The sequence below is a fragment of the Juglans regia genome, chromosome 3, assembly GCF_001411555.2.
Source record: "Juglans regia cultivar Chandler chromosome 3, Walnut 2.0, whole genome shotgun sequence".
NCBI lineage: Eukaryota > Viridiplantae > Streptophyta > Magnoliopsida > Fagales > Juglandaceae > Juglans > Juglans regia.
The window spans coordinates 2941252-3061108 of NC_049903.1; the positions used below are offsets into that span (position 1 = coordinate 2941252).

Below are 119857 nucleotides of genomic sequence, written 5' to 3' on the forward strand. Positions count from 1 at the left end.
GGCAGTAGCAACGAGTTGAGCTTGAGAGGTCTCCAAGCGCTTCAAGTATGCCTCATGAGAACTAAGGACATCATGGAGTTCTTCAAATGACAGGGACGTTGCTCTGGTGCGGATAGGAGCGACGATGTCCCTGTAGTCAGACCCGAGGCCATTGAGTACATAAAGAGTAACATCATCATCTGAGAGAGGCGCATTAATCATGGAAAGTTCATCAATGGTGGTACGAGCAGCTTGGAGATAATCAACAATGGATCGGTCACCACGTCGTAGAAGGGTCAGGGACTCCTTGAGTTACATCACCCTTGTACGGGAACGATTTGCATACAGTCGTGAGAGACGAGACCAAGCTTCAGCAGAGGTATGCGCCGTGGCAATGAGAGGAGAGATAGTGTCGGAAACAGATGCCAAAATGGCGTTGAGTAGCAGCTAGTCCTGGCGGAAGCTGGCAAAAAAATTTCAGAATTGGACGAAGTCTAATACCATATAAGAAAAACAACACTTAATGTGAATAATGTTTTTTTTCAAAACTGTCATATTTTCTGTCTGTAGTGCTTTACATATATATACACGTATTGACTTATAAACAAGAAAAGCAATTTACAAGGAAAGAAATGAAAACAAGGAAAAAACAGAGCAAGTCAGAAAGCTGGAGGCACGGACGTGAAGGTGCTGAAAAGCTTGAAATCATGCAGATCGTGATACGCTCCTGCGCTGGAATCGTGAAGATCATAATACGCTCTTGTCAGCTACGATGTTGGCTTGATTGGTGGGATCTCTTTTACATTTGTTGGAAAAGTCGAGGAGGTCCTGCACAATGAAATGGTCTCTGCCAGAGCCGGCAGTTTTATTATCTATTGAGTGACACTTTTCATGCACGTATTGTGGGAAAAATCCCACGCTTTGGAAAAACTTAGGTGCCTCCATAGGATCTTTGTTTTACGTTATGGGCCGAATAAGGGTTATAGACTTACGACTGAGAAAACTAGTGAGTGAAGTAACTGAAACTCTCTCTCTCCCTCTCAACACAGTCGAGCTTGCTTTCTCAAGGAAAGTCTTTCTTATTTTATTTTTCTAGGTTTCTCTTATGGTTCCATTTTCCTTCTTTCATTTTATTTCTTATCGTATTTCATTTTTTTTCATTTTTTTGGGTTCCATCCGATTTCAATTTTAAGATGATTATCACATGGATTTGAATGTGATTTAAAAATGGGATAGTGAGAGAAATCTCCATAAAAAATTAAAAAATAAAAAAGGAAGAAGAATCGGGTAATTGGTTAACAGGTTATCGGTTAACGGATCGGCATGAAGCAGATTCAGGTCTGGTCAAAATTTGGTGTTTTCGGTTCGGTTCGGGTCAGTAGACAGTCCTGGAATTTGACCTGCACTGCCTCGCGACCCGTCCCCACATGTCCATCCCCAGCAACCTAATTTTGGTAACCGATAAGATAATTCTTTCCTTTTTTAAAAAAGCAAGAAAAAAAAAATCACTACCCATTTTCCCTTTAGAAAAGATTAAAAAAAAAAAAGACAAGGAAACTCGTGGGGCCAAATGATTTTCTTGGTTGCTTTAAATGTCGTATTCTTGCAAAATAAATTAAAAAAAAATTAAAAAAATAAAAGAAAAAAAGATCAGGATAGGGATACCACTAGCATACAGACAAAGTCAGAAAGTTCATCCTAGCAGTTTGGGCCAAAAATATTTGCTTCCTCGGAGATAGTTGACTTGTCTCTCAATAATTGGCTCCCCAATAATTAGCTTGATATTAATTTGCAGGTATAATTCATTACTACCAACATAAAATAAAAATACATCTCAAAATAATAAATAATAATATATCCGTCACTTTCACCGCTTCTAACGAAAATTTTACAGTTATTAACAATAATTTCATTATTTATAATTTTTTACAAATAATTTATTTTCATCTTTTAAGACTATATTCTCTTTGTAAGATATATCATCTTACATAGAGACATAAAAAACAAACCTACCCTCAATGAAGAGTGCTGTCTCACTTCAAAATAGAGCACGACATGATAGAGTACACAACAGAACAGGGTCTGAAGTTTTTTGACGAAATTGATCCCAACCACTCTCCTATAAAATTGGCCTTCAGTGGGTAAAAAAAAAAAAAAAAGTGAATTGTCCAGATAATTACTCCCCCAGGATGGCTCGAAAATCTATGTATCTGCTTGTTTCCTTACCTGCATAATTCATTAATGTGAACAACAAAGCGGGACCCAAATGACAAAGTCTAAACTTTTTTTTGGGGTTGGGAAGGCCAACTTATCAATCTGCCAGAACCGACAAGGAAATTATTCAAAGGAAAAAAGCAGCTCATCAATCACATAAAACAAGGATTCCACTATTTGAACAACACGACCTATACAATTGATCTTCTCTTTTATTTCATGTATCGTGTGTGACTGGGAAGCCTTGTTAGACTACGGGACCTGAATTCTTGTGGTGAAAACAGAGAAAACACTACCAACTTTCTATGTCACAGCAACTCAAAAAGATAATATCTTAAGCTACTTCCACTTATTGCTCGGCCAATAAATAATAAGATCTGGTCTGGTTTCTATTCAATTCTCCGTTACTCTCTTATCTTCTGTACAGCAGCAAGTTATGCAATTTGATTTGAGACAGGATTCTCAATGCTTAAACATTTGCAGTTGGCTCGATTTTCACTAAGAGTCTGCAGAAGTACATAAATTCGTGAGTGGATGATGAATACTACTACATGGCAAGATGTAAGGAACTTGAAAAGTTCAAATTTTCTTTTGATACCTTGAACTGTTCCTGAAGGTCTTTGATGTAATCGACAGCCAAGTCCAACATGTCTGCCGTGTTCGTTTGCTGTCAAGAAGAAACATAAATATCTTGAATCTTTCAGAGAGAGGTAGACAATGGTTACAGGCTAAAATATTATACCGAAATGTACTTACTACCTTGTCCATGTTAGGGACGAGCTCCTGTAGTTTCCTCATTCTTTCGCTAATCCGGGTTCTTCTAACCTGAAAGTAATTTACCCTTATAATCACGCTTACTACAGCTGAAGTCATCATGTGTTCACCAATTAAATCAACAGAAAGGCATGTTGCATAAATTATATCAATAATTAAAATTGTCAATTGATAAGGTAACAGAGATTAACTTTACCCTTTCTGCAATGCTTCGAGGATGAGTGGCACAGCCACGCTTAGCTCGAATTTTACAAGGAACAGAATCTTGGAATTGCAGGAACTTTTCCACGGCAACAATCTCTGAAGAAGTCTTTGGCAAACTTAAGTGGTGGGATAATATATGAACCCGAGTTCCAAGTCCTCCATTCTAAATATATAGACAAAAATCAGACTATACCACACAAGCAACAAGATATGGAGAAAACCAAACCCAAAAGGCAAATTTGATACCTGAGCATCAGAAAAGAGTTTCCCATCATCATCTTGTTCTCTTTTCATGGCAGAAAAATTATCTGTGAGATGCGATGGATCATTCCAGGAACTATATGGGAACCCAAGGCCATAAAATCGAGCATCATCGTTTCCGTTTCCAAGTTTTCCATCACGAGGACTATTTGGCCCAACAGTTTCAGTCCCCAGTTCAGAGATCTGCGACAACATTCCTAGGGAAGAAGGAAGTCTTGAAGAGAAACTAATTTGACTCTTCAATCTGTTTGTAGATGGACTTACATCTCCACAACTACCATTCACTCCACCGTAGTTTCCAGGACCTTTCATAGAGGCATAGCCTGCATGCAATTTACGGAGAGATCATTAAGTAACTCATTCTAGTGTCTGATCATGACAAAATCTGTTTGTCACTGCTCAGTTGTTTGAAATGATTATCCACAGACAACATTTTATCATTTTGACAAGTGATTATCCCTCAACAACATGAGCATCTTAAATGAGATCTTTAAAAATTGATCTGCAATTAAGTCCCAACATATTCTCATCAAACACAATTCCTCAACTTTGTTTAGTTGCTGAGGAAAGGGAGGGAAAGGACAAAACAATAAATTTTCCGTACTATTATGATGCTCAGGTTGAACCCAGGGAAATAAAAGCCTCAACTAAAACTGTGCCCAATATAAACGCTATCCTGATACAGTTTAATTCACTTGTAGGAAAACTCGTACTTTCCTACATTTTCTTGGCAACTTAGGGACTAACAAAAAAGTGGAGTTCACTAACGAGTTTATAAAACCCAGTACGTATAAATTGATCAGACCACTCCTTTCTTATTCCTGATAACGATATTTTCCACAAATCGCATTGCAGGTGACTAATCGTGAGAGAATTGTTTCAGAGAGGAATTTTCTTCTTTTCGTCGTTTCCTTTCCGCTAACTCAATCGACACACAACTTCTCAGATCAGTTCCCCATCATATATCTAATATAAAGTTGTTAATTTAATTAGCTATGGCCAGCTCTATATATACAATTTAAAAGCAATGATCAATTTTCAAATCGTCCTAATAACATGTTCAATGAGAACAAGCACAATACCATTTGGGATAGAAATCTGGGAGAAAAGCCCAGCAGGCGAGCTGCTTTGCCTGACAATATTGGAGTTAACTGCTTTCGTTTGAACGTGGCCATCCATTGCCATTGAACCCGCCAACCCGTATGCGCCATCCATGGCAGAAGGTGTTGTCGCAGTCGTGCTATATCTCGGATAATGTGGGGGCAGACCCCCAGAATAGCCCTGCTGAGAGCTCACACGGTTCGCAGCCCCCTCGGTCGCCGCCAACACCGGAGGCTTATCCTCAAAATCTTGGAAACTCGGCGAAGTTGAATCTGCGCCGCCACCGTAATTCAGAAATCTTGAAATTAATCTCTCTGAATCAGAGCCCTCCGTGAAATTGCCCTTGTTGGCACCGGAACCAACACACTCCTCGGTGAAATTGGACAGAAGTGAGCTGGGGGCAGAGCGAAATCGCAATAACCCAGAATTGGTTTGGTGATTATCGTGTTGCTGGTGTTGATAACTGTGCTGGGAATTTGATTCCATGGAACACACGCCTCTGTTTCGCTTTGTTCTATTTTTTTTTTCAAAGCCCTTGGAGAGTGGACCAAAACTCAAGGCTCATGGCACCGTCTGGTGTTGGGGAACTATTATACAAATCGCTCACAACTTTAACCAGAAACTTCTGGGGAATTTTTCTTTCACTTTCTTGGGAAAATTTCAGCTTGATTTCTAAGCAGACTCGGATAAGATCTTGAGGAGGAAGCAACCGAGGGTAAAAGCTTAACGAAAGCATAAGCTGCTGGGACTGGTAAACCAACAAAAACAAAAAAACTTAGCCAGGAGACAATGATAGGCCGTAAATAGACGGAATCTTGAGGTCTGTATTGAAGATAGAGAATAGAGATCTAAGTGAAAAGACAACTGAGAGAGTGGGAGAGAGGGAGAGAGAGTGTATTTGTGAAAGCAAAAGAAGAGAGAGGGGATGAACTGCAGCCTTAGATTTGCTTTTCAAAGCACCGAAAGCAAGGAAGATCTCGAGTTGCAGAGAGAGAGAGAGAGAGAGTGGAGGTGGTGGGGGTGTAGTTGACGGCAGAGAGCGAGAGAGAGGGAGAGAAGACGCGGTATTTTTTTTTATTTTTATCTTCTCCTTCGTGGGCAAGTGCAGCCAACGAGGAAGTACAGAAAGCCATCAATCTAGCATCTACACGGACTCCACCTTGTATTTAAACAAAAATCAAAACAAAAAATCTATTCATCCTTCATCTTCTTTTATGAAAAATAATAAATATACATATTTTTTTTTACAAATACATTATATAACTATATTTTAAAATAAAAAATAATTTATAAAAATAATATCACTTTATAAAAAAAATAATTTACACAATATTTTATCACTTTATAAAAACCAGGCCTTTATGTTGTATAAGTAATACTACGTATAGTTGTGGAGTGTGCAAACGTTATGTAGTCACTTTAAAAAATAGTGAAGTTTATTATTAAAAAATTAATTTCTTTTTATGTGGATCCTGTATTTATTCATTTTTTTCAAAAAAACTGCATAGCGCTTGCACACTCACGATTGTAAATATAATTTCTCATGTTTGTATAGATAATTTGAATTTAAAAATTTTTACATTAAAGTTTTATATCACACACATTTATCTAATCAATACGTGATTTGTAATTTATCATTTTTGTGATTTTATCTAATATATGTTTAAATATAATGATAAAAATGATAAATTATATATTAGTTATTAAGTGAATATATATGGTGTAAGTTTTTTTTTTAATTTAAATTTATATGTGTGTATATATATATACATACAATAAATGCAATAAATCATTAATAAATCACAACTACAACTAGTCAGGATTTTTTCAAAATATTTTTAAGCTATATTTGGATGTTAAAGTTAAGTTGAGATAATAATATTGTAAAATAAAAATATTTTATAAAAATATTTTTTATTTAAAATATAATTATGTAAAATATTATATATAAATCATTTTCTTTGCCATATTATGTCGACAGAGTTTCTAGTGCATAGAGAATAGTGCCCCAATGCCATCTTTTTAGGTCCCACTCGACGGATAAGGCATAACTGCCCAGATAAAAATCATAGGGGGTGGGCGGTGATATCACGGATATGCTTTCACGTCACGGTGAGTCGCATGAGCACCAGATTCACGCCGAATCCGATTCTGCTACTCGTCGTTTTCACTTTCACTTTTTTGTCCGCAGAACACACGCACGCACATTCAGAAGCGCCGTCTTTCGAACAGTGGAAATCATCGGCATAATGCGTCACTCCGTCTTGTCTCTCTCTCTCTCTCTCTCTCTCTCCGCTTCAAAATGTTGAAGCTTTTAAAAGCCTCGAATCATCTTCCATTATTAAGGAGAGATAAAAGCCAAATATCCCAAAAGGAACCCCAAAAAAAAAAACTGTGCAATCTTGAATTCTGAACTTTGATTACATGTGATTGATAAATTTTAGCAAGACAAGACATTATGACACTCCATAGGAATAATACATTTGAGCATAACTCATGTTGTCGACAAATCAGATATTCCACAAGACATCGGTTCTTTCTTTTTTCTTTTTTTTTTCTTTTTTTTTTTTTAAAGTAGGATTGGTTTCATATATATTTGGAATAATTTTCGGTTGAAAAAATATGCTCTGTAGATTTCTGGCCAAGGTTTAAAATTCTTACTATATTGACGTACACCTCCCCCAAATGAAATTAAAGGAATAATAACTTTTACAAATGAATTGAGATGAAAGTTAAAAATTAAATAAAATATTATTAGAATATATTTTTTTAATATTATTTTTATTTTTAAATTTGAAAAAATTAAATTATTTATTTTATTTTGTATGAGAATTTGATAAAATTATAATAATTATATGAGATGAGTTGATAAGTTTTACGAAAACAAACGAGTTCTTAATTATCTGAAATTCTCTTGGATCTCAATGAGCTTATTAGTTTGTGGGAGAACCGAATCAAATCGGTCCTTAAAAGTAAGAACATAGAAGCAGACACAATTATAAAAGATTCTCTTGATTCCACAATGATGTTAAAGAAGATCAAGTCATCCATTAAAAACACTAATCTACGCAAAGTAAATGAGGATTCAAAATTGGATGGAATCAACTTTCAGCGTCAAGATCTAGTTTTGACTTCTCATCTTATTTACGTGCAAGATATACATTCCTTCTCATCATAGATTTTATAATCTCTACAATTTAAAATAAAGAATAAGGTTATGAATTTATGTTGAAATTATATTCATATTCAATAATTAAACATATTCCTCCAACGAATCAAAATTCAATAAAAGTAGATGTAGATTAAGTCTATTTCCTTAATTTTTAAGATTAATCTATATATTAAAGTTGAATTAATTAGTCATAGACTCTTTTAAGTTGTATAGATTGCGGTCCCCTCATTGCACCCGTGGAGCCTGTGATAAAGGGAGAAAGTAAACCAAAAAGAGTGAATAAAAATTGATGGTGAGAGATACAAGACAATGCTTTGCTTGCACATTGAAAGCTCCCTATTAAAAGATCAATAGGGTGGTGTTTTTGTGGAGGGAAACATGGCCACGTGAGCTCGGATTTGCTTCAATGGATTTGTCTAGTTTCTGATCTTTCAAGCCTCAGACGTAAGAAAAGGAGGAAGATATATAAAATAATAACACTAATGATCATAATAAACATCAAGGATAGTCATGCACGAGTGGTTTGAAGTACTATTTATCTAAAAGCTATAAATATATCAATCTATAATTATAATTGATATATTATAATTGAGAATGGTTATACATCAGCCTGTAGCTGCAGCACATCTCACATAATTTTTTTTTTTAAACTCAGTACATTAAGTGTGCTGCGGGCCTGCAGCTACGGATTGATGTAAATAATTTTTCATTATAATTAGGATAATTCCTCTTTGAATAACTAGACATTCCAGGGATATTTCGTACCATTTTCATTTATATTTAGGTGTTTTTCCAAAAGATTAGATGAAGATGCTGTTCTTTTTTTCATCGAAGAATAGATTCTTTATATCTCTACTTGGCTCATTACAAAATGACAAATTTTATTTATAGTCTCATTGATGAATGAGAGTAAAAAGAGAAAAAATAATTTTAAAAATGATATTATTATAATTTTAAAATTTTTTTAAACATAACTATATGAGTTTGCATGAACAATTCTCATTTAGAGACTGTATGTAAACTAACTCTTTTAATAATTCTATAATTTTTCTTTTAATTTCTTATTATTGAAAATATCAACTTAGTGTTGAAGATTTATTTCTAAAAAATAATGGATTTTAGTTTTCATGAACACGTTGTAAAGAAAATGGAATTCATGTCGTGCTCATCTTGGTATATGCTTGGACCTATTGGCTAATTGGCCCAAAACAAAATTTCCCTTTTTGGGTCTAATTGGTCGGGGAGAGCGGTATGACCTTCTTTTATTTCTTGCCAAAGATAATCCATTTTATTAATGGGCAAAAGGACTACAAGGAAACAAAACAGATACAAAAAGAGAAAAAAAAAAACTACTGAATAGATCATGGTGGTTCAAAAGAGAGATTTGGATTCAAGAGGCCCTTGAGGATGGTATGGATGGGAATGTTTCCAGAGGTGATATTGGAAGCGACTCATTTTGCTATGTTGTGGGCAATAAAATTCCCAAGACTCCACATCTTTTTAACTACCACAATATGTCCTTTATAATAGGAGCAAATAGCAATCATCAAGTCTGTGGTGAGCCAAATGGTCATTCTGTATGTCCAGTTAGAATAGAAACATAAAGTAAGCACCAAGGAACTACATGTCTTCCAATACTTTGAAATTTCTTAGAACATCAATTACAGTACTGGTTGGAACGATACTCATTGTTTTCTGGTCCTGCATCTGGTACCCGACCAGTCAACATCTCCAAGAGCACAACACCAAAAGAGTAAACATCACATTTCTGAGTGAACTTGCTGCCATAAACTCGAAGCTCGGGTGCCAAGTGAATATTAGAGGAAGCTGAAATACTAAAATTCATTGCAGAGGCATTTAAGATGGTTTGGTTTGATTTGATTTCTGCTTTTTGGATTCTGAGTTGGGGAAATTTAGCTGTGTTTGAAACAAGACATGCAAGTCCGAAACCAGAAACGCAAGGCTGGAGGTCCTCGTGGGGAAGGATTTCCGTTGATTTTATGTTTCCATGAACATATTTCTTGGGGCTAAACTCATGCAGTTCCTTGAGCAATGTTTAACCTTGCTGCCCACAGCAGTGGTGGCAAATAATTGGATCGACCCCCTGCAACGATTTAACGTCAGGAGAAATACACTTGGTTAAGCAACAAATTAAGTCATGTCACCAACTAATACCGATTGTAAGGGAACCATGCTATTGGAATGAATTTAGGTATAGTATTTGTAGGAGTGAGAAGTGGTAGATTAACAGGACCACGCGGCCACTCTGTACAGGTTCTGAAATAAACATGATCTGATGTTCTCTAGAGACATGGTTAAGGGTCAGGGACCACAGGGAAGAATACGAAAGACATCTTGCCACTGGTATAAAGGACGTGTTTCACATCATTAACTATACAGATGACCTGCGACAATAAAGATGTGGCATTGGTTGTCCTGGGGAGATTTCGATGTTTAAGTCAGTAACACAGTATGAGAATCAGTGTATGTAAAGATGAAGTGAAGTGTTTATTACCTCTCGTATGTTATTTTTAGAAGGACATGATAGATGTGGCGTATCCGTCATGATCCCTTGTTAACTGGGGTGGGATATTTCATGTTTTGTATGAGTTATCTTTCCTAAGATGATTGCATCCAACTGTGAATCAGGCCTCCAACTTTTTGGAAGTTATCTACCACGTGATCAGGGTTATGGACTCTTCGGTCGTGGCCCTCTCAATCTTAAGCTAAAGTTTTAGGCCTGTTTTTTAGTCGTGGACTTGGCCGATGAAACATCCCCTCCAACAGGTGTACCAGAAACAAGTTATTACTGCCTGAAGGGGGCAGGCAATTAAAGCAAGCTGAAAGAGTTTCATTCGTCCGGTGCACACAAGACTACGAAACCAAAAAGGCCCAAAAACATGTACTATGTTTGTCATCCTGTCAAAGCAAGAGTAGAAAAGGAGAAAAGAGTAGCCCTTACAAGGTTGAAAATGGGAGTAACAACTGCAAGTTTCTAAACAACTTAATTAGGTGAAAAGAAAGCATTCCAATTCAGACACCTCAGCAATGTCAGCATGGCTACCATCTAGCATGCACGCATGAGTACTATGGTCCCCAAATAAAACACGGCACAAATGTTAGGTTTCACGCTGTATAGTCATAGTCAAATGTCTCTTGCAAACATGCCCCACCTCATACTCAAACTCCATGTGGTACCTACACTCAAGCGTTTCACCGCCACGATCGTGGGTGTCGCTTCACTTGATCCCCCCCTCCCTATCACCACCACCTCGTACACTATCCCACTCCTACTCTTCCCCAACACGTACGCTAATGCCCTCAACATGTCCTCTCACTCGAGGCAAAACCTGCCCAACCCGTCGTCCACCATCATGAATTTACCATTTTACCATTTGTAACACTCGAACCTAACACCAAACTCGCATTCTAGACAAATTTTTGGTTAATAAGGTCTAGGAAGCTCACTTGAGTTTTAACAAAAAATTTTATTTTTTAAAATTGGCTACGGCCAAAAATATCTTATGGTGGGATATTGGGTTTTATTGGATTTGATAATTAGGTTAAAACCATGTAATATTGTAGGGATAAAAGTGGAATCTTATTAGTTGGTAATCGGCCCAAATATATTATTGAACGATTGATTTATTTTGAACATGAGATTAAGGCCTAGTTTATTTATGAAATCCAAGCCCATTAACGTATTCAATTTCAAAAAAATGTTACAATTTTGGAGTTCCATTCACGATTCCTTATTGTCTTCAACATATTTAAACCCATGCATGTTTCTTCCCTTTTTATTTCTAGGTTTCAATCACCAATATATATCATCTCATGCATGTCAAACCTCCCTCAATTAGGATTGCTGTACATGATTCTAAATTTCTTCAGTCATTTTCCCTTTATTTCTCTCCCACGTACGTTAAAGAACCAAGCACCAGTATCCTTCACGTCGCCTAGCTAGAGACTCCACATCGTTGTCCCTGCACGTACCAATAGCCGCTGCCACCCAGCCTCTAGCTTGCATCAGCAACTTGAATGGAAAATTACCCCACGTGTCAAGATCTCCCCTACATGATGGAAGCCACTAGCCCCACTGCCCAGCCCCACGTGAAACCGACAACCACCTTGACTCCCTTTCATAAACTGCAACCTTCCCACACCCAAGGCCACGACAACCACCAAGTGGCACAGCCATGCCCACGTCCAAACAGTCCTCTATTTTAGCCATTTAAAAACAGAGCAACCCCAACCATCAGTTCCACCTTGAACCGCAGCTCCTCGTGTCAAGTACACCCCCACCACAAGCTACCTAGCCATCATTTCTCTCTCTCTCTTGTTCTGTCGCCTGGAACAACCACTGTTGCCCCATGCCGGAGGTTCACAATTGAGCCATAACTCACATTGCATGCATACACTGCCTGTAAACCTCTCTCTCCTCCATTTCCACTGTTAAAAATCGAAGTCCCTTAGAGAGTAAGTTTCATGTACCTTAGTGATCGAGTGGTTATTAATTATGATGATATTATTGTGATGAGACTAAGAGAAATTAGATGGTTGGGGGTGGTGAGTATTTTTAGAGTTTAATCTATTAATAAGTGAAATTAGGTGAAAATCATAGTATTTGAGGAGTGATTATAGGTAAATGAAGTCTAGGTTATTTAGGTATTTTGTGTTTTAATTACGAAGTACATGTTCAAGTAGAAATTTACGTAAGTTACATAATTATTTTATGGATGGCGATTAATATTTGTTCGGCACCATTGTGAAAAAAATTTGAAAAGTTAAAAAGTTCAAGTAAATGAAGTTCATATACTAAATTTTGCATAAAATAAATAAACTGAGGTTGATTTTGAAAAATGTGCATGCTTTGTTATAAAATGAAATTTGAAACAACCTTAATTATTGATTATGCATTACTCATCAAATATGTATGAAAGAAGAAACTATTTTCTGTCATGACTAATGTAGACATAAGCTTATTTTTGACATTTTGTTTCTGAACTACACAAAAAGAACGAATATGATATTTGAAAATTTGTGCATGCGATATGAAAATGTTCTGAATATATTTTTGAATATGTGAAATGATCTAAATCTGTTCAATACTCTATTTTGATATGATGTGGCATCTGAAAACTTTTGGCATGACTTTCTGATTCTGTATCTGTATATGATTTTGTTCTTATTTTTATCTTTTTCGTTAATGCTTTGCCACTGGTGATAATAGTTGCATACGGCTCAGTCACGGGTATAATAGTGGCATACGGCCCAGTCACAAGTGATAATAGTTGTATACGGCTCTGCCACTGGTATAATGGTGATTTATAACCCTACCATGAGGATTAAACACGGTATACGGCCCAACTACGGGTATAATAGTGCCATACGACCCCGTCATGAGTATAATGGTGATTTATAACCCTAATATAGGGATTAAATATGGTCTATGTCTCGATGTGATGCTCTAATATGATATGAAGATGATGTTTCAAATTATGCTATACTAAAGGATTTTTGAATAAGAATGTTTTTGAAACTTTCGTTCTGATATTTTGACAAATGTTTTGATTTTGCATTTTGAAAATATAAGTGTTTTGTTTTGCATTCTGAACTCTGTAAATGTTCATGTTTACATAAGAGTATATGTTCTATACTTACTGAATTGTTAATAATTCACCTATTTATCTCCACAATATTTTTCAGATAATTTGAATATTTCAACTGAAGATCAAGATTATAGAACATGAGTGAGATGATTTATACATAGTAGATTAAGCATAGAAGATTTCTATGAGTATTAACGATTTTTGTTAAATAATTTTATCGTATTGTGATGACTTGATATTTTGAGAGTTTGATTATATTGAGATGGTTGATTTGAAACAAGAGAAAATATAAATAGCACTCTACTGTGCATAACAGCCGCTACACACTAAGTGTATTGGATGAAAAAAAAAAAACCACAGCACGGGTGTGCTGCGGCTATGGGCTGATGCCCAGAATAACTCTTGAAATAATATTTTTTAATGAGCTATTCTGGGCATCAGTCCATAGCCGCAGCACACCGTTTTGTAGTTTTTTTTTTTTTCATCCAATACACTTAATGTGCAGCGACTATCATGTACAGTAGAGTGCTATTTATATTTTCTCCTTTTCTATAACATTGAGAAGTTGGAGTCATAAATATATTATTAAAATATAAATTTAAGTGAGAGAAGTAACTCTCTTACTTTTGCGGCCTTGGCGTTACACCCTTCCTCTTCCACGACTTCACCCTCCACTTTCTTTTTCCCCGTTTTGCCCTCTCGAGACCTCCTCCACTTCATCCGTAACAGCCAACCCGAGACCGAGACGGCCCACACCACCACTGAAACGCCAAAGATGATCCCTACGGCCGCCGAGCCCGCTTTCTGTTTCCCTTTCTCTCCACCTCCATTTGGGACGCTAGGGATGTGATTAGTTTTTTCCGGGTTCTGTGGATCCTCAGCGCTTCTGAAAGCATTGGGATTTTGAGCTTCGTATAGTGTTTCGACTGTCTAAGAATCCAATCATATACGACAACCATTTCTTCTGCTCCTAAATATGCTCCGGAAAATCAATTGCTTTTTCCATTTTCCCAAGCACGTATCGTTTTCTTCCAGCTCTAACCCATGTACCTGCCAACTTCCCCTTTCCTCCTTCCCGCCGAGTTCACCATATTTAAAATCCCTCTGTTCTAACGGTCAACTAGGAGAAGCCCTGCTAGAGATGGCCTTTCAAGGCCCTGCAATGAAGTTCGAAGGCTACGACGCGCTCTTAAATGAGTGCGTGAACCAAAGGGCCATCAGAGAAGGCCAAAGAGTCCACGCCCACATGATCAAAACCTGCTATCTCCCTCCCGTTTACCTGTGGACCAGGCTGATTGTCCTATACACCAAGTGTGACTCATTGTGTGATGCGCGGAGAGTGCTCGATGAAATGCCTGAACGGAACGTCGTATCATGGACGGCCATGATTACGGCATATTGTCGGAAGGGGTATGCCTCTGAAGCCTTGAATCTCTTTATACAGATGTTGAGATCAGGTACTTTTGAAACTTGAAGTCATCTATATGCAACGGGGTGTTTTGGGTATTGCTTCAACTTTCAAATTATTGTGGAACTGCAGAACCTTTCTACATCCATTTGGTATCTACCATGTTGCATTAACTTCCTTTTAATGTGCGCGAGATTTGGTATGTTTATACTGTGCATGCACACAATAGCGGGTGAAGTAATTGACTGGAATACATCCATTTCTCGAGGTAATTAGACATATATAGTAATATAGAAATACTAAATTCCATAGATTTTGAAGGTTCAAATTCAAATTTCAGTCAATGAGAGTTTTTTACTGATGAGGAGATTTTTTTTTTTTATATAAGTAATGAGGAGATGTGCGAAAGAACGAATTCCTCTTATTTTAAAGTGAAAGCATGGGATTTTAATTGTTCTGAAATGGCATAAGGATTCTAACTTAATCTCTGATGCCTGGCGTGAACTTATATACTAGCATGTACGTTTGCAGGTACGGAGCCTAATGAGTTCACCTTCGCTACTGTTCTTACTTCTTGTATAGGTCCCAATGGGATTAACCTGGGAAGGCAAGTCCACTCTTTTATAATCAAAACAAGTTTTGAATCCCATGTATATGTTGGAAGCTCACTTCTTGACATGTATGCCAAAGCTGGTAGAATTCACGAAGCTCGAGGGGTTTTTGAATGCTTGCCAGAAAGAGATGTTGTCTTATGTACTGCCATAATCTCGGGCTATGCCCAACTTGGCCTTGATGAAGAGGCACTGGCACTATTCCGTAGGTTGCAGATGGAAGGAATGAGTTCAAATTATGTCACTTATGCCAGTCTTTTAACTGCACTATCTGGGCTTGCTGCTTTAGATCATGGAAAGCAAGTTCACAACCATGTCATTCGTTCTCAACTACCCTCATACGTGGTTCTTCAGAACTCTCTTATTGATATGTACTCAAAGTGTGGAAGCCTTACCTACTCAAGAAGAATCTTTGATAGTATGCCTGAGAGAACTGTCATATCATGGAATGCAGTTCTTGTGGCGTATAGCAAGCATGGGAAGGGAAATGAGGTGGTTGAACTTTTCGAATTGATGAGAGAAGAAAATGAAGTCCAACCTGACAATATCACTATTTTGGCTGTTTTATCAGGTTGTAGCCATGGAGGGTTGGAAGAGAAGGGGCTGGAAATTTTCTATGAGATGGAAACTGGGAGATTTGGGGTTGAGCCAGAGATTGAGCATTATGGGTGTGTTGTTGATTTGCTTGGGCGTGCTGGCCGAGTATCAGAGGCTCTTGATTTTACCAAAAAGATGCCCTTTGAGCCAACTGCTGCTATATGGGGTTCACTTTTAGGTGCTTGTAGGGTTCACTTGAATGTCGAGATCGGTGATTCAGTGGGTCGTCGGCTTTTAGAACTTGAGCCTGATAATGCTGGGAATTATGTCATTCTTTCCAATTTATATGCTTATGCAGGGAGATGGGAGGCTGTAAGAGCTTTAAGGGAGTTGATGAAGGAAAAGGCTGTGATAAAAGAGCCAGGAAGAAGCTGGATTGAGCTTGATCAAATTCTTCATACTTTTCATGCAAGTGATCGTTCCCATCCCAGAAGGGAAGAGGTGTCTGCCAAGGTGATGGAGTTATCAGTCGAATTTAAGGAAGCCGGTTATGTTCCTGATTTGAGTTGTGTTTTATATGATGTTGACGAAGAGCAGAAGGAGAAGATACTCCTAGGCCACAGCGAAAAACTGGCTTTGGCCTTTGGGCTGATTGCTACCCCTAAAGGAGTGCCCCTTCGTGTCATTAAAAACCTCAGGATTTGTGTTGATTGCCATAATTTTGCAAAATTTGTCTCAAAGTTAAAGGGGAGGGAAGTGTCTCTCAGGGATAAAAACCGGTTTCATCAAATTGTTGGAGGGATCTGTTCTTGTGGAGAATACTGGTGACTCATGAGGATTCTTGATGGGAAATAATCTAATTGCCCGTGAGGATGAAAGAGTGGTCCCATACATTGCTCTCTATTTTATAAACTGAAGTAATTCGGTTCTTAATTGAACGTTGAGATGAACAAACAACTACAGTCTGGACTCTGAGTCTGGACTCTTGACAAAGGGAATGCTGCTATGACAGAAAAGGAAAACACTACCCCACACCGATTTGCGTTTTTATTAATTAATTTATTTTTACTTAATAGTTAAGGAGATGTTTTTTAATGAATTTGTGATTTTTTTAAATGTTTAAGAAATTAAAAAAAAAAAAATTTGTACATTCGGTGAGAAATTTCGGTGCTTCCCTCGGTAGGTGTAGCATCATCACACCTTACAGAAAATTGAGGAACCATGTACCGTTGACATCAAGACTGATTACGGTTATTAAATTCGGCAGAACATAATGGAATAAAAAATCCTTTGTCCAAGTTGAACGAAAACTATGGTCTTATTTGTAGAGCGGAGTTGACAGTTAGGTTACATTGATTTTTTTTTTTATTTTTTTATTTGTGTTTTTTATTATTTTAAAACATTTTTAAAAAGTATAAAAGAGTATATATAAATATATTAATAGTCATTTTTTTAATTATTAAATAAATAAAAAAAAACTAAAAATAATTAAAATATATGAGATATCAAAATGAAAAGATAGATTGAGTGAACAAACTAGCATTTTTCATATTTGTAAGTACTAAGGATAGACTTCTTTTTAAAAGCTTAAATATGATGTTTTATTTCGCAAGTCTTTGTAGTCATAATATGTACATTTGACCAAATTCTTCATCATTTTTTTTTTTTTTTGTTTTTAAAAAGCTCTTCATTTAGGCCGTTTGGAACTTAGATATTCAATCTAATTTTAAATTGAGTCTAATATTTAAACATTCAATTCTTAAATTCATCTCAACTTAACATCTCTTTATACGTGAGATCTACAATATTTTTCAACTTTTCATAAATATATCTAAACTTATCTTCAATGAACCTCTACAAAACTCACTCAACCGTTTTAATTTATTACTATTTATAAAGAATTCAATTCATCTCAATCTAACTCAACTCAAAATCTAAATCAGTCCTTAAAAGGTTGGATTGAACGCTGTTCCCGTCTTTTTGCGTGTATCTTATGTCAGGAAATCGGTCAACAGGAGACGCACGTTGTGACTCCCTTTTTTTCTAGTTATCTAACAGAGATTTGTTAGAAGATTCAAAATCCGAAAGAAAGAGAAAAAGAATCTAATAATAATCAATCCGAAAGAGTAAGATTGCATTACATGTCACACTTCTCGTTGAGTGTTGTATTGTGCAGTGTCAAAATTGATAAATATTCCTAACAAGTCATACCACCAGCCACCAGGTACCTGTTTCCCTGCAATTACTCTGCTCCCTAAACCAATCACACATTTCCACATCAGGCTACGAAGAAGAGGAATATAATTGCACAGGAAAGAAAACTGTCACTAAGACTATTATCACGATTGTTTTATTAGACTCGTTGATTATGACATGTAGAATACAGAGAATGATGCAGATTGAATATGCCTTTTGTTGGATATTATTCAAACAGCATCCACTCTTCTGTCTATCAAGATTCAAGAATATACAAACTAAAGTCTCGATCTATCGCCCTTCTTTCCAGGAATCTGCAACGCATCATAATGACCAAAACCATGGTAGAGAACCATAATTGGATTTTCCTTGCCATACTCTTCGCCATACTCCGCAATGGATATCAAGCCACCAGCATCTTCATCGTACATGTAGACTGTAATTGGCATCCTGTAGTTGACTCCTATCAGTTAGAAGCTCTTGACGATATTTTTTTTGAGAGAGAGAGAGAGAGAGAGAGAGAGAGAGAGAGAGAGTGGCTTACTTGAGAACATGTGAAGCAATGAACAGTTCAGGCTCACCTCCCCATACATGTGGCTTCCTTATTTGGGAAACATATGACTCAAAATCTCCTTCAATAAACCTGTTGTTACCGTCAAGCCATCAAATATAATGGCATCAGAAAGCTTTTATGTTTTAGTAAGTAAATAGGTCAGAAAGAATTGCAAAATACAGTCTCCGTGAATGAAGCCTATAACTACAAGGTTTGATTTGTGGATTTTTCTAGGCACAGTGGGATGAGTCAATCGTTAACTAGATTTGTAGATAGTTACATGAAAATTACTACTAAATTATACGTATTATACTGTAAAGTGGAAGATTGATATCCACAGTGATAAAAACAGACAAACATGATTAACACATCAAATTTTCAGAAAGAAAGAAGTATACAACCCAAATGGCTACCATTCCGTCTCTTTCCTTCTTTTGATAAACTCGTCTGCAACCTGAAATTAAAAGACAAATGCATATAAGGGGCCACTGAATAATAAATAGCGCACACAACATAAGCCTGAATATAACATTGAGAAAACCAATCAGTCGTTTGGTACCGGCTGGTACCAAGATATAAGGTTAATATCTTAGAAGCCCATCATTATTTTTGCATCATTCAGATTTTTCTTACAAAAGAAAGCAAGCAAAAAGAGCAAATACCCATTTATGAGTTGTAAAACGGTAAACAGAAACTTTTTTTTTTTTATAAGTAAAAAGCAAGTTATTAAAAAAAAACGGTAAACAGAAAATTTACACAGGAAATGAAATTGATGCATTAGCGAAGGAGCGGGAAAACATACCCTAGCCCGCAAGTCATCTGCTAATTCTCTCTGAAAGCTCTCACTTGGAGCTGGCTTCCCAGATCGTAAACAAGCCCCGTGAGCAACAGAGCGGAACATACATCTCCCATCTCCAGGTATTCCTAAACAGAATCGAAACAGTTAACTACACCAACACATCCAGTTGAAATAAAATCAACATACACAGTTTCGAACACAGAGAGTTTGACGTGCCAGCAACTAAAATATTGATAAATTGTATACAACTAAAAAATTGACAAATTGTATACAACTAAAATATTGACAAATTATATACAAGCTAGATGAAAAACTGATGCTCACCAATGACAGAGTAGTCAGTGTAGACTTTTTTCCCATGTGAGAATTTAACATATGACTCATTGCAGTCATCTTCCTTATCCTCCTTTCGAGCTGCTTCAGCACGTGCCATTTCAGAACTTGAATAACAAACCAGTAATCCAAACATTAAGCCAGCAGAAGCACATCCTTGTGGCCAACCGATTGGCCCCACATTGCACTTGATTCTGGGCAGCATTCCTTTTTTCGGGACAGAAAGCCTCATATTTAAATTTTGGCATGCCAATGAAATTTCAATGTGTTCCCTCTGAGGTCCTCTAACACTACCTAAACATTTGACTCGGAAGCTTCCTCTTTGATAGGTGAAGCAAGATCCAAAGCATCTCCCCTGAATTGTTTGGCCAGGGATGGGTGGAGAAGATATTGTGTTGGACACAGAGAAGCTCTTGTAGCTTGTTTTTGAATGCCCAGGGTACACAGAGAAGCAACATGAACTGGAAGGTCCACGGGAAATTGCAGGGCAGATGTTGCTACCCATCTGTGATTGAACACAAGCACTCAGGTAGACAAAACTCTTAGCAGAAGTGCTGATGGGAGAGCATATAAGCATATTGGCGTAACCTGAGGCATGAGTGGAGCGCATTATCAGCCAACTTATTACAAGAACACTGCTTAAGTTATCTCATTATCGCCATTTGCTCATCAAAAGGAACAAAGATACATGTTAAAGTCATTATCATGAAGTAGAAGAATCATGACCCCCATTATCATTAGTATCAAATCATGATAATGAATTTGGATGGCCAACGGCAAAGCTAATCAGAAAGAAAACCTTGCTTGTTTGTTCTAGCTGTGAAGAGAACCCCCCAAATCTATAACTACCTTTAGCAACAACTGCAAAGCAATGACAATGGTAATTTCTAGTCATTGCTAATTATTGCGGCTCTAGGTTCGAATGGCATCCCCCTTCCCCCGCCCACCCCCAAATATGAACAGAGTGGAGAGGGTCAGGTCGTGGGCGTTCAAGACCTCCGAGTGCTTGAGTAAATTACAAGAAAAAATGCTAATCAAATTGTTCAATTTTTTTTTTTTATGAGTAATCAAAGTGTTCAATTTGAGACTAATAAAACTCAAAATCGATATTAAGCATCATTTTTCTATATCAATCGCAATACCCAGGAAAAAGAATATGAATCAAAGGGGCTGTGTTCTGTGTTAATGAGCACCAGGCAGGTTTGGGATATAAGACAAAATACAAAATTCTCATCTTATCTCATCTCATCATTACACATTTTTTAAATCCTCATACAAAATATAATAAACAATTCAACTTTTTCAAATCTCAAAACAATAATAATATTAAAACATAATGTTTTAAAATTTAAAACAAAATATAAAATTCTCATCTGACTCCCCAAACCTACTAACTAAAAGGTCAAATTTCAAATTTAATAGTCCACATTGTCCAGCATCAAATGCTTCGAATTTTCTAAAAGCATAACCAAAACATATGAATACATGAGAGTTTTAATCATGGACTGAAGATTCACAGGTAGAATTGAAGAGGGTAAAGAAAACCAAACCTGCTGAATTCAGAAAAGAAAAACGTGTGAAGAATTTGATCCGTGTGAAGGGCTACTGATTTATAATCCGCGTGAATAGCCCAGAAAGAAAAACGTGAATCAGCAAGATTATTTTGCATAAAGCTAAATTGTGGGGGATTCTAGAAGAAGGAAGAAGGGTCTTGAAGCAAAGAATTAGAATACCTGCAAAACCTTTCGATGTTGAACTTAACCCCCAAAACTCCCGAAAAAAATAAAAAATAAAAAACACAGATAGATAGACGAAAAAATTTTCAGTTCTGGATTGTGAAAGAAGCCACGTCTTCTTTGATTCTCATTGACTAGTAAGGAAGAAGTTCTTCACACCTCTCAGCTGCGTCCCCTCGGTCCAGCTCCGAGTGAAATGCGCCGTTCACAGTACTGTACCACGTGGCCTCTCTCTTTGGTAAAAATGGCGTCCCCCAACTCTCTTAAACGGTACCGTGTCACTCCCTCCATTGAGTTTATCATTTACATATTCTGTAAAAACTTATTTATACAATTTTAATCTGAGAAATGTTACTATCTCGTTTTAATTATATATATTATTTTATTTCATTGATGTGATATCAAATAATAGTATTACCTAATTTATTAAAAGATTAAAAATATAAATATAAAAAAATAGAGAATTTAGAATTTTAATTTTTAAATGTTATTTTGTTTTAAATATTTTATTTTTTATTTTTTTTAAAAATCACTTAGTACTATTTAATGGTGTCACGTTAACGAGCAATATAATTAGATCTGAATAATATGATCATTCTTTTAAACATATACAAGTTTTGTATATTTTAAAAAATAAAAATAAAACAGAGCAAATTTAAAACCAACCTAAACAATCCATTATTTTTTTTAAAGGAAGTGTCGAATTTTCTAGATTGATTGGCAACAAATATTTTCAACTCGATAACGATACATTTAACTTTTCAAATTCATCCCAATCAACCAAGACCAATAAGGGGATGCTTAATACTAACCACTAAACCCTCCTTAGGCGAAGTTTCAAAGGTTTATTAACTCCAACTTTGGATAATTAAATTGGAAGTAATTCAATTAATTTTAAAATAATTAAAAAAAGCTTTTCAACAATAATAATAATACATGCATAATTCTTTTTAGAGAAGTACTACATTTAGTCATGAAGTGCGCAAATCTCGCGTAATCGTTTTGAAAAATAGTAGAGATCACAATATTAAAAAATTAATTTTTTTTCATGTGAATCATGTATTTACTCATTGTTTTCAAAGGGATTACACTACGTTTTTACACTCTATGACTACAAATATAACTTATCTTCTTTTTATAACCATATTTTAAATTAAGATGTTATTTTATAAACTAATTTACTTAATTTTTATAAGTAAAAAAAATGAAAAAGCTCCATAAGAGAGGCAAAGCCAATGGATTTTTAAATGATAAATAATTTATAAATTTATACAAGTCTCAAATAAATAAACTCTATACAAATCTTTGTAAAAAAGTGAATAGTACTTAAGAAAAAATAAAAAAAAAATTTATTTTTTATTAGTGAGATCTATTTTTTTTTATAAAAAATTTACATAAAATTTGTCTATTTGTTATTTATAAAGTTATAAGAGTATTAGTATTGGACTAGTCAAATACTAGCTAAATCTAAATTTTGATTAAATTTTTTTTAAAATCAGGTGTAAGAATATTCTCAATTTCTTATTTTATTTTTCATGTTAAATAATTTGTTTGGATAGTAAAAATTAAATTATTAATTAATATATAAAAAATTAAAAAATTAAAAAATTAAAAAATATAATATTATAATATTATTTTAATTTTAAAATGGAAAGTTTTGGCTTTACCCTTTAGTTAAAATTTAGAATTGCTGTAAGTAACGTCGCTCCTTTAAAATTCCACCCTCACAAACTCACAATATTTCATTTCACTTGGAAAAAATCTCCCTCCAATTGCTCTCTTCACTGTCACAGATACAGATCCCTTCCTACTTTCCAAAATTCCAGTTCTGAAAACAAAGCGCGTCGACGATGGAGCTCAACTTGTGGGCTTTCAGCTATCTCGTTCACTTAGCTATCATGGCGTCCACCTATTATCAGGTAATCCATTCGTCACCTTCAAGTTCAACACCAGTCGCCTCGGAGATGTCGATCTGTTTTATACGTTTGGTTGCCGGGAAAGTTAGGGAAAATAGAAAGTTTTAGATACTGACAATGGGTAGCATTGATGCTATTGGTAGAAATTTTCTTAGCCATTTGTTCTTAACATTGCACACATGCACACATATATATTCCCGAAAATACTGCTTCGACTCCGAGGGAGCTCGTTAGGTTTGGACACGTTTATTAGTTTATTGAAATTGTTTGCATCCATTGGAGCGCCATTTTCGACTTCTTTTTCATCAAGAAATGACTTCTCATCAAGAGAGTTATTTTCGTGACACGGACAGCATTTGCTTTATTATTAGCGCTCATGGTCTGGAATTTAAACTCAAATGTTATCTGCTTAATGTCCTCGTTAACTTCTTGCGAAATCAATAAAATAATTAAACTCGAACGTAATACATGCTCTTCAGTTATATTTTTGGGCCGTTTTCGACTTCTTTTCCATCAAGAAATGATTTCTTCTCGGTTTATGACTTCTTTTTCACCAAGAAAAGTCTTCTTCTCATCAAGAAATTTATTGTCATGGCATTATTTGCTTCATTATTACTCCTCATTGTCACTAGAATTTGGCTTTCTATGAGTCCAAATATATATATACAAACCGTTCATAAGCATCTGGAGGAAGAAGTTTTGTACACTAAGAAATTTATAGGATTTGTCAGTCCACATTTTATATCCCTAGCACTGAATATAACTGATAACTCTGAATGATTCTCGCAGCTTGTTATCTTGTCGGACTTGGAGGGTGACTACATAAACATTTACGATACAGCATCTCTCATCAATTGCATGACTGTCCCCGAGTTCATTGCACAGGGAATCCTGTCTGCCATTTTCCTCTTAACATGTCATTGGTTCATGTTTCTGATGACAGTTCCCCTTACTTGCTATCATGTGAGGCTGTAAGTAAAATTCTGGAACAATTATAAAGTAAAATGTCTTAGTGTATAATGCTTTTGATGTTTCTGATGACAGTTCCCCTTACTTGCCATCACGTGATGCTGTATGTAATATTCACGAACAATTATAAAGTTAAATGGTTTTGGTGTATAATGCTTTTGATGATTCAGTGTTCTTTCTTCGCTTGTAAAGTACAATAGTTTAGTGTACAAAACATAATTTTACCTGAGATTGTTGCAACAATTTGCTTTTGAGAATGTAGTTGAAATGCATTGACAAATTTCTCTTTAATTTGATAAATGAAGGCTTTACATATTTAATTCAACTTAGCATCTCTGATGTCAGTATTACATTTACCAGTTTGCAAGTCAAAGAAATTATTCATGGATTTGGATTCTCTTCAATTCTGCCCTGTTTGCTTTTCTATTTTGTTCATATTGGTCTGATCCGTTATTTTATATCGAATGAAAGAGAACAGCTAGGCTTCCGTAGCCTGAAACATCTGCCATCTTTTTTCTGTCATTATTGTATCCTTTATTTATTAAATTTGATTTTTGGGTGTATGCCAAAAGAGTAGACAATTCTGGATTTTTTTTTTTTTTTTTGTTCTGTCCACCCTTATTGGTAGTTTAAAGTGATGACATTTTTTCGGTTTTGAGATCATTGAACCAATGATGTTAGTATGTTACACATGTTGAGTTGTGCTAGACCATTATCTAATCTTTTGACCACTATTAGTCAGAAATAGTGACACTCGGCAAGGCATGTTTGTTCCACAGATGTTGTTGACCATGGAAAGTGGGAACTAATGGTGTCATAAAAAATTGTTTCCTATATAGAATTTTTAATGGATCTTGCTTTGATTCATTTCCAAAGGTAATAATAATACAGTGGTTCTAATTTCCCAAGAATATAATTGGTTGAAAGAAAACTAGAAAAGTGGGGGCTGGTGAGTTTAGTTCAAAAGGCACCTCCTCTCCCTGATCTTGGAGGATATATGATCATGGATTCAAGATCCAGTAGGTGCTTGTGTAACTTGCCATAAGAAGTCGAAATTGATCAACACAATCCTTGATTCTCTAGAACCATCATAAAAGTGCTATTTTGGCTCAATGTTGAAGTATAGCTTGCCCTATATATCTGTGGTTGAACTCGGAATCTTCTTGTGATCAGCCTGGTGTAATGATACAGGTTTTTCAAGCAGCAGCATCTTATTGATGTCACCGATGCGTTCAGATTTCCTTCTGCTGAGAAGAAGTTTCGTTTGATCAAGTTTGGTTTCTACTTAGTGGTCTTTGCAATAATCACCTTCAGGTTTGTTTTGTGCTTTGTACATTATATATTGATTTATGTCTTTGGAGTTGGAGTGTACATCAATTCTTGCTTTACCCGTTCCTGTTTTTCTTAATTGAAGTTTCCCTGCTGTTTGTGGTTACTATTGTTGCTTCAGGGAGAATACAATTTTAAAATGTAGGCGTGGATAAAGTAAAAAACTAACCCTGCAATCATGTGTTAGAACAATACAGGAATCATGGGTTAATTTGATTAATACGTACACTTACCAATTCACCATGTTTTATCTGTTTTGAGAATCCGTGATTGTTCTCCAATTATAGATTTATTTTCTTTTCTTACTTTTTTTTTTTCCCAATTTTAGTTTTTTCGAGGCAATACTAAATCACTGATAGTTGCTTGTTGGCTTCTTTGTCTCCCTGATGGATGCCTAGTGCTCTCTCTTTCTCTCATATGCTGACGATTACTTTTAAATTGCAGGCTGGCGTTATCTGTTTTCAACTTTTTAAGTGATGAAGAATATGATTTGTATTTGTTTCAACTGTCAAAAAGTTGAGCAGTATGGTAACCACTCATTGTAAGTCTGTTTCTTGTAAATTTCTTCAATAGAAAAAATAAAATAAAAAATGAATTCAAGCTCACAGGGTTTAGAGATGATATACAAAGTGCCCCCATTGACTCGAGAGTTGTAGAAAGCATGTTGGCCGACTTTTATCATATTCTTTGAAGTGAGATCTTTTACTCGGTGGACGTTTATCATCATCCGGTGTATTTACTTTTTAGCTAATTGCTTTATCGTAGATTTATGTTTGTTCCATCCCCCCCATTACTTGATTGGAAATTTCTAGAAGTAATAGGATGTCTAGCTTGTTCGGCCGATGGCACATCTGAACTGGAAATTGATAGTCTGAGCTCCTGTCTCCCCAAAAGTCCAAACTCCTATCCTGAGTAGTTGTCCGAGATGAATGTTCTGGGCTACCAGATGCCAGGCCTGGTTGAAGCCTAGATGCTTAATTGGCTGGGCTGGATTTTGGCAGCATAAACCTATTTCATTTGCAATGGGTTCCTTGATATGTGATGCACTGACTCGGATGGTAAGAGCACTCTCGATTAACTAAAATTAAAGGATATTTTTTTTTATGAATATAAGAAAAATTTTACTTTTGACTATTCTATTCATATAAATCTTTATATTGGAATAGTTATTTTTTTATTATATAATAATAAAATAATATAAGATGAATTTGATTTTGGTTATTCACATCAAATCTTTACATTAGATTATACATTTATTCATTATAAATAACTAATAATTTCAAAAATATTTAATTTTTTTAATTATTAATTTATTTTATTTTATCATATTTTACTATTCTACCTATTATATATTAATTAATAATCATATTCTTATTAAATTAATATATCACTAACTCAAATTAATTTATCAATTGTGATAAAAAAAAAAGATAAATAATTAATAAAATATGTATTTGATGTATGTACAATAACTTTCAAATTTAAAAAAACTTTTGAAAGTCACTGTAGTTATATTTGGAATTTAGCTAATCAATTGTGAGCATATTTTATTCTTTAATAGCTAAATACTCAATGAATTTAACTTTTAGTTAATCTAATGAGAGTACTCTTAGTAGTGAGATAAAGTGGGTCCACACTTGATGCCTGGGTCGTTTTCAGGGCTTAGAGCATCTTCATTGGTTTGGCCAAATGAGGAGATTAGCTAACATTTAGATAATTTGTATAAAAAAGACTCTACATTGCATTGGTCATCTCCAAAATAATTTGAATTTTTGTTAGTGATTGGCCAAATATAGAGAATCACAATTGATTTACCAGATATTAAAATAATAATTTTTCACTTTAATTAAGTTTAATCTCAATTTTTTGTTATTAGCATTAAATGGCATTTGAAAATATGATTTTTTTATTATTAATTTAATTAGAATATAATTATTATTAATTTTAAATTGACAGAATTCTAAAATATGATACAAATAAATTAAATAAAAAAATTATTAATTTAATAATATTTTATTATTATATAAAGAGTGAATGACTAATCTAATGTAGAAATTGAATTTAAATAGAATAAATAAATGCAAAAAAATGTGAAATTAACTAAATTTTGAAAATGAATTTGATCAATCCAATAAGAATGCTCTAAGATTCATTTAGATAATAAAAATGTTTCATTTCATTATATAATTTTTTCAAATTTTTAATTAAAATTTAATAAATAATTTAATTTTTTTTAATTCTAAAATAATAATATTAAAAAATAATATTTTATTTAATTTTTAAAATTTTATTTTAATTCATCTAATCTCAACTAACTCACAATCCAATCCGCAGCTAAAAGTATCGTCTACCCGACAGCTAGCCAGACCCGACATGCTGTAGGCAGCTTCACAACAGCTTCGGCTTTCCTTTGTACAATTTATAAAAAGATGCTGATTAATGGGTCGACTTGAAACATCATAAATGTCCATGGGCCCCTCCTCTATTCCGAGTGGTCCCTTCCTGATTGGAAGTTTTTAACCACTCGCCCTTGTTGACCCAACTCTAATTGGTCCGTGCCATTTATCAAGCATGTTTGGTCGTTTTCTGGCCCGGTGGCTGCAGTGCAGTTGTCTTCCTGTTTGCTAATCGGACCCCACACACCTTTTATTTTACGTAAGTGGGACCTACATCATCAAGTTCTGCTTTGGGCTACACAGCAAGCGGGTCTCCATGGGGATGGGTCGTTTTCAAGTGGGCCTATTGAGTTGGACAGCATCTGTCCGTCTGAATTCTGATATACCAGCTTTTCGGCCTTGATAATTAATACCATGTCCGAAGGCTGTTTTTGAAAACCAACGAAATAAATTAAGGAAAATGATAGGGATCCGCTGGGGATCCCGCTCCCAATTTTCCCGTTCCCAATTTTTTTTTTATTTTTTTTTTTATTGCCTTTCTTGTAGTAAAATTGTTTTTACTGGTGAAGGCATTTTCCCGTTCTCAAGAAAAAAAAAAAAAGAAATCTACTAAATTTTAAAGAAATTCATGAACTATTCATATTATAAAATTAATTTTATAAAAAAAATTATCTACAAATAATGTGAGATTATTCTTCAACACCTTCTTTCATCTATAAGTCAATATTTAATTCTTGTCACGAAATAAATAATATGAACCTCTATTCGTTATGCGATAAGCTCTAATGTCATAAAAAAATTTATAAACTTAACCCATCTTATAAAATTAATTTAACAAATTCACGGGAATTGATGTTAAATCTGCCTCATTCACTTTTTTATACTTTACGACAAATTCCGAATTTTTATTATTAATTGTAAAATCTGTCCCTCAACAATTAGGGGATGACAGTGACCTTAGGTGGGGCCCCAACGTGCAAAGCATGTAGGCCACCACTGAAATAGACACTTTGTCCCACCGATGGTGTCTATTATCCAAGGTCTGTTTTCCTCACTGATACAGAATGGTCACTGCCAGCTCGAAGTGAAAATACTGCAAATGGGCTTTACTGGGCCATGATCACGTGGACTGCACACGGCTTATGGCACACTGGAATAGACATTCTCTTTCCGCCATCAATGTTTATTGTATTTTTTTAAATTTTTTAATATGCTGATTCAGAGAAAGATTTTCGTATTTATGTCTCGTGGTCCGAACTCGGAATAAAAACTTTGGTTCAATTCATATGACAATATCTAGAAAACCAGTATTTTTTGTTCTTTTAGCATGGGTTTAGGTCTCTTTCTTTTTTGTTGTAAAGGTCTAGGTCTCTTTCAAGATGTCCTAGTAAAACAGTCAAGAGTGTTATTATAGGTCTAAAATGGATGGTAATATTGCTTTAAAGGAATTCAGGGATCATGTTGGGATTAACTAGTTATCAAATGTTAATTTTGAAGTATAACAACGAAAACAAATAAAAGAAATAGCTACAATTATACACAGAATATCAAAATATAAGTGGTTCGGCTCAATGTGAGCCTACGTCCACTGTCGAGATTGGTCTTAATGAATTTACTATCAACAAAAGTAGAGTACAAGAGATCGATCACAAAATCTTCAATCCCAAAGTCTTAATACACCCAATAAATTCTCATGATCCTTCAAAAAAGAATTCTCTTTCTCTTTACAATGTTCAGCTGCTAATGAGTTGAAAAATACATGAAAAAATATGTATTTATAGTTCACGATGCGAGAGTCCTAATTTCAGAACATTCGCTCGAACAGAGTGTCGAGTAGACATTTAGGACAGTCACTTGCTTGAGCTGATTGTTGTGTGAGTGTCGAGCGAACTCACAGGTTGACCTCTCGCTTGAGCTAACTGTCGAGCGAACTTTTTGTCTAAAAATTTGCTTGAACGGACTATCAAGCCAAGGTCGGTTAAGCCACAATTGAGCAACAATCAAGTCAAATATCTAAAATTGCATTTTCGAAATTGAGAAGAAGAAAAAAAAAAAACTAAGCCAAACTCAATATACCATTACAAGATAACTTAAATTTCCTTGGAAAATGGGCAGTACGGGGGTACCTTGTGCCATTAATTGATTGGATAAGGCCGAAAGAGTTGGAGGAGAAGTGGATCATATTGAAGTGGAGTTGAGGACATTCTCTTGGGCATTGAGGTTCATTGTAGGATGAGTCATGGGTCACAATCCTTTTGCATAGGAAAAATATTATGGGTCATTATCAAGCAAATCATATATAATTACATAAATTATAGTGTTACCGGCCAACACCGACCGATATAAAGCCGAAACCATTCAGCCATTCACCAAGGATATTTGTTGGTAAGTTGCTTACTGGAAATTATGTATAGAACTACACATATAATGTTATTCATCTCTAATTAGTGTCAATCATTGCTGACTGTGCTTGTATTTCCTTCCAAAAAATTACTAAAAATACAGTACAATAGTACGGCAGTGGGTGAAGGTGGGTTTCAGTGATTATTTCCCTCTTTCCTAAGCGTCGAGGAGTTGACATTTTTTACAGAGGAGATGGATCATGACAAAAATGCATATGATTTTGATGGAGGAGAGAGAGAGAGCAAAAAATATATGAAAGGAGAAAATTGAACCAAAGGAAAATAAAATAGAGGATCGAAAATCACTTGGAGGATCGAATAAAAATAATATTATTATATAAAATTATTTTTAATTTAAATGTAAATATATATTAAAAAAATATATTATATATCTATCATTATTCTCAAACTGCCCTTTTAGAATGTCACTTCACTGTCCAAACCAATAACTACACAAGTCACGATCTGCCAACTTCTTGTTCCTCTTATGTTCTTTTCGATAACTATTTCAAATGCGTTTAGGTCCATCGGTATGGTGTAGTGTAGCTCATTATTATCATTTTTATAAATTTTTACATAAAATATAATAAATAATTTAATTTTTAAAATTTTTATATTTTTAAATAATATTTTTATTAAAAAAATAATATTTTATTCAACTTTTAACTTTTATTTAAAAATATTTAATGAATTGAGTCGCAAATAATAATATTTTATAAATTCTATTGAGATAGGCTTAATTTCTTTTTTTATATGAGTTTAACTTTTTAGATTAAAATGTATGAATTAAGTTGAGATGAATTTAATTTTTTTATAGAAAATTTAAAAAGTAGCGAGTCTTATTAATAATTAGTTTGACATGAGTTTAATTTAGTTCAGCAAACACAATCTTAAATTTTTTTTTTTTTTTAGCAATATACCTCCATATGCATCCCTTTCTTAAAACCATAGATTGCAATTTATCGCATAAAAAAACCCAAAAATAGATTATTCATGACCGTATAATATAAGCAAAGTTCATTGAAATGGGCTTTAAATCAATATCTATTTAAGTCCCAAGTGTGATGCAGGTAGCTTTTATGTTGTATTTAGTTAAAAATATATATATATATATATATATATATATATAATAAAAAAAGGGCCAACCCGAACAAATATTCGTTAGCCTGTTGAGTTGGTGGATGGCAGTTGGGTAAGGGCTTATGGTAATGGCCCAATGCTTACATCCTAAGTTTGATTTTGGTTCCCACATTCAGATCTTGACCTAATAATCAGCTTAGATCTCGACCACTCATTTTCAAGTAATTACACGTTTAGATATTAAGATAAGATGAATTGAGGTGAAAAATATATTAATAATAGAAAAATAATTTGAGTTAAAATATTTTATTGAGTTTTGAAAAATGAGAACAAAAATTAAATTAAAATATTATTAAAATATAATTTTTGTTTTTGAATTTAAAAAGGTTGAATTGTTATTTTTATTTTGTTTAAAAGTTTGAAAAAATTAAAATAATTACGTACTGATTAGATAAAAAAATTAAAAAATATCTGTATTTAAGTGATGTTTAGAAAGAAAATGAGATAATATGGATTGAAATAGCTATATAGGCCAAATCATAATAAGCGTCTTTCTTGGTTACTTTTGTTAGTCTTTTTCCATCTTAGAACTTTCACATTTTATCTAACTCCATCGATTAAATTCTTATTGAGATTATTCAAGTTTTTATTTCTTTCAAATCACATTTTAAAGGTATTTTTTATGAGGCTCATCTTACTTTTGTCATGTTAGGTGGAGATATTATTTATTAACTGTTTAAATTTTTACTCTTGTTTTAAAAAAATGTTTTTTTTTTTTTTATGGGAGTGGGCGGTTTCGAATATGATTCTCTCATTTGGATACCAGACCTTATGCATTTAGTCCAAAAAATCTTATCTTAAAAAAAATATTGATCTAATGGTTGAATAGTTGATGAGAAATATTGCACCAATATAAATTATAACATAATAAAAATGTAATAAAAGTGTAATATATAGCATAACTAATTATAAAAGAACCAGAAGTTTAAAAATTATTATTATTATTATTATAATAATAATTATTATTAAAGGCATGCATGGACCACAACTCCACAATCATAATGCATACTCATGTTAATTTGGCCATTTTTGCTTGGAGCCACTCAATACTTCATCATTAACTTTCCCCAAAATAAAGTTGCAGAGTACTAGCGGTCTGGCCCAAAAATTGTATATAAATAAATTTGGGTACTATTTTTCAGGTCAGGTATTTAGAAAAGATAGAATTATTATTATTATTATATGATGTATAAGATTATATGAAAAAGCAAAAGTATAACCAGTGTAATCATAAACCAGGAATTTTTTTTTTAAAAAAAAAAGAGAGAGAGAAAAAAAAAAAGCTTTTTTTGGCTTGGGTGTAGAAGTTGATTCTCTCTGTGTGTTGAGGTCGTGTTTTGCATGCTTGGACCATTCCACACTGGCAACGCTCTGACTTTTCCCTGCAAGGAGGAGAACGGGGGAGCCCTTCGGGGGTCGTGGTACCCCCGATGCTCAAGTTAGTCTTCTGAAAGAAGAAGAGAGAACAAATTCGAGAATGAGAAAACAATAGTGTGCAAGTCTGAGAGAGAGAGTCCCCATCTGCTTGGCAAGAAGTAAGGTATTTATACTTGAAAGGAGTCTGTCTTGAAGTGGATGTGATGGGTGTTCGTATTTGTATTTGATCGCGCATCCCAGTCAACTTCCTGCACCCGGTTAGACTTTTCAGGTCCGCCTTAGGTTGTTGTTGACACCTGGGTGGGTGTGCAATTCTGTACTAACCTTAGGAGACTTGAATGCGACATTGCATTGCCATGTGTACTCATTCTTGTAATTCTAAGGGGTGTGATCACCAAACGGTATACCCCTTAGAATGACACCCTCTAACATGGTGATGATTCCCATGAGGGGTGATGTTTAAAGAAGTGTCAAGAAACACAACCTTAAGTCAAAAGGTTGTGTGTAACTAGTGAAATGTCAAGAGACACAATCTTTTGATTTAGTCAAAAGGTTGTGTCACTTCTTAAGGTTGTGACATTTAGGTTACCATTGGATTACCAATGGTTGTGTCATTGGCCAACCGGTGCATGATGGCATATAAATATGGACCATTGGTGCACAAATGAACACACTCAGTTCCATTTGTTTATCACCAACTTGTGGGACAAATACCATCACGGGAGTGTCACCATATTACCAAATTTCGTTTCTATTTGTTCTTCATTATTTAACAATTCCAACATCATTGAATACAGCGTGGTCCGGGCAGGCTTGCTTGTCCCCTGTGCTAACCTGGCAGTTGCCTTAGGGATGCGGACGCCTCTGATAGTTTGTGCGTTTGGATACCAGGTCGTTCCGTTGTGTCAGGGTCGGGGGCGCCTCTGCCAGGGGTGCCACTTGGCTCGATCTCCTGTCCTTTTGTTAGGGCTCCTGTCTTGGGCCATTTCTCTTAGGCCTTCTAGGTTGCCGAGGCTGTCTTGATCCATCTCAAGTTCTATATGTGGGCCTGGGTCTGAGCCAAATCTCGGGTCTAGCCCCCGGGGATTTCTCCCCTCTCTCACACACACACACTCCATCTCTCTCCCCTACAAATATATAAGACATAATATAGAACTCGATGCATTATATATGTAAGGATTCCAATAATTTTCCCCCATGCATCAATCTATACTGCACTGTGTTTCATATATAGCAAAATCCATGTTACATTAAGTCGAATAGGAACACATGCAAAACCATAGCCTTGTCCAAAGCATATTCACTTTTTACCTTCTAACCAAATATAATAATAGCGTGTTAAAAAGACTCTTCCAACAACTATACAATTTAATTTAATCCTAGAGTAATGTTAAGTACAAGTTTCATGCAAGTCATTTGTAAAAAAATAGATTTTACTAATAAATAATAGTTTTTTTTTTTACATTTTTTTATGTGGAGTCTATTGTTTTACAAAGACTTGTATGAGACTTGCCTATTTGAAACTTGTACAAATCATTTCTCTTAATCCTCTCACATTTATTTAGTTCTTTTCTCGAGAACCCAATCTTCTAAGAAGAAACAACCATGTAGTGTGAACTCAAATGAGATTTATGATAACCGACATGTGGTGTGAGCCATGTAGTGCTACATATAGTTACACTATTTTACTTACAAGATTTATTCTGTTCGAATCCAAACTCTATTTTCATCATATTTTCATCACATTTTGTTAATACGATACTATTCATCAACTGTTAGATTAATCTTTGAAAGAAAAGTAATAAATTGATAAAAAAAAAAATTATTGAAATGCAATAATTTTCCCCCATGCATGCAGCAGCCTGAGCCAACCAATATAGCAATAAATTGAAATGTAATTATTAAAGCTTCCTAGGACATCTCGAATCCCACCAATCCTAATTTCTTATGGGGAAAAGAAAGAAAGAAAGAAGTTATTAGATATTCATCTGGTTCTCTCTCTCTCTCTATATATCTCCCTCTCCCACCATTGAAAATGAACCAATCTTCCACTAATTTCCGGACTTTTGTTTATGGGGTCGATAACATCATTTAAAGTTCGGAGCTCATTAATATTGGCTACGTACGGTACCTTGAGAGAGAGATTTCAGAGCATGCAGTAAATGAGAAAGCCGAATAGTTATAATGAATCAATGATGCAATTTTATAGAAAGTCTATCACCTCGTAGCATCGTTAATATTTCAATCTCGTTACACTAATGTCAATGATGGCTGCGATAATTTTCTGAAAAGTGAGTTTTAAAAAAAATGAATGTATTTAAGGACATCAAATGCAACAATTATTTGAGATAATACCAAAATTATAAGAGCAAAAGTAATTTTTTTCATTGATTGAAATTATATATAATGGGTTATTTTTAATACATTAAAAAATTATAAAGTTTAAACTAAAGTCGTGTTTTGGGTACTATGACCGCTCCTATCATAATTTTATCAAGAGCGGCGCCATTCCGCTAGTTGTTTTTATAATTTGTATTTTTAATTTTTCTATTCATATTTTTTTAATATATTTTAATATTTTAAAAAAATAAAAAATATATTAATACATTTAAAATCATTTCTTTAATCATTAAGTAAATTTTTTTTTTTTTAACCAAGCCGTCAAGCAGAGCAATCAAGTTTAGTGGACATAGCAACTTTTTCCTTTTATCAAATGTTTTTGGAATTTGATTCTTTAACTCATCTCAATTTATCTCAATTCATCATTAGAATTTTTTCAAATCTTAATACAAAATATAATAAATAATTCAATTTTTTTAAAATTTAAAATAATAATAATATTAAAAAATAATATTCTAACAATATTTTATCATTTCAACTCAACTCAATTTAACTCACTTCAATATCCAAACACAACCTAAATCGTAGAACTTTAAGTCCTGTTTGAAAATCTGGTCTCGTTTATTTTCAAAAAACATCTCATCTCATTTCATCTAATCATTACAACTTTCTCAACTTTCAATATAAAATAAAATAAATAATTTAATTTTTTTAAATTACAAAATAAAAATAATATTAAAAAATATATTTTAACAATACTTTATTCAATTTTTTAACTTTAATCTCATCTCATCTCTAAAATCAAACGAGCCAGTTTGTCATAATTTTCCGCTATTAATTCGATCATTTAAAAAAAACTCAACTCAATTCTCTGGATCAACTATTTTATTACTTTGACTCGAAAAAAATAAAAAACTATTTTATTGCTTAATTGGACATTTTGGAATGGATAACTGGAATCCCAAGTTTCCGTCCTTTGTAAGGGATTACTCTTCCCAAAACAATAATTTAATTTTAAGAAAAATTGGGAAGTCATCCTACTTACTACAAAAAACTAAATTATTTTATGTTGATTTCTCTAGCGTACATTTTTATTTAAGCTATTTTATTTGCAAGTTTGTACGATGGTAAGAATTTGATTTGTAATGTTTAAATTAATTTTTTTAATAAATCAAATTATATTACTACAAGAGATTTATTTATAGATACGAAATATTTTAGGGATGAATTAAATTTCATCCATAAAAATACTTATTTGAGACGAAAATTCAATTTTGTCTCAAAACATGAAATAGGTTTGTTCGAACTAGACTTTCGGGGATGAAATATAGCTTCTCAAAAAAAAAAAAAAAAACCATTCAAACGTTCACAAAAATGTTATAAATAAATTTCACAAAAAATTAGAACTCAATCGAACGCAATATTTAATCATTCATACAAATTTTTTGATGGAAAGTTATAAATAAATTTGGCAGAGATGGTTGTTACATAGTTTGAACGGTACTTTTATGTTCGAATGGAGTTATGAACAGTTCAAATGCCCATAATAGGTGTTCAAATGGTGTCGTAGACAATCAAAATAAGCTTAATTATGTAAATTTATTGAAATGCATTCAAATATTTTAAAAATAAATATTATTTGAATTTATTAATTATTAATTATTAATTTCAAAAGATAAAAAATCTACCTATATGAATTCATTATTATTTATGGTAAGTTAAAATATATCACATTCTTAGGAATTTTATATAATTAATTTAAAAATTAATTAATGACTTTTATTATGATAAATAAGAATTTGCAATTAAAAAAATATTACCTTCTAGGTAGTGTCATTTTTATATTATCATAAACTGGTAAGTAAAATAAGAAAAATTATTTTTGATAAGAAACAAGCTAGCTATATATAATAAATAAAAATGATATAGTATTTAAATCGATAACGTTCGATATAAAACAAAAAGTCAAATAAAAAAATAAAACTACTGTGTAAGATTATCCAGGTCCTCCTAGATGATAGTAATGTGTCTCTCAATCTCTTGCAGTCTAAATATGATGGGCATAGTGATCCTCTCCATGTCCTGGATCAAAAGTGCGCAATATTCCTCGAGCAGAGATTATATCTATGTGGTAGTAGCCCCTGCAGCCTGTCTATCAACGTCAACATCTGTAGAAGTTAGATCACGCTCCGTCCCACTATCTTATGCAGTTGGAACATTAATGTGAGCCTTCCTCAAGTGGTCCTCGCTCTTGCTAAAGGTGATCTTGTTAAGGGGCCTGATCTGCAGTTGCCTCTGTTATGTTATTAGCACATTAACCCCCAATTGGACTATGAGGTTAGAGATAATTAATGCATACGGTAGACTACCTCTACTTTAAATACCGTGACTCAAATCAGATGCGGATGAGGAATTATAATGGCAGGTCAGTCGACCCTCCTCATGCTATCTGTAACATAAATCGAGTCCGTTTGATGCCGAATGGAGTATTGTGTTTCCTCATATCAATATTATGGGAGACAATTAAATTCAGCATTCAAAAAAACTTGATATAATCAACATATTTGATCACCTTGCTGCTATCATTTGAAGGAGCCGAATCGTCATGCATCAACTGATGAATCTCATCATGTGTGGGACCATTATCTGCTGGAGCCTCATCCTCGATGACATCTTCACCGTCTTTCTCTGCAACAGTTTTTGTGCAGGGTATGAACCAAGCTCACGTGGGATCCCTAGAAAATCAATGATAATGTTTACTGATATAGTAATACTCACTCCTAGAATAACGAACGAGAAAGACTCCTTATTAGCCTCCATCTAACCCATGATTCGGTAAAACTCATTGACCATGTCTGGATAGGCCACACCCCTCTGCTGACAAAGCGAGCCTCATCCTTTATTACTGATAGTAAAAAAGAGGCTTCATCTATCCCGCACAAAATAACGAAAGTCTTCTATAATGCTCTCCCGCTCTACCAATATCGACCTCCTCATCTCACTAGCTTCATCACTAGGTTGGCCCTCTCTCCCATGTTTTCTTCCTGTGTATGCCATTAGTTCATTGTTCATAAAATAAATACAAAACGAATATAAATAAAATGGAAAGTCTTAATTATATTATATACTGTGATGTTCGAATATGAACTATAATGTTCGAACGACCAGGTATTTAATCTAAAAGTTAAATAATACTATTTGAACAATATCGATCATTGTTCGAAGGGTTTATAATCATTCGAATGATATTGTAACATGTACGAACGTTTACTATGTATTTAAACGAATAAATATGTTGTTCGAACAATATAAATCTTATGACCTTTGAACAACATAAATGATCTGTTCGAATGGGAAGCCAAATCTATTCGAATGAAATGTCAACTCAATTTTTAACATTTGAATGTGTTGTTTCACGTTCAAAGATTAAAATGTCTGTTTGGAAAATTCGCATTCGAACATGATTATCCATGAAATCTATGGCTGAGTCGACTCATAACTAATGTGGAAACCAAGGATCCTTAGTTTTAATAGGCCCAAATTAACACAAAGTGAAGCCTAGAATTCACTAGATCATTTCTACGGCCAAATGCCGTCTATAGCGACTAGAAAATACCAAAAAGTGGTCAGATTGGATTTGAAATTCGACCCATTTTTTACCTCATTTTATCCCAATTTCAAGTACATAGAGATATAATGTGATGGGTCATACCTCTTAGACGGCATAAAACAATCGATATGCGGTGAAGTTGGTAGCCAATGGTAGCGTACGACGGAGACGGGGTTCGAACAGCAGTTTGTGTGAATGTAAACCATTCAACACTCGAACTAGGTATTTTGTATCGAGCAGTCACGTTCGAACGTGCATTTTCTAGTTCGAACGCTATATCTGTTTAATTTACTCTATTGGAATATAAATTTAGCTATTCGAACATATGTTTTAGTTGTTCGAACTATGTACAACCTCGTTCAAACACATGGATTCTTGAAACTTTTAGAATATAGTATGAAGATTCATTTTTATCCATGATCCAGGTCCGTTCGAATGGTCCAGTACTCGGTTCGAATGACTATATAAGTATACTATATAATTTCATACTTAACTATATACTATACTACCATTAAACATATATATATACATATTAGTATACTATATATATATATAGTATAATATTTAACTATACTATATACTACTATATAGTACTATACTACTATATACTGCTGTAATACTATGTAACTATATACAATACTATATAGTACTGTTATATAGTATATTATATATTATATACTATGTAACTATGTACTATGTAACTATATACTATAATATATACTATAGTATATATTTATCAACTAGTTGAGTTGTTCTAATTGAGTTAAACGATTCCTTTATCGTTAATTGAGTTGTTGTACTTAGTAACTATAAGATTACAACTTATATTTTACTAGAATTGGTTTCTCTATATACATATTCAAAATCACATATTTTGAAAATTGAGTTTGCATATCAAGAAAAATTCTCACATTAGATTATGCATATTTGAATCAAATAATAATAAAATATTATTTTTTTTAAAATTATTATTTTTATATATTTTACAATTAGCACCATTTGCTCAAAAATATTAATTCTATATGTCTAAATATTATCAATTTCATATATCAAAATGATCAATTTTATCAATAAATATTAATATGTACTAAAAAACATTTTGTATCATCAACTTAATACAAATTTCATATATTAAAATCATTTCAATACAAATTTCACAAAATTGATTTTAATGGATGGAGAGAGAAAAAATAGTAAAATAATATTTAGAGAGTGAATAATATTTCTTCAAATTTAAAAAAATACTATTCAAAATTTTAAAAATGTATAATTCAATATAAAACAATTTAAAGATATTATGTAAATATAAAAATAAATATAAAAATGCATAAGCAGTGAGAATACTCTCACACAATCTACTACCACAAATAACATTTCTATTAAACAAATGTATCTTTTGAAACACCCGCGTACCATGACGATTTTTCTAAATTTTCTATATCAGCTTACGAACTGTAAAATCAGAACCGTACATGTCGAGGCCTACACCGCTCTATCTTCTAAATAAGTAAACTGGCACCCGAAGCAACGTTGCTTTCGCTATACTTCAAATGGCCGAGAAGCAATCCCTCCGAGGTTAAGAAGCAGAGAAAACACAGAGAAACAGAGAGGGAGAGAAAGATAAACAGTTTGACCGCCATTGAAGCACCTATCCCTCATAATTCTTTCCTATCCGTACAAGCAACTTTCTACCCCCCTCCTTCCCTCCCCCTCTCTCTTCTCTGTCTAAGCTTTTCACAATCTCTACAACTGCATTTCCCTTGAACCGACAGTTATATTACCTAGGAGCTTAATTAGGGTTTCAGAATTTCAGTAAAATTTAGCAATTGAATTAGTCAAGCGGGTATATATCTTCCTCCAAAACTGACGTGGATTTGGTCCAATCAGTGTAACCGATTTAATCTAATTCGAATCTATTGGAGCTTTCAATGGAGCCAAATCCAGGAACCCTAGCAGGATCCATCTCTATCCGGCCCGACCAAGAGGAAACTGGATTCGAATCACTCCAATTCCGCGAGGAAATCCAGCGGCTCATTGCCGTACCGCCGGAAAATGCGAGCTCCTTCACCGCGCTTCTCGAGCTCCCTGCGACCCAGGCCATGGAGCTCCTCCACTCACCTCCCTCCGAAGAGGGAGATCCGGCGCCGCTCTCCGGCGACTCTCTTCACGGAATCAGCGACGACCACATATCCTACATCTCCTCGTTCAACGGAAATCCCACCTTCCCTTCGAACAAAGCCCTAGTAGAACGTGCGGCCAAGTTCTCGGTCTTTGCCTCCGGCGAGAACTCCCCTGAGACAAGCTCGGTGCCGTCAAATTCGAGCGCGAACTTGGAGAAGGTGAAGAGCGAGCCAGCAGAGACCGATTCGAATCCCAACTCATCCCAGCCGTTAGTTTCCGATCCGACTGTGGAGAGCAAGACACAGAGGTCGGCGAAGAGGAAGGAGCGCGAGAAGAAGGTAAAATGCTTGGGCATTCCCTTTTGGTAAATTTCTCTCACTTCCGTCTCCGGATCTGAACCAACTTTTGGCTTGTGGTAAAAAACTAGGGCAAAGGGTGTACGAAGAAGAGCAAGAACGAAACCTCTCAGGACGCTCAGAAGCTTCCCTACGTTCACGTGAGAGCTCGTCGCGGTCAAGCTACAGATAGCCATAGCTTAGCAGAGCGAGTATTGTCTCTTAATTAACGACTAATTCCGTTTTTAAGTTTCTTTAAAAAAATTATATAAATATTTAATTTAGTTTAATATATTGAAAAAATCTGCAGGCGAGGAGAGAGAAAATTAATGCTCGGATGAAGCTGCTTCAGGAGCTGGTCCCAGGTTGCACTAAGGTCAGTAAATTAGTCTTAATCTTATGATTAGTTTGCTGATTGTTTGTCCTAATTGCCACCTTAAAAGGAGCGAAGTGCGAGATTTATGTTTAATTGGATTGTGCGCTTTAAATAACGGTTTTGTTTCTTAACATTTTCGAGAAAGCGATTGCTTCTGTACCCCAACAGAAGTGCCAAGTGGGCGGTCTCGTAATTTCACTTTCCGGGGGCGTTGGTTGACAGTGTCCCACTTTAAGGTTGAAACACCGTCTCTGTTCATCCATTATATATCACACGCTATGTCATACAGTTCACACTTTGACATGTACATCAACTTGTTTTTTGGGGGTGGGCTAGTCTTTAAGTTGTTGCAGTTTGTAATGACGTAAATACCCTTCCCTGGGTAGTCTCGAGAATTTTGGCGTTGGAAATATGCTAGATGGAAGCTGCTTAGGAGTGCTGGGGGGACACATAAAGTTGGCATGTTGAATTAGATATATTTGGGTCCCATGTACGAGGGAAATTTTGATCCCACTTGTGAGGTGCATGCACTGCATGGTATCCATTCTTAATGGGATGACGAGAAAAGGGGGACAAAAGAACCACTCCCTTCACAAATGTATGTGTCAAACGTCCAGCCCTAACTGGCATAGGGATATGATGTGATGGTTCCGTAAGCAAACTTAATTTTATCGAGGTCGGACACAAACCAGATCCACACTGAGTTAACTGATCGTTGCAAGGGTTTGATGCCTCAAATTGAAAAATTATTGATAATAATTGCTATGATTTTTGCATCTAAATAATGTTGATTTGCAAACTCCATTTTGATTGAGTGAGCATGTGGGATACAGCATATGCTAGGTGCCCACCATGAAATTCCGGTGTTGTCGAACGATGAAGGCCATTGGTATAGTATAGGTGTACTTGAACAAGTTATAAGGGAAATGCCAAAGTAGTGGCACTATCATGCTTAAGATGAGTTTTTCCTTCAGTTTATCGGATGCATCCATGACTGGAGATCGATAAGAAGGCTTTATTATGGTCATCCTAAAAAGGTTTTGCATACATCTTTTACATGTTTTGATTGTATGTTTCTTATGATCAGCCAATGGTTTGAAAAATGAGTAAAGTTAATGGTTCCCTGGTTAAGAAAGGTGTTTTCATTTTGAGCTTTGCTACACAACCTCCACCACACTCCACACTCCACACTTTTTTAAATTTTTTAAATTTTTAATATTTTTTTTAAATTTTTTTTTGAGTTTATTCTTTTTAAATTATTTCAAATTTTTTATTCATTATTCATATAATAAATATTTAATAAAAGAAAAAAATAATAAAAATTAAAAATAATGTGGAGTGTGGTGGTTGTGAATAGTAGGAGGTTGAGTAGATTTGTTGGTTCATTTTCTACGTAAGGAGCTGACCAAATTCATTGTAACAAAAATCTGCCAGTAACCACGTGCTATGTTTCATCTCATTGTGTCACAGGAATTAAAAAGTTTCATATTGTAACAGAAACGCGAGTGATATATTGGATATGGATCTATACATTTTTATTCGGGTTGCTAACGAGTCATGCATTCTCTACACAGTAGTTTTAAGCGATTGGAAAATTGCTTTGAAATAGCTATACTTTTCACCAAGAAAGTTACTTACCGAAAAAGACATTTGCTATGCAGATTTCTGGCACAGCATTGGTTCTGGATGAAATCATCAACCATGTACAGTCCCTACAACGTCAAGTTGAGGTCAGAGTTGCACATCAAATGCGCTTGAAGTTTTTGACAATGCTACAAGATTTAAACTTGAAAGAAACTTTTTCGAGATAATTTTGTGGATAAGGCTTGAAAGATGGGTCTTTCAGCACCTTTAGATGGAGTAGTGGAAAGATGGTGGAGGATGTGGGACTCAAGTCACTCAACCTCTAGCTGGGCCCCTTATGCTAATGCTTGCCCTGAAACTAACATGACATAATACGGGGAATATATGCAATTGGATTCCTTTTTTCCAGAAAAGAAAAAGAAGAAAGAAGAAAGAAAAGAAAGAAGAAGAGTTCTGATGTCTTTTTCTTACCAGGTTCACTTCACTAAAAAATGAGAAGAAAAAAGTAGAAAAGAAAAGGATGCTGGATGTCTTGCAACTGATAATATTGATCTTTTGTTAATTAATTAGAGAGGTAGGTTGCATAGATCTTTGGCAGATTCAGTCATCTACTTAGAGAATTTTGAGGCTTGAAACTTCAGAATGTGTAGATTATTAATTTAGATATATTCTGTTCTTTTCAACCTGGAGTTAATCAGGCATGTGAAAGGCAGAACAAACAACGCAAGATTAAATTCAGCTCCTGTGGAGCTGAACAAACTATCATGGTCTTGTATCTGTATAGTAATAATTTGTTTGGTCAAAGTAATAATGTTTGAATGATACTCTATTGGGTTGATATTCTGCCCTTTTCTTTTTGTAAATAATAATCCTGTTTTTAAGAACCCCTAAAAGCCTCGATCTTCTTTTAATTGAATAATATTTTTGTTTCAGTTCTTATCAATGAGACTTGCGGCAGTCAACCCAAGAGTTGATTACAACCTTGAAGGTTTATTTGCTACAGAAGTAAGCATACACAATACTTTATCACTCTTTTTTTTTCCTTACAGAAACAGAACAAATATAAGAATTCTCTGCAAATTTGATTAACAATTTAGTTTTTCTGCTGGGCGGTTGTTTCCATTACATTTACCTGTACAAACCCAGAATTCTTTATCTGCACCTTGTTTCATCAAGAACCATTTTCCTCTAGAGAGCTTCTAGACATCATATTCTTCATTATTTTGGTCTTGTTGATCTTCTTATCAACGCCAGTGTGGATTGGCAGTGAGTGCACACTTTATGTAGTAGGTGAAATGGGAAACAAATGTAGTTCGATCCAGATTTTGCTCCTTACAAGCTCCCACCTAAGTGCTTAAAAGTCTGTTTTCCACCATTAGTATGTGTGCGAACAGTTGGTCCACCTATTCTTTATCTCATCTGTCTCAATTCACATCTTCAATTATTCATTAGATTGTGGTTTATCAAAACAGTTACCAGTTGCAAATCTACATATCTTTATCCATTTCAGTTGGTTTGTGGGACTCCCGTAATTCTGAATCTGTACCCTGATTTCTCAACACTGATGTGGCGGGTAGATGTTCCCCAAGTAACCAATCTGCGATTCATGCAGTTTCACCAGATCATGCAGTACCCATTGAGGAACTCATATTACCAGCTTTCCCTTTCACTACTGGAATGCCTAAACTATGAATAGTCTTGAGCAGTATTGTACAAGTCTCAGGGTGGGTTTGGATGTTGAAGTGAGTTGAGTTGAGATGATAAAATATTATTAGAATATTATTGTTTATTATTATTATTATTTTGAGATTTGAAAAAGTTGAATTGTTTATTATATTTTATGTTGAAATTTGAAAAAGTTGTAATGATGAGTTGAGATGAGTTGAGACAAATGAAGCCTCAGAGGATTAGTTTTGGATCATTGTTTGATATTTAAAATTATTGACCTTTCTTATTGTTATATATAGGGTCCCAACTTCCCTCAGTCAATTTAGAGTAATGATACTTGTTACTTTTGATAAAACTACCCTAATTTTTGGATCAAACACTTCCTTTAATTTAGCATCGTAGCTTTATGCTCATCCTATGCTACTAACAATTTCTCCTCTCCAGAGTGGATCTTTAGTGGACAGTAACTTCCCCAGCATGGTTGCTCCCCTAGTGTGTCCAGAAATCCCATTCAATGGAAGCAGACAGGACTATCAACAGCAGTGGCATTTTGATGCACTTCAACAACCACTTTGGGGGAGGGAAGAAGACAGCCATACTTTCATTACTCCAGATAACTCCCTTTTGAGTTATGACTCAGCAAATTCAGGTAGATTAGAGTTCAGCTTAATCAGGCCCCTACTGCATAGTATCCTCCAAAACTGATGTCATGAAAACAATTCAATGAGCACTTTAGCAAAAGGATTTGCATGTAAAATCATTCAATAACCATTTAATTTGGATAGCATGGGAATACAGAAATGTTATTGCATAGATTAGAATGACAAAAAACATAGAGCCATTTACCCAATACTCTATTGGATTTAAAGCATGTCATAGAGAAATGATAGAGTATATTGGATTTTTAGCTTTCATATCATTCCTTCTTCCTTACCATGTTCTTAAATCATCAGGTAAGGCTACTTTGTTGCCAAAAATGGAAGCATATTCTGTTTTAATCTCACAAAGAGCTATGTTAACTAATATGAAGTATCTACCATGTTACAGCGTCTCTGCACTCAAATCAGTTGAAGATGGAGCTGTGAAGGCATAGCAGTGTCCTACTACCTGTAGCTTAATAGTGTATAGATCCGATATAGTATTAGCTGTTAGCAAGAAGAACAGTACAACATTCACCTTGGGTTTTCCTGTCTTCTATTTGTCAAAGAGTCAGCTGGAAACCTAGGTTTGATTTCGCTCTACCAGAGAGGATTAAAGTTAGGATGCTATTCTGATATATTATTTATATCTTACTATATATATATATATAATATAATATACTAATTTCCAAAAGGGTCATTCAATCTAATACTTGGTTCTTAAGATGATTGATTGATTCTTATTGTAAAACCATATAACGAACCTTTTTTTTTTGCTTTTAACTATTATGGAAGGCAGCTTCTTTCAACATTTTGTTTTGCCCATTGAATCTATTTGCATTTCTTTTTAAGAAAAACTTAAAACCGGTTGGGTGTCCATTCCACTTTTACACCCGCTAGTAAAATTGTAACACGTTGTGGATTTGCTGAACTTACGATGAGTGCACATCCATTCTCCCTTCTCTATTCCCTCTTCTCCTCGAAGCTCTCCCTCAAACTCATGTTTGTCTCCTTAAATTTACCCATCTTGACAGATCCCATAGTCCCATCTTTGAACCCATATTCGTCTCTTTTAAGAGATCCCATCTTGACAAAAGATCCCATAGATCCCTTCTAGACCGAACCCATCTTCTTCTTCCTTCATCCCGTCGTCTGAAACCTCTCCCTTGTCCTCTGTCAAACTCATCTCCGTCAAGAGATTTCAATTTGGAACCCAGTGGATCCGTAAGTTGTTTTCTTCCTTCTATGGTTAAAATCCTTCTTTTTGCCAGTTTCTATTTTCTAATTCTTGTAGGAGTCATATGTTTAATGTTTGAGGATCATTTTGTTTAATTTGTTCTACCATGCCCGTATCAATAACTTTTTTACATTTGATTGCCAAGTTTAGTGACGAAACTCCTTTTTTTCCCCTTCATCACATGTTAAATCCCTTGAGTTTTGACCTCATGAGAAGGATGATATAGTGCACTAGTTCAGTTAGAACCATCTAAATTTAAACATGAAGCTGAACCTGTGTTTATGTGCGTGTTGGTAGATTTAAACATGAAGCTGCACTTGTTCAGAAATGCAGACAGAAACGCAGCAACTTACGGTGGCCACATATCGTATTCTAGAGGAAGTGAAAGAGAGCGACTGAACTGAATAGAATTCACAACCAAACGGGCCTAAATCACTCATTGTGCTAAGCACGGCCTACCGAATGATACGTTGTTGTTAGCCATTTCCTACACTTTTAAGTCAGTATTTTAGAAAGAAAAATTATATTTATAGTGTGCAAGTACTATATTAAATAAAAAAATATCATAAGAATATTATTATAATTTAAAAATAATTTAAAAATAAAATTAACTAAACTTATAATATAGACACGGTACGCATTTACCTTTCAGAAAATTGTCTTGCCAATAGCAGCAGGATGCTGAAAAGTGAAATCACGGGCCATATCTAATCAATGTGGACGAAACAGTTCTGTCATGGAAATAAGCGCTTTCATTGGTTTTTTATTTATTTTTTTTTTTTTATTTTTTTTTTCACACTCATCGGTAAAATTTGCTTTGCCTGTGAAATGCTCAATTTTTAATTAAATTAATTATCCATTCAATCCAATTTTTATAGTGCTTAGTAATTCATTTTTTTATTGGTTTTTTACTCATTCACACAAATCTTTTCTTTTGCACTTAAGACAATTATTTTACCCCTAATTAATTTTATGAGCATGCTTGTTTTACCCAAAAAAACATATATATGTTTCTCATAAATTAAAGACTTTTATTATACATTTTTTTATCTTTTTTATTTCGAACTACAATATGATAGACAAAAAGACAATGATCTAAAATATGGTCTCATGTATGATTTTCTTTTGTCATCAATTTTGAGTTCTAACTTGATTTCAAAATAAAAATGAGTTCTCAGTGTTAACGTTGTGTTTTGCACGTATTTGAGCCAAGTTTCGACAATTCAGGTCTTCAGAACTTGGACCTACAAAAGATAGGAAATGAGACAAGTAGGAGAGGGCGGCATTGAGGCCGAAGAGTCTCTAATATCAAAGTTAATAAATTCTCTTGGATATTTGTAAATAAATGAGAGAGTCTAGGGGTCAGAGAGAGTTTCTCGTCCCTGAGACTTGCTATTTATACCATGAGTTTGGGGGTGGAATAGATCGTGTCTGTCCCCATGGAGTCCGCACCCTTCATATTGTTCATTCTGTTAGAGTTTTTTTTAATGCGGCGTGACTCTGTAACGATACCATTAATGTGATGTGTAGCTCGGGTAGTAGTGTCATTAATGAGGCGTGGTTCCCTGACCTTACTTTTATCGTTTGTGATCTGTCGATGTTTCCATGTCAGAAGATCGATGATTCTTCGTATTTCCTGCTTTGTTTCGTACAAGTTCCCATATTCAAATAGTGGTTGAGCGATGTCAAGCTGATCTATCCCATTAATCACTTGATCCCTTTCCTTGGTAGGCACCTTGTTTCATGGGTGGTCTTGGGACCCTGTGGCCAGGCATTGGGTTGAAGCCCAATGAGTTTTGTGAAATGGGAAAAATTTCCTTACACACACATTTGAAGATTGATTTTTGGGACAAGCAAGTTGAGTTCTCCATTTTATGTTCAATGCAAGATTATTTGTCATGCATTATGCATTTGAAGATCGGTTAATATTGTTGTCTCACGTAAAAATCTGATTTTTAATTTCAAAAGAAAGAAAATTGTTATTTTTTTTTTTTTAACAATATCTTTAATGAAGAAAACAAAAGAGAGAGCTTAGGTGTAGATATGTCAATTATTAGGATATGATATCGATCCTAATCATATATATATATATATATCGAGATGACGATATTTCAAATTAATTACAAATTAGCATCAATTACGATGATAGCACCTCATGCAAACTTGACTAGATAAAATGCACAAATCTCTACTTAAGACACCTGATATCCTTGTGAGATGTATTGTTCCTTAAATTGAAGAGACGATGGAGTTGTGCTTTACTGAAATAATATGACACTAAGAAAGAAATCGATATAAACTCAGCAAAATATAGGTCTAAGTACAAAAATCGAGAACACAACATGAGTGTATATTAGTAAAAGGATACCTGTCGTGAAAATTCAAGCTCTTATTAGGTCTGACCTATATGTGGCAGAAGCTAGTTGATGTGTGATTCTAGAAATCCTACAATGATCAGTTCCTAAGCCATAGTGACTTTGTCTTTTGGGCTGATTACTACCCCTAAATTAAGGAGTGTCCCTTCGTGTCATTAAAGGTAAAGGGGAGGGGAGGGAAGTGTCTCTCAGGGTCAAAAACTTACTTCATCAAATTGTTGGAGGGATATGTTCTTGTGGAGATTATCGGTGACTCGTGAAGACTCTTGATGGGAAATAATCTAATTGCCCGTGAGGATGAAACACAAGTAATTCGGTTCTTAATTGAATGCTGAGATGAACAAACAACTAAAGTCTGGACTTATGGACAAAATGCATGCTGCTATTACAGAAAATTGAGGAACCATGCATTGAACGATGTCGCTTGGTTTCTGAGACACAGTAATTTGTTGGAGAACAAGAAACCTGACATGGGTTCTCCGAGTCTTTCTGAGTTTTGGCCTACATATAGAATTCTTTATGATTGGGTAAATAATATAATATTATAAAATAATTTTAGCGTCTTGAGTATCATGATTTTCATTAAATTAAAATATGTATAAAGAATGTACCGGAATCTATAGTCACAACTCTTCTTTATTCTCTCACTTAATCTTCAATTGCAATTCAACTTCCCATCAAAGTAAGAGTTTTAATAGGAAATCATTTCTCTTGTTAACGTTATTCCAACCTTAAGCTGTTAGAAGTCCTTAAATCATGAGAAACCTAACAGTCTTAGATAATCTCAAGTCATTGGATGCCTAGCAATGTCACATGTGTCATGTCATGTGCAACACTAAATTCCAACGTACAACATGAAATACACCCACTTTTCTAAAAAAAGTGACCTTTAAAAAAAAAAAAATGCTTCTTGCAACCGGCCTATGCAACTAGCGGGGACGTCATTAATGAAACACAGTGTTTCATTTTTACATTGCAGTAGGTAAGAAGAAGAAAATCTAGCTAACACATTGATGAAATTTCATCTTATTCTACACGAAGCCACAAATGGCCACTCCCCCCTTCGTCTTCTCCACAAACCCACAAAGCCACAACCACTCCCCAAGAGGCATTTCCACTGGTTGACTAAAGTTGGCAATGAAGATGATGATGAAGTTCCAAGCATCAAATCTTCCTCAAAAGCCGTTGAGGAAGAGAGAAAAAGAAGATCCCAATATTGCATTCCAAAGGGATCCCAATTCTCAACTTGCCTTCTTGATTGAGCTTGCTATGCCAATTAGTGTCCTGGTTCGAGAAATGGCATTTGGGTTGGATCGAATTGTGTTGGAGTGTGATAGGGAAAGGAAGAAGAAAAGAAGGCTGTGAGATTGCTTGAAGAGTCGGTATGGAGGACTGATTGCAATGGGAAGAAGTGCGGATTTGCAAAGAGGAGAGAATGTGGGCCAAGGAGTTGTAGGTCTTGATGGCTGTGGAGCCGATTTCAATGGATGCTGGTGTTTTGCCTGGAAATGAAGTTGAAGCTAGGTCTGATGGAGAGCTCATGTACATGAGGGCCAAGTTTGAGAGAATTGTAGGGTCTAGGGATTCTAAAGATTTCTACACGATGAACCTTGATAGCAATGGAGCTCTTGAGCTTAGTATCTATTTGCTCAGAGTCTAAGGCTGTGTTTGGATAACCAAGTATTCTCAATACTTTCCAAGTATTTTCGTGCTTTTGAAAATACTTCACATACCAAACAACTTAAAATACTTTCAATAGGACCCACAAACTCACTTCAATCTCTACTCATAACTATTCACAAACATTCTATAATACTTATCACCATTATATATAAATAAAAAATAAAATCACTATAATATTTATCACTATTAAATATATAAAAAAAATCATTATATATAAATAAATAAATAAATAAATCACTATAATATATAAATAAAAAATATTTATCACTATTATATATAAATAAAAAATAAAATCACTATAATATATAAATAAAAAATAAAATCATTATAATATATAAATAAAAAATAAATCACTATAATATATAAATAAAAAATATTTATCACCATTATATATAAATAAAAAATAAAATCGCTATAATATATAAATAAAAAATAAAATCACTATAATATATAAATAAAAATAAAATCACTATAATATATAAATAAAAAATAAATCACTATAATATATAAATAAAAAATATTTATCACAATTATATATAAATAAAAAATAAATCGCTATAATATATAAATAAAAAATAAAATCACTATAATATATAAATAAAAAATAAAATCACTATAATATATAAATAAAAAATAAAATCATTATAATATATAAATAAAAAATATTTATCACTATTATATATAAATAAAAAATAAAATCATTATAATATATAAATAAAAAATAAAATCGCTATAATATATAAATTAAAAATAAAATCACTATAATATATAAATTAAAAATAAAATCATTATAATATATAAATAAAAAATAAAATCGCTATAATATATAAATTAAAAATAAAATATCTATAATATATAAATAAAAAATAAAATCACTATAATATTTATCACTATTAAATATAAATAATAAAATAAAATCATTATAATATATAAATAAAAAATAAAATCACAATAATATATAAATAAAAAATAAAATCACTATAATATATAAATAATAAAATAAAATCACTATAATATTTATCACTATTAAATATAAAAAAAAACATTATAATATATAAATAAATAAAAATCACTATAATATATAAATAAAAAATATTTATCACTATTATATATAAATAAAAAATAAAATCACTATAATATTTATCACTATTAAATATAAATAAAAAATAAAATCATTATAATATATAAATAAAAAATAAAATCACTATAATATATAAATAAAAAATAAAATCATTATAATATTTATCTCTATTATATATAAATAAAAAATAAAATCACTAAAATATATAAATAAAAAATAAAATCACTATTATATATAAATAAAAAATAAACTACTATAATATTTATCACTATTATATATAAATTAAAAATAAAATCACTATAATATATAAATAAAAAATAACATTACTATAATATTTATAACTATTATATATATAAATAAAATCATTATAATATTTATCACAATTATATATAAATTAAAAATAAAATCATTATACTATTTATCATTATTATATATAAAAATAAAATAAAATCACTATAATATTTATTAATATTAAAAAATCACTATAATAAAATCATTATAATATTTATTACTAAAAATAAAATCACTATAATATTTATGGGACCCATACATTTTTCAACTACCTACTCAAAAGTCAACAACTCAACATACTTTACACATCCAAACAACTCAAAATACTCTCAATGGGACCCACAAACTCACTCCAATCTCTACTCATAACTATTCACAAATATTCTCAACACTTCTCAACACTTTTCAACACCCAAGCGTATCCTAAGTAGCGCTTGCCTAAGACTCGTCCCATGGTGTTGTACACGTACCAAAAGATAAAGAGAGGGGAAGTAGTGGTGGGTCCCCTCCTTTTCTTAATCCAAGAAATGAAGTAAACAACAACCGGTTGCACTGCGGTTTCGCAATCCGGTTGTACCTAGCAGAGCTGGATTGGCGAGTGAGTCTGTGACACTGAGCTAAAAGAAAAAAAAATTGTTTTGTCTCCAAAAAATTATGCTATATACAAATTGTATTTAAAAAGAGTTATTTTATTCATCACTTTTACATTACACACTTGTTTTTATTTTTTTTCCTCAACAGCTATATGGTGTAAAGCTGTTGAATAGAATTTTTCTTAAAAAAAAAAAATAGACATACCATAATAATTTCATTGAGCTTTTAACCTTATCTTTTTGGATGATGCTAGTCACAGAGAGTGGCCACCGATTGTGTAGTTTTTTTTTTTCAAACATGTTTTAAATTTTCTTAAATATTTTTTTTAAACCACAAATTTATTAAAATTTTTTTTCTTAATTATCAAGAAAAAAAGGTTAATCAAGGAGAATTGTCGGTAGCCACACTCATTTTTCTATCTTTTTATCTTTAAATTTCTAATTTTACATTATAATGAAATTTGATTTGGTATGTCACGTAAACACTTATAAAAAATAAACCAAAGCAAGTCATGCTCAAGACGTATGGACTGGTTCCTAAAAAAAAGAAAAAAGACATATGGACTGGGATTAGATAACGAAAAAGTCTTGTTTCAAGCGATTTTGTGCACACCCATGCACATCGAAGATGCATGGAATGGGGTTAATGAAACGATGCGTATGGGTGAGGCTGGAGATGAAAGTTGTTGTTCTAAAAAGTCCGGAAGTACACATTTGAGCCCTTTTTGATTCCTTGTTTATCACCACTGGTAAAAAAAGCAAGCAAGAAACTTCGTGATCTGTAGCTGAACTTTTTGATCTGGGTCCGCTTCTCTACCATTCTGGTGTTCTTTGCTGGAACAAGATCATGGAATGTAGCGTTCTTCGGGATTTGAGGTAAGACTTTGTTTTCTCATTTTGTTTTGTCTCCTGGGTATCATTGATTTGCGCGATCAAATTAGTCTATGGAATACGAGCACAAAAACAAGTTTTGCAACAAGAGCTACCCATGTGGGAAAGCCTTGGACGGTCACATTAGAACCCACATGAATCAGAATTCAGCTGAGAAAGAAGTAGTCGAAGCTCATGCTGATCTAGTGAAGTTTCCATCTCTGGATGGTGGAAAGAATAGCAAGAAAGATTCTAGGCCTAAAACTACTGGTTGGAATTCCAGTTACGGTCTTAGAGAAACCCCAAGAGAACATGGAGGTTTGTGGTTTTAGGAACTGGTTCACTTCAGAAAAGGGTTTGCTGAGAATGTGGCAAATGCTTTCAATCATTGAAAGCTCTCTGTGGTCACATGGCTTGCCACTCAGAGAAAGAGAAGCTAATTAGCAAATTTGAGGACCACTCAAGGACTAGTGAGAACCAAAAACCATAAATGAACACTCAATCAGTTACTGATACATCAACTCCGAGGAAGATAAGGCAGAGTTGGGGGACCAAGAACTGCTACTTATGGCGTGCACATCTTGTTAAAAATCCATCAATTTCTAAGCTTTTATAGTCCTTAGCAATTTTCATTTCTGTCGAGTGCAGAAAATGGGAGAGATTTGGGAGTAGTCGTCTTCGGGCGGCAACTTCAATCATGGGTGAGATGGGTTTCTTTTTTTTGTTCTTCTTCTTTCGTTTTTTTTTAATTTATTTAATGTAAATGTTACTATGTCAGCATTTGGTACGTACCATATCGCCTATACCTAGTAGAATTGATAGATAATATATTTAAAAAGTTTTTGTGAAAAAATCTCGTTTAAATATAAAAATATTTTCAATCTATTTCATTTTATCTCATTATTATAATTTTTTTAATATTAAAATAATAATAATATTAAAAAATAATATTTTTATAATATTTTATTTAAAAATATCTCATCATTATCTTAATATCCAAACGAGCGTCTTAGGCCGCTTCCACTCGGTGGCCCAAAAGGAAAGCATAAAAATTAAAAATAGAGAAAAGGGGCTCCACTCCACTTCCTGATCGTGTCTTTCTAAAATTCTATCAGACTCGGGGAGTCGGTCTACACTCCTAAACCTAAAGGGACAAATATACACACTATGCCCTCCCCCACTCCCATCGCCGGAGCCTCCAGGATGCTGCGCCACCGTCTTCTTGGCTCCCTGCGCACCAGGGGTGGCCCCGCCACGTCGGGGCAGGGCAGGTGGACCAGCCCGGGCCACGAGGACCGGCCCAAGGGGTACCTCTTCAACCGACCCCCTCCTCCCCCTGGGCAGTCCCGCAACTGGGAGGACTGGGAGCTCCCCTGCTACATCACCAGCTTCCTCACCATCGTGATCCTCGGCGTCGGCCTCAACGCCAAGCCTGATCTCACCATCGAGACCTGGGCCCACCAGAAGGCCCTCGAGCGCCTCCAGATGGAAGCCTCTGCTTCCAGTTCTGCAGATTCCGAATGAGTATCGGATCATTTGGTGGTATGGTCAATTCGGAACCACCCTTTATTTTTTCCTTTTTCTGAGTTTCATGAAATGATGATGACGACGAAGACGACGACGACGATCTGATTTTTTGTTTAAATATTGGGGTCGGGGATGATCCGTAGCTCTTTCTGTGGTTGTTCATATGATGGTATGTAGTTGAATAAATGTTTTTTTCGAATTTTACCGTTTAATTGGGCTATTTCTGTAGCTCGGTTTACGAGTCTTTACTGCTTATTTTGGATATTCTGACCAAAGTCACGTTACAGTTAAGTTATAAGTCTCAATTTTCTATTTTGGACGTTTTCAATTTTGTTGATGAGGAATTTGGTTTGATTTTAACACCTCTGGGGATTAGTTGGTTGAACTGATGACTTCTGGCTTCAATTGGTAATTTGAGATTGGGTTTCTGAAAAAAGTTTCACTATTTTCAGTGCCAGGGTATGAGCTTGCAACATGAGTTGTGACAATCTATGCAATGATTTCTGGGCAAAGTTGTAGTGTTTTTACTTTGGATCTGTAGCAGTGGTGGTGTAGATATGAATGATGAGTTAGAGCCATAGTGCTATGCAGTATAATTGTAGCTAATTTATTGGTGGCCAAAGGGTTGGTAAAGTTTTAAGGTTTTGTGTTTGGAAAGATCGAACAGAAGTGTTGGATTTTGGGGTAACAATTAAGCAAGGGAAGGCAGGAAGCCAAAGTCAGGAGCTGCTCTGAGGCTATGAACTGTGTTTTGGTGGCTGGTTGTCTCTCTTTGCAGGTTTAGTTCTGAAGGGTCGAAAGGGGAAAGACGAAAATGGTAAGACTTGGTGGATAGCCTTTAATGATATAAAGGGGGATTATTGTTAAGGTCGGTTAAAGGTTTAACCAAATCAGTATCCAACAATTCTAGGGCTTTTGGATAAAAGGTTAGGTCTTTAACAATTGGTATCAGAGCAGGAATTACGTCATAAGTTCAAGTCGTCGAGGGGGTGACCTATAGGTTAGATTACAATGTATGTATGGGCATAGTGTTAACTCATTAAATAGTAAATATTGATAGATGAGTGGAGCTGCCAAAAGGGAAAGGGCTACCACTAGATCAATGTCGATAGAGTGGGCCGCAGTGGATTTCAGAATCTGAAGCATGGTGGAATGCTATGATTTTGAGGGTTGAAGATTTAACCAAATTAGTATCCAACAGTCCTAGGGCTTTTGGATCAACAGTTGGCTCTTTTAAGTTTCAGAACTGATTAGGGAGTTTAATGCTTAGGTAAGTATCTATATATAAAAAAAGTAATGCTTAGATAGGTTGAAAAAATAGAAGAAAATAAGGGAAGGGGGAATGGGGAATGGGGTGAGTGTTTGGGGTTGTCCTAATCAACTTATATCTCACTCAATATCAGGCCACCACACTTTTTGCCCAGCCTACAATTTTCATCTCTCACTCCAATCGTCCATCATATGATACAATTAGAAACACCACAAGGATTTCCCTTTCGCTAGAGTTCTTTTTCCATAAAAATTTCCCTTTCGCTAGAGGTGGGTGTGTATGTGTGTGTGTGTGTGTGTGTTTTTTTTTTTTTAAAGGTTTCCCTTTTGCTAAAGTTGGGAACTTCCATCTTTTTCTTTTTGTGATATCTTTGGGGGTATCTTGTTGTGTTCATGTTGTTGTGCATATCAAGTAGATTACTAGTCCAACCAAACATTGGATCTTGGGGGTAATTCATGGTCTCGGGGAGCCCCAAAGTGCTATTTATAAGGAGTATTTTCCCACTCGTCTACTTGTTTATCCCCTTGATTTTCGTTGCTCTCTCGACCATAGAAGTTTCTTCTTGCACACTGGACGTCACACGCACCATTGGTTTGAGGGTTTCAACTTTGTAGATCATGCGATCAAAATTTTGAATGCCATGTAGACATGTTTCAGACTTGGCTTTGATGCTAACATTGATGGTGGTAAATTGTTAGGGTTTAGTGTTCAGAAAGACGCAACAAAAGGTCCAGGAGCTGGGGTGACAATGAGGAGAAGGAAGCCAAGAGTCGGGCTGTTCTAGGGCTTTGAATGGTGCCTGTGAACAGTAATTTGTGGTGTCTTTTTGAGTGGTAAAGGAATCCGTCTGGCTAGGGTGTTACGTCTTAGCTAAGTGCCAAAAAATAGAAGAAAATAGCAATAAGGTTTAGGTAAGTGCAAAAACATAGAAGAAGAGGAGAAGATATATATAGAACGAGTATACATATGAAGCGAAGAAAAGAAACAGTAGGAGTACTTACTCGTAGACTTCATTGCAAAAACTGTCAAACCCAACTATTAAAATGTTAAAACTGCATGGGAAATCAAGGGGCTTTTTGCATTTGCTCTTGGTAAAAAGGGCATAGTTTCTTTTTCTACACGGGTGGTTCTATATATAGGAGCCTATGGCCACCGAGGGCCCTACTGAATTTTTGTACCGAGTATAATTTTTTTTTCGGGTTTTTTTGTTTTCAAATATTTTTTAAATCCCTTTAAAAATAAAAAATTTACAAATTTATTTAAAAACTATTCCTTAACAATTAAGTTAAAAAAAATTGATATTTTCTTTTCGGCAAGGTGAGAGTGGCATTTCCCTTTTCTACACTTGTAATCGGTCCCCATGGTGTTTCTTGGATGTAGCTACGTACGTACGTACGTACGGTTTTCCGATTGATTTTCCTCCTTTTTAAAAATAAAAATAAAATTAATGGCACCATCCAATTGAAAAGAATGAGTTATTTACAAATGTATTAAAATTTAGGGGCTGAATTTACATTTAACCTGAATTAGTTTTATATTTTTTTAATAAGGTCGTTGACGCAACATTTTTGTATCATGTTCTAATTTATTTAATGCCACGTCAACGTGGCAATTGAGCCGTTAGTAAATTTTTATTTATTTTTATATATTTGGGGACGAGAGTTTTAAATCAAGACCTCTACTTTAGAAATTGAAAATTTATGTTAATCAAACCACACATGCTTTGACGAGCATTTAGTAAATTTAAGAGTTCAACAAATTAAGAGAGCTAAATAATGTAAAATGTTTCAAACTCAAGGAATAAATAAATAAAACCAGAGACTCAGAGAAGTTTTTGCGTAAAGCTTGCAAACTCAAACCCACACATACATATATATGTGTGTGTATAATATACATGATACCGGACGGCACAAGATTGAGAGATGGAGAATTTTACAGATTTTTAGTCTTTTGTATTCGTGTTGTCTAAGTATCCAACATGAAGATGGCTTGTGGTGGATTCTTGCAAGGAGAGGGGTATTCACTGTTAGGTCCTTTTATAAGGTTCTCACACAAGTGTCAGAGATACAGTTTATTTGGAGAAGGGTCTGGCGACACAAAGCTCCTCCTAAAGCTTCTTTCTTTGCGTGGACAACGTCATTAGGCAAGATTCTTACTACAGATAATCTAAGAAAGAGGAGAATAATCATTACAGACTGATGTTGTATGTGTAGGGTGAGTCGGTGAACTATTTACTTGTACATTATGATGTAGTTAGGACTCTCTGGAATGATGTGTTTAAAATAATGGAACTAGCATGGGTTATGCCGGAATCCGTAGTGGATATGTTGGCATGTTGGACCTCTATTCGAGGTGTGTATCAGATCAAAGTGATTTGAAAGATGATCCCTATCACTATTATGTGGTGCTTGTGGCAATTGAAAAATGAGAGGACGTTTGAAGACAAAGAAATATCTATGGAGGAGTTAAAAGTTTTCTTTACGCTTTGTACTTGGGCCATTGCTATGAACTTTAATGACATGGACCTTCATAATTTCTTAATTTCTAATGTGCCTACATAGATAGGACATACTTACTTTGTAATTGACAGTTGTTGCCCATTCTTGGATTAATAATACTTATTTTACTTATAAAAAACATATATATACATGATATATGATTAATAATATACCGTCCACATGCATGCATATACATACAAATACATGTTTTTATTTATTTATTTATTATGCGCGCGCCATCTACAATCCTTTGATTTGATGACTTCATCACTGACTTCGACCATATATATAAACACCAACAACGCCAAATATATCCAAGTTACCTGGATTTGCACACACTATTTACTTTGCAATTAGTTATAATATTAGATTTTGTCTAGCACCTGCAGTCAAGCCTTTCATGCGTTAGAAAGCGGAGATCAGCTCGTCAAGAAAAGTACTTCCATCCAGCTCGAAGGAATCAATTCCAAAGTCTCTCATGTCCAGCCCAAAGTCTTCACTCAATTGATCTCCTTTCTCGACTAAGCTTCGCGGTGCAGAGTTGCCCTCCATAAATATTGGTGTTTCATGAATACGAAATCCACCATTACTGGCATCAGCATTGGGATTCATCTTCTCCGCGGTCTCCATCACCATCAAACTTTCCTCTGGAAACCAGCTACTACCTGCAAGTCCTCCTACACAGCTACTGAAGTTTACATTATTTGTTCCCACATTCATTTGATCAACACCAGTCAAGCACCCATACAGGAAGTTATTAGGGTTTGTTTGAGACTCAAGGTTTTGGATTTCACGAGAATGGGAAGGTTCAGGATTCTGATCCTGGAGTAGGCCGTTAATACCATTTCCTGCATCCTGATGAAACTGAAACATTTCGTTCTGTTGTAGTGTCTGAAACGTCTGATCTAATTCCTCCACTTGTTGAATTCCCCCCCAAGATATCCCAAGATCAGAGTAATTACCAGTGTTTGTCACCGTTGAATTTCCATCCAGCACCACATGATTCTCTCCCGGAAACCCTCCATTAAGGTTGCCACCCATATAAGTCCCATTCCTCTCCAAGCCACTTGCAGCACTGATTGACCCGTGAAGGAAATCAGGATTTGTCAGAAAGTTAGGGTTTTTGTGGCCAAGAAATGCTAAGCTGAGGATTTGGGGCTGTAGGAGTTGGCTGGTATGTTCATAACTTTGATGGAACTGAGAGTGATCAGATGGCTGAATTGGCTGATTCCAGCTCGGCAATATTCCACTGTTGGCCATCAGCTCATTAGTCTCCATCATTGTCAAGCTCATGTGCTCCCCCCAAACACCATTACAGGGAAACACCAAATTCGAGCTCTCACTCAGATTTCCACCAGATGTCTCCCCTCCACCAATTTGAGTCAATTCCTGAGTGGCAAAAAGCGGAAAGGAGGAGCTAAGGTTCTGATGAAAAACTTGGTTGGCATTATTGCAGTTCTGCTGAAAGTACGGAGAAATGATCTGGTTGTTTGGGGCTGTTGCCAACGTATTAAACTGTTCAAATGATTGCTCATGTTGTGAGTTGGGCTGAGAGCTGCTTGGGTTTTCTAACGGCAAGCATAATGTGGGGGTCTTTCCGGTGTTTCTTTTCGTAAGAAGAAAATCATCCACTGAAGTCTTCTTTAACACCTTCGAAGCGCCCTTGCCGATCGGAAGCTTTTCGCATGCAAGTATGCCATTGACATCGTAGTTGCTCAGTTCAAAATTGGTGATAGCTTTCAATCCTTTCATTCTTATGGCTGCAACATCATAAGCTCTGGCAGCTTCCTCTTCAGTACCTGTTTTTTTTTTTTAATACACACATGCATGGAGTTATTAGACAATTAGTTTGGATGCACCTTCAAATTAATATAAGATCGTTAGTTAGTTCTCAGAGCTAACAAAATTAGGAATTAATGATATATAGTACAATATTGCAATTTAATTTCAGGTTAAAAAAATTCAGGTAAAAGTAACATTAATAGATCATAACAATAATGAAATCATGAAGGATTCGAACCTTAATATACTAGGACTAATCACCGACATGAACATTAATGTTAGTTAATTTGATCATATTATATTAATCCTGGTTTTATCCAATGAGTAACTGATGATATTCAATCATATATATACAAGGTCGACTCACCAAATGTTCCAATATAAATGCTTCTCATTCCTCTACCTTTCCCTAGCCTGGCTTGCCATTTCTTATAGTCGGAGTTCCTGTTCCCAATGTTTGGCCATGATGAGAGAGATTATAGAGAGAGCTATCGAGAGAGAGAGAGAGAGAGAGAGAGGATTATGAATCTACGATACCTTGAAACTCCACGGTAACTTGAGATTCCCTTGGAGAAGCCTCTACTCTTTCTGAAATAATTTATTCATGCAAAAAGAACATTGTCTGTTTAAGCTATATATATGTAAAAATAATCAACACCAAGAGGGCGTACGTGAAAGCCTTAAGCCTTGATGCTGAAAATCAGATGTTGATCTAGCTAGTGAGCTAATGATCGATCTGGCAAGCATCATGTCTCTATGCTCTATACTTATATATATATGCTTAGTTTGAATTCATTCCATCACTTGTGTGTGTGTGTGTGTTATATGAATAATATGTAATATAGTACATAGAATCGGCGAGACTGAACATATATGGAAGCTGGAAAGAAAAGATGAAAAGGTTTTCTCAGCTTGGTGTTGTGATAATTAATTCAATGTCCTTCTCGATCTAAACTCCAAGTCGCTCGATCAATCGCACTTTCAAAATTGATTAAACTTAGTCTCTCTCACCTTCTAATGCTGAGCAAATATTCTTTCTTTGTCATGTACTGCATCTCCTCCATTTCCTTCTTGTAGTCACGCAGCTATGACATTAATATGAACAGCCAATATTTAATTATTAAAAGGAAAACATAAATTAATACATACATACATATATATATATGTGTGTGTGTGTGTGTGTGTGTGGATTGATTAGATCATCAACATACAGAAAAATTTATTGGTGCAGCCTCGCCCCATAACTTGAGAGCAGCCAAATCATAAGCCCTAGCCGCTTCCTTTTCGTTATCAAAACCACCTGCCAAATTAAATTAAAGAAGAATTAAGAAAATATTTTTTTTTTTTAAATAAAAATTTGTGATCATGTACGTGCGTGCACACAAAGATAAATTAGCTCCTTTAATTTCCTAGCTGATGATATCATGCATGCTTATATAAACTCTCTAAACCGTTTTGTTTATGACTTATATAGAGCCGACAAATTAATTTCCACGTAAATAGTGCTCTCAGCTTGTGAGTGAATGATTTATTTTCAGGACCCAAAAACTAAAATCTAATTAATTAATTAGAAGATTTACTTACCAACATAAACTGCAAGAGTAGTACTCGATCGGAAGAAAAAGTAGAAGGAAAAACAAACGGGAAAAAAAGGTCAGTACGTAATTATATAAGAAATGAATCTTATTATACAGAACAACAAATTAAATGCTATTAAATTAAAGTAAAGAATAATTGATAAATAAATGACTGGTGTTATATATACTTACAGTTTTACTTATAATTTTACTTACAAGACTCATTTTGTTATTTTTCTTTTGAATTTCAAATTTCATGATTTTCAACGTATCAATAATTGACATGTGGAGAAGTAAATTTTTTATAAGTTTTTCTTAACTACATTTAGCGTTTTCCAAATAATATATCTTCTTTGGCAACCTGTCTTTGGTTTCTCTCCTGGGTTAGTGTTATCCCACAGAAATGCTTCAAAACGTCCAGTGTATCTGTATGATCAAATTCATTCGATCATGATCAGCTTATTATATATATGAAATTTTTATATATGTAATCAGAGAATCAAGAGATAAACAGACCTACTAACTCCTCTGTAGATTGAGCCTCTCTCACCAAGTGAGCGCTTGGGCTTTTTACGGAATCCCCTACGACGATTGACACGATTATCAGGAAGCTGTACTGATGTTTTGCCAGTTTGATTACTGCCTGCATGATTCTCTGATCCACCAATACCATTATGGGAACTGTCAACAATGGTTAATTTGTTTATTTAATTAGTAAATATTGGAGAGAAAAGTCCCAAAATAAATAAGTAATTAAATAAATCATGCATAAGGAAAAAGTGATGGCTAGCCAGACTCCATTAACCTTGCCGGGTTCCCTTCAACAATATTGCTGAGACTATTTGTAGCTCCATTAATAATAGTTTCTTGATCAGTACCCATCCAACCCTCAAGTACATTTCCCTCCGGAAATGTATAACTTGACAATGAAAAGTCAGGCCGGATTTCTTGGGGATTTTCGTTAGGCATTTCCTGTATGTAATATTGGCGAAGTGTCGGTGGAACTTCAGGCCATAAAGATGGGTACTCGTCGGATAATTCAGGCATCGGAAGTTGAGGATCTAATTCAGAATTAACGTTTTTGAGAAAATTAAAATCCTCTGCATGAACCTCGGCAGTAGTACTATAATATTGCGAATGCATTGGTAGAGATGGAACGTCTAGGGTTTGGAAGCTTGAGTCAGCTGTAATCAATTCATTAAAGAGCCCTATGGTACCAGAGTTGCCAGACTGATCATGAGAAGTAAACGAAGGAGCTGATAAAGTAGTAGAGGAAGTTGGCCAGAGGGGAAGGTAGAAATCATCCTCATCTGAGTGCATTGATCCAATATTCATCTTCGATCGCTAGCTTGATGGGATCAAGTGAGGTAAATATCCTGCACAAACCAGAAGTTTAACAATGAATCAGCATTCGTGATAACTTGTTACTCGACAGAGATTGATTTTTATTTTCATTTCCTTCTATGTATGCCAAAGTTCCTCCATTTGTTTATTCATACCAAATCATTTTGATTAATGAAGGAAATTAGCACAACAAGGGTAACGGTTTACAACACCAATAAGTCTATTAAAGGATTAGACTTCGAGTTTAACTAATTGATACATCCACGCGCACGCACGCGCGGATGTGCACGGAATTTGCATGGGAGCGTAAAAAATTTACAACGTTCCCATGCAAATCCCGTGTATTAATCTGTTTGTGTATAAAGTATTTCTCTAATTGATATAAGTTTACACGTCTCCGACAAGGTGTACGTGGCGCCCTTGTTTCTTGAACATTTCATCGCTCGATGTATATCATAATTATCTCATGATTGAACTAATATATAGGCCAGAGTTTAGATATGATTGGACAGAAACCGGCCAAACGGTTGTACTAGTATCTTTTAAAACTACAAACCGTTCTCTTGCTGTTCAGTAATCACAAGTACTTGTACTTTTATTTAATGAGTAAGAAGGATAAGAAGCAGCGATCGGAAGTGGTGATCTTACTATAACCATAATTCAATCAAACATTTAAAACATGTTTCATTTCCCATATTACATGCATGCATGGAATTCGAGGATTATGTTAATGTAGGAAATAAAAATTGAGTAAATCATGTTGTGAAATTCTATAATCTCCTCGGATGGCCGCAATCTACTCATGATCATGTCTAACACTTCAATTACCTAAAAGGCAAGAAATTAACCAAAAGGCTCATATATAGCAGCTTGTTGGTTTCTCAACTAAGATTATTTATCTCCCTTTGATTTCATACAAAAGTTTCATCTTTTTTATTACTTGAACATACAAATTAAAGAACAACAAGATCATATGCACGACAAATTAGAACTAAGATGATCCCCAATTCTACCTTTTTTTTTTTTTTACCAATTCCACTTATATAATTGGGATCGGCCAAGAAATAGTCACAATAGGAAGGAAAAGTAGATGAGCGGAGAAAGAGAATGAGCATTCAGCCACAATTATCAATTAAGCATGCTTTTACACACACACACGCATGCATGCATCGACTCCGAACAAAAGCAAAACCAACCAACAATGTTTTTTTAAGAGATCGAGGGAGAGAATTTATGTTGTATAATCATATTTAGTACATTTTGAATCGTCTGTAAAATTATGTTTTTGACAAGAGAAACATGATAAAGTTGAGAGAATTTATGATTTGATGAAACCTAAGAATTAACATATAATATATCATCGTATTAATTGACATAAATGTTGTACTATACCTTACTGATCCTTTGGAGGAATGAGAGATAAATCGATTCTAGGCTATGAAACTGATGATGGGGTTAGATAATTAAACCATGCAGCTCTTCCTTTGATCTCTCTTCAAACCAAACGGCCTTCAACTCCCTATGATCTAGCTAAGAACCTCATCATGAAGACTTGTTTTTCTTCTGAATTAACTTGCATATCATCATCATTCTTGGTGGTAATAGTATATATAATATGACAATCAAAAGTTGCAGAGAAGATCAAGAACGGATCATGGAACTCCTTCAAGCAACTGGCCTGCTAAGCTATATATCAATTTCCTTTCAGTACTGATCTCTATATATATATCTCATTCACTAACGCTAATATATACATATTAAACTTGAGAATCTCCAAACACTGACAATAATAATGATGCCCCTATACCCCCGCCCAAATACTTTGAATGACATCGCTGCATCCGCCCAAGCAAAAACAAAAACAAAGGTTTAGAACAATTTAATGCTAAACATAATTGCTTGGTGGTTTAAATAACAATCCTGAAGTAATTAATTGAGGGGGATTTTGTAGACCATATATAGATTTCACTATTCAATTCTAGAATCATGTCCTTTTGTTCATGCTAAAAGGTGCGTGGGGCCTACATAAATATACACGTGTCAAACTTTACATGCAAGTACGTACATGATAAATCGTGAATGTTGTTCTTTAATTAATATACAATCAACTTATAATATATATAGTGATTTTCTGTTCAATTTAGTGGTCAGCTTAATGATTCATTTGATCATGGCGTAATTATTTAACTTATGATATATATTTCTAGAAAATGATAAAGGGTAGTTTGGTAAAGAAAAATCAGGTCTCATTCTATGCAACAAATGTACGGTTTAGGAAGATGCATGCATTAATTAGCATGCTAGAGTCTGCAAATGCAAGCCATTTGGGGTTTTGAGCAATCCAGCTTTTTTGACTGACTAAGAAGAATCCAAGCCAACTTTATGTGTGAGTTAAAGACAACCCTATTTTCGCATCCATTTGTATGAAAATAGGCCGTATATATAGTAACTGTCCGGCCGTTGTTAATCACCATTCAGATTTTCATGAGACGTGATCTTTGTGCTTTACACTTTCATTTTACTCCATTAATTTCTATTTGGTTACCAAGAAAATTGATTCAAAAACAAAGAAAATATAAGAGATTCGAACTTTCGTTATTGCGAGAAATTAATTTTGTTTTTTCGGTTAACTGTTTTTACAATTCTATTGCAAATAGAAAGTAGTTAGGTAGAACTAAAATAATTTTAATTTAATGATGTATAATTATATTAGATGATTATAAAATAAATGGTAAAATAATTATAAAAGTGTTGTATTTATATTATCACCTTTCATTTCCTTCGCCTCTATTAGATTATTAATTTATAAGAATCAGATATATAAAAATAAATTTTTGGTCAAGTAGACAACTTGAAGGTTCAAAAGCCCAAAAACATAAGAGTTTAGTATTAACCTCAATCATACTGTTGCACACTCAAAAAATAACAAACTACAATAATCCACATCAACAGTACCAAAAGCTTCAGAAATTCTTCTTTACGTTCTGTTGTAACAAATTTTTATTCATTTTCTTTGTTTTTCAGTCATTACATGTTGTATTAAATGCCTGTATAAGTTGTCTAAGGCATAATGTAATATTTGGATTATTATGAAATAAATATACAGAGAACTTCTTTTATTCTCTTCTGATATGGTATCAGAGCTGTTAGACTAGTAGTCTCTCTAATCATTCTTTCACCATGGTTGCTGAACGAGTAAATCCCACTACAGCTCCAACCTCTATTCCTTTTTCCTTTTCACATCCAGTGACCATCAAACTCAACTCTGAAAGCTACTTGCTTTGGAAAGTCCAAATTTCAACTTATTTGAGGGGACAAGACCTCTTCTCTTATGTTGATGGAACCCGGATTCCTCTACCACAAATGCTTCCTACTGAAGCTGATTCTGTCATCAAAATCAACCTAGCTTATCTTTCTTGGCAATGAACAAATCCACTTATTTTAAGCATTCTCTTCTCCTTACTAGCCGAATTTGTCATTGGCCATGTTATTTTAGCAAGTACCTCACAGGAGTTATGGATTGCACTTGAGTTTATGTTTAGCTCACACTCTCAAGCAAAGAAGTTTCAAATTTGATTTCAACTTATCAACTTGTCTCGTGGAGAGCAATCCATATCAGACTACTTGAGCAAGGTGAGGATGCTAGCTGACACTCTGCCTGCTACAGGAAACCCCCTCCCTGATAAAGAATTTGTAACCTACCTCTTAAATGGTCTGGCTTCTACTTATGAATCCTTCATAACTTCTATTACCACTAGAATCGAACCAGTGACCTCTTATGAGCTCTACCACCTACTGCTTATTCATGAAATTAAGTCGATCCACCCATACATCACCCAGCAATAACTTAGCCTTTTCCTTTGAGCCATTTGCCAACTTTAGCACAAGCAATCAACAAGATCAGCGAGGAATGGACCATTATCGTGGAGGACGACATAGTCGTGGTAGAGGAAGGTTCCCTTATAATAGAGGACGATCATTTCCCAACTCACATTCCAATTTCAGTCCACAAAACAACAACCCAAACAGACCTACCTGCTAAGTTTGTAACAAACCTGGCTACATTGCTCTTTAATGCCATTTTCATTTTGACCATGCCTATCAATATGACCCACCCTGATCCTTTTCTGCCAACTATACCTCTCCCTCAGCCATCACAAATTCAACCTGGTACCTAGATAGTGTTGTTACTCACCATATAACCTATGATCTCTCTTATCTCAACCTTTCATCTGAGCCAAACAATGACAATGAGCAAATTCACATTAGAAATGGAACTAGTTTGCCTATTCATAATATCGGTGATTCCTCTTTCTCTTCTAATTCTTCTTCTATTCATCTTCATAATCTTCTTCACGCTCATTCTATCACCAAAAATCTTGTCTCTATTTTACAATCTTGTATTGACAACTCATGTTTCTTTGAATTTCATGCAACCCATTTTTTGGAGAAGGACAAACTGACAAGGAAGCTCCTCATCAACGGCCCAACTCGTAATGGTTTCTATCAATTCCCTCATTCCCTGCTATCGTCCCCTCCGTCTTCTTCTTCGTTTGTCCACCTTGGTGAAAAGACCTCTTTCAGTTGCTAGCATCGAAGACTGGGTCACCCTTCTCCATACATTGTTTTCAGAATAATGCGCACCAACTGTTTGCCATATTTCCCCATTGATTCTACTTTTCAAATATTACTTGTCTATAGTTGATCATTTCACAAGATTTACATAGTTTTTTCCTATAAAAAAAACAAGCCCCTAATGTGGTATCTGTCTTTACCTCTTTTATTACATTTGCTTAACGATTTTTTAATACTAAAATCATCTCCTTACAAACTGATGCCGGTGGTGAATTTTGACCTCTTATATCTCTTTGTAAAACCCTTGGAATCACCCACTGATTTTCCTGTCCTCACACGCACCCACAAAATGGTCTTGTCGATCGTAAAGACAGACATATCATTGAAACTAGGCTCACTCTCCTAGCCCAAGCCTTTCTTCCCTTATCTTTTTGGGATGACGCTTTTGAAACACACATACCTCATCAACTTACTTCCCACACATGTGTTACAAAATCAATCTCTATACTTCATGGTTTATCACAAACCACCCGATTGTTCCTCTTTAAAAATCTTTGGTTGTAAATATTGGCCTAATCTACGACCGTATAATCGTCACAAGCTCAATTTTTGCTCTACTTCATGTCTATTCCTTGGTTATAGTCCCTCTCACAAAGGGTACAAATGTCTCAATCTCCAAAATAAATGTCTCTATATTTCATAGGATGTCACCTCTGATGAAAACACATTTCCCTGCAAAAAGTCCAATTCCATTAATCCAGTCTCTCAGCCCACTACACGCACTATACCCCTCCCCTGTTTTCCCACTTCAATTCTCGGCCCAGTTCCACTTCACTTCTCAGGCCCATCGAATCACTCTCCTGGCCCACTCAACTCTTCGCAGCCCATCACTACCTCCCCTTCCTCACTCTCTCTCCCAACGTCTTCCCCAAATCCTTCAACAGAAATCCCTAATTCCTCCCACCACTCATCTTCAATCTCATACCTTCCTCCTCAACCAACTCAAAATTCTCCTTTCTTAATTCCTTCACGTTCACTCATCATTACTTGCTCTCAAACAAACTCATCTTGAACTCATCTTCTCACCGACGACACAATTTCTTATCCCTCTCGCCACTGCTTCATTTCCACTACAATGGTACCGGATGAGCCTTCCTCTTTCACCTTAGCCTCTAAATTTTCCAAATGGCAAACTACCATGACCAAAGAATTTGAAGCCCTTGTCAAGACAAACACCTAGACTTTTCTTCCACCTTCCTCTGTTTCTAATCTTGTTGGCTGTAGGTGGGTCTTTTAGAAAAATTTACATCCTAATGGCTCCATTGAAAGGTGAAAAGCAAGGCTCGTAGCCAAGGGTTTTCACCAACAACCCGGTATAGACTATACCGAAACGTTCAATCTAGTTGTTAAACCCTCAAAAATCATATTAGTCCTCTCAATTGCAGTTGCTCGTGGATGGTGTCTTCGACAGATTGATATTCAAAATGCCTTCCTTCACGGCAGGCTCATCGAGACCCTTTTTATGCAACAACCACAAGGATTCGTTGATCCACTTCGACCTGACTTTGTGTGCAAACTCAATAAGGCCATTTATAACCTTAAGCAAGCTCAACATGCTTGGTTCTCAGAACTAAGCTCTTGGCTTATCAATTATGGATTCTCGACTTCAAAGGGTGACCTTTCTCTGTTCATTCTGCACAAAGGTGATATCTACATTTTCGTTTTGGTGTATGTCGATGATATGGTAATCACCTCCTCTTCTTTAGTTGCAGTTGGTAGTCTTATTACCTCTCTTGGCCAAGCTTTTCCAGTTACAGATTTAGGTCATTTATATTACTTTCTTGAGTTGGAACTTGATTATCTCAATGACGGTCTACTTATTTCCCGAAGAAAATATATTTCTGATCTCTTAAAGAAGACCAATATGCTTGGTGCAAATCCAATTTCCTCACTCATGTCTACCTCTACCAAACTTTCAAAATTTGACTCCCCATCCTTTGAGAATGTCACGTTGTTTAGAAGCATTGTAGGTAGTTTATAATATCTATCATTAACTAGGCTGGATGTTTCCTTTACTGTCAACAAAGTGTGTCAATTCATGCATGATCCTAAACTTAGCCATTGGATAGCAGTTAAAAGAATCTTTCGCTACCTCAAATCCACCATTAATCATGGATTGTTCTTCACTAACAAATCTGGTTTCACACTTCATGCGTACTCTGATGCAGACTAGGCAGGATGCCCAAACACTAGACGCTCTACATGTGGTTTTTGTATCTTTCTAGGCAATGATCTTATCTCTTGGAGCTCACGAAAGCAACACATTGTTGCTCATTCCAGCACTGAGTCTGAATACAAAGCCTTAGCCAACACCACTGCTGAGCTTATATGGCTGTAAACCTTGATAAGGGAACTTAGTTTCACACTTTCACAACCTCCTGTTTTGTGATGTGATAATTTAGGTGCAATTTGACTTCAAATCATGATGTGTATCACTCACGCACCAAGCATATGGATGTTGACTTCCATTTTGTGAGGGACAAAGTTGCTGCCAAAACCCTTCAAATTTCCTTCTACAGATGCAAAGACCAATTAGTCGATGTCTTTACTAAACCTTTAGTGGCCAAAAGATTTTCTATTCTTAGATCAAGTCTTACTATGCTTGACACCTCATTAGACTCGAGAGTGCGTATTAAAAAAAATAACAAGCTGCGATAATCCACACCAACAGCACCATAAGCTTCAAGAATTCTTCTTTACGTTCTGTTGTAACAAACTTTTATTCATTTTCTTTGTTTTTCAGTCATTACATGATGTACTAAGTGTCTATATAAGTTGTACAAGGCACTATGTAATGTTTGGATTATTGTAAAATGAATATATAGAGAACTTCTTTTATTCTCTTATGATGTCTAGAAACCCAAATGATACTACACCGTTGGTCCATGATAGAGATCGGGCTGCATTTGGATTGTAAGCATATTTCAAAATAGTTGAGAATATTTTGTGTAAAAGTGTTGGCCCCATTGAAAAAGTGAATAGTAAGGAATTCAAATGTATGAAGTAAGTTGAAGATATGTTTAACTTTTTATTAGAAGTTGAAAAAGTTTTAATCTCAACAATTGAGATTAAATAAGTTGTGTTTAGAATGAGGATATTCATCCGTACGAGAAAAACTTAGATGAGAAATTCTCAACACCCAAACGCAGCTGCCTAATAGTTCTTTTATCAAAAAATCTACTCAACCTCCTACTATTCATACAACCTCCACACTCCACACTCCACATTATTTTTAATTTTTATTATTTTTTTCTTTTATTAAATATTTATTATATAAATAATGAATAAAAAATTTAAAATAATTTAAAAAGAATAAACTCAAAAAAAAATTTAAAAAAAATATTAAAAATTTAAAAAATTTAAAAAAGTGTGGAGTGTGGAGTGTGATGGAGGTTGTGTAGCAAAGCTCTTCTTTTATTGAGTTCTAGGGCATATAATAAAAAAAGAGATAATCACGTCACATAGAGTTAAACATATAACATTTATTGAAAATTTTATATTACTCAAGAAATTCATTTAATCAATTATAAATGTTGTGAAGTCCACTTCTTGTCTCTATATTTCTGCCGCTCTTGACCTTAGAATTTGGTTAAGAACTACAGAGAATCCAAATCCGTGGATCCATACATGAAAAAACTAAAATCGAAAAAACCCGGTGGTCTCAATTCCAAGTCTTCCCAACCGATCGTATTTAATCCCACAAATCTCACATTCATGACCGTAAAGTTGCATAGTAGATAGAACAAGCCCACGATGCCCTGTTCACTGGCGACTGACTATTGCTTATTAATCTCTAAATTGACGAGACAAGTACCGTCTCAAAGAATCAAATTCATGTTTGTCTCCTTGATCAAAACATATTGTTCATCTGCTTCTCAAACTTCCAGTTCAGAGAACATTAATGCTATGTTTGGATTATTGAGATGAGTTGAATTGTAAATAGTAATATTTTATATATTCTATTGAAATGGATTTAACTTTTTTAAGATGAGATGAGTTTAAACTTTTAGATTAAAATGTATGAAATAAGATGAGTCGAGTTTAATTTTTTTTTTTTTTTTATGAAAAGTTAAAAAGAAGTAGTGGTTTCATCGATTATTGATTCGAGATGAGTTGAGTTTATTTATTTACTTTTTTTTTTTTTATGAAAAGTTAAAAAGAAGTAGTGGTCTTATCGATGATTGATTCGAAAATAAGTTGAGATAAACACAACCTGTATAGTGCCTGGACCATGGGATCAAGTTTCTTAACAACCCCTTCTTTTCCTAATCAGAAATCACAGTGAGAAAATTCAAGTTGACTTTACATTAAAGACTTGAAAAAAGGGGTCAAGTCCCCGGTTCCATCAGAGTGAAATTGAATGACCTTCAGAAGTATTGGAAGGAAAGGAAGTCCTTGAGTCGAGGGACTGAAGAGCTCTCACAACTTCAAACATAGATGGCCTTTTCTCTGGCATCACAGAAGTGCAACCCATCGCGATTTCTAGAGCCGAAAGCATCTCTTGTTGGGAAGACTCTGATATGTTTGGGTCAAGAACTTGGTACGCCCCATTGGTAATGTTAACTTTCCTTCGCACCCATTTCACGATATCAAGAGATTCTGCCGGTTCTGCTTGCTCAGCTTTTCGGCCACTCACAAGCTCTAACAATACAACACCAAAGCTGTAAACATCCATTTGCTCAGTTGCCTTCTTGCTGTAACCACATTCTGCAATACAAACCCAATAAGACCATCTGGACCTCAAATATCATAGCGTATTCACAAAGCATTCCATATACTTGGCCAAAAATTTATATGGCTTTTCTATGGTGATGTGGTGTTTTCACGAGTCAATTAACCATTAATTCAGAAAGGGCGTATTTAGAGGTGATTTAGCAGTAAACAATTGCGCCTAACCACTTTAGCAGTTCTTCGCATTTTTATTCTAAGGTAACTTATAGAGAGCATTCCCTGGTCCTCAAGAATTTAAAAGGTGATTTTTCCATGACCCCCAATGTCACGGTTCAGAAAATAGTAAATCAGTTAAAACTAAAAGAGAGAGACAGAGAGAGAGAGATTCGGACATTCAAGTGCCACTAAAGTAAGCATAAGACTCTTTAAGACAAGAGTTACTCTATTACCACATTTTGTGCAGAACCAGCTAGGTAGTGGCATTTCACTCCTAACCACAACTCATCCGCTGGTTCTTCAACTTCAGTCGGTTCTGACTTTCAGTGGCAGTACTTTTAATCATTACAGTTATGTAGCAAAATACCTATTAAAACATGAGTAGGTCTCATCAGATCTCTTACCTGGTGCATTGTAACACGATGATGCAGTTTCAGAAGCCATGGTTGACTGAAATGCGGCTTCTCCCACAATTATGTCGAGTGCGAAATCTGTGAGTTTTGGCTCAAAATCTGCATCCAGCAGGATATTATTTGACTTGAGATTTCTGTGAAGCAAATGCGGGGCATAATCCTTCTGAAGATATGCTAATCCCTGAGCAACCCCTATGGCAATTCTTAATCTCACATCCCACTGCAACACAAAACCTGGCCTGTGAATCAGATCCCCTAAACTCCCTTTTTGTAAGAACTCGTAAATTAGAAGGATCGAATCATCAGAACGGCAAAAACCAAGAATTTTAACGATGTTCTTATGTCTGATCTTGGCTAATGTCTTAATCTCTGCCTTCAGACTTTTGAATGATTGGCTCCCATAATTAACAAGCTTCTTTATGGCAACAAGTTCACCACTCGGTAAACCTAAAATGTATACTCTACCAAATGCACCACTTCCTACTGCACCCTTTTCATTCATTCCCATGACTAATTCATGCTCGGTGACTCTAAGAGGATAGAAGAATATCATACGCCAACTTCCCGTTTGAGATCTCTGCTTGGAATATCTGTGATACCAAAAATACCCAGCAGCCACAATCAGAGTCCCAAGACCAAAAGCTATAGATATCAGAACATATGTCAATGTTGCAAGACCAGCAGTCTGGTGTCTTGGATGGTCATCGGAACAAGAATTGGGTAATCCGGGGCCACAAAGCTCAGGGTTTCCTTCCAGAAATGAAGCCGGGAGACCTGAAATCAAAGAGAATGGGACTCTACCGGATAGTTGATTGAAGGATACATTGAAGAGGGCCAGCTTCAAGTTTTGAAGCCCTTGGGGAATGGGACCGCTGAGATTGTTATCAGAAAGATCAAGGTAAGTTAGCACTGGTAAATCTGCAAGGGATGGTGGAATTTCTCCAGTAAGGCTGTTGTCTGCAAAAGACAATGAAACTAGCTTCCTGCACTTCTTCAACTCCGGAATTTGTCCCGAAAGCGAATTGTGTGAGAGATTTATTATACTCATAACGGGTGAATCGCAAAAATTAGGAGGAAGTTCACCATATAAACCATTAAGAGATGCAGAGAATCTGTATAAGCTCTTAACCATCCCAAGACCCTGAGGAATTCTACTAGTGAAACTGTTGTTATCTAGTTGAACTTGCTCCAATTGGGCAGCCATTGATACCGAATCAGGTATTTCTCCAGAAAATCTATTGTTTTCAGCTCGAATGAGCTTGATTTTGGGCAATGACCATAAACCGTCTGGGAAATCGCCAAACAACGCATTGTTCTGAACCTGAAACCTCTCAAGATTTATACATCCACTAATGGAGTTGGATATTGGACCACTGAAGAAGTTTGTATGGAGGCTCAGGTTTATAAGGCCTTTTTCATTACAGATGCCATTTGGGAATGGCCCCAAAAGCATATTTTGTGAAACATCCAAAGACACCAGTTTCTTAAGAGATGACCCTAGTGTCTGAGGAACCTCGCCGGTCAGATTGTTTTGGGAAAGGTCCAAAATGGTCAAACTTCGCAAACCCACAAAAGAGTCCGGGATTTCACCATAAAAACTAGAGCTTTGCAAAAGAAGTTGCTCGAGCTTCTCGAGCTTCCCAAAGTCACTGGGAAGCTCACTAACCAAGTATGCATTTTGAGACAAATCAAGAACAACAAGCTCGGTGAAGTTACCAAAAACAGCAGGTAGACTACCTGAAAGCAAGTTGCTCCCCAAGTTGAGTACTTCAAGGTTCTGCAGTGAGCCCATGCTTTCTGGAATCTTTCCTTCAACATGGTTTCCGCTGAGATCAAGCACTTTCAAAGAACCAAACTGAGAAATCTGAGATGGGATTGGACCCCAAATGAGATTATTACTGAGATTCAGAGTCTCCAAAGTATTGCATTCAGAGAGATGAAGAGGAATGGGTTTGTTAAAAACATTGTTAGCAAGATTGAGGTGAGAAAGATAGGGAAGCTCACAGATTGAAGAGGAGATTTCACCAGAAAGGTTTAAGCTTTGAAGGTTGAGAGAAGTAACAGAAAGTGAAGGCGTGGAGACGCAGGAGATACCCGTCCAGTTGCAATAATGGGTAGCTGAGGCATTAGACCAGCTAGAAAGAGCATTCTTGGAGTCTTCAATGGAGGCCTTGAAGGTTAAAAGGATATCTGCCTCAGACGAAGCTGAGTTAAGAATAAAGAAGGATAAGATTAGAGAGAGAATAAGTGAGTATGTGCAGGTAGTGGCCATTGGAGGTGACTGTGAGAGAGCTTGGATGTATTCTTTTCAGTTTTCAATCTTTCCTATATATCCGTGAAGTGCGAAGATGCGAGTCAGAGGAATAGATTACTGGACATTGATGGGGTCGAGGGTATCTTTGCAAAGTTACAAAATGTCATCATAACTTTTGAGGATTTCGTATAAGTTCCAAGAAAGCTCTTCCCTCGTCCGGTCCCACCCAAGAAAGAAAGAGCAGAAAAGTAAAAGTAAAAACAGTAAAATAATTGTTACGAATTATGCAAAAATGTCAATCGGTTGTCTAAAGAAAATCTTCCCTTTTTTTGGGTAGAAAATGTGTGCCCTTTGAATTTTGGAACATTACTTTGTAAAAAGTAGCAGTGGTGCTCAATAAGGTTCTTATTTTTATTTATTTATTATTATTATTAATTATTATTTAATATTTTTTAATGATCATCAGTTAGAGTCTCTTTAGAATCATTAGAAATTTACCTAATTATTAATTTTAAGATCCTATAAAATTAGTCGAGAGACGCGTAAACTGACCTCGACAGTCTTAATCATCAAAAATAAAAAATAAAAATAAAAAATACCCACATTCCATATCTTATGTGTTAGACATGATTTGGCCTTTCACCAACCCTATTATCAGAGGGAAATTTTCAGATACATAGAAGCTAGTGCAGTAAATCACCCCTAAATTGTAGCCGGGAAACCATTCTAAAATTTGTTTACAAAATAGTCAAAAGTATCTTACTTTTGCAATTATCATATAAGTCCAAGTATGGGTCTAAAAATTATATATATATATATATAGACACATATATGCAAATAAAAAAGAAAAGAAGACTATCGTGTGTGATGACAAGACTCCATTTCCAAGAGAGGATGAAACAAGACTCCACTTCTCACGTGCCAGCATGAGAACTCTTTTCAACGACATAGGTGTGATAATGTCAGAGTCTGTTGGTTAGAAAAATGAGAAAGGGCCTTATTATAATAAAATTACTGATAATAATTATATCGGTATTGGAATAAAATATCCAAATCAGAAAATAAATATACTGGCCACTCTTTTATTCTGCTTTCTAACGAGTTTCATGGTCAATAGATTCAATTATAATACTTCAAATTTTTTATGGGATAAAATTGTATCTAATTTCTGTAATTTTTTTATTCGATCAGAAAATATGATTAACCAGCGAATTTAAACCATTTCCAGCTAATATAGAATTGGTATTTTAGCCATATTTCAATAAGGAAATATTTATATTTATAAAAAGGAAAATGAAAGATTTATACTTATAAGTCGGTGTAGATAATATAAATTATAAAATGAAGTGCTTACATTGTATGAATTAGTTTAGAGGATAAATTTAAAATATTAAATATTATAAATTAAATCTTACTATATAAATGATGAATTATTCATTTAAGTAACCTTACACTACACACCTATTGATGTGAGTCTTTATTTTTTATATATTTTATTTTTTCCCTTGGCAAGTGTATGGTGTAAGACTCTTGAGTTTACTTTTGTTTTTAAATTATATGAATTGTGTGCATTATGGACAAAAAACCTTATTTATTCAACACAATCAATCTTGTTTCTTAACATGTTTATTAAGATGAACCCGATGACTCGTTTTCATTATGGGTGAAATCATTCTGGTTCGGTTCGGGTTTATACAAATTTTAAAATCGAACTAATATAAATTGATTTTAAAAATTTAAAAATCGATACAGACTCATTCATCATCGAAACACAAAATTTTCGATTTTTTCAATTTCGGTCTAATTTGATCCGATTTTGTTGGTTTGCTTTTTACAAGTGTGGCACTACATAAGTTTATCAAATGTCAGTATATGTGATCAAATGTGTAAATATATTTTAAAAAATATATATTATAATTTATTATGCCAAATATATATATATATATCAAAAGTAATCTTATATTTAATAACTTAATATTAATGCTCATGTTTAAGATTAAAATTTATATGTTATATCAAATGTTGTACTAATTAATAAATGCTATTATAATTTATGTCATTCACTTTTTCACTTGACATGACACCACATTGTGATGCCACTTAGTTTATAAAAAAAATTGAAGCATAAACACAAAAGAGTATGGCAGGTTTGGGACATCAAACAAAACATAAAATTCTCATTTCATCTCATCTCATCATTACACATTTTTCAAATCTCTATACAAAATATAATAAACAATTCAATTTTTTTAAATCTCAATACACCTTTTTCAAATCCCAAAACAATAATAATATTAAAATTTAATATTTTAAACTTCAAAACAAAACACAAAATTTTCATCTCACTTCCCAAACCTACGAAATCTAAAGTTTTAATTTATTATTTTTGCATTTTCGAGCGTATGTGGGAATCCATTAAGACCATTATCAGAAATAAAAGGAAGGGAACAAGTTCAAGGCCCGTTAGCAACAAAGAGATAATGATAGAGTGAGTGATATTAATTAACAGCTTATCATATAATGTAATATAAAAATTATATAAAAATATCTGATATATAATAAAAAAATTTAAAAAATATATATCGGTACAGTTTAGTTCAAACAACTTTTTAAAATATGAAAAAATCAACTTCAACTCTTTAAAACCTAGTACCGAACAAATTCACCGATTCAATCAAGTTAAGTTGATCGGTTCAATCAATTTTCTAATTTTATTTTATATCCCCTACTTTTCATTGGAAAGTAATCCAATAAGTTGAAAATTTAAAAGAAATTAAAGAGAAGTTTGGATAGTAAATTGAGATGAAATGAAATAAGATAAAAATTAAATAAAATATTATTTTTATTTTTGTATTAAAAAAAATTGAATTATTTATTATATTTTATATAAAATTTTTAAAAAATTATAATAATTAGATAAAATGATATAAACTCTCAATCTAAATAGGAACTTCCTACTACTCTTTTATTACTCTATAGTGTATTTAAATTTTTTTTATTATTATTTTTAAATATTTTTTAACATCTTTAATTATTAAGAAAAAATTTTAAAAATATAAAATATTATTAAAAATCAATTCTTTAACTATGAATTAAAAATAAGTAGGAAATGCTTCTCCCACAGGCCACAGAAGGTGACGGTGGCCACCGATTACATTTTTTTATTTTTTTATTTAATTGTTAAGTAATTATTTTAAAAAAAATTTATATTTATATATTTAAAAAAAATTTCATGAATTTTAAAAAACATTTGGAAAATAAAAAAAGAAGAAAAAAAGATAAATTTTTTTTTTTTTTGCCAATTTGGTGGTTGGTTTCGATGGACTCCTAGGAATAGCACCGTCCTAAATAAATGAAAAATAATAAATACATATAAATTTTTATAATACATTATATAATTATATTTTAAAATAAAAGTTGGTTTAACAAAATAATATTTTATTTTAAAATATATATTATGAAATATATTGTGTACGTATTATTGCTCTAAATAAAGGGAAATGCTATATCTCCCGCTGGGAGCTCCCGCTCCCGCTTGGAGCTCTCGCTGGAGATTAGTGTATTTTTTTTGTGTTTTTGTTTTTAAATTATTTTTTATATAGATTTTTTTTATAATTTTAATTATTTTTAAAAAATAAAAAAATTCAAAATATTATTAAAAAATACTTTTTTAATCACGAAATAAAATAAAAAATCATAAAAAAATATTTTTTTATTTTACTTCGTGATTAAGAAAGTATATTTTAATAAATTTTTTTTTACTTTCTAATTAAGGAAGTGTTTTTAATGATGTTCTAAATTTATTTTATTTTTTTAAAAATATTTTTTATAATTTTTTATTTTACTTCATGATTAAGAAAGTATTTTTTAATTTATATTTTTTTACTTTCTAATTAAGAAAATATTTTTTGAATGATGTTTTAAATTTATTTTATTTTTTTAAAATATTTTAAAATAATAAAAGATCTATATAAAAAATTATTTAAACAAAACACGTATAAAATAATACTACACCCCAGCGGGAGCTCCCAGCGGGAGCCCCCAGCGGGGTCTGTAGCATCACCCCTAAATAAATATGTTAGCCAACGCAAGCACAGGCACTCGAAAAGTTGTTGTCTTGTCAGTGTTTCGGACGTCAAACGGCTGTCGTCGTCCACCACCAATAGAGATGGTACACGTGCTATACAGAGTAAAAAGCGTTGCGTTGAAAATGTCAGAGTGTAGCTTTTCCTTCAAGTTGACTCTTATCATGTCTGTGCATTTGGGAATTGGGATCGACGTTTTGCTGTGGGAGTTTGAGGTGAAATGACAATCCATTTATTGCAGTTCTCTGGCAAAATCTAGAGAAAAATTATCCTGTCATGTCTGCCTCAACATATTTCTTTCGCACTGAACGACAACGCACAAAGGCACAAGAAACAAGCACTTTTTTTTTTTTTATGGGTGCGGCTACTGTGGCGCCACCCATCTTGCCCGTTGGGCTGTAGGCTTACAGCCCAGTGTAAAAAAGTTTTTTTTTTTAAACATATTTAAAAAAAAAAAATATATCAATATATTTAAAATTATTTTTTTAATTACTAAATTTAAAAAAAAAAGAAAAAGATAAACGGTATCAAATAGAATGAATATAATAGTATTTTTCTTTCTTTTTTTTATTTCAAAAAAAAATTTTCATTTTATTTATATTAAGATGTTCAGACATTTTCTTCGACTCATGTAGGCAGGACACTTTATAGTCAGACTAATTATGGGTTTTTATATGCTAGTTTGTGTACGCCTAATATTTCGGATATTCTTAAAATAATTTATTATTAATTATTATTACTTTTATTATTTTTTTTCATTATTTTTTTATTATAATTTACAAAATATCTAAAAATATCCCACCATCCAAACACAATAATCCTTTTGAATTGAGTTGGTTTACTCATCCGTCGACCATTTTTTCATGGGCATCCATTCTTTGTCATTCAAAGGCCACAGAATTATCGTTTATGGTACCATATATTTTTATGATATCATGGTCACGAATTTCATAAGAAATTCTTTATGCGTCCTATTGACTGAGTTCAAGAATGTCAGCCCTTAAGACGGAACTCTTGGCGATGTAAAATCTAGTATAATAAGCCAGGACTACAAGCAGTTTATACAATATTTGATGTTCCTCTTTTTTAATGCATTCCAATTTGTTCCTTTTTCTAAAGGTAGAGAGAGAGAGAGAGAGAGAGAGAGATTAAACTTAAAGCATCCGAGGGCATATATATATATATATTACACATTTCCCTGTTTTAGACTTTGGATGCTTGTGATTTTTGCTAAGCAATATTCCCCATAAACAAGTCTCCTAGTCCCAACAAAGGATTTCGAAGGTGCCCTTTGTGTCTTTGACGCAGAAACCAGACATGATTATGGTGAGGGGTAAGCCAAAGGTGTTAAAATCAAATTTCACTTATTGAAATGAAGAAAGCTATATGGATTAATAATGCCCACTCTTATAACCAACATCACTTTCAGCAGACGGTGGGGACATCTCTCTTCATTGCTTCGTGTTGCTTTCCATGCTTGATGATCCTTTATGCCCTTCAACTTTTTATTTATTTTTTCTTCTTTTTCAAAGCTCGCCCAAAGAAAGTTACATAACCAAATTTGATCCGACTAATTGGAATTCCACACACCCGAAAAGAGAGCATGCATGCCCGAAAAGATAATTAGGAAGTGACAATGATTTGATCAATTCCAATTCATATCATAATGTAAACCAGTTCTTGCAGCACTGATCCAACTTTGTAAGACCCTCATTGAGCTAAAAGAAGGCATGTTGAATAAAAATATTAATGGTGGAAAGTTACTTTTTTTCCCCCAAAAAGGTCAAGCTTTAATTATTATTTGTAGATACCTTCTTTCTAGAGGGAATATTGCAATCTTTTTTCAATCTTCAGCCTTTGCCAAACGATTCTCACACGGGTCCACGGCGATATCCTCTTGAAACGGCAACTGCACAAACACCATAATACCAAACAAAATTAAGGAAAGAAAAGGCATCAGAGAAAGAATCCTTTTTTCTTGTTTCCATCTTGCAGTTGGGAAGCAACTTTGTTTACGCTGTCAAAACTACCATCAAAAGATATGCCATTCCGTGCTCCTCGAAAGAGGATCACTCTCACAAATGGAAAACACAGTCAAAAGCTGTGTGCTTAAGAGGCCATGGAACAACGCGTTGGTGGTCTTGCTATATTAATTAGGAGATTTCTTGATAGGTAATTGTGCCAATGGTTCTTGGAGTTTACCAGTCCCAATCTCTAATCCCTTTTTATTTTTGTTGTTTCACTACATAAGCGCTCAGACGTTTTGTAAGGCATCGTCAGAAACATTGCATCACTCAAAATCAGAAAACCCTTCTACTGGCGGCCACCATTCCATCGCCTGTAAACGTCTAGTCCACTAGCCGAGGAGTTCCAAGACAACGGGCCGAGATTTTCAACACCAACAATCCACGACTCTGAAACCGGGGACGTACATTCACATTAACACGTGAAATTCAATGGCCCACAAAAGCATGAGAAAATAAATAAGTGCTACATAAGTTTTTGGGTATGAATTGGTAATCCAGCAAGTGAAGTCTCCCATTCCACACATACATCGCGAGTAACTATAAGAAGATGATGGAAAGAAAGGGGAAAAATAATAACAGTTATCAACGACCCAATTTCTGTGACACGGTTTTAAATCCACGAAGCGCATATACCTGTAGAGACCACTGAAATAAGTGCACACAATATTGCATATACATGCCATTGGAAACGGAGTACCATTTTTCAATGTTCTACCAAATAACCGCGCAGCCAACCGAGATTTAACATTACAAGTAACACCAAACTAGAGCCAATAAAGGAATCCTCAGTTCCTCACAATAGTCTTCTCCTAAAGATGTCCTCACTACCATGACTTCATCCATTTTTATCAGTGAAGGACACGAACATGACAAGCAGCCAACTTATATAAAGACACATGGATAGAGAAAGGAGCATCATACTCCAATTTTCCAAATATGAATCCTAAAGTTTATCAAGCTTTTCTGCCTTCACAATAGGGTTGGCTTTGGCAATAGCATCCCGGGCAGTAGACCTATAATCAAAGGGGCAATCATGCTTATCAGAATAGCGATGAATTGCACAGAACAGGTTTCCGCACTTGCAATTAAAGCCAGTTAAACCAACACGCTTTCGACAAGTTGTGCATCTAGTGGATCCCTCTTTCATAGGCATCTGAACAAATTTGCTTAAGGATGAATCACTTGATGGTTCTGTTGAAAGGATCTTTCTCTCCACTGGTTCAGCCTGTACATCCACCGCACCCATAACAACAGGCTCCTTTTCACTGCTGCTAGAGCTCCCGTTCACTATGCTTCCTATTGATGAGGCCGCAAGTTTGACTTGCTCCTGCTGCATGAGCTTATCCTTGTAGCATTTGGAACACATATTCATCGTTGCAGCCCTTCCAAAGAAACCACAGCTGTTAATGCAAAGAATAGGGCGTTCAGGTGCTTGGCATCCTGTTTCATCATGAGACTCCATCTTCTCTAATTTCCTGCAAGAACGTCAATTTGAAATCAGAGGCAAGAATAAGATAACAATTACAATACCATATAGCAATCTTTGAAACCAAGGAAAAGGAGTACATACTTAAGAGACATGCGAGGACATGAATCCATGAATACAAGCAAACTAAGGGGCAAGCTCAGGTGCATATAAAAGGCAATTGGGGAAGCCATAAAAATGATAAAGAAAACTAAATGCAGTTGATGCGATTTGCTTAATTCTATCAATAAAAATCAATTTTCATCATACACAATCCTATGGAACGTTTATCTGGGCTGCAAATGGAAAAAAAAACAAGCACGTTCATAACTGAAGTAACATAGACTTTCTCGAATCAAATTGAAAATCAGAAAGAGTTTAAACAGCAAGAAAATGCAAAAAATGAAGGCACATAGCATCTTCTTTTTCCATTTTTTGTGTTTTGGGGGTTCTCCACCAAACATTTATACAAACTTTTACCAGGATAAACATCTTCACTTCTCACATAAACGAAACCAAGTCAACAAATTCATCAGCTTCTCTACATGAGATGAGGAGAAAAAATACTCCAAAAACAATACTAATATGGCCCTAGAGAAAGCAGTTCAAAACAAATTTAACCCAGCACAGCATATCAAAACATCAAGAATTTCTTCTTTTTTTCTAAGCACATCAAGAATTTCCTTGCACACACAACACTTTTTATATACACCAAGGGAATACAAGACGAATCCAAAATATTCAGCAAAAACCCCGATTTCCTCAACCTTCTCCGGGATATTATTACCCATGAAATAAAAAACTGTTGCCATAAAGTTTAACATATGCAATCGGCCCAACCTAACAAAGAACTACCTCGATTAAAAAGCACAACCAATCATCTTCATAAACAAGAACAAGATTAACCCTCAATATGTCTGTTCATATACATACAAACGGACGTACATGCGAAAAAGGAAAACCCTAGTCAGGATAGAGGAATATATCAAGAAACGGGTCGTCTGTTTGGTTTTCTTGGTGCACAAAATCCAAACATATAATTTCTACAAGAGAGAATTATTTAAATAAAAAAACAGAGAGAAAAAAAGGAGGAAAAATCTTACCCAGAATCGATCGATCAGATAATCGAAAGATAATCGGAAAAACGAAGACCCGAGGGGAGAGAAAGAGACACGCAGAAAGAGAGAGAGGTTTGAGTTAAGAAAGGTTATTACAATCAGGCTGTCTTTCTCTCTCTTTGCCTATATATATTTACCTTTAATTAAAAAAAAAAAAAAAAAAAAAAAAACCTCACTATTTTCTCTGCCGACCACGCTCTCACGGGTCGGTTTCATTACCCTTGCCCACGGCCTTCTGTTCACTGTTTAACCTTGTAGGGCTGGTTTAGCTATTAAAGTAAAATATCTTATCTCATTTTATATTATTATAATAATTTTTTAAAATTTTTATATAAAATATAATAATTTTTTTAAATTTTAAAATAAAATTAATATTTTAAAATAATATTTTATTTTATTTTTAACTTTTATTTTCTCCCATCTCATCGAGCGGCAAGAACTAGGCGGTTGAGAATGCGAGGTTTTCAACTTCAGAAAATTTTCATTAGTTTGGTTAAATTCATCTTCAAAATTTAATTAATATTACACTTTTTACATTTACCTATTACATTTAAATTCAATCTTTATACTGGATTAGTCATTTACTATTTATATAATAAAAAAATATTATTAATTTAATAATTTATATTTAATTTATTTATATCACATTTTATAATTCTACCAATTTAATATTAATAATAATTATATTCTAATTAAATTAAATTAAATTAATATTTATTAAATATTAAATTAAAATTAAATATTAATAATTATTATTATATTCTAATTAGATTAAATTAATATTTATCAAATTTATTAAATATTAATAATAATTATATTATAATTAACTTAATAATTAATATTAACTAATTAATTTATTTTTATCACATTTTATATTTAATAATAATAAATCGAACCAAAATTTTTAATTACAAAAAATACCTACATATTTTGTGAGAAAAATGAGAATTGAATATTTTGATATTTAACTAACCTACTGCTCACCTATAAATTTGGAGAATCACTGTAGCAAATATCTAAAATTTTATAGAGATGCCCAATCCAATATGATATTTTTTAGCACATATTAGTTAAAATTTAACTATCATTGGACTTTGGCCAAGCTAACGAGGATGCGCCATATTTGGTTATCTCAATTTCTAAAAAAATAAATCAACTTTAATCTAAACATATTTCATTCTTAATTTTTTTTAAGAAAAATGAATTTCATGTCACGATGATTAATAGATTATAGACCATCAGAGAAGACTTTGAAAAAATTGCCGAGGAATGCGTGGTTTCCCTAAGTTGCTCTGAAAAAAAGAAAAGAAAAATTATATATAAAGCCGGTGTGAATAACAGTGAACACACACAGTAAAGTGTTTGATAATTTAATTTGAAAGAAAAATCTTAAAAATTAAATTTATAAATCAAAATTTATTATTTAAATAATGTTGATGGTGTGTTTTATACAATAACTTGAAAACAAAATAACTTTAAATAATGGATAAAAAAAAGAGAGGATTTAAATCATAAAAACAATAAAATATTTATTCTAATATTTATTTATAATTTTTTTTTTCTTGAAAAAATCATATATTTTTTTTGAAAGAAAAACCAATTATAATTGATACTTGATAGTTATATCAAACTCGTGGTGACCAGTTTCTTTTAATCGTAGAGCGGCCCATGTGCATGTAGGGTTAAGGTATAGGCCCACAGGGAAGCCCATATGTGATCGTCACGGCGGGAAAATGTGTTAAAGGCAAAAAAGCGCGAAGTGGCGGGAACAAATCAGCATTGTATATATTAATATCAACACCCGAACCCTCTACAGGGCTTCATTTTTTACTCAATCGCATGTAGGCTTCGATGGCGGAGAGAAAGAAAACCAGGGTTTCCAAGGAACAAGAAGAAGAAGAAGAAGATGAGGAATTCCTCCAAAAAGATGGACAAGACGACCAAGAAAATCTTAATGAATCGTCAACTAACGACAAGAGCCTCTACGAGGTACCCGAAGTTATATTCAATTTTATAAATACCTTTTTACTGCACAACTATATTTTCGGAGTTTTGTTGCCCTAGATGGGAATTTAGGTTTTTTGGACGTTGCTTTATTTTTTGCTTCATATAACTGTTTTGGTGATTTTTTTTTTTTTTTAATTGTGCTCTGTTGTCATTCTATGATCCTGTTATCTTAATGCTTAACACGTTTCAATGGAAGGGTTTATTGGGTTAGTGGATAGTATTTAATGTCCCTCCATTCATTAGGGCATTTCATCGTGCGCTTAATTGGGAATGCTTCAAAGAATGATCCAGAGCAGAGGTCAGGGTTATCTTGATGCAGTACTGTAGGCTCCTAGGTTGTCAACGGAAAGACCTTTGGACCAGAAAAAAATAATCTTCTCTTTTGGATTAACGAAACTAAATCCGCTGCTGATTGCTATACATTTTGTCCTTAAGTGAATTTGTGCTTGGATATGTACTTAGAAGTCTTTTGAATTACTGGCAAGGGGAATATGTTATATATCACTTACTGAACAAGAAAAGGCCATGGAAATGATTGCTCTCTTTCTATTATAGAAGAAATCATAAGATCAGAGGCAATAGATTATTTGTCAGACCAATCACCTGTAAGGTCTCTCTTAATTCACCTTCCAGCGATTCTCTACTGAACCGTCTATTCTTTTCCTTTTTGTCTCCCCTCCCCCGAAGTGGATCAGTTGGCACATTGGGATTAGTTAAATTTTGGTTAACGTGGTGCGAAGTTGTCTTCCAAGGCATTAACGGTAATTTGACTAGGTGACCTCTATCACATAAGCTTCGAGTGACCTTCCATTCAAGGTTCATGATGAAGATTTCAATGGAAATTCTCCTTTGTAACCTTTGATAACTTGGTGAATAATCCATAACTGGCATGCCTAACTTGAATCATGAAGAGTGAAGCTTAGATGCTGGTATAATTACATTGGTGTGCTTCATACTGTGAGACTTTTCTGGTTTCATATCCTTGGGGTCTTGGTTTACTGTTGTTTTACATTTACATCAAAGTGCGAAGTGCAGCAAGTTATATAACTGATAACCTGGTGCTCATAGGTTCTTGGTCTGGAGAAGACAGCATCTCAACACGAAATAAAGAAAGCATACTATAAGTTGGCATTGCGACTCCATCCTGATAAAAACCCTGGTGATGAGGTAACAATGCTTGTTACTAGGTACTAATTTGGATCAACTAGAAAGTTTCCAAATTTGTAACCTCTTATTCTGCATCTTGTAGGAGGCTAAAGAGAAGTTTCAGCAGTTGCAAAAAGTGATATCAATTCTCGGGGATGAGGAGAAAAGAGCACTCTATGATCAGACTGGTTGTGTTGATGATGGTGTGAGTGACAGTCTAAATGTTTTTTTTTTTTTAATCAGTCAAATTAAGGGTTGTTACCCTATGGGATAAGATTATTGTGCTTGTTTTAAATTTTAAGTCACAATTTTCATATATAATCATTTGTTACCAGATAATATTGTTGTTCATTTCAACAATCCGTGGTTATAAGAAGCTGGGTAAAACTGACAAGGGAGTTATGTAAACGATGGTATTTCTTAAGATAATGAAATACAAAAAAGTGTTCTTCCAATTTTCACGAGAAAGTAGAACACTTCCTTTGAACTGCTTTGTAAAACAAAGGGATTGTTTTAGTTTCCTGTAAATCCAACTGTTCTTTTCACCACCTTTTCTAATTTTTTCTTTTGGACGATCAGGATCTTTCGGGGGAAGTTGTTCAGAATCTGCATGAGTTCTTAAGAACAATGTACAAAAAGGTATGCCAATTTTATGGTCAATATATTTTCTATTATCATATGGCTTTCATTAATTTGTTGTTTTTTAAAGATCTTAAATCTGTAACTGCAGGTCACTGAGGCTGATATTGAAGAGTTTGAAGCAAACTATAGGGGATCTGACTCTGAGAAGAAAGATTTGATTAATCTGTACAAGAAGAGCAAGGGTAACATGAACAGGTACAAGATCAATGTTTAAGCCTCTTTCATGAAGACTTGCCAGTTTGACGACTGAAGTTCTTTCCTCTACAGACTCTTCTTTTCAATGCTTTGCTCGGATCCTAAGCTTGATTCACATCGTTTCAAGGACATTATCGATGAGGCTATAGCTTCAGGTTAGAATTTCTAGTTGCATGTTCTGAGGTAGGCTTCACTAGGAAATTAGCTGTTGTACCCTTTATATGAGGGAAGAATCTAGTGTCTGAGCTCAGTCCTGCTTTGCAAGTTAAAAAAAGAATGATTGATACTATAGTTGATTGTTATGACACCTGAATACACAATCTAACAGGTTATCTGAGAATTTTCCACCTAAATAATACTTTATTTTTATAGTAGTTAACTTCTAAGGGCAGCCTGCTTAGTTCGTCCTATTTGATGCATTTCAAGGCATGCTTTATCATTCTTAACTTGCTGCATGTGTAGGAGAACTGAAAGCGATGAAAGCCTACCAGAAATGGGCAAAGCAAGTATCTCACGCTAAACCCCCTACAAGTCCTTTGAGAAGGAAGGGGAAGTAAGTATTATACTGCTTGGTATTTAGCCGTACTATGATATACTTTGATCCGAACTTGGTAGAGATAACAATTTTGCTGTGTAAACTTTATAAAGGTCAATTAAAGAGTCAGAAGCAGATATATATGCAATCATATCTCAGCGCCAAAGTGGGAGAAGAGATCGTTTTGATTCCATGTTCTCATCTTTGGTATCTAAATATGGTGGCGGGGGTAATGCTGTTTCAGAACCCACTGAAGAAGAATTTATGGCTGTGCAGGAAAGACTCGAAAGCCATAGGAAGTTCCAAAAATCAAGGCAGGAGTAACAATAGACTCTCTATGAATTGATTGTGTACAAAATTTTATCCTGCAGGCACCCTGCAATAGCTGTATAAGTATTTAAACGATACTAAGAACTGTATGCACGTGTGCCTGTCTTCCTTCTGATGATAATGTTGGATTCATTTTCCTTGGGGTTTGAGGTTTGTTTTCAAATAGAGAAAGGGACTCGGATTTTTAGTGAATCTCATTCCGTCATTCGCTAGAAGTTGTCACATTGAAAAATATTGTGAAACTATACATAAAGAAGCTTCTATATTTGTGCCAACGGTAATTATCACTGGCTTGTCGCTGGCTTCTGCTTTGGTGACAAATATCTTTGATGAGTGTGGCCTTCAGATAAGAAAGAAAAATTCTATATACTATATTATTATTCTACTTTCATCTTATTAAGTATGATGTGACATATTTATTATAATTAAATAATCATTTATTATATATTTTTTATCATTTAATGGTGATAAATTTATTACATACCATTTAGTATGATTAAAATAGAATAAGAATATAGTATATAATATTACTCAGCAAAAAATAAAGAACTGGTGTGAGAAATTATGAGCATTTGTGCGAACAAACACGTTATTGTCAACGGGTCATTGAAATAGCTAGTAGCACCTAATGGGACGGTTGGGATGAGGGTCTAGTGGTGGAATGTCCCTTAGAAAAAGAAAGAAATAAAGAAAGAAAAATAGTTATTGGGCTGTAAATGATGAATGATTGATGATGATGATAAAGCAAACTGTTGAAAGTGGATGGGCGAACCCATTCCGTGGTAGTTTCCCTTGCATGTCTGAACTACCACACCAATCTTCTACCCAAGCTATTGCCCTCGGCAATGATGTTGTAGGACAAATCTCGGTGTAACAAATGGTTATGCCTTTTTCTTGGGTCTCTCTCCTCTGTTCATACTCTGGCCTTGATTTTTCGGGATCAGCAGAAAATTGCAGTCAAATCGACAAGAAAATCGCAATCATCATTATCATCTGCACATCATCTAAGTAACATGTAGGTTTAGTTAGTTGCAAGGAAATCTTGCTGAAAATTGATCTGACGAGGAGTCCCATCTTCCTGGGTATGATTTTTCGTTTCTGGGTTGATTGTATAAACATTTTGCCAAGCAGGTGGGCAAGCAAAACAACGACAAACTCTACAAACAACGCTGGATGGAAGAAAACTGGTCATTGTTGTCTGTTATTCGAAGAAGGAATAGCATTCCAACATATTTTTACGCCTGCAAGACTACAACAAAACCATCACATACGATAGTGACGATATATCTTGTGATTTGTCATGAAAGCCAAGATGCCATATTTATTTTAGAATAAATTATATTCGAATCTATTCCTTCCTCAATTTAAGCAGCAGAACAGCTGTGAATTATACAAGCCCACCCCCACATAGGAAAATATTCAATATTGTTATGCTGTTCTACGAGCCTAGATGCTCAATGTGGATGTCTCCGAACTTTGCTATTATTTGCTATTCATCATCTCCACACACCACACGCCATATTTAAAAAAAAAAAAAAAATTTGATTTTATTATTCTTAAACTAATTGAATTTTTTTATTCATTATTCATATACCACACATTTGATAAGAGAAAAATAAAATATGGTATGTAGTGTGTGGTGTGTGAAGATGATGAATAGAATTTTTCGAATATCTCCACCTACTTTAGAATTTGATTCGATATTATTATTGCCCACCTGATCAATTGTTTTGGGATTTAGCCCACATTGCACCCAAAGATGCATATAATAAAAAATACAAAATAATTTAGGTCAAAGTTTAAACGATTCCTTATGTCTCTTGAACCAATCATAAAAACCCATTAATTCCCTTGGCTGGCCAGCACAAGAACCGTGTGGAAGCTTTATGGAGGACCCTATCCATAGGCAAAGTGTCTGAAGTCTTGATGAGATTTTTTTTAAGTTACAAGGACAGTGACATCAGGCTTGCATGCTGGGAACATTCCCTACTGTAAGTGAGTGCTCTCCCATGAATCTCTCAATGCAAGCAAACCTTTGCTTTTTTGTAGGTCTTCCCTATCTGTCACTTTCACTTTGGGCTCTCTCTCTCTCTCTCTCTCTCTCTCTCTCTCTGTTCCTACCTTTTCTTTTTGGTGGGTAATCGGCTGTTTAATTATGTATTATGAATAAGTTGAAACGTTACTTTATTTGAGCTTGTCTTTCCACATCTCTCCTTAACTTTTTTTTTTTTCCCTCACCTCTCCTTACTTTCTTGGTAAGAGATAGACTTTTCAATCATCATATTAGTGCTCCATCCAAATAAACAAACAAAAGAAAAGAAATTCATATTAGCACTGTGCGAGATTAGATGGCTTTACTTGAGATTGTCCTTCCACCTCTCTGTTCTCTGACAAGGCAGTGTTATATCACCATTGTGAATGTAGCTTTACCCATTTCTCTGTCTCTTAAGTCTTACCTATAGGATCCCTCATAGTTTCCGGAACTTCAATAGTCTCAAGAATCCTCCTCGCAAGAATTTTCCTCGGTAGCCAAGGTACAAACTTGATACCTGCCTACACTTTCTTGTCCTTTCTTTTGTCTCGTTTTGTTTTGGAGACTCTCCTGATCTGTCTCTGAAGCAGGACTTGCTGCACTATTTACCTTTCAGGTTCTGAAGTTCCACATGGAGACAGACAATGGTGATACGAACACGAAGTCAAAGATGGAGGACTACGAAGTGATAGAGCAAATAGGAAGAGGAGCATTCGGCGCGGCTTTTCTTGTTATCCACAAGATTGAGAAGAAGAAGTAAAAGAAATTTCTGACCAACATTGTTTCTTTCTTAGCATAACTATATTTCTTCAATCTCGTGGTTCTTATCAGCAGGATCATAAATATTGTTTTGCTGAAGATATATCAACCTACTTGATGATTTTCATGAACTAATTCTACAAAACAAATTTATTTGGATAACTATGTTGATACTTGATAATGATTGGATATGATGGTATCACAATTCACATCAACTTAAGGATCCAAGATTCTATCTTTGTAATTGCCATTTTCTTATTATTTGTTTTTTTAAAGGTATGTGCTGAAGAAGATTCGCTTGGCTAAACAAACGGAGAAGTTCAAACGTACAGCACATCAGGAGGTCACCGTACAAAAAACTTCAGTTACATCTTAAACAATGAAATTCAATATCTTCTGCATCAACTTTTCTGATCGCCGTATTCAATTAAAGGATTTGTTTTTAATTTGTTTCACGCGTGCCTACCCCATGTTTGCACTTCTCATTTCATTGGTCTAGCCTTTAGGCAATGTGGTTTAGTATATGTCTTTCCTCGGTTTTTCCAGTCAATCATATAGGATAGTGAACTTCGGTTTCATTTTTTCTGAATATTCCCCATTCCCAGTTGTACCGGATTGACTTGATGAAAATGTCATGTCTTGGCTGCTCTGCATTCTTTTCAAGAAACACATTCGGTTATGTGGCATTCTGAAGAAGTTGTATATCGGAGGCAGTATGTCATATAGATCTCCCTCACACACCAGCATATGCATCTTTCACTTCTCATAATTAGCAAAGAGGTCCATTATAGTTAGTGTCGAAGGTCGCTAAAATAGCATGCATAGGCGATGCTCTTGTTTATGTCCCATATATATTGGGCCTTTGTCTATTTTATGATCAATAAAATTTTGTTTACCAATAAAAAGAAAAGTAGTGTCGAAGGACACAGAATTATATGCTAACAAATTGAACTCACCATTGGTTTTCATTATTTTAAGTACCGTTTTACGAAATTCTATCTGTTTCTTCTAATAGTCCAATCATTCACACAGATGATATTGTATGATAAACAGCCGGAAAGATATGACAGCAAATGCTGTACTGAATACAATTTTAAAGAGCTTGATTTCCTGTCTAGCTTTTCCATCAATTATCCCTGAACATAACTTCTATAATCGAACTCCTATGCATGGAACCATACATGCCTACTCAAATTGGGATTCTCAATAAAATAACTTACCAGACAGTGATTCTAGCTCACACCAATGACAGTTCCTCTGTTTATGTTGCAGATGAACTTAATTGCAAAACTAAATCATCCATACGTTGTGGAGTACAAAGATGCTTGGGTAGACAAGGTGGATTTCATTTTTATTCCAAAAATCTGAATAAAACTTTGAGTTGACCTGATAGGCCTATAATTTTGTACAAGTCTGTAGTTACTGCAATTCTTTCTGACTCAGTTAATGCATTTCCATGAGTTCTTTTGTTTGTAGGGAGACTGCATATGCATTGTAACTGGCTATTGTGAAGGAGGAGACATGTAAGTAACATAAATTTATGTCTTGAACATTTTATGTAGGTTTTGGGTGGTCTAACAGAATGTGTTTGTGTAAAAAACTAATATGTAAAAAATAGAAAGCTATCAGAATGCAATCTATGAACATGGAATTAGGAAAAGTGAGTGTTTTTTTTCCTTTTGGAGCAGGGCTGAGATTATAAAAAAAGCTAGAGGGACATCTTTTCCGGAGGAGGTAATCAGCAAGATTTCAGGGTCTTTAAGTCCTTTATATGTGCTTAGTGTAATATTCTCCTACTCTTAATTGTTTTTCCATTTCATTTTTCAGAAGCTCTGCAAATGGCTGACTCAGTTGTTGCTAGCTGTGGACTACCTACACTCCAATCGTGTACTTCACAGAGATCTAAAGGTGTGATATTGTATCCATCCTTGTAATCCAAAGGATCCTAATTTTTGTACTAAAAAGATTTCTTGAATTCCAGTGTTCCAACATATTCCTTATGAAGGAGAACGACATCCGGCTTGGTACGAGAGCGTAGTGATTATTAAGGGAGCATAATTTTATTTCTTGCATCAGGTTTGGCTTCCATGTCTTCATGTCTTCTAAAGCAATGTAAATCTTACATGGACTGTACAGGTGATTTTGGACTCGCAAAGTTACTTAATGCTGAAGACCTTGCTTCATCGGTATGAACTTGTATATATCCTTTGGTTTGCTAAATTTTTTACTTGTTGTCAATGCTGCAATCTACAAATTATCTTAAAACCCTACTACTGTATCTTAAAACTCTACAAACTATCTAAATTTATATCAAGTTTTGCTGATGTTTGTCATGCCTAGAACGCTCATCCATCACACGCTAACACTTAAGTGGCGTTTGAGATTTTAGGGTTTAGGTTACAACCTAGCTAAATCCACTTATTTGCATCTGTCTGTCTTCAATGCCCTTTGTATTTTATATAGGTTGTTGGAACTCCGAATTACATGTGTCCTGAGCTCCTTGCAGACATTCCTTACGGTTACAAGTCTGATATATGGTCCCTTGGTAAGAATAATGGAATCATGGTTCTAATTTAACAAAGCCGTGGCCATGATCTTGACCAGAAGTCTAGGGAATGACTTTTTTATTTTTCAGGCTGCTGTATGTTTGAAATTGCTGCCCATCAACCAGCATTTAGAGCCCCTGTAAGTTTAAGCTTCAGCCAAATCTACTGAAATACATTATCAGCTATCAATATTTACTTGATTGAAAATTCCTTAAAATTAAAACAAATTTCTCAATTTAACAGGACATGGCTGGACTCATCAATAAAATAAACAGATCCTCCATTTCGCCGCTCCCAATTGTATATTCCTCCTCACTGTAAGTGACCACCCAGTGCTATCTCAATCAATGTTGCATTTAATGTACGTGTAGCAATTGAAACAAGAAGCCTACACCTTACAGGAAACAGATTATCAAGAGTATGCTGCGGAAGAACCCAGAACACAGACCAACGGTGAGTTCAAGCAACCTACCCTCATTTCTGGTTATATTTGGGCACCTTGATCCATTGCAGCAGCTGCATCTTTATAATCGTAGGCAGCAGAACTTTTGAGGCATCCACATTTACAACCATATCTTCTCCATTGCCGCAATCCATCTTCTGTTTTTCTACCGATCAAGCCCGTAAACAATTCCAAAGAAAAGGGAACAAGAAAAACATTATCTAGCAGGCCTAACAGCAACAAAGGCAACAAAGACAAAGAAGATGGAACACTAAACCAGCTTGAAGGTATTCATCCATCTGAGGGAAATGCTGATATGCACCCAAGCAAATTGCCTAACAGTGACAAGTCAGTGTCGACAGCTCGAGCAGAAGACAACCTTGAGACCAAGAAGGTAGATCCTACTAGCTGTGCAGTTTTAATATCAGCCACCGGTTCAGGAGAGGGGTCAACTGATTCTGAAGCACCTATTTGCAATGGAGACGATCAAGTAGATTTTAGAAATGTACCTAAAAAGGAAAGAACCAACAATGAGATTATGTTGGAGAGTACACTGAATACACAGAATAAGGAACGGGAACAAACCAGTGAACAATTTAACCAATTGCAAGAGGTTGATATCAAGAGTGTGGCCACAAAAGAAGAAGAATCACTTAACAAGCAAATTAAAAAAGAACCTGAGGCAGAGGCCATGTGTGCTAAACTGGGGAAATTTTGCAGCCAAGTTCAAGAAGAAGCTGAAACAGAGAGCAACCGTGGTAAACCCGGGAACCAAGTTCTTGATGAAGCAGAAGCAGAGGGAGACGCTGTTAAACCAGGGGATTGTGAGAACTTGACAATGTCCAGTGCAGGATGCACTGATAAAGACGTATCCCTTGATGATGAAAGTTCATCATCGCCTGAGCATATTGTTGAAAATAAACTAAATCTAGAATCCAGAACTATACAAGAAAGGGAAAGTCCTGATGCATACACAGAAGGCCACACAGTGTCTGGAAGTAACGGTACAGTTCCATGTAAAGAGAACGAAAGAGCAAAAAAAGATAATATTAGTTGCTCCATGCAGACTCAGAGAGATGACTCTCATGTAAATAATCAGGCACCTAGTGAAATCTCTTCACTGAGTACGCTTACTGGGATTGGTGGTGATGAAATCAAAAGTGAGTGGGATAATCAAAGCCAGCAAAGAGCGGATGCCCTAGAGTCTCTCCTTGAGCTCTGTGCTCAGCTACTTAAGCAGGACAAACTTGAAGAGCTTGCGGGGGTGCTAAGACCATTTGGAGAAGAAGCTGTCTCATCTAGAGAAACGGCAATTTGGTTGACAAAGAGCCTCATATCTGCACAAAAACTTAATGGAGGAACGTAGTCTTTGAGAGGTGATTGGCATTAACGTGTTAATCACTTTAAGAATGTTTTGCTTGAATGTCTTAAAATAAAGTGTACATCATTTACATTGCTGTTTTGATTGGAGATAGATTATTGGAATAACATATAGTGCAGATTTAGCATCTTTGGTTCCTTTTTGACTCATCATCAATCAGTCGACAATTAAAATCAGCATTCTTTTCTGTTTGCCATTAACTCACCATTCGAACATGCAAACAGAGATGCACACAAACAAAATGCAAGATGTTGCATATGGTTCAAACTACGTATCATCTTTAGAACCATTAACGTTGTCTCCTTGGAAGTTTTAGTAACTATGCACGAAATTACTTTCTCCCACTTCCTCAAGAACAGTGTGACTTGACATGAAGTAATGGTTTGTAAATACAGTTCATGCATGCCTGGCATGATTCAATCAACATCATTTTCATTGAGGTTCACCTGTCATAAGAAAGCAAATATTGTATCTAGTCCTCACTCGCAATGATATTCTCCTACGCATTAACAAACACCGATGGTTTTTTTTTTTTTTTCCTAAGCAAGCAAATATTACATCCAGATAATGGAAAACGAGATACATGAGGAAGGGGTGAGGTTCCCCAACAAATACTTCATTATAACAACCACAACGCTAAAATGAAGAAAAAAAAAAGCGGGTCTTAGGACTAAGGGTGCAAATCGGTCGGTCCGGTCCAGTGGTCCATCATTTTTTAGGACCGGACAGGTAGTTATCAGCCCGGTTCGGCCTAATTATTTTTTATTTTTAAATCAATTAATAAAAAAATTGTTTAAAATACTAAATTAAAATTAAGTGACTTATTAATATGAATTATGTAACTAACTCAATAAAAAAATATTTTATATAGTTAATGATAATAAGTTAGATAAAAATTACATTATTAATTTATATAATTACTATATAATTAGCTAACTGATATTATATATTAGTTAATTGATAGAATATTAAAAAAGATTAATAACATATTTAAAATTTTATATTGTTAATGGTGATAAATTAGATAAAAATTACATAATAAATTGTACAATTATTATATAAATAATATATAAAATATATTTTTTATTTTTATTTTTTATTCGGTCCGGTCCGATCTGGACCGAAACGACCGGTCCGGTCGGTTTCTCCAATCCAGACCGACCATTGCACACCCCTACTTAGGACAAAAAATGTGGTCCCCATCCATACTTTACAAAGAATGTGCCGTCTTAAATGACAATTTTTTGCAGTTCGCTAACTGTGGAGCCACCGTTGGCGGTGCGAGCCGAAAGTGTACTACAGTTTATTGTCTTGAAATGTTTCTTGAAAAAACCCGTATTCACTTTCTCAAGATCATCGATTAGGAAAAGTAGAAACATAATAAGATCTTTCTAGCATTGTAGTACGGCCACCTAAAGGTGGTAGGCCTACAAGTTTTTATATGAAATGATTGTTTTACTTTTGGGTAGTGATACTCTTATTAGGGTTGTAATCGAATCAAGCCGGTCTTTAGCTTGCTGAGCTCGGTTCGACTCAAAATACTCAAGCTTGAGCTCGAGATTTTTTTTTATTCTTTGTTCGAGCTCGACTCGATAAGCTAAATTCTCAACTCGAGCTCGTCCCACAAACGAGTTCAAGTCGAGCCAAGCTCGAACTCGAACTGTTTATTTTTTTATTTTTTGAATAATATTTAATGATTAATAAAATATATAAATAAATAAAAGATTTAATATTGAATTTATACAACTAACAAGTAGAGCCTCTATTGAATTATACAATTTAAAAAAATTTCTAAATAATTAATATCTAACTAGTTGATATTTATCCAAATATTATATGCCTATATATATATTATTAATACATACATTTAATATGAGCATATATTTATTTCATATATGGTTTCCACATACTAGTATATGAAATTATTAAATTTTATCGACTAATTATTATACAAATTATAAAATATACCTATGAAGTATATTCACTATATAGACATAAGTAATTAGATTACATATTATATATTTAATTATAAAAGTGGTATGTATATATTTATCAATATATGAATGAGTTTTAATCAAGTCGAGTTAACGAGTTGATTTGAGCATAAATGAGCGGACCTTAACGAGCCTTAGTCAAGTCGAGTCGAGTTTTGTCAGGTATATGTCATTTACAAATTGAGCAGATATCTGCTTTCATGAACGAGCTCTTTTTTTTCAAGAGTCGAGTTCGATTTGAATTTAACCAAGCGAGTATCGAGCGGGCTATTGAACAAATTGGTTCATTTACAGTCCTACTCTTATACCTCCTTTACTATTGCCTTACTATTTAGTCATTTTTTTTTTCTTTTGCTATTTGAATCTAGATTAAAAATCTTAGAAGACCTAATTCTTGCATAATTTAAAAGAAAATAAATCCAATCAATCAACGTAATCATCTAAATTAATTCAAAATAAATTTAATTTAAAAAAAATGATTTAAAGAGTAAAAGAATGTCAAATTTTATAAAATTGTATTTATTTTTAATTAAATTATATGATTATATTAGTTGATTAAATTTATTTATTTTTAAATTATGCAAGAAAGTTATATTATGATATTTTTAATTCAAATTCAAAGAATAAAAGAAAAAAAATTAGATAATAAAAAATGATAACGAAAGTCTAAGATATCATTACCTTTTACTTTTACCCCTTTGCCGTCATGCCTGACGCGTCAATCAACGTAGAATATTGTTGAGACGTTCTAGATTGTATAATGGCCAAAATAAAATCAGTGGTAATTCTTTCTTAATTTTATTCATGAAAACGAGTGATCAACGATAGTTATCGATTCCGACTTCATTCTATATATATATATATATACACTGGCTGATGCATTGGAAAATTAACAGATAATTAATGCTTGATTTATAAAATAAAATTATTATAAATTGATAGGACTTGATTGATATATTTGATCGTAATTTTTATTTTATTTTTTAAAATGAATTTGACATCTTACATCAAATTATATTAATTTATAAATTCACTCTCGAATTAACACTTCTCAGAATCTCAAATTAATGTATTGTTATTGAGAAATCCCGACAATTACATGAAGAACTGAAACAATTCAAATACAATAGTTTGAAAGAATATCCAATCCTCCCAAAGCATACATAATCACAAACAGCTTCCAACGTACTATTCCATTCAGACCAAACTTTTCTTTGTCACTCCCTTTATTTTCTAAGTTCTATCCTTTTCCGAGCTTACTGATGAAACCAGTAGGCGGTGAAGAAAGAAAAAACGGAGGCACCAACCAAGGACCCGACAAGGGGCAAGGTAGCGGAGGCTCCGCTGGATGGGCCAGGCGCCGGAGCTGGGACCTCAGCACTGGAAGCCAAAGCCGCGCTCATGGAGGCGGCGGCGATGAGAACAGCACATGAGATCTTCTTAGCGTCCATGGCGAATATTCAGATCAAATAATGAGATCAATAGCTATATAGCTAGCTTGCGAGACCCGCCTTGGAGTATGAGGAAACAGTCTTTTGTTATTCTTAATCTCAGGTATTTGCTGGCCTGAGGAAGAAGGAAGGTGATCGAGCACTTTTAAGCTTACCTTTGACCCAAAAATAGATACAGTTAGTTGCGGATCGAAAGGTTTTACGTGAATGGCTCTGCATGCATGGTGTGAGGATTTGCTATATATTCATGGCTGGTTGTATATATATATATATATATTACATGATCCGTATGAATTCGCGGTAGGAAATTAAGTTTTGCCCAACGGTTTTTTTGGGATACTTTAAACACAGGCCGGTTAAGAAATTAAACATCTTCGTCATAATTACCTTAATTAATTTCTAAATTTCTCTAACTACTTTAATTTAATTAGCTTTTATTTATTGAATTCTAAATTGGTGTCCCATATATAATCATTATTAATTTTAAGGGTCGAACGAATCGATCGATGGCCAATAACACTAATTTTAGGTAGAGATAGACACTAGCTTGCAGTCAGCAGATCGGAGATGATCAGGTGAATGAGTAAACTTTCTGAACGGTCCGTCCGTCCTCCACCAAACAACAGCCCTCCAATGGGTGAGTGCCACGTAAGCTTCCCATTTTAACTTCTATGTGACCACATATCAGGAGATAACGCCAAAGGTCTGAAATGCATCCCCTCTCCAAAGCCACTCGCTCCCCCTCTCGCACGGAGATCTCCAGAGCCCCTGATCCCCTCGCCTATCTCTCGCACGAAAACAAGAAAACCACCCCCCCCTCTACTTCCTCGTGACCCTCTCGAAGCCCCCTTCTCAAATACCAGAAACCTCGAAGCCCCCTCTTGGATACCAAAAACCTCGAATACCCAAACGTGTAAAGCTTGCTTTTACACGTAATCCTTAACCCCTGGTGACAGTGATGGTTGATTTTTTATTAGACAACTGGCTTGCCGCAAAAGACTGGTCCAACGTTATCAAGAAAAGAGAAATACTTTGGTCAGTGTCATTTTTTTTTATTCAATGATTAAAAAAATATTTTTTAATAATATTGTGAATATTTTTTATTTTTTTAAAAATATTTATAATAATTAAAAAAATACATAAAAAAATAACAAAGTGAAATGCACTGTTCAATAACCTAATTCGAGACACTTTTTCGATTGTTCTAGCATAACTGTTAAGAAAATGTCAAATTGAAGTAAATTTTCATTTTGCATTTTAAATTACTGTTACTGTTGCATAATTTTTTTTGTTGGATTCCGAGAGTGATTTATTGGGTTTGGGTATTCCTTAAATTTGTAAGTAAATGAATAGAGAATATAAGATTAAGAAGAGAAGATTTGCTAAATTTTCAAGTCAAAACTGAGACAAAAGTAATCCACGTAGAACTGAAATACATGACATTGTATTGAGTTCATCTGGTATGCCCTTTTACCGTTTATGTTTTAGCTGTTACCATTTATGCCATTTTATTTCCGAATTCATCAGTGTAATATGGCTATCAATTTTTACTATGGCTTGAGATTATGGTGTGAGATTGTGGCGTGAATTATGCTAATAGTGTTTCTGATATGTTGATTGTGGTGTCATAGTGTGGCTTGAATTCTCATGAGATATGGCTTGAATTCTTCTGAGATATGGCTTGAATTCTTTTGAGATTGTGGTGTAATATGGCCATCAATTTTGATTGATTGTATGGGTCTTCTGAGATTGTAGTGTAATATGGCTACCACTGAGATGGTGGGTGATGGAGATGGTGGGCGAAATTACTGGTGGTCGACGAAGATAGTGTTCGAAATTACTAGTGGGCAAAGGAATTGGTAGCGACGAAACTGAGGGGTGATGGAATTGGTGTCGTTCGGCTGGGTTAAGGCATCGTAAGCTGTCTAGTTTTTGAAGAAATGTTGATTATCCATGGTGTGATGACCCTTATGGGTAAATAGGTAGTATGTCTACTTGTTTTATGGGTATCAAAATAATAAATAATTAATTAATGTCCATAACCATCGACAGCAACCCCTTAATTTTCATGATGGTTAGTACCATCTCGTGAAAGGACTGCTATACCATCATTACTCCAGCAATCCTATGTTGCAAGACATCCTAATCCTAATCTGAAATCATGGAAAATTTAATGCTACCAACATAGATTTAATTAATATTATTACTCCTTCCACCACAGTAGCAGTACTGTTTCAGCCCCCCAAAAAATTACCATATCACACTCAGCCTAACTTTTCCACAGCTTGCTTGCTTGCTTTTCATTTCCGAATAAAGTCACAAGCCAATATGGAAGCATATATGGAAGTACTATTGTTTCTAGCACCTAGATTGTTCAATGGGTCCCAGAAGCCGTGACCCCTAAGGAATGAAAGTTGTAATTGCAAACGTTTCACGTCATACATTATAATGTACCAGAAAGTTGAAGAATGTTTATAGGACACACGCACACGAACTAACTATAAATTCGTGCTCTCTTACACTTACACAGCACAGTCGATTTCAATACGAAAAAACCCACCAATTTCTGACCTTTAATTACTCGATCTCTAGCTATCTTTCAATTTGTACAGAGAAATGGCATGGCTAGGTTCATCAACTACTGTACTTCATATTCGTATGCTAATGGTACTTGTGTCCTTCTGTTTTGTGGCAACGATTATGGCACAGGAGGTCGGCATTGCCCCCTTGGCAGCGTTGGAGACTGGAGCTGGATTTTCCGTGCCGGTTGCAGGGGCAGTGATTTGTTCCTCTATGCTGGCCACTTTTGTCTCTTTTTTACTGCATTGAACTCGGAGCTGGGTTGTTTTGTTTAGTTTTCATGAGCTGGATTATATACGAGCGGTTGGGTTTTGTGCTGTGGTCTTTGTGTATGGTTTGAGACATCTACTATATATGGTCGGACATGGACATAGTTAATGTAACATTGTACTGCAACTGGTGTGATTGCATGTCAATAATTTGTTCTATCTACATTAATGGTAGAAACTGTTTGTTTTACGGGTAACACGGCATTGCTTATATGATATATAATTATTATATATTAAGTTTTGATTTCTTTGTTGTGAAAGTGGTTTTTAAATTGAGTAGCTCTACATAGCAGTCACTGTAGCTGTGCATACAATACATACACTACGTGGTTGCTTCTGGTCTCTCTCTCTCTCTCTCTCTCTCACCTTCAACCCGATTCCAGCCTAGCCCGACGCCTCCTAGCCTCACCACCACCATCGACGACTCTCCCTCACGCCGGCGACCAAGCTAGCCACCACCGATCTCCCCCACACGCAGCTCTCTCTCTCTCTCTCTCTCTCTCGCGGTAATCCAACCGAAATGGGTTTCACCCATTTCTCTCCACTTGCGCCACTGTATACGGCCACCCAGGCCACTGCACCTCCACCACCTCACACCAGCGACCCCCTCTCGCAGACCTAGCTACCTCTGAGCCGGCCTCTCTTCCTCTTCCTCTCCGTCGCACACGCAAACTACCTATAAAATGGGTTTCACACGAGCTCGAGGCCACCGACGGCCCTATCGCAGCCGTGCGTTGGTTCTAGCCCCACCGAGCACCTCCCCTGACCATCGTGACTCCTCCCCAAACACCTCTGAGCCAACCCCTCTCCCTCTTCGTCGCACATGCAAGCCATCCACCTCTGTCTCTCTGTCTCGGTCTCTTTATCTCACCCTCCACCTCTCTCTCTCTCAAAATGTGTAGTTTAGATAATGTCATGTAAAATATACAAAATGGCTGTCCCAAATAGTAGCTGCTCTCCGGATTAATTCTAATTAGAATCAAATTTTGGCATAAAAATGGATTTGAATTGTTAAATTAGGCCCAGATTAGCTGAAGGTTGTTGGGCCTTTGATGCCTACCTGGGCCTACCGACATATATTTGCTGGACAGAGTGACGCCTGCCACGTTTCGGACATGTAACAGCCGCCGTCCACCGAGTTTTCCGCATTACGCGCACGCACAAGTACCAATTTCACATGCACTTTCCACACCGCATGGGGTCACTTTACTTTACTTTACAGGCAATTCTTGAGCTGTTGGTACTTGGTAGCCGTTGCTGCCCATTTTATTCGCTGTTCACAGCTCCCTGTAGGGTCCACCCACCGCAGAATTCATCTTATAAATACTATCGTTCTATCTTTGCCATTTCATACATTCTCAGAGCTCAGAAGACCGATCGAAGTTATCAAGGTGTTCTATAATCTCTCTCTCCGGCGCCTATATATATATATATATATATATTCTTTGAGTATCTGCAGCTAGCCATGGCCCAAATTAGCTTTTCCAAGGCATTGATGCTCGTCCTCGTGATGGTGGTCACCTCGATGGCTATTATGGTCTCGGCTCAGGACAGCGAACTGGCGCCGGCACCAGCTCCCATGGACGCCGGAGCGGCTTTCTCAACGCCGGTATCCGGTGTCCTATTGGGATCCTCTCTCGTCCTCTGTCTTCTTTCTCTGCTCAAGTTTTAAATTCTTGATCAACTGCAGCCTTTTGTTTTTGGCAAAACTGCATCATCCAGTGTGATTTTGATGAGAGTTATATTTACTGGTTTTGTGAGGGGGAGGATATTTGATTGTATTCGCTTCATTCTTTGTTCCTTTGTGATTACTATATCATAATGAAATAAAATAGTTAATATATGGCGTTTATTATGGAATTCTTGTCATAGTACCAAAGAAAATTGAAGTGCCAAGTTACCAAATGACTAATAAAATACAGCTCCACTTTCACTTTGACTCGGCAATAATGTGAGCTGGTCCTTAATGATAAAAAGAAAAAATCAATGTGAGAATACTCTATAGCTAATGTTTCGCTTGATCTTGTTCAAAGTAAATTGGGAAACTTGTTAGTGCTGCTATAACCTTTTAAAAAAATGATAGTTGTAGTTGTGAGTGGACAACTATCGTGCAACCATTTTGAAAAAAATAAATAAGATTCACAAGAAAAAAAATCAATTTGTTAATAGTAGATTTCTCTTTTTTTCAAAATAACTACAAAATACTTACACACCCACAACTGTATGCACGATTCCTGGGCTTACAAAGTCTTGAAATTGGGATGGATTCAATGTTAGTGATAGATTGGCCGAAGAAGAAAATGTGTGGTCTTTGGTATTTGGAAGACTACTGGGAGGAGATGTTAAGGCTGCTGGATTGTCTGTCTTTCCGTTTTCGACATGTCTATAGGGAATGCAATCCTTTGGCTGATGGCTTTGCACGTTTGGGAGCTGCAGGTGTTAATAAAACCTGGAATAATAGCTCAGATTTACCTCGTTTACTTGGGGTTATCTTTCGTTTGGATAAGAGCGGCTGTTTTTCTCTTAGATCAAAAACTTGTATTGGGTAGGGGCTTAGTTTGGGATGGTCTGGTTTGGCTTTTTAGGTTCTTCTTTGAGGTTTATGTCCTTCTGTTACCACTGGTTTCTCCTCAGCCTTTTGTGAGGAAGGTTTATAATATAAGGAGGCTTGAGCATTACTCAACCCTTTATCTTGCTTCTTTTGTATCTTAAAAGTTCATGAGCAGTGGAATTGTGAGAGAGCTGGGGATTATTCTGCCAAATGTCATCAATCAGAGAAATATTTCATTTTCTAGGTTCTATTATTCCTTTGATCATTGAACTTTACATCTAAATTCTACAAAATGGATGACGGTCCATTCTAATTATTATTTTTTCAATACTTTGGAGGGTGCAGTGTGTATAGTTTGTGGTATAAAATGTAAAATATCCGATGGGTGTGCAGAATGCATTTTCACTTGAAAAGCTAGAAATCAAGGAGCTCTCTTTTTTATTTACTTTAAAAAATACCTATACATATCCACTGAGTTGTAAGCCCACAAAATAACCATAACAAGTACATGCACAACAGACATTGTGACGTGTATATTCTTTTCCTAAGCATCTATACAGCAATTTTCAATGATGCAAAGCAATATGACAGCGCAAGCAATGTTTCAAGAGGCAGTCCCTTTGGATTGCTGAATGTCCAGTTCATGCTCTGCCACCATGATACAGGAATCCGCTTCCAGAGAGGAAACCGAGCTCTTATCCTTCAACAAGAAATCCTTCGGAGAATTTAGCATGTCTGTTGTGCACTGCACATCGGGTGTTATGCCAACCTGATCTATGTCATGAAGCGCGGGCGATAGATACTTCGCAACCGTTACAAAGAGGGCCGAACCATCGCGGAGCTCTGTGACACTCTGTAGTAAGAACAAGTCAGAATCCATGCAACATAGGCTTAAACAATTCTGGAGGCCTATGACCTAAGCTTGACAGAGGTGGTTGGCAATGTTAGAAATAGGAAAACATAAAACAAGAGGAGCGTCCTATGGTAGAAAGATCGAAGCCTTGGCACTGAACATACCAAGGATGATTAATCAGAAGAAAGGATTCAAAGACTCAATCCCGTGAAATTTTTGGGTTTTGTGCCCAACAAGAATACCTGAATTTTTCCTTTCCCAAAGGTTTTGTGCCCAACAAGAATAGCCCTGCCATTGTCATGTAGAGCTCCTGCCAAAATCTCACTTGCGCTTGCACTTCCCTCATTTACCTATTTCAAGTGGTGATAAATTTGGCAGCTATAATTATTGAGGATGTTATGCCGTATAAAAGAATGAATAATGGAACAGGGACCTTCATGTTTTTTCAGTAAAAACTCCAAGCCAACAGGCATATGACATTTATGCCCAAGGATCAATCAACAAGAACAATCCAGATTTGTTTTTGCAAACCAATGAATAAAACAATTAGCTTAAAATGATATGAAACATAATGCAAAAACTAGAAGCAAAAAAAGTAGTCAAGCTCACATGCAATATGTTGAGTTTATGTAAGATTCATGTTGGTTGGCTAAGTTCATTTTGGGTTGAAAATTACCCATCTCCGATCTAGTTCTGCTCTTTATGTAATTTACAACTAATTGTTGAAATGTGTAATTGCACTGGCTTAAGTAAATCAAACATGAAGCCTAAACTAGATCTAGCTTCTTTCCATGATGATTGTGTTCAACTTGTCTGCATAGGATTTTTAATTGCATGAATGCAAAACTTGAAAGTCTTTCATATTCTTTATTTATTAAACCAGTTGTTATATGTTAATCAGAAATTAGCGGAAAGAAATTAACGTCTTCATAAAGTTAGATACTCACAAGCACAACAAGTGGATCATGAGTCAAGGCATGCCCATTGAACATGTTGATGGGTGACATATTTCCATCCCGATCAATTGTATTTACAAGAGTCTCATCCCCATCAAGCCATATTTGGGCGACATCAAGTCCTGCCTTTACCAGGCCCCCCTGCAAAATGAATAAAGAATTGAGAAAAATGATATGGAACTAAAAGCTCAAGGTGAGAAAATCAACTTTGTAAAATTTCCAGCTGCTAAGATAAGAAATGGAAATTTACAGGATTATTTCTCAGATCAAGTATATATGCCTGGACGTCCTGACTTTCCATTTCATGAATTGCATTTTCCATATCAGCAGCAGCACTCTGTCACAAAACAGATCCTGATTTATTAGCAACTGATTTGTAAAAGAGTTGACATCCAAACAACCGATCCTGATTTTCATGGTAACATGCCAAATCATAGAAAAGAAGCAGCATCTTTGAGTCCTCTCAAGATAATACCTGAGAGAAAGCTGAGAGCCTCACATAACCAGTTTTTGTCAGACGGCCATCTGCAGCTCTATGAGGAATAATGGCACTGGATATGGGAGAAAGCTTAATGTACTCCCTAGGTAGTTTGACCTTCAAGCAAATGAGGAAAGTTTCCCAATCAGTTCATCAAAGAATACAATCATAAATAGAACATAACAAGCCAGGGAAGATGAATGCTTTTGCATGAACTATAACTTGAGGCTTTCTTTCCATACTGTTAGAAAGAAACGAATGAATTTATAATAAACCACTCCAATGCAAAGCCATATAATGAATGCTTCTTACCTCTCGAATACTAGAATCACCTCCCGAATCTTTTATCTGGAAAACAAGACACTATTTAGTTGACAAATTTGCTATAGTTAAGAATGCCAGATTACAGTTCAAAGTACACCAAAACAAAGAACACCATTCTCTACTTGAAAAATATTCACATCAGTCCACAATCATCCTGAAATAGAAAATGAATAATCTTTAATTGTTCTTTTCTTGCTGTGTTTCCAATTAAGTAAAAATCTGATAATCCTAAATATTGCTTGATATATTACGCACTGTCCACTAGTACTACCAAAGTAATTCAATTGATAAAATTCAGTAGTCTTCATTCTTCCACGACTTAAGGTAAATCATCCCTAGCAAAATATTCAGCTGAAAGACCCTCACTAACAGACATGAAACTTCCAAGTTGGAGTGAAGAATAGAGGAAAAAATTTTGTGTAACACTTAGAGAATGCTGTGTTGCCCGAGTCTTGTATGGTAAGTCTACAAGATCAAATTTTTCAAAAGCTCCAAATCCTGGGATAGAGGGAATTGAGAATCTGTGATGAACTCTGAACCACAATTTGAAGCAATATGCATACAATGTTCTGTTCAAACTGATAGATTAAACGACTAGTCCTCCCCATAAAACAGAAAAGCCTGATCTTCTTCTTCTAGAAAAACACATCAAGTAGAATCTTGTTGTATCATGTATGTAAATTTGGTATTATGCAAAGGTACGCAAAACATGAAGTGCTGAAGGCTTCTCTGAGCACTTTGAAATGGTCATACTTAACATGCATCATTTATAACAAGAGAGAATGAAAATTACGCTCTGCAATTTTACTGTTACAGCTGTTCCAGCACTCCCTCTGAGTTTCTGTGCAGCTGCTTCACTATTAAGGCCGTCAAGCCTCTCCCCTGAAGTTCCACAAGACAGTTTAAAAGAAAGAAGACATAATTTGAATGAATATTGAACTTTGAAATGTTCATACCCTGAGACAAATATGACTAGGCAGAAGTAAAACCATCTGAAAAGCAACAAACAAGATTTCTACATATAAAATATGAAACACTGGGAACCCAGATTTTACCAAATGGAGAGATTAATTTTACTTTTTTGGCAAATATTAACTTCTGGAACCAGTAATAGGTCTGGTTCCACCTCGAAGAGATAAAATTTAGTAAATAGTATAAGGGATCTAAATAATAAGATGAACTTATAAACTATCCAACACTAGTTCACGTCCCACTTCAATAACTATGATGCTATCAATATTTGGCATTTGGTAATGCGATTTTCAATTCCCAAACAATTTCAAAAGTCATGTGTGATGCTCTCCAACAAGGGTCGAGAAATCAAAGTTGTATACTCAAATAAATTCAGGCATCTAAAGAATGATAGAATGTTAATTTTATAAACCTAGAAAGAGGTTTTCACTTTTCCCTATAGCCAGCTTAGAGCATAAGACTTGGAAGTGACTGCCCTTTAGCATAGCATGATGGCTATATAAAGACTCCATATTCAGAATCGGAAAGAAACTATCAGATTGTAAAATACCATTAATCTCAATCAACTCCTCTCCTTCATGTATGCCAGCACGAGCAGCTGGGCTACCGTCTACACAAGACAAAACAACCTGCAATGTCAAGAAGATGGAAATGATCTTCGTGTGGTGCCAGAGAAACATCTCGAGTCCTTTTCTTTTCAATTTCTTAACCTATGGGTAAACCGTAAATCTATAATCTAATTAAATTTTTTTTCCTTAAGGATACTTATACATGGGAATAAATGGAAATAACTTTCATCTACGAAACCACCAAAGATTTTTGTTCTCTGAGCGCCTAACACAACACCGGTGTTCTCATTACTTACCGTTTGATGTAAAATGGATACAGAAAGTGAAATTTTTACAGCAGAAATTTCTCTATTTCCCAAGAACAGCCAGGAATTAATTTTTCACAAAGGTCTCCCCTGTGGAAATGACTTTTTTTATAATCGAAAAAAATAATCATTGGTATGTTGCTAACCAAATGGCCTGTTCTTGGTTCAGCATTTATAAAAATTCCAACTCCCTGCAAATTCCCATCACTTCCAATCCTGAAGCTTTGATATTCCTGAAGGTAAAAAAATCATTCTTAGGTTGATTTCAATAATTTGTATTTGAAAGAGTATCATACAAACTAAATGATCCTGATATATCTAAATAATAACAAACTAATCAAGAAGACCTTTGGACTGATAATCCGGGTAAATGGATCTCCAAGTGTAGAAAGCATTCCACTTATTTTCGTATACGCCACATCGGCGGACCTCAGGGGAAACATTTCCACCATTGTTTGTTGCAACTTGGAATCCCAATCTACAAAAAGTAAGTATTACTATCATAAGAGTTTAGCTCCTTGGCCCATACACACACGCCTCAACACCAAAGGAACGAGAAACACAACTACCGAGAAAAGAAAATCAATAGTACTAATTGAAAATAAGATCCCCAGTTACCTTGATGATTAAAAGTTGGGTCTATGAATGTTTCTCGGATCAAACCCCAAGCCTCCACAAGTGTTCTTTGAACTGTATTCACCTGCAAACAAACCTTACTGACTCTACGCTTTGCTAATACCGCTACCATTCACCAAATATAGATTAAGAGCTCGTTTGGATTTAATGATTCATCTCATCTTATTATTACAAACTTTTCAAATCTCACACAAAATATAATAAACAATTCAATTTTTTCAAATCTTAATACAATAATAATATTAAAAAATAATATTCTAATAATATTTATTTAATTTTCAACTTTCATATAAAACTATCTCATATCATCTCACTATCTAAATCGGAAGTTTGCATAGAAAGTTGAGTTAAGGAAAGTTGAAAATTGAATAAAATATTATTATAATATTATATTTATTTTAAAATTTTAAAAAAATAAATTGTTTATTATATTTTTCCTAAAATTTAAAAAAATTATAATAATTAGACGCGTGAATTATCATCAATTCTTTGTCCAAACAACCCTAAGAGAGCCAAGATAACAAATTAACAATAGAAAAGAGGAAAAAAAAAATTACCTCTTGAGCTCGTGAGACAGGAAAAGCGACGGTTAGGGACTCGGCGAGAGCCGGGGAATCGCAACAGACCGAAACCAAAGCGGCGGCCGCGGCGGCAAACCCGAAAAACCCTTTCCCGAGTGATCCGAGCAGTTCTTGGCAACCGAGATGTTGTTCCTCGGACTTTGGTTTGTACCAAGCACAGGGCATTATTAACGGTCTCCAACTATCGCTTCTACGGCGATATAAGCATGAAAATCGCTGAGAATGACAAGGTCGTGAAGTGGGTTTCTTGAGTTTGGTTGAGAGTGGCGAGCAACGGGATGGTTTGAGATCCAAGTTGCGGCAAAGAGTGGCCTCCATCTCAAAACTTCGCAACTTGGGGAAACCAATGGAACAGATAGAGTTCAACAACGGTGAGTGGAGACCGTTTTATGTTGTTGGGATTCTAGTGGGTCCCATACGAATCTTCTGAATTGTGGCTCTGAGATCCATTGCGTATGCGAGTCAGTCACTGCCCACTGGACAATTCAACATTCTTTTATATCTTAAATATTATTATTTTCACAAATGCTTTGGACTCGAATTTGTGGTCCCAATGAGATTTATTTTTATTTAACGATTAAAGAAGTATTTTTTAATAATATTATAAATTTTTTATTTTGTTAAAAAATATTTATAATAATTAAAAATATATATAAATTAAATAAAATTAAATTAAAAAATTAAATACATTATCCAATATTTTCATTGAAACTACTTTTTCATGGCCGTATCATGGCTCTATTAGGAAAAGAAACAGCAGAAACAACAAATAAAATTTTTCTTGATCTTGCTTCCTGGGATCCTGGGAATGACCCCCACGATGGTTTGGCTTGTATGCTATTTTTTAATCAAAAATTTGATATATCGTCACTTTTACATATTTTTTTTTTGTATATTCTACTAATATAATTACGATTAATTATGTTATTTTTTTAATATAAAATAATTTTTTAACTAATTATATCAGTGAAGTATATATAAAAATGACTATAGTTAATTCAATAAAAATTGAATAGAAAATTCTGGAGGTCCCAATAATTTAACCCGAACAAAATTGGAGGAAAAGAAAATGGACTGGCCGAAGTGAAATTAGACGAGATCACTTCCACTTTTGGGTTCAGACCAACAAGGTTTCAGGCCAAGACTTCAGACACACAGACAAATCCAAAACCATTGATATTCCGGCCCATCCCATATAAACATGACCTAGCCCAATCAAGTAGAGTGCCGTTCAGAAACTCCAATTTGTTTGGACTAGCTTGGGAACCTAAACAATCCCAATAAAATTAAAAATCAAAACAGACATTTTACTTGTATTATTATTGTTGACAAATGAACAAACTAGATGGGCCGGTTCAAAATCACCACAAAAATAGGACAATCTAGATGAACATTTTTTTAAAAGAAATTTTATTTGCCGTCTTCACTTTGAGACTGTATATGTAAGCCTTTTATTAAATGAGAAAAATATATATTTTAAGAGGGATAATTTTTATAATTTTAAAAATAAAATTACCTAAATTTATATTATAGTTCTCAAATAAAAACTGTATCTAACGTTACTTTTTTCTAATACCATGGGCTGTCTTATGGTCAAGTTATCAATGAAAATTAGTTGGGCCTTTCTTTTTCAAACAAAAACTTTCATATATTGACTACCATTAAGGTGGGAGTTTTTAACCCATTATATATACACAGGAAATCACTTTAGGTTCTTAGTACTCTAAAAAGAGAAGTGTTTGTTGGACCCTCAAAAAAAAAAAAAAAGCTAAAAGAAGTTCAACAAAAAGGGAACATAGTTGCCATGTTAACTGGGGCCCTCATCTTTATCAAAGTGTTCCTGCACTTCTCTCCTCCTTCCCAATTGCCATTTCTCCTTATTCTCGTTATTTACCATATATTCAGATTTAAATCCAAATATTGATAGGTGATAAATGATTTGTCTAAATTCTAAATAAATAAGTCTTGCTCAAACTTTTATAAAGAAGTGGACTCCATCTTTAAAAGATATAATAAAAGTTATTATTTTTTAGAAGAACCCACCTTTTTACAAAAAAATCTAAACGATATTTATTTATTTGAGATTTATACTTAATATTACTTGTGATAGGTATATATGTGCACGCACGATTGTTATGGGCATCAGCCTCCAAATCTTCCTTACACCAGAATCCCACATCCAAATTTACGAAACAGACTATTAAATAGATCATTTTCTAACTCATGCTTTTATCAATAATAAATCCGACGTAAATTGTAAGCTGGTTGTTGATTGAAAGAAGGGTGGTGCGTGATAGGGATCGAGTGATTACACATGATGATATGATTTTGCATATATATATATATATAGAGAGAGAGAGAATATCATGAGCTAGCAATATATATATATATGGGTTGGTATTAAAAATCCTTAACATGTCATGTACAGTAAGAAACATATATATATATATATATATAAAGACATGATATGCAATTTGTAGGAGCAAAAGCTGCCTGTTTAATCACCTTTCCTTCATTTGGCAAAAAGATGAGGTTTTGATTGGATTTCCCAAAGTCCTATTGACAGAAAGGGTATGGGAAAAAGGAAGATAAAGACACCCTCATTCAAGGATCAAGAAAAAAGTAGTAGTGTTCCGCCCACTGACTGATCAATTAAGGAGCTAGCTAGCCCAAAAATAAATATTTGTTGATCTGATCAAGGGGCTGGCACAAAAATGAAGGTGCCCCCATCTTTCTTAGTGAAAGGGCACCCATGCGCGCAGTTGCAAAAAGATGATGATGCTACGTACTATCCCTTTTTACTTGACTAATATTATTGGTTTTGTGTATAGGATCATGAGTATATAATATATAAATATATATATATATATATATATATGATAAATGATATTTATAGTTATAGAACATGTAAGTGTTGTATATTTATTTTGAAATAAAAAATTTTAAATATATTATAAGTGATAAATGAATAGTAAGAGAGTAGTAACCATATCAATACTCTTTTAAAAATAAGTGTGCAGCGTTTATATAACCTATAAATATATCTAACATTAGTACTCTTAATATATATTTATTATGATTTTCATTCATCACTTATGTCAACTTCATCCCATACAAATTAATTAAGGTGTTCTAAACATTGACTCATAAAATTAAAGGAATATTGATCCAGTTAGTGATCACCCTAACTTATTTAATAAAAAATGGTTTTATTTTTTTTTAATTCAAATGTACATGCATATGACCAGATCACCCATGGTACTCTGGCCTGAAATAAACTAAAATGCATGCACTCGGGCAGGAAGTATACATAGGATGAAAATTAATAATAATAATAATAATAATAAATCATGTATACAAAAAAGTGAAGTAATTACGAGACGCAGCTAGCTAGCATTGATATCGATCATGCGGTGGTTGAAAGCTGTGATACCAACGTGATATGTTCCCCTTTCACATCATTATAAGGTCCAAAAAAAAAAAAAAAAAAGTGTCCATGAGTTTCCAGAGCTCTCGATAGCTATTTAATTAAGATAAATGTTATATTTATAAAGAAGTTATATAAAAATAATTCTATAAATTAATGTGGTTTCATATGATCTAGTGGATCTAATTTATATTAAAAGTAATTTTATAATTTGACAAATCACATTAATGTATAAGATTATTTTTATATAATTATTTTGTGGGTAGAGTATTTATATTTAATTAATTAGATTGAACAAAATTTTAGTTAGGAGATATTCATAGGCCATGCGGTCATGCTCACCCTTTTTTGGACCTCGATTAATGATCAGATTATTATTTATCGAGGTTGGACTTTCAAGGTGGTGATAATTTGATAAAATTAATGAAAATCCCCGTATGTTGTTTCTAAAACTAAAAGCACTCCAAAGGCAACAAAAAAAGAATTACAAGAATTAATTATAAAATTTGATTAATGCTGCTAAAATATATTGACGTAAGAATAAGGAAAATTGGCAGGAAGCTGCATTTTATAATATTTATAAAATTTTATAAGGGAAAGGTTGATTACAAGATCTAGGCATTTTTATGTTAATTTAGACGTTGCTTATAAATAATTAATGACCCATATTAGTAAAGGAGGTATATATTTTAATACCCAAATTAAACAAGAAGATCAATTATAAAAAGATGATCAGTACGGCTATAGGTAAAATAGTACAATGAATATTAAGGTGTTGTACTTTGGATAGTGAGTTGAGATGAAAGTTAAAAATTAAATAAAATATTGTTAGAATATTATTTTTTAATATTATTATTATATTAAAATTTGAAAAAATTAAATTATTTATTATATTTTATATAAAAAATTAAAAAAAATATAATAATGAGATGAGATAAATTCTTGTATCCAAACCGGACTAAGTACTCGCTTCTCTTTTTTTTTATCTCCCTTCTAAGTTTCTACGCATACAGCCAAAACTAAGGAATTAATTAATGCACAAAATCTTCTTACTTTTTTCTCCATTAATAATTCCTATCAATACTTTTTTTTTTTTTTCTAATCAATTCCTATCAATACTTGTCTTCTCTTTCTCTTATGAGAAATGATAATTACAATTATGAATATACAAGTATCGTATAATTATTTTTAAAAAAGTAAATAAATACGAGATTCATATGAAAAAAAATTAATTTTTTAATTATAGATTCTACTCTTTTTTATAAAGACTATATGACGCTTATGCATTTTACGACTGTATATAGTATTACTCCTCTCCTATCATCAATGATTCCCTCTTAATTATCTTTTCCCTCTAAACTTTCTAATCATAGCGTAGGAGAGAGAAGTAATTAATGGAAAAAAAAAGGAACTTTTTGTAAATGCTATATATTTTTATGATATAATTAATTAACTCCCTTTATTTATTATATATTAATAATGTTAAAGATAGATATTGATTTATGTTGTTATATGTAAACATTATTTAATTGCCTAGCTAGCTAGCTAGTAGACCTTTTACATGATCGATGGATGGATAATGAAGCGTGAGATTATTCTTCCCACTTGACAATGATCTACGTAGACGTTGGTCCAAGATGTGGGGATAATATATATGCATTAAGAAAGGCTGATCAAGATCACCACATGAGCTAGGAGGCTGACTTTTTGCACGAACATTTATTTGGATCGAACACGTACGTATGTGCAGGGTCAACTTGAATGAGAAATTGTGGACTTCGTACGTCTACAAGATCAAGAGTTAGAGGATATATAGCATATATTTATTGAGCATATATCTATCTACTCAAGCCATGCATGCATGGACTTTCTAATTCTCCTCTACCAATAATAGTATTAATATATATTACCTTCTCCATTTGTGCATGATCCTATCATTTATGTCATATATAGCTAGGAATTATATACAATGATCGAGGTGGCATGCATGCATGGGTATGTATGGTCTCCCTGTGTCACCCCGTCGTCACTGTATATAATAATATATGTCAGTTTGAGCTCATGATGGTCTTTATTCTTATTGTCTGGAGCTAGCACTCCAATTGGTGCAGTGCACTTATTCCAAAATTTTCAGGGAATTTTCAATTTAGGCCGTATTTCTGCTCAGCCCTTCGCAAAATCCAGATAAGAATATGGAATCAACTCGTTCAAAGATAATAAATGTTAATGCAATTATGTAAGTAGATAGGTCTTTTTCTTTCCCCCATTGCTTGTTTAATTTGGTAGGACACGCGTATCCCCAAAATAAAGTACGTAAATTTGCTATATATGAATTCAAAGGATATATATATTCTATTATAAGAAGTATTTATCTAATCGTAAACAATGATTCTTTCTTATTTTACCATTAGTTTCCTTATTCCTTGTTAATTTTCAGTTAAGCTTTCGTTTGTGGCTATTTGTGTTGTTTGTATTTATTTGTATTTTATTATAATAACTTTAAATCTGTAAAAAAAGTAGTGTCACATTATAATACGTTCAGGCTTGCAAGATATATACAATTGTCTTTTCCTATATATTATAATAGCAAAAGATTATAATAAATTACAATTTAGAAAAAACACAATTTCATTTGCCCTCCATTTTCCCTTTTGTCCGTTAGTTCCATGTGCTCTCCTTTTTCCCCTTTTGTTTGTGTGCCAGCAACTGAATTTATGAATATTATACATGCATTAGAATGGTAGCTGCAAACAGAAAGAGAAAATATATTAGAAACTAGATAATATATTATATTGCATGTAATATAAAATCTGTGGAGGCATATTTTAATCACATGTAATAGAAATTTATAATAAGTTATAAATTTATAATATGCAGTATAACTTATCATTTATAATAAGTTACTTTTATGTATGTGTGCCTAGGCAGAGAGAAATTAGAAATTTATAATCACATGAGGAAGCAGCCAAATGGCCAGGCAGTGCAATAGTCAGGTTCAAAGTTTGAACACCAAAATACATCTTTCGTAGGAACCCAAGAGGCATTGAACTTTGTTTAAGAAAACCCTTCTATTACTTTCAGTGCAGTGGTGCTAAGGTTTGAAAAGTGATTGATACCCTCTATTGTAAATAACCATTCTATTACAAGCAATGTAGTGGTACTAAAGTTTCAAGGAAGATTGAAAAGTGAGTCTAACTGTCTTTTGTGTGTTTATAGTATAAGTCTATCTATGTATTACATGTGTTTGTTCATATTTCTAAGAAATGAAATAACTGATACCATAAAACCTAGAAATTCATAAAACTTATTAGAAAACTCAATTCAAAAAACTTATCTGTGCAATTGCATATTCAGTTTATCTTCTATTTTTTTCAGTTTCTTCTACGCTCTGTTTCTCTCAAATTAGGTGTGGTGAAGCAGTGCAGTGGTAATAAAGTTTGAAGGAACATTAAAAAAGTAAGTCTAACTGCTTTTTGTGTGTTTATAGTATATATATAGTATATCTAAACATTACACATGTTTGTTCATATTTCTAAGAAATGAAGTAACTAATACCATAAAACTTAGAGATCCATAGAAGTTATTAAAAAACTTATAAAAAAACTCAAAAAAAAAAATCCCTATAGTCAAACAATGACGAAGAAAAATGTAGCAGAAATAAAATTAGGAAATCAAGCCCAAAAACTGAGGAAAAAAAAAGTCAGAAAGTACTTGGAGGAGGGGGCCATTCTATAGTGATAGATTGTACCCAAACAAAGCAACATGTTTAAAAAAAGAAGAAGAAGAAGAAGAGGAATCCAGAAATTTAAGCCAATCGATTTTTACATTTTTTGTTTAGAAACCATATATAAATAAATGAAAAAAATGAAACCATTGTTGAAAATCCCATCAAAAGGGAAAAACCTCCAAATCAGATCAATTGATTCAAAAAATGAAAAAGAGAAGTGAGAAGTATGAAAATGATTGTAGAGAATTAATAATCACATAAAAATATGCACAAAAAGCAAACCACAATCCAAATTCCTTGAAAAAAAAAACCTTAGATGAGGTCAATTAAACTATTAGAACATGCACAAAGTGAATATTGTCTATGACTGGAATAAAAGTTGCAAACAGAAAGATAAAATATATTAGAAATTAGATAATATATTATATTGCATGCTAGAGTAAAGACAATATCTTATGTTAGAAATTAGAAATTCTATTATATATTAGGAACTGAGTATCTGAATATTTATAAAAGTCTAACCATTAATTGAAAAAATGGTGCAACCAAAACAAAAACATGAAGAGGCAATCGAATGGCCAAGCAGTGCAGTAGTCAGGTTTAAAGTTTGAACACCAAGACACATTTTTCATAGGAACCCAAGAGGCATTGAATTGTGTTTAAGAAAACCTTTATATTATCTTAAGTTTCTACTACACTCTATCTCTCTCAAAACTAATTAGAAAAGTTATCAGAAAAACTCAAATCGGAAAACTGATTCGTGCAATCAGATATTTAGTTTATCTTCTATTTCTTTCAATTTCTTCTACGCTCTGTCTCTCTCAAATTAGGAGTGGCCAAGCAATGCAATGGTGCTAAGGTTTGAAGGAACATTGAAAAGGTGAGTCTAACTGTCTTTTGTATGTTTATAGTACGTATAGTTTATCTATACATTACACATGTCTGTTCATATTTTTAAGAAATCAACAACTAATACCATAAAATTTAGAGATTCATAAAAGTTATTAAAAAACTTCTAAAAAACTAAAAAACAAATAAAACCTAATCACTATAGTCAAACAAGAATAAGAAGAAGAAAAATATAGCACAAATAATTAGAAAATCAACACCAAAAACTGAGGAAAAAAAAACGTAGAAAATACCTGGAGAAGATGGTCATTCTATAGTGATGGATTGTACCCAAACAAAGCAACAAGTTTCAAAAAAAGAAGAAGAAGAGGAACACATAAATTTAAGAAAATCGAATTGTATAGATTTTGTTTAGAAACCATATATAAGTAAATGAACATAAATAAATTGATGTATCGAATAATTTCATCACTCTAATACAATTTTTTTTATATATAAGAAAAGAACTATAGAGATATGTCAATTAGAATAACCCTTAAATTTTTCATATAATATGATCTCAAGCTAAACATTTAAAACTTAGAAATAAAAGAAGTCAAAACCATGAAAACAATTGAAAA

At 34.5% G+C, this 119857-nt stretch overlaps 12 protein-coding genes and 1 pseudogene across 18 annotated transcripts; 7 read left to right on the plus strand and 6 right to left on the minus strand.

The window, feature by feature from the left end:
* Nucleotides 1-2316: 2316 nt before the first annotated feature.
* LOC109020257 (transcription factor bHLH130-like) lies at nt 2317-5672 on the minus strand. Its single transcript, XM_019002677.2, has 6 exons — nt 4515-5672; nt 3418-3755; nt 3164-3334; nt 2953-3018; nt 2792-2860; nt 2317-2699 (listed from the first exon to the last, which is right to left on the minus strand). Exons 1-6 carry the CDS (start codon nt 5017-5019, stop codon nt 2628-2630), a joined length of 1221 nt encoding a protein of 406 aa, XP_018858222.1. The 5' UTR covers nt 5020-5672; the 3' UTR covers nt 2317-2627.
* Nucleotides 5673-13956: 8284 nt separating this feature from the next.
* Nucleotides 13957-17180, plus strand: LOC109020248 (putative pentatricopeptide repeat-containing protein At3g13770, mitochondrial). Of its 2 annotated transcripts, XM_019002668.2 has the most exons (3): nt 14597-14724; nt 14855-14990; nt 15254-17180. In XM_019002668.2, exons 1-3 carry the CDS (start codon nt 14689-14691, stop codon nt 16696-16698), a joined length of 1617 nt encoding a protein of 538 aa, XP_018858213.2. In that variant the 5' UTR covers nt 14597-14688; the 3' UTR covers nt 16699-17180. The 2 variants fall into 2 exon arrangements, with proteins under 2 accessions (XP_018858212.2, XP_018858213.2); XM_019002667.2 differs by lacking the exon at nt 14855-14990 and having other exon boundaries at nt 13957-14771; nt 15254-16962.
* A 1012-nt stretch (nt 17181-18192) lies between these two features.
* Nucleotides 18193-21750, minus strand: LOC109020259 (OVARIAN TUMOR DOMAIN-containing deubiquitinating enzyme 4-like). 3 transcript variants are annotated; one of them, XM_019002679.2, is made up of 7 exons: nt 21485-21722; nt 21302-21356; nt 19743-20339; nt 19422-19543; nt 19033-19073; nt 18611-18709; nt 18193-18516 (listed from the first exon to the last, which is right to left on the minus strand). In XM_019002679.2, exons 3-7 carry the CDS (start codon nt 20326-20328, stop codon nt 18345-18347), a joined length of 1020 nt encoding a protein of 339 aa, XP_018858224.1. In that variant the 5' UTR covers nt 20329-20339; nt 21302-21356; nt 21485-21722; the 3' UTR covers nt 18193-18344. The 3 variants fall into 3 exon arrangements, with proteins under 3 accessions (XP_018858224.1, XP_018858225.1, XP_018858226.1); XM_019002680.2 differs by having other exon boundaries at nt 21302-21353; nt 21485-21640; XM_019002681.2 differs by lacking the exon at nt 21302-21356 and having other exon boundaries at nt 21647-21750.
* A 1484-nt stretch (nt 21751-23234) lies between these two features.
* LOC109020256 (protein cornichon homolog 1-like) lies at nt 23235-26399 on the plus strand. Its single transcript, XM_019002675.2, has 4 exons — nt 23235-23406; nt 24193-24374; nt 25564-25686; nt 26146-26399. The coding sequence occupies exons 1-4, from the start codon at nt 23338-23340 to the stop codon at nt 26219-26221; spliced, it is 450 nt and encodes a 149-aa protein (XP_018858220.1). The 5' UTR covers nt 23235-23337; the 3' UTR covers nt 26222-26399.
* Nucleotides 26400-40445: 14046 nt separating this feature from the next.
* Nucleotides 40446-46440, plus strand: LOC109020258 (transcription factor bHLH48-like). The gene is made up of 7 exons (XM_019002678.2): nt 40446-41425; nt 41515-41634; nt 41733-41798; nt 43460-43528; nt 44316-44387; nt 45495-45699; nt 46098-46440. Exons 1-7 carry the CDS (start codon nt 40895-40897, stop codon nt 46133-46135), a joined length of 1101 nt encoding a protein of 366 aa, XP_018858223.1. The 5' UTR covers nt 40446-40894; the 3' UTR covers nt 46136-46440.
* Nucleotides 46441-50437: 3997 nt separating this feature from the next.
* Nucleotides 50438-50960, plus strand: LOC109020253 (annotated as a pseudogene).
* A 3935-nt stretch (nt 50961-54895) lies between these two features.
* LOC109020249 lies at nt 54896-55665 on the plus strand. Its single transcript, XM_019002670.2, has one exon. It carries the CDS (start codon nt 54986-54988, stop codon nt 55340-55342), a length of 357 nt encoding a protein of 118 aa, XP_018858215.1. The 5' UTR covers nt 54896-54985; the 3' UTR covers nt 55343-55665.
* A 3687-nt stretch (nt 55666-59352) lies between these two features.
* LOC108986079 lies at nt 59353-63813 on the minus strand. The gene is made up of 9 exons (XM_018958602.2): nt 63278-63813; nt 62989-63153; nt 62834-62898; nt 62480-62488; nt 62107-62195; nt 61907-61980; nt 61433-61483; nt 61263-61339; nt 59353-60912 (listed from the first exon to the last, which is right to left on the minus strand). Exons 1-9 carry the CDS (start codon nt 63805-63807, stop codon nt 59519-59521), a joined length of 2454 nt encoding a protein of 817 aa, XP_018814147.2. The 5' UTR covers nt 63808-63813; the 3' UTR covers nt 59353-59518.
* Nucleotides 63814-72690: 8877 nt separating this feature from the next.
* LOC108986083 (probably inactive leucine-rich repeat receptor-like protein kinase At5g06940) lies at nt 72691-76089 on the minus strand. The gene is made up of 2 exons (XM_018958605.2): nt 73743-76089; nt 72691-73158 (listed from the first exon to the last, which is right to left on the minus strand). The coding sequence occupies exons 1-2, from the start codon at nt 76021-76023 to the stop codon at nt 72797-72799; spliced, it is 2643 nt and encodes an 880-aa protein (XP_018814150.2). The 5' UTR covers nt 76024-76089; the 3' UTR covers nt 72691-72796.
* A 6636-nt stretch (nt 76090-82725) lies between these two features.
* LOC108986082 (zinc finger A20 and AN1 domain-containing stress-associated protein 8-like) lies at nt 82726-84805 on the minus strand. Its single transcript, XM_018958604.2, has 2 exons — nt 84686-84805; nt 82726-83592 (listed from the first exon to the last, which is right to left on the minus strand). The coding sequence occupies exon 2, from the start codon at nt 83577-83579 to the stop codon at nt 83061-83063; it is 519 nt and encodes a 172-aa protein (XP_018814149.1). The 5' UTR covers nt 83580-83592; nt 84686-84805; the 3' UTR covers nt 82726-83060.
* Nucleotides 84806-86475: 1670 nt separating this feature from the next.
* Nucleotides 86476-89824, plus strand: LOC108986077 (chaperone protein dnaJ 6-like). Its single transcript, XM_018958599.2, has 8 exons — nt 86476-86689; nt 87776-87874; nt 87957-88058; nt 88433-88492; nt 88584-88690; nt 88763-88845; nt 89153-89243; nt 89339-89824. Exons 1-8 carry the CDS (start codon nt 86552-86554, stop codon nt 89547-89549), a joined length of 891 nt encoding a protein of 296 aa, XP_018814144.1. The 5' UTR covers nt 86476-86551; the 3' UTR covers nt 89550-89824.
* A 2089-nt stretch (nt 89825-91913) lies between these two features.
* On the plus strand, nt 91914-96828 carry LOC108986084 (serine/threonine-protein kinase Nek6-like). Of its 4 annotated transcripts, none has more exons than XM_035688046.1 (14): nt 91914-92089; nt 92175-92343; nt 92623-92710; nt 93619-93684; nt 93823-93869; nt 94035-94080; nt 94174-94254; nt 94328-94370; nt 94483-94532; nt 94810-94891; nt 94982-95031; nt 95136-95209; nt 95294-95345; nt 95429-96828. In XM_035688046.1, exons 2-14 carry the CDS (start codon nt 92219-92221, stop codon nt 96698-96700), a joined length of 2076 nt encoding a protein of 691 aa, XP_035543939.1. In that variant the 5' UTR covers nt 91914-92089; nt 92175-92218; the 3' UTR covers nt 96701-96828. The 4 variants fall into 4 exon arrangements, with proteins under 4 accessions (XP_035543939.1, XP_035543937.1, XP_035543938.1 ...); XM_035688044.1 differs by having other exon boundaries at nt 92178-92343; XM_035688045.1 differs by having other exon boundaries at nt 92204-92343.
* Nucleotides 96829-105959: 9131 nt separating this feature from the next.
* On the minus strand, nt 105960-111603 carry LOC108986081 (carboxyl-terminal-processing peptidase 3, chloroplastic). Its single transcript, XM_018958603.2, has 12 exons — nt 111211-111603; nt 110636-110717; nt 110365-110495; nt 110164-110250; nt 109694-109772; nt 108965-109053; nt 108160-108195; nt 107845-107964; nt 107620-107706; nt 107361-107510; nt 106656-106763; nt 105960-106413 (listed from the first exon to the last, which is right to left on the minus strand). Exons 1-12 carry the CDS (start codon nt 111550-111552, stop codon nt 106165-106167), a joined length of 1560 nt encoding a protein of 519 aa, XP_018814148.1. The 5' UTR covers nt 111553-111603; the 3' UTR covers nt 105960-106164.
* Nucleotides 111604-119857: the final 8254 nt, after the last annotated feature.

What these genes read in the sequence shown, in the direction of transcription:
- LOC109020257 (XM_019002677.2), bottom strand. Translation starts at nt 5,019, where the DNA reads ATGGAATCAAATTCCCAGCACAGTTATCAACACCAGCAACACGATAAT. An exon ending in AACTCTTTTCTGATGCTCAG is followed by an intron (nt 3,335 to 3,417) that starts GTATCAAATTTG and finishes CTATATATTTAG; the next exon opens with AATGGAGGACTTGGAACTCG. An exon ending in CTCGAAGCATTGCAGAAAGG is followed by an intron (nt 3,019 to 3,163) that starts GTAAAGTTAATC and finishes AATTACTTTCAG; the next exon opens with GTTAGAAGAACCCGGATTAG.
- LOC109020248 (XM_019002667.2), top strand. Translation starts at nt 14,291, where the DNA reads ATGCTCCGGAAAATCAATTGCTTTTTCCATTTTCCCAAGCACGTATCG. An exon ending in TATACAGATGTTGAGATCAG is followed by an intron (nt 14,772 to 15,253) that starts GTACTTTTGAAA and finishes GTACGTTTGCAG; the next exon opens with GTACGGAGCCTAATGAGTTC.
- LOC109020259 (XM_019002681.2), bottom strand. Translation starts at nt 20,328, where the DNA reads ATGCTTATATGCTCTCCCATCAGCACTTCTGCTAAGAGTTTTGTCTAC. An exon ending in CAGATGACTTGCGGGCTAGG is followed by an intron (nt 19,074 to 19,421) that starts GTATGTTTTCCC and finishes TTTTAATTTCAG; the next exon opens with GTTGCAGACGAGTTTATCAA. An exon ending in AGAAGGAAAGAGACGGAATG is followed by an intron (nt 18,710 to 19,032) that starts GTAGCCATTTGG and finishes CGGTAACAACAG; the next exon opens with GTTTATTGAAGGAGATTTTG.
- LOC109020256 (XM_019002675.2), top strand. Translation starts at nt 23,338, where the DNA reads ATGGAGCTCAACTTGTGGGCTTTCAGCTATCTCGTTCACTTAGCTATC. An exon ending in TGGCGTCCACCTATTATCAG is followed by an intron (nt 23,407 to 24,192) that starts GTAATCCATTCG and finishes TGATTCTCGCAG; the next exon opens with CTTGTTATCTTGTCGGACTT. An exon ending in TTTGCAATAATCACCTTCAG is followed by an intron (nt 25,687 to 26,145) that starts GTTTGTTTTGTG and finishes TTTAAATTGCAG; the next exon opens with GCTGGCGTTATCTGTTTTCA.
- LOC109020258 (XM_019002678.2), top strand. Translation starts at nt 40,895, where the DNA reads ATGGAGCCAAATCCAGGAACCCTAGCAGGATCCATCTCTATCCGGCCC. An exon ending in GGAAGGAGCGCGAGAAGAAG is followed by an intron (nt 41,426 to 41,514) that starts GTAAAATGCTTG and finishes GTAAAAAACTAG; the next exon opens with GGCAAAGGGTGTACGAAGAA. An exon ending in TTATGACTCAGCAAATTCAG is followed by an intron (nt 45,700 to 46,097) that starts GTAGATTAGAGT and finishes ACCATGTTACAG; the next exon opens with CGTCTCTGCACTCAAATCAG.
- LOC109020249 (XM_019002670.2), top strand. Translation starts at nt 54,986, where the DNA reads ATGCCCTCCCCCACTCCCATCGCCGGAGCCTCCAGGATGCTGCGCCAC.
- LOC108986079 (XM_018958602.2), bottom strand. Translation starts at nt 63,807, where the DNA reads ATGAATATTGGATCAATGCACTCAGATGAGGATGATTTCTACCTTCCC. An exon ending in GTTGAAGGGAACCCGGCAAG is followed by an intron (nt 63,154 to 63,277) that starts GTTAATGGAGTC and finishes CATTGTTGACAG; the next exon opens with TTCCCATAATGGTATTGGTG. An exon ending in TATTTGCTCAGCATTAGAAG is followed by an intron (nt 61,484 to 61,906) that starts GTGAGAGAGACT and finishes AAATTATTTCAG; the next exon opens with AAAGAGTAGAGGCTTCTCCA.
- LOC108986083 (XM_018958605.2), bottom strand. Translation starts at nt 76,023, where the DNA reads ATGGCCACTACCTGCACATACTCACTTATTCTCTCTCTAATCTTATCC. An exon ending in ATCGTGTTACAATGCACCAG is followed by an intron (nt 73,159 to 73,742) that starts GTAAGAGATCTG and finishes TTTGTATTGCAG; the next exon opens with AATGTGGTTACAGCAAGAAG.
- LOC108986082 (XM_018958604.2), bottom strand. Translation starts at nt 83,579, where the DNA reads ATGGAGTCTCATGATGAAACAGGATGCCAAGCACCTGAACGCCCTATT.
- LOC108986077 (XM_018958599.2), top strand. Translation starts at nt 86,552, where the DNA reads ATGGCGGAGAGAAAGAAAACCAGGGTTTCCAAGGAACAAGAAGAAGAA. An exon ending in TAAGAACAATGTACAAAAAG is followed by an intron (nt 88,493 to 88,583) that starts GTATGCCAATTT and finishes CTGTAACTGCAG; the next exon opens with GTCACTGAGGCTGATATTGA. An exon ending in AGCAAGGGTAACATGAACAG is followed by an intron (nt 88,691 to 88,762) that starts GTACAAGATCAA and finishes TTTCCTCTACAG; the next exon opens with ACTCTTCTTTTCAATGCTTT.
- LOC108986084 (XM_035688046.1), top strand. Translation starts at nt 92,219, where the DNA reads ATGGAGACAGACAATGGTGATACGAACACGAAGTCAAAGATGGAGGAC. An exon ending in TATTGTGAAGGAGGAGACAT is followed by an intron (nt 93,870 to 94,034) that starts GTAAGTAACATA and finishes CTTTTGGAGCAG; the next exon opens with GGCTGAGATTATAAAAAAAG. An exon ending in ATTGTATATTCCTCCTCACT is followed by an intron (nt 95,210 to 95,293) that starts GTAAGTGACCAC and finishes TACACCTTACAG; the next exon opens with GAAACAGATTATCAAGAGTA.
- LOC108986081 (XM_018958603.2), bottom strand. Translation starts at nt 111,552, where the DNA reads ATGGAGGCCACTCTTTGCCGCAACTTGGATCTCAAACCATCCCGTTGC. An exon ending in CCCAACTTTTAATCATCAAG is followed by an intron (nt 110,496 to 110,635) that starts GTAACTGGGGAT and finishes TACTTTTTGTAG; the next exon opens with ATTGGGATTCCAAGTTGCAA. An exon ending in TTGGGAAAGGAAAAATTCAG is followed by an intron (nt 106,414 to 106,655) that starts GTATTCTTGTTG and finishes TTCTTACTACAG; the next exon opens with AGTGTCACAGAGCTCCGCGA.